This window comes from Salvelinus namaycush, chromosome 11, assembly GCF_016432855.1.
Source record: "Salvelinus namaycush isolate Seneca chromosome 11, SaNama_1.0, whole genome shotgun sequence".
NCBI classification, from domain to species: Eukaryota; Metazoa; Chordata; class Actinopteri; order Salmoniformes; family Salmonidae; genus Salvelinus; species Salvelinus namaycush.
Genome location: NC_052317.1, coordinates 13,945,623 through 14,078,100, shown reverse-complemented (window position 1 = coordinate 14,078,100; position 132,478 = coordinate 13,945,623). Strand labels below are relative to the sequence as shown.

Sequence of the window (132,478 nt, the reverse complement as noted above, 5' to 3'; positions counted from 1 at the left end):
AGCTATCCCCATTGAGACTGTGTCTGTGCCTCGACCTAGGTTGGGCAAAACTAAACATGGCGGTGTTCGCCTTAGCAATCTCACTAGAATAAAGACCTCCTCCAGGGCTACTTAATGTTAGATCCCTCACTTCAAAGGCAGTTATAGGCAATGAACTTATCACTGATCATAATCTTGATGTGATTGGCCTGACTGAAACATGGCTTAAGCCTGATGAATTTACTGTGTTAAATGAGGCCTCACCCCCTGGTTACACTAGTGACCATATCCCCCGTGCATCCCGCAAAGGCGGAGGTGTCGCTAACATTTACGATAGCAGATTTAAATTTACCAAAAATAAAATGATGTTTTCGTCTTTTGAGCTTCTGGTCATGAAATCTATGCAGCCTACTCAATCACTTTTTATAGCTACTGTTTACAGGCCTCCTGGGCCATATACAGCGTTCCTCACTGAGTTCCCTGAATTCCTATCGGACCTTGTAGTCATAGCAGATAATATTCAAATTTTTGGTGATTTTAATATTCACATGGAAAAGTCGACAGACCCACTCCAAAAGGCTTTCGGAGCCATCATCGACTCAGTGGTTTTTGGCCAACATTTTTCTGGACCTACTCACTGTCACAGTCATACTCTGGACCTAGTTTTGTCCCATGGAATAAATGTTGTGGATCTTAATGCTTTTCCTAATAATCCTGGACTATCGGACCACCATTTATTACGTTTGCAATCGCAACAAATAATCTGCTCAGACCCCAACCAAGGAGCATCAAAAGTCGTGCTATAAATTCTCAGACAACCCAAAGATTCCTTGATGCCCTTCCAGACTCCCTCTGCCTACCCAAGGACGTCAGAGGACAAAAATCAGTTAACCACCTAACTGAGGAATTCAATTTAACCTTGCGCAATACCCTAGATGCAGTTGCACTCCTAAAACTAAAAACATTTGTCATAAGAAACTAGCTCCCTGGTATACAGAAAATACCTGAGCTCTGAAGCAAGCTTCCAGAAAATTGGAACGGAAATGGCGCCACACCAAACTGGAAGTCTTCCGACTAGCTTGGAAAGACAGTACCGTGCAGTATCGAAGAGCCCTCACTGCTGCTCGATCATCCTATTTTTCCAACTTAATTGAGGAAAATAAGAACAATCCGAAATGTCTTTTTGGTACTGTCGCAAAGCTAACTAAAAAGCAGCATTCCCCAAGAGAGGATGGCTTTCACTTCAGCAGTAATAAATTCATGAATTTCTTTGAGGAAAAGATCATGATCATTAGAAAGCAAATTACGGACTCCTCTTTAAATCTGCGTATTCCTCCAAAGCTCAGTTGTCCTGAGTCTGCACAACTCTGCCAGGACCTAGAATCAAAAGAGACACTTAAGTGTTTTAGTACTATATCTCTTGACACAATGATGAAAATAATCATGGCCTCTAAACCTTCAAGCTGCATACTGGACCCTATACCAACTAAACTACTGAAAGAGCTGCTTCCTGTGCTTGGCCCTCCTATGTTGAACATAATAAACGTCTCTCTATACACCAGATGTGTACCAAACTCACTAAAAGTGGCAGTAATAAAGTCTCTCTTGAAAAAGCCAAACCTTGACCCAGAAAATATAAAAAAACTATCGGCCTATATCGAATCTTCCATTCCTCTCAATTTTTTTGGAAAAAGCTGTTGCACAGCAACTCACTGCCTTCCTGAAGACAAACAATGTATACGAAATGCTTCAGTCTGGTTTTAGACCCCATCATAGCACTGAGACTGCACTTGTGAAGGTGGTAAATTACCTTTTAATGGCGTCAGACCGAGGCTCTGCATCTGTCCTCGTGCTCCTAGACCTTAGTGCTGCTTTTGATACCATCAATCACCACATTCTTTCGGAGAGATTGGAAACTCAAATTGGTCTACACGGACAAGTTCTGGCCTGGTTTAGATCTTATCTGTCGGAAAGATATCAGTTTGTCTCTGTGAATGGTTTGTCCTCAACTGTAAATTTCGGTGTTCCTCAAGGTTCCGTTTTAGGACCACTATTGTTTTCACTATATATTTTACCTCTTGGGGATGTCATTCGAAAACATAATGTTAACTTTCACTTCTATGCGGATGACACACAGCTGTACATTTCAATGAAACATTGTGAAGCCCCAAAATTGCCCTCGCTAGAAGCCTGTGTTTCAGACATAAGGAAGTGGATGGCTGCAAACTTTCTACTTTAAAACTCGGACAAAACAGAGATGCTTGTTCTAGGTCCCAAGAAACAAAGAGATCTTCTGTTGAATCTGACAATTAATCTTGATGGTTGTACAGTCGTCTCAAATAAAACTGTGAAGGACCTCGGCGTCACTCTGGACCCTGATCTCTCTTTTGACGAACATATCAAGACTGTTTCAAGGACAGCTTTTTTCCATCTACGTAACATTGCAAAAATCAGAAACCTTCTGTCCAAAAATGATTCAGAAAAATTAATCCATGCTTTTGTTTCGTCTAGGTTAGACTACTGCAATGCTCTACTTTCCGGCTACCCGGATAAAGCACTAAATAAACTTCAGTTAGTGCTAAATACGGCTGCTAGAATCCTGACTAGGACCCAAAATTTTTATCATATTACTCCAGTGCTAGCCTCCCTATACTGGCTTCCTGTTAAGGCAAGGGCTGATTTCAAGGTTTTACTGCTAACCTACAAAGCATAACATGGGCTTGCTCCTACCTATCTTTCCGATTTGGTCCTGCCGTACATACCTACACGTACGCTACGGTCACAAGACGCAGGCCTCCTAATTGTCCCTAGAATTTCTGAGCAAACAGCTGGAGGCAGGGCTTTCTCCTATAGAGCTCCATTTTTATGGAATGGTCTGCCTACCCATGTGAGAGACGCAGACTCTGTCTCAACCTTTAAGTCTTTACTTAAGACTCATCTCTTCAGTAGGTCATATGATTGAGTGTAGTCTGGCCCAGGAGTGTGAAGGTGAACGGAAAGGCTCTGGAGCATCGAACTGCCCTTGCTGTCTCTGCCTGGCCGGTTCCCCTCTCTCGACTGGGATTCTCTGCCTCTAACTCTATTACAGGGGCTGAGTCACTGGCTTACTGGTGTTCTTCCATGTCGTCCCTAGGAGGGGTGCATCACTTGAGTGGGTTGAGTCGCTGACGTGATCTTCCTGTTTGGGTTGGCGCCCCCCCTTGGGTTGTGCCGTGGCAGAGATCTTTGTGGGCTATACTCGGCCTTGTCTCAGGATGGTAAGTTGGTGGTTGAAGATATCCCTCTAGTGGTGTGGGGACTCCCTCTGCCTACCCAAGGGGGTGGGGTTATATCCTGCCTGTTTGGCCCTGTCCGGGGGTATCATCGGATGGGGCCACAGTGTCTCTTGACCCCTCCTGTCTCAGCCTCCAGTATTTATGCTGCAGTAGTTTATGTGTCGAGGGGCTAGGGTCAGTCTGTTATATCTGGAGTACTTCTCCTGTCTTATCCGGTGTCCTGTGTGAATTTAATTATGCTCTCTCTAATTCTCTTTCTCTCTTTCTTTCTCTCTTTCTTTCTCTCTCTCGGAGGACCTGAGCCCTAGGACCATGCCTCAGTACTACCTGGCATGATGACTTCTTGCTGTCCCCAGTCCACCTGACCGTGTTGCTGCTCCAGTTTCAACTGTTCTGCCTGCGGCTATGGAACCCTGACCTGTTCACCGGACATGCTACCTGTCCCAGACCTGCTGTTTTCAACTCTCTAGAGACAGCAGGAGCGGTAGAGATACTCTCAATGATCAGCTAAGAAAAGCCAACTGACATTTACTCCTAAGGTTCTGACTTGTTGCACCCTCGACAACTACTGTGATTATTATTATTTGACCATGCTGGTCATTTATGAACATTTGAACATCTTGGCCATGTTCTATTATAATCTCCACTCGGCACAGCCAGAAGAGGACTGGCCACCCCTCATAGCCTGGTTCCTCTCTAGGTTTCGGCCTTTCTAGGGAGTTTTTCCTAGCCACCGTGCTTCTACACCTGCATTGCTTGCTGTTTGGGGTTTTAGGCTGGGTTTCTGTACAGCACTTTGAGATATCAGCTGATGTAAGAAGGGCTATAGAAATAAAATTGATTTGATGAGAATGAGAATGAGACACACTCAAGACACACATTGTGAATGCCAATTGGAAAGAAACAACTGTTCTGTTTTGCTCATTTCTAGCGAGTCTTATGACAAATGTTGCTGGTGAATGGCCTGTCCCTTGCATAAGCACTCCAGGCTTGGCCTACGTGGCTGTGCCTCTGTCATGGGGAAGGTATGCCCTGCTATCTGCTTTTCTTCCTGGGGAAGGAAGAGCAGGGGTCATCGGGGTCACAGCTACATATGAAATGAGAGGGAGTCAATGAGAGATTCCTGGAAAAAGACAGGATACTGCCCTTTTCATATGGAAACGATAGTGACTTAGCAACACTGATAAGCTAACTACGTGTGGGCGGTGAAATGGATGTGTTTGTTTACAAAATGAATAAAATTGCATGTGGGTGTGTTTGTACATACACACACAGTGCATTCTGAAAGTGTTCAGACTGCTTGACTTTTTCTACATTTTGTTACGTTACAGCCTTATTCTAAAATTAATCAAATCGTTTTTTCATGTATCAATCTTCACCCCATGATGACAAAGCAAAAACAGGTTTTTAATATTTTTGCAAATGTATTAAAAATAAATATCACATTTACATACACTGCCGTTCAAAAGGTTTAGAACACCTACTCATTCAGTTTTTCTTTATTTTACTATTTTCTACATTGTAGAATAATAGTGAAGTCAACAAAACTGTGAAATAGCACATATGGAATCATGCAGTAACCAAAAAAGTGTTAAACAAATCAAACTATATTTTATATTTGAGATTCTTCAAATTGCCACCCTTTGCCTTGACAGCTTTGCACACTCTTGGCATTCTCTCAACCAGCTTCATGAGCTAGTCACCTGGAATGCATTTCAATTAACAGGTTTGCCTTCTTAAAAGTTAATTTGTGGAATTTCTTTCCTTCTTAATGCGTTTGAGCCAATCAGTTGTGTTGTGACAAGGTAGGGGGGTATACAGAAGAGAGCCCTATTTGGTAAAAGACCAAGTCCATATTACGGCAAGAACAGCTCAAATAAGCAAAGATAAACAACAGTCCATCATTACTTTAAGACATGAAGGTCAGTCAATACGGAACATTTCAAGAACTTTGAAAGTTTCTTCAAGTGCAGTCGCAAAAACCATAAAGCGCTATGATGAAACTGGCTCTCATGAAGACCGCCACAGGAATGGAAGACCCAGAGTTACCTATGCTTCAATGAGTGCTTCAAATGCTTCAATGAGTTCAAGTAACAGACACATCTCAACATCAACTGTTTAGAGGAGACTGTGTGAATCAGGCCTTCATGGTCGAATTGCTGCAAAGAAACCACTACTAAAGACACGAATAAGAAGAAGAGACTTGCTTGGGCCAAGACACACGAGCAATGGAGATTAGACCGGTGGAAATGTGTCCTTTGGTCTGGAGTGTCACACCCTAATCTGTTTCACCTGTCTTTGTGCTTGTCTCCACCACTCACCAGGTGTCTCCCATCTCCCCTCATTATCCCATGTGTATTTACAGTTGAAGTCGGAAGTTCACATACACCTTAGCCAAATACATTTAAACTCAGTTTTTCACAATTCCTGACATTTAATCCTAGTAAAAATTCCCTGTCTAAGGTCAGTTAGGATCACCACTTTATTTTAAGAATGTGAAATGTCAGAATAATAGTAGAGAGAATGATTTATTTCAGCTTTTATTTCTTTCATCACATTCCCAGTGGGTCAGAGGTTTACATGCACTCAATTAGTATTTGGTAGCATTGCCTTTAAATTGTTTAACTTGGGTCAAACGTTTCAGGTAGCCTTCCACAAGTTTCCCACAATAAGTCGGGTGAATTTTGGCCCATTCTTCCTGACAGAGCTGGTGTAACTGAGTCAGGATTGTAGCCCTCCTTGCTCGCACACGCTTTTTCAGTTCTGCCCACAAATTTTCTATGGGATTGAGGTCAGGGCTTTGTGATGGCCACTCCAATACCTTGACTTTGTTGTCCTTAATTTTGCCACAACTTTGGAAGTATGCTTGGGGTCAATGTCCATTTGGAAGACTCATTTGCGACCAAGCTTTAACTTCCTGACTGATGTCTTGAGATGTTGCTTCAATATATCCACATCAATTTCCTGCCTCATGATGCCATCTATTTTGTGAAGTGCACCAGTCCCTCCTGCACCAAAGCACCCCCACAACATGCTGCCACCCCCATGCTTCACGGTTGGGATGGTGTTCTTCGGCTTACAAGCGTCCCGCTTTTTCCTCCAAACATAACGATGGTCATTATGGCCAAACAGTTCTATTTTTCTTTCATCAGACATTTCTCCAAAAAGTATGGTCTTTGTCCCCATGTGCAGTTGCAAACCGTAGTCTGGCTTTTTCAGGTTAACCTTTTCAGGTTACGTCGATATTGTAAGGGGTGCGAACTGGCGGCAGAGAAGCCAGACGCAGGAGAGAAATAACTGTGTTTCCAACGGCGCAGTTTATTAATAAAACCCACCAGAAAACAGAATAATAAAATAAATGGGTACATAACCCAACGCACACCAGGACAGACGTGCACTTACAATAAACAATCACCGACAAGGACATGAGGGAGAACAGAGGGTTAAATACACAACATGTAATTGATGGGATTGGAACCAGGTGTGATGGAAGACAAAACCAAAAGAAAATGAAGAGGATCAGCGATGGCTAGAAGGTCGGTGACTTCGACCGCCGAGCACCGCCCGAACAAGGAGAGGGACCAACTTCGGCGGAAGTCGTGACAGATATAGGACTTGTTTTACTGTGGATATAGATACCTTTGTACCGGTTTCCTCCAGCATCTTCACAAGGTCCTTTTCTGTTGTTCTGGGGTTGATTTGCACTTTTCGCACCAAAGTATGTTCATCTCTAGGAGACAGAAAGAATCTCCTTCCTGAGCAGTATGACGGTTGCGAGGTCCCATGATGTTTATACTTGCAAACTATTGTTTGTTCAGATGAACATGGTACCTTCAGACATTTGGAAATTTCTCCCATGGATGAACCAGACTTGTGGAAGTCTACAATGTTTTTTCTGAGGTGTTGGCTGATTTCTTTTGATTTTCCCATGATGTCAAGCAAAGAGGCACTGGGTTTGAAAATAGGCTTTGAAATACGTCCACAGGTACACCTCCAATTGACTCAAATTATGTCAATTAGCCTATCAGAAGCTTCTAAAGCCATGAAATTTTCTGGAATTTCTCAAGCTTTTTAAAGGCACAGTCAACTTAGTGTATGTAAACTTCTGACCCACTGGAATTGTGATACAGTGAATTATAGGTGAAATAATAACAATAAACAATTGTTGGAACAATTACTTGTGTCATGCACAAAGTAGATGTCCTAACCGACTTGCCAAATCTATAGTTTGTTAACAAGACATTTGTGGAGTGGTTGAAAAACGAGTTTTAATGACTCCAACCTAAGTGAATGTAAACTTCCAACTTCAACTGTATACTTGTGTTCTCTGTTTGTCTGTGCCCAGTTCGTTTTGTTCGTCAAGCCTACCAGCGTTTTTCCCCTTGCGCCTGTCTTTTCTATAGTTCCTGTTTTCTAGTTTTCCTGGTTTTGACCATTCCGCCTGCCCTGACCCTGACCCTGAGCCTGCCTGCCATCCTGTACCTTCCCCCAGCAAACTGGATTATTGACCTCTGCCTGCCCTGACCCTGAGACTGCCTACCGTTCTGTACCTTTTGGACTCTGATCTGGATTACTGACCTCTGCCTGCCCTTGACCTGTCGTTTTGCCTGCCCCCTGTTCTAGTGATAAACATTTGTCTCTTCGACACTGTCTGCATCTGGGTCTTCCCTAAAATGTGACATGGACTCCAAATTGGGCGGGGGGGGGGGATATCTGGCAGCCCGTTGGCTCCACCCCCGGGCCTTATATGGACTTCCTGCCCCAATGAGGAAAGGCTGTGTTTCGTTAATCCAGGGAGTGCTTGAGGATAAAGGAGGAAGCAGCCTGCACAAAGGGGCAGAGTAGGAGAGAACCAAGAGCGGTATGAAGAGTGAGAGAAGCAAGAACAATATCTGTGCGATTAGCCGCTGTGACCTGGATTGTCGGACTACCCCCCTTGTGTACCGGACTGGCTTGACTAAGGACCCGAGTGTGAGGATTACTCCTGGAAAACGGAACGGACAAAGAGAACGGCTTGTGGACAGTGAGGTGATTGGTAAATTCCCCCTTTCCCCGTGTACCAAAATCCCTAATAAACTTCCCATTTGCATTCTGATTGTGTTACTGGTGCCTGTTTTGTTATTGAACTTTGTGACGTGGAAACCCCACAACATTGAGCTTGCTACATATAGTGGAGAATGCGGGAAAACCAAACCAAGCTCAATAACTAAACAAACACAGAGCACAATGGAAGCATTGGTGAGACAGCTGCTGGAGGCGAACATAGCACAGCAGGCGTCAGCCTGTCAGCTTCAATATAAATCTACTAGGTTTGGGATGAGATTGTTGTGCCTGCCATTATGCTGGCCTGGGCGGCTGTCAGCTGGCTGAGTTCAGCTCGCATACGAGCGGTCTCCTCCAGGAGTTGCTGGAGGAACAGCGTCAGCAGACCGCTCGTATGCGAGCAGACCGTTCCTCCAGGAGTTGCTAGAGGAACAGCGTCAGCAGACCGCTCGTATGCGAGCTGAACTCAGCCAGCTGACAGCCACCCTGGCCAGCATAATGGCAGGCACAAAAATCTCTCATCCCAAACCTAGTAGGTTTATATTGAAGCTGACAGGCTGATGACATCGAGGTTAACCTACAAGCCTTCGAAAGGACGGCGGCTAGGGAGAAATGGTCCCATGAGCAATGGGCCAGCCTGCAAGCACCCTTCCTGTCAGGCGTGGCACAGAAGACATATCAGGATCTGATGGTTGACCAGGCGACACATTACGAGGTGGTGGAAAAGGAAATCTTGCGCCGGTATGGTTACACCCTGATTAGCAGGGCACAAAAATTCCATGATTGGGCGTAGGATCTTACAGCATCCCCCGATCATAAATGCATGATCTAATTAGGCTGGCCAACTGCTGAACCCCTTACGCTCACGACCATCGAGAAGGTGGTCCTAGATATATTTATACGCTCTCTCCCGTTCGAAGCTAAAAAGTTAGCCAGCCAAGCTAACCCGCAGAGTGCAGATCAGCTGATGGAACTGGTTGAAGGACAGCAGGTGGCTTTGGAGGTCCTGTGCAGCAGACAACCACGGAAGGCTGAACCCTCCATTCGCCCGAAGGAGCGGAAAAGGAAGGAGGACCACGCCGGGACCCCAGCCAAGGATGAGGGGACACCAACAGCCAGTTCCCTGAGATGACGCCCCTTCCTGAACCTGGACAGCAGGAAGTGCTATGGGTGTGGTGAGCTGGGACACATCGCCTGGAAGTGTCCAGCCCGCATTGTCCCGATGCCTTCGGCCTCAGCCAGTCAGGTAGCCACCGGGTATCCCTGCGGCTTACTGAGGGCATGCTGGGTTGAGGAGAGGGGTTCTTCCCCTGTCACCCCGATAGGAGCCAACGGAAAGGACACCACGGCACTTTTGGACTCCGGGAGTATGGTGATCCTGATCCGACCTGACTTCGCCCAGTCCCCGAACCTGACTGACACCGTGGCCATCACGTGCATACACAGCATACACAGACCAAGGACTAACCTACCACACTCCTCCACCTACAGACCACAAAGGCCATTTGGATTATACGGGACCAGTGGGGGGAGTCCCAAACCTGCCTGTGCCGGTCCTTATCGGACGGGATTTCCAGATGTTCCACCAACTATGGACCAGTATGTCCGGAGATGTGGGGAACTGAGGGAACCAGAAGGGAGGAGGAACTCGGAAAGGTGGGAAGGACACCAGAAGGAAGGATGCCCAGCTGTGTGGATTCCAGGAAGTGGACCCCCAGGCATCAACCGATCCCCTCTCGGAGAGGGACTCTAAAGCCAGACTGGAGGGAGAGGTGGCGAGTCTGGAAGACATGTTCCCAAAGGACCATGAGGTGGCACCAGAGCCTGCCTCTCTAGCGGGCCGGTTCAGCACGGCCCAACTGGAGGATCCCAACTTGGCCAGCGCTCTCCAGCAGGTGACCGTAATGGACGGAAAGCCCGTGGAGGGGGTAAGTCGAATAACCTACCCTCATTTCTCTATAAAAAATAAGTTGCTGTATCAGGTTGTGAAGAAGAATGACGACTGTCTGGAGTTGTTGTTGGTGCCCCGTCCCTTTATACCTTTTGTTGGAGCGCTCCCACCTTCTTGGGGCTCACCTTGGGGTGGAAAAGACCTTAGACAGAATAAAGGCACAATTTTACTGGCTAGGGGTGAAGAAAGCAGTAGAAGAATACTGCCGCAGTTGCCCATAGTGCCAGCAGGTGGCTCCAAAACCCAATTTCTTCACTCCCTTAATTCCCCTACCCATTATTTCAGTTCCTTTCAGCAGGATCGCAATGGACCTGGTGGGACCTCTACCCAAGAGCAACCGAGGGCACCAATACATACGGGTGATTTTGGATTATGCCACCGGGTACCCGGAAGCCATTCCCCTGCACACCATGGCCACCAAGGGAATCGCACGTGAGTTGGTTATGCTGTTCTCCTGAGTAGGCATTCCTGATGGGATATTGACCAACCAGGGCACCCCGTTCATGTCACGAATCATGAAGGATCTATGCAAGCTAATGAGAATAACCCAGTTGCGCACCTCAGACCGATGAATTGGTGGAAAGATGCAATCAAACCCTGAAGCAGATGTTAAAGAAGGGGATGGAGGCTGACGGAAAGAATTGGGACCAGCTGCTACCCTACCTGATTTTCTCGATCTGAGAAGTGCCCCAAGCTTCAACAGGATTCTCTCCCTCAGAACTCCTGTACGGGAGACGACCCCGAGGACTGCTGGACGTGGCGAAAGAAGCCTGGGAACAGCAACCGTCGCCCCACAGAACCTTGGTGGAACACGTGGGAGAAATGAGAAATAGGATGGCAACCCTGTGGCCCTTGGTACGGGAACACATGCTGGAGGCCCAGGAGGCCCAAGTGAGGGTGTACAACAGAGGAGCACAACGAAGGGACTTTCAGCCCGGAGACAAAGTACTGGTGTTGGTCCCCGCCTCAGAATGTAACTTTTTGGCCTGATGGAACGGGCCATACGGAGTCATTGAGAAGGTGGGTGAAGTTAACTATAAGGTCAGACAGCCGGGACGTAGGCATCTGATCCAGATTTACCATGTGAATCTGCTAAAGAACTGGAATGCACGTGATGTACTCTACTCTATTTGCCCGAAGAAGGCTCCCATAGTGGCCGAGCCTGCGGAGGTGCCAATGGGGGGCAGCTGAGCCTAGCCCGGAAGCAATAGCTGAGGGAGTTGGTTGGCCAAAACCAGGATGTGTTCTCCAGTGAACCAGGACACACCGTACTGGTACAGCACCGCGTCATCACCAAACCCGGGATAAAGGTGAAGTTGAGACCCTACCGCATACCAGAAGCAAGGAGAGAGGCTGTCAGGCCCGAGGTAAAAACGATGTTGGAAGCTGATATAATCGAAGAGTCGATTAGTGAGTGGTGCAGCCCCATAGTGATGGTGCCGAAATCAGACGGCACCATCCAATTCTGTAATGATTTTAGGAAGGTAAATGAAATCTCAAAGTTCGTTTAACAGCCATCACTAACAGCCAGTTGCCGTACCAGGCTGTGACACAGCCCGACAGGATGCTTTCAATTGTGCATCTGTAAAAGTTTGTGGGTTTTAGGGGACAAGCCAAATTTCTTTAGCGTCCTGAGGTTGAAGAGGCTCTGTTACGCCTTCTTCACCACTTCACCACAGGGTGGTCCATTTCAGTTTGTCAGTGATGTGTACGCCATGTAACTTGAAGCTTTCCACCTTTTCCACTGTGGTCCCGTCGATGTGGATAGGGGGTGCGCCCTCTGCTGTTTCCTGAAGTCCATGATCATCTCCTTTATTTTGCTGACGTTGAGTGAGAGGTTGTTTTCCAGGTACCACAATCCCAGAGCCCCCACCTCCTCACTGTAGGCTGTCTCGTCATCGTTGGTAATCAAGCCTACTACTGTTGTGTCGTCTGCAAACTTGATTGAGTTGGAGGCGTGCTTGGCCACGCAGTCATGGGTGAGCAGGGAGTACAGGAGGGGGCTGAGCACCTACCCTTGTGGGGCCCCAGTGTTGAGGATCAGCGGAGTGGAGGGGATCTTTCCTACCTTCACCACCTGGGGGCGGCCCGTCAGGAAGTCCAGGACCCAGTTGCACAGGGCGGGGTTCAGACCCAGGGCCTCATGCTTAATGATGAGCTTGGAGGGTACTATGGTGTTGAATGCTGAGCTATAGTCAATAAACAGCATTCTTACATAAATATTCCTATTGTTCAGATGGGATAGGGCAATGTGCAGAGTGATGGCGATTGCGTCGTTTGTGGATCTATTGGGGCGGTAAGCAAATCGAAGTGGGTCTAGGGTGGCAGGTAAGGTAGAGGTGATATGACCCTTGACTAGTCTCTCAAAGCACTTCATGATGACAGAGGTGAGTGCTACGGGGTGATAGTCATTAAGTTCAGTTACCTTTGCCTTCTTGGGTACAGGAACAATGGTGGCCATCTTGAAGCATGTGGGGACAGCAGACTGGGATAGGGAGAGAATTTGAATATGCCCGTAAACACACCAGCCAGCTGGTCTGCGCATGATCTGAGGACGCGGCTAGGGATGCCGTCTGGGCCGGCAGCCTTGCAAGGGTTAACACGTTTAAATGTTTTACTCACATCGGCCACGGAGAAGGAGAGCCCACAGTCCTTGAAAATAGCTGTGCAGCAATGCTCCCCATCCAACCTGACAGAGTTTGAGGATCTGTAGAGAAAAATGAGAGAAACTCCCCAAATACAGTTGTGCCAAGCTTGTAGCATCATACCCAAGAAGACTCAAGACAGTAATCGCTGCCAAAGGTGCTTCAACAAATTATTGAGTAAAGGGTACTTATGTCAATGTGATATTTCAGTTTTTTATGTTTAATACATTTGCAAAAATGTCTAAAATCCTGTTTTTGCTTTGCTATTATGGGGTATTTTGTGTAGTTTGATGAGGGGGTAAAACTATTTAATCCATTTTAGAATAAGGCTGTAACATAACAAAATGTGGAAAAGGTCAAGGGGTCTGAATACTTTCCGAATGCACTGTATAACTGTTTGGTTTGGTTCTGTCCTCTATAGTGCTGTCCGGTTATAACATGATGTTGTGTCCCATCACTGTACTCTAGATAGTCACCACCACACACACACACACACACACAGCTGTTTCCTTTGAAGATGTTTATATGATTTTGCAGTGGTGTAAAGTACTTAAGTAAAAATACTTTAATGTACTACTTAAGTAGTTTTTTGGGGTATCTGTACTTTACTTTACGATATATATTTTTGACAACTTTGACCTTTTCTTCACTACATTCCTAAAGACAATAATGTACTTTTTACTCCATACATATTCCCTGACACTCAAAAGTACTTGTTACATTTTGAATGGCTAGCAGGACAAGAAAATTGTCAAATTCATGCACTTATCAAGAGAACATCCCTGATCATCCCTATTGCCTCTGATCTGGCAGACTCACTAAACAAAAATGTTTTGTTTGTAAATTATGTCTGAGTGTTGGAGTGAAAATGGTGCCTTCTGGTTTGCTTAATATAAGCACTTTGAAATGATTTCTACTTTTACTTTTCATTTTATATTTTAGCAATTACATTTACTTTAGATACTTAAGTATATTTAAAACCAAATACTTTTAGACTTTTACTCAAGTAGTATTTTACTGGGTGACTTTCACTTTTACTTGAGTAATTTCCTGTTAAGGTATCTTTACTTTTACTCAAGTATGACAATTGGGTACTTTTTCCACCACTGTGATTTTGGTGATCCGAATGACTTGGAATCTAATTGTTGTGGTTATTTCAATACATGCACAACACTCAGACATTCGTGTTACTGTCGACAACAAAAAATCCTCAGAAACATGTGTTCTCCCTTCTGACTACAATAACACTCTGACCTGAGTGGGCGGGTGCAGTAGCCAGATGCGCATTTCCAAGCACTCTGATTGGTTGGGCATGGCAGGGCTTTGATGGGTGAGGCATTTTTTAGGTAGGCTGAGCAGCCGAACAAACGGGACTGAAGGGAAACTGAAGGGACTGTGAGGGGAAGTTAAGTAGAGAGGAGAGGAGCAGGACAGCCTTTTATACGCTAACTTTTCCCATTATGTAGGATACATCCAACGTGTGTGTCAAACAATTTGTTCCTCCCACTGTCTTCATCCTCCCTCTCTTCATCCTAGTCTCTCCTCCTCTTCCTCTTCCTCCTTTCCAGGGTGGTCATGGTATTGGTGACTCTGAAGATATTAAGGAGCGCTCCCTTCAGCCAGACTCAGGTCCGGCGACCACCATCTACGCCTCTGACTCTCTTCACTACGCCAGTGTCAACTTCCACTACGCCAGTGTCAACTTCCACAAGAACCCCGTCAGCCCCACCGAAGCCACCGCCGCCACCGCTAAAGAGGACACTTCTTTTGCTGACTACGCCACTGTGAACTTTGGTCAAAGCCCCGCCTAATCTATAGTAAAATCATCCAAACAGTGCTTCGAAGGCTGTACTTCACAGTCAACAAACCCTGAGACACATGAGTCACTGGTGACCAATCACAACGGATTGCTCTAATGTTGTTCGTATTCATAGAGTCTCTGCTCTGATGTTGTTCGTACTCATAGAGCCTCTGCTCTAGTGTTGTTCGTACTCATAGAGCCTCTGCTCTGATGTTGTTCGTACTCATAGAGCCTCTGCTCTAGTGTTGATGTACTCATAGATTCCGGATGTTTGAAAACATCCACCTCTGTAACAGAGAAAGATACATATATGGACATAGCATTCATAGTCCTTTGCTGTCATATGTCTAATATCTGGTATCAATGACAAGAACATCCAGGAACAAACTATTCTGTACTGTTAGTAGCCTAAGAGGAGCTATGGTTACTTAATAAATATGCACATTTCTCATCATTCAAATTAGAGACATTTGTTAGAAAATGTTCCACTATTCCACTTTTAGACACCAACTGGATGTCAAAATGTACTTTCTATAACCTACAGTATCTAGATGATCTCAAAACTATTTAAAAACAAGTTACAAGAGGAAAACAATTCAGGGTTATTTATAACTGTAATTGGAATATGTATGTCTGTTTGTCTATCTGATTGTCCCTATGCCCTCACTCCTATGAGGTAGCCGTCCTTTTAATCTGATAGGATTGTGTTATGTAGCCTACACTGCCCTACCAAGCAAAAGAGCAGTAACTGCTCATAAAGTGAAACTGAGAAAAATGACTTCAAAGTTTTTTTATTGTCCAGACAAATTAATTGTAGGCAGATCATTGGAGATATAGTTATCTGTTGTCTTACTATGAGATAATTTTTTATTCATATTGACCCTGACCTCTGACATGACCTTTGTCCCTAGACGGCAGTTACTGCCTTCTGCTTGGTACACCCACTGGAATACGTTTCCATGGCGATTGTTTTTGAAACAAACTTGCGTTAATATATTTGTTTGTATGTGGCTGTCCGTGTCATATAGTTTGACACTTGTATCAGCGAAGAACAATAAATAATACCAAGGTCAACCGTAGACACTGCAGCACAAAGCTCAGTGAAACCAAGGTAAAAGGCAGTAACTGACGTGTGATGGCAGTTACTGCCTTTTTCCTTGGTTTCACTTTTTGCAGTTACTGAAAACATGACCCCAAATGTTCTCCATACCACAACACAATGGAGGCGGAATATTTGTCCACATGATAAAGCATGTATTTAATGTATGAAAAAAAGTAAATAACAATTTTTTGGACCAAATGCACAGTTACTGCTCTTTTGCTTGGTAGGGCAGGACAGGTTGTTGCAGTTGCAAGCTCCTCCCTAACGGAACCACCTCCCACCAGCCAATCACATCAACACTACTGAAAATCTTAGTAGGCTAGCTACGCATTTAAAAGACAACTTAAGGACGGACTATTTATTGCAACAAATCCAAAGGCTACGCACTTAGCTATGGACGTTTGATTGATAACCGCTCTGCCCTTCATCTATTTTTTATCATTCTACCTGTTTGATATTGGAGAGAACACGAGCGAGTCCTTTCTATTGATATATAATCTATTACAATTGGTTTACGTCTAGGAGGTTGTTTTAGACTACAGTACATCATTTCCAAAGCCAGTTCTCGCATAGTGCAAGGATGCGACTTCCACTTACATTCATTCTGTTTTTCAAGTTAAGTTGGGGTCTTCCAATTGGTAAGTTTTTCCATTGCTTACTTTTTTCATTCCCATTGCCATGTACAATTTGTTCATTTTACGCACAACATTCTACACCATTGTGTTATGAATATTATGCTATTAATAACAAACAAAATGAGATTTGTTGATGTGTTTTGTTGCAGACACGGTCATTCTGTTCCAGCGGTCGGGAGTGGTCGGCGAGATGGAGACCGTCGAGCAGGTCTTGGTCAACGGAGCACCTCTCTCCAGCTGCGGGAAATACGTCAGTGGCATTCTCCGTGCTGTATTGCTGGGCAACTACAGCGAGTCTTTTCAACAGGCGTTCGAGATATTAGAAAATGTCACCAACACCATGACAAGTAGGCCTAATGCATGCCTGAACCTACTGCAACACACTAATAAGTACACAAACAGACAGCAAACATTTCGAGAGCACAGTTGCCACCGTAAAATGTGTTGTATATTGGATATTCGGTGGATATCTTTTTTTATATCTATATATATATATATATTTTTTTTTTTAATTAACAAATATCAACAAACAAAAGAGGAATTTTCACATGCAAACAAGCATGCATACAAACAAATCATGTTCATTAATAATACAACAAGTTTTAATTGCCTTTGTGTTTCATTTTAGTTAAAGTAGTGCCATATTGTTTAAATTAATTTATAAAGTGAAAAAAGTTTTTGCATTTGTGAATATGAAATTTACCTAGTATTATTAGCAGTTATATTAAATATACTACATCTTTATCTATGTCAGAATTTCTGAAATAAATCATTATATCAAAACCATTAATTTTTCGCAATTTTCCATGCTTTACCCCATTGTATATCACCATAGATATTTGACAAAAATAATCTTGCTGAGGGAATTGTAGTATCACAAACAATATTCCTACTCTGTTTATTACTACATTTATCTTTAATGTTAATATTGCCAATGAATATATTTTAATGTAAAGCTATGTTACTTACATCAACCACAGAGGAATTTAAAAGAGATATACACCCCCCCCCCCCCCCCCCCTCCCCTTGGAATCGCATCAAAAACAATTGCATATTCTTTCTGGGTTATTGGAATTTAAACTTATCAAGAAATTCCCCATATCGAGAGTAGATATCCTTCCTCATTCAGTAACTGACCAACCAAAATAATTTTATTCTCAAACCAGTTAAGAAAAAAAAGAGAGACTTATTTTTAAATCATATCTTTGTGTTTATACTCTAACATCCAAGCTAAAATTGCCTGCTTATGGAATTTGGCCAATTTTACTGTGATTTTATCAACATCAAAATTACATTGAAGCAAAATTTTTAAACCACCAACAGAGTCAAATAAATACTTAGGGAAGACATTCCAAATACTGTTCTGGTTCTTAATATACTTCAGAATCCAATTTATTTTAAAAGTATTATTTAGAGTATTGAAATCTAAAACCTCAAGACCTCCTTGTTCTTGGGTATTAGTGAGCATATCTTTCTGTAGATAGTGAGGCTTGTTCCTCCAAATAAAATTATAAAGATTCTTATCTAAGTCCTTTACAATTTTAGGGGATAATTCAAGTGATAAGACATAAACCGATCTGGATAACCCTTCAGCTCAATTCACTCCTTTGTTTTTCATCCTTGCATATAACAATTCCAAGATAAGTAGCCTTATCTTTAATTGGAATACCATATACTTCCTGTAAAACACAATCCTTGAGTGGAAATAAGACTGACTTATTGATATTAATGTTCAAACCTGAAACGAAGGAAAAGTCTTCAATACAAGAAACTGCTTTAGAAACCTCATTCCTGTCTCTTAAAAATATGGTGGTATCATCAGCCAGTTGACAGTTTAAATTCATTGCCAAGTGCTGAAACACCTTGAAAATTCCCTTACTTGATATGAAGAGCCATCATTTGAGTAACCAATAAAAATTGACTAATTGGGCAGCCCTGCCTAATGCCACGGCCAATATCAAATCTTTGGGATGTCCCGTGAGCAAATTTTACAGAGCTAGTACAACCACGATATAAAGTTTGGACTGCTTTCAAAAAAAAGTCACCAAACCCAAAAAACGTATTGCTTTGAACATAAACTCATGTTCTACAGTGTCAAAAGCTTTATAAAAATCAACAAACATAAAAAAACTATCATCAATGATGAGGTCATTATAGTCAATCATATCTAAGATCAACCTGATGTTATTACTAATGTGTCGACCATGCATAAAACCAGATTGTTCTTCATCAATTATATGATGCAAGCCTTGTTTCAACCTCTTAGCAAATACAAGGGCAAATAATTTACCATTATTCAACAGGCTAATGGGTCTCCAGTTGTCTATATAAAGACTATCCTTATTAGGTTTGGGAATCAAAGTAATTACACCTTGCTTTAACGAAGCCGGTAACTCCCCTTTTTCTATTGATTCTTGGGGGACATAGCAAGAATGAAAGGAATCAATTTATCATTGAATGCTTTATAAAACTCGCTTATTAAACCATCATTTCCAGGGGACCTATTGTCCTTAAGACTGTATTTGTATTAAAAGCCTTATCTCAATTTCAGATAACTCGTCACAAAAATTCCTGAAATCATTATCTATCTATCTTAGCAATGTTTGCTATATTGTCTAAGAAAAGATCTATATTGGAAGTTGACTGGGCTGATGTATACAGATTCTGATAAAACTGGGCAACATGCTGAGAGATTTCTTTTGGATTTTCATTGGGAGTATTATTAATCATTAATTTACATATGGAAGTCTTTTCGCCTGCCCTTTTTTCTAAATTAAAGAAATATTTTGTATTTCTCTCCCATTTTTGTCTTTATCTTACAAACGCTCCCCGGGCCTTTTCCTCGTAGATACAGTCTAACTGCATTTGCAATGATGATAGCTCCAGTAATTCCTGATTAGTTAGTTCAGTTTTTTTTAGTATAATCCATTATTCCCTTTATGATGTCATATTCTTTCTCTCTTGGCACAAGCAATTTCTTTCCCCATTGAAATAGCCAAAAGCCTTAAATAAATTTCATTAGCGCCCAGTAACTTCCAAACGTATTCATAACACAGGCACAATTGCAGTATTTATCAATAATTCCTGCTACTTCCTTCTTAAATAATTAATTCTCTAGTAAAGTCTTCATTTTCCAGTAACCTTTACTAACTTTTTTTTGTTGACAAACCATGCATATTTATCTTTATTGAGATCCCTTTGTGGTCTGTTAGTCTCGATTGAACCATCGATTTTTATCAACCTTTACAGCCAAAACTTCAGATATCAGCCAGAAATCAATACAGGATTGTATAGATAAATCTTTGGTACTCCATGTAAACATAATCTTATCTGGGTTTCTTATGTCTCCAACTATCTACAACACCTAACCTTAGACATATATTCCTTATCTCACAAACAGAATTGCTATCCTTAGGAGGCCATCTATCTATCTAGATTATCATGTAATACTGTATTAAAATCTTCACCCCAATGGAAATGTAGACATAATTTTACTAAATAAAATGCAGTTACTTGACTTGTTATTGGAAGCACAAGTATTTACAACAATCAGTTGAATGTGGTTGACATCTACCAATAGTATAATCCATATATTCTCTGTATTATCTGCTTCATGACTCAATATATGACCCTTAAAGTTGCCTTTTAAAATATACGCAGGTTGTTCTTCATTAAATTGTAATTTTCCTTTGCACTTTTCCATGTCATATCCCTCGCAGTCCTGGAGATTAATCTAATGATCACTGGTCGTGGTGGCTGGTTGTTTTCCCCATCTCTCAGCCTACCCAGGCGGTGCACTACATCCAGAGAACCTACAACAACATTTCGCTCCTCCTCCGGGACTATTGGCTCTGAAAATGTCCTTCACTCTTGCTTTTGATGTTCTCGTCAGATTTTTCTGCTATTCCATAAATTCGAAGATTCCATCTCCGACTATACCGGTCATTCTCGTTTACCTTTGACTCCATTTCAGGGGGTTTCTTCTCCTGCTTTGCAACCTGAATTTTCAATGTTGCGTTCTGCTGCTTCAGAGTTTTTACTTCCTCAGCATTGAAATCAATCGCTTTCTTCAGGTTAACGATACTGACAGTGTTATTTTTCACCAAATCCATGACGTCATCTGCGCTCTCTTTGATTTTTAGCAGTGAGGTTGCGGACGCTGTTGTCCTGTAGCTGGCTCATTGATGGTCCACTTCTCAGCTTCTTTGGAAGTTGCTCTTTGGTTGGGGTATTCGGGTATGAATCACATTCACCCCCTTTATTACACTGCAAGCATATGAGTGCGTTTCAACAATGCCTCTTTTCTCCTTGGAAGTTTCAACATCCATTATCTCAGCAACAGTTTGGTCCTGTCCTGATTCCATGCTACTAGCTATGAAGACATTAGCAGACTAACTAAACTACACACGCTGAAACTTTTCGATAGCTAGCTTGTTCGTTAGAAATCGTCAAATATAATTCAATGGTTTGATCAATTACAAAATATTCTGATATTCTCGCGTCAATATTGAACCAAAGCATGCCATGACTATGAACATGGTATATTCTGAATCAGGGGTGGATGGAGAACAATCCACACTTGAAGAATAAATATTTGATTTTGGATTTCTATCTTCATTTGCTCATACACAAAATGTGCCATAACTATGAAAATTATATATTCTGAATTGAGGGAGGATGGACAAATACACAGCTTTTTTGTTGTCAAAATGTAGTGTTTTTTGGTGGAGGGGGTTTCAGTCTTAAATAGCTCTTACACAAAGCGTGCCATGACTATAAAAGTTATATAGTTTGAATCGGGAAAGGGTGGACAAAAATCCAGATATTTTTTGGGGGGAGCTATTGAAGATTGAAAGGAAGAAATATTTCAATTAAAAATAAATACATCAACAGTGGCTTTTTGTCTGTCCTCCCCTGACTCAGAATATATAATTGTTATGGTCATGTAAGAGCGATTTTGAAATCCTAAATCTATTTTTAAGTGTGGATTGTTCTCATCCACCCCTGATTTAAGAAAATACCATCTTCATAGTCATGGCTCGCTTGGTTCAATAGCTATTGACGAGGTTACTGAATATTCACTGAATATCCAGTATAAAACAACATTTCCCTCTGTACAGGTGCCTTGCTCAAGGGCACAATAGCAGTTACCTGAGATAGGGCAGGACAAATCTACCTCCTTGACGGACAAGGAATACAATCAGATATATATTCTGTATAAAGGATACATTAATTCTTAACCATTCCTTTCCCTTTTTCCTTCAATGTCCAGAAAATCCTACTTACCAGTACCTGCGTGTGCGTGAATGCAAACTGAATGGATTTCGAGTGGTGCATTTGACCGACCAGCTCCTTGTAAACGGGAATGACTTCCTGACTCTGGACCAATCCACAGACACCTGGACAGCTGAGGTACCACAGGCCCTCTCACTCAAACAGCTTTGGGACTGGGACACTGAGCGCACGAGGAGGGAGAGGATGCAACTCCATGAGAGCTGTACCGAACTGATGGAGCTCACACAATCCGAGCCCACCACCAATGGAGGTAAGGGTACAGGAGTATCTGTTTTATGTACAGCGTGTGTGTATGTCAAGCTTGTGTCGGGTTTAATAAAAGGTGTAACAACACCGTCAGCCTACACGCCACAAGAGCAACAATGTTCCCTTTCTTTAGTCACTTGTTTAACTAGTTATGAAGTACAGTAGGTCATGCAGGTGAATCCAGTGAATTCCTGTTGTATGTTTCAACAGGGATGTCCCTGCTGACTGTCCTGGCTCCACTGTTTGCAGGCCTGGCCTTTGTTGCCGTGGTTATTGCAAGCTTCCTCATCTCTCAACAACAAGGTGAGTGACATTATAAAGCATATTTTGTATGCAGCAGTACTGTATGTCGAGGACAATTTCCCCCTCCGGGATATTAAAGTTCATCCTATTCTAAACTCAGCAAAAAAAGAAACTTCCCTTTTTCAGGACCCTGTCTTTCAAAGATAATTAGTAAAAATCCAAATGACTTCACAGATCTTCATTGTAACACTGTTTCCCATGCGTGTTCAATGAACCATAAACGATTAATGGACATGCCCCTGTGGAACGGTCGTTAAGACACTAACAGCTTACAGACGGTAGGCAATTAAGGTCACAGTTGTGAAAACTTAGGACACTAAAGAGGCCTTTCTACTGACTCACCAAAAGAAAGATGCCCAGGGTCCCAGCTCATCTGTGTGAACGTGCCTTAGGCATGCTGCAAAGAGGCATGAGGACTGCAGATGTGACCAGGGCAATAAATTGCAATGTCCGTACTGTGAGACGCCTAAGACAGCGCTACAGCACGGACAGCTGATTGTCCTCGCAGTGGCAGACCATGTGTAACAACACCTGCACAGGATCGGTACATCCGAACATCACACCTGCGGGACAGGTACAGGATGGCAACAACTGCCCGAGTTACACCAGGAACGCACAATCCCTCCATCAGTGCTCAGACTGTCCGCAATAGGCTGAGAGAGGCTGGACTGAGGGCTTGTAGGCCTGTTGTAAGGCAGATCCTCACCAGACATCACTGGCAACAATGTTGCCTATGGGCACAAACCCACCGTAGCTGGACCAGACAGGACTAGCAAAAAGTGCTCTTCACTGACGAGTCGCTGTTTTCTCTCACCAGGGGTGATGGTCTGATTTGCGTTTATCGTCGAAGGAATGAGTGTTACACCGAGGCCTGTACTCGATTTGGAGGGTCCGTCTTGGTCTGGGGCGGTGTGTCACAGCGTCATTGGACTGAGTTTGTTGTCATTGCAGGCAATCTCAACGCTGTGGGTTACAGGGAAGACATCCTCCTCCCTCATGTGGTACCCTTCCTGCAGGCTCACCCTGACAGGACCCTCCAGCATGACAATGCCATACTGCTCGTTCTGTGCGTGATTCCCTGCAAGACAGGAATGTCAGTGTTCTGCCATGGCCAGCAAAGAGCCCGGATCTCAATCTCATTGAACACGTCTGGGACCTGTTGGATTGATGGGTGAGGGCTGGGGCCATTTCCCCCCCAGAAATGTCTGGGAACTTGCAGGTGCCTTGGTGGAAGAGTGGGGTAACATCTCACAGCAAGAACTGGCAAATATGGTGCAGTCCATGAGGAGGAGATGCACTGCAGTACTTTATGCAGCTGGTGGCCACACCAGATACTGACAGTTACTTTTGATTTTGACCCTCCCCCTTTGTTCAGGGACACATTATTCCATTTATGTTAGTCACATGCCTGTGGAACTTGTTCAGTTTATGTCTCAGTAAATATTTGTATGAACATATGTTAAGTTTGCTGAAAATAAACGCAGTTGACAGTGAGGGGACGTTTCTTTTTTTGCTGAGTTTATATCATACTGGTTGTTCTCTTGCTGTCCAGTCTGGGATATTTACTGAATGGCATTCATTATCTCTATTTAAATGACAGATTTAGATCAGTGTGTCAGCTATGTAGAACGTTTACTGCATGCAAGGACATTTTTAGAAGCTCTATATACAATTCTATATTTTCCTTTTGCGTCTCGATTCGTAACGTAATTGTACAATTCTGAACGTTATATTCCCAATGATGATATGTAGCTAGTCTACAACAGACCCAACAGAAAATATGTTTTGTTTCTCTTTCTTCAGATCCCAAAGTTTCCGGACACCCTGGAGGTAAAATATTTTCACTTCCATCTCATTGTCCCCCATCGGTTTCTTGGTTAACAGGAGTATAGAACATTCAATATTAACAGATGGTTTAGTATGTTGACTGGGAACTGCTGTCTCCTAAACCACACCTTGTAAACAGGACTGGGCACAGTGTCCTTATCTTCTGATGCTACTGGCTTTCTGTGTGCTTCTCTCCAGTGGTGTGTATGTTTGTCTTTCACAGGTAGTTCCCTTTTTGTCAAATGTGTGACTCCTAGGGCCGAGTAGTATTCATGATCACAGGGTTTGGTGTCCATGCTTATGTTGACAGTGATTTATGTAGATTCTATGCTTCCTGGACATTCCTACATTTAGAAAGCTGCTGTTCAAACATGTTGAGCAACATTGTGAACAACTGTTTTGGTAAATACTGATTGTGTCCCAGTTGTAGGTCTGTCACTTGTGCCTTTAGTACGAGTGATGTATATTTGCATGTACTCTATGTACATTGCACAACAGACTTAGTCTGGTTGACACCAAACTCGAAGTCCTCCAGACTTGAGAGGCTGTTTGATGTTTTCGGGACAATGCGCCGATAATGAAGTGGGCTGTGCTTTTCCCTGGTTGGCTCGCCTCTCTTTCTCACTCAAATACTCACATGTACAGCCCCCGGCCGCCACAAATCCAAACAACAAGAGCTCTTAATCCCCCCCCAGGGGAAAAAAAAAATATGTTTGAGAGAGCCATTGATCTGGGTGAAAATTGCACCAGCAAATGGACTCCTGTCCAGACCAGTAGGTCATAGCTCTCCCTCGATTGTGTACCACATGAGTGGCGTCAGCCAGGCTACAACAGACTTGCAATTGTTGCCTAAAGCAGTGACCTCATGGGAATGGACAAATAGTCCGCTTTAGAAGAATCGTAATGCAGAATAATCGACACTCTACCAACAGGGAGGAAATGAAGGACTCTTGAACCCCACACTGCAATAGCGCTGTGTGGTTAAAACTCATCTGCATGTCTCCTACCACATGTCTGGTGTTTGTGTTCTTGTCTTACTGTTGTCTCATCTCTCAAGTGTGTACGGTGTTTGGCGTAGTGTCTGCTGAGGTAAACATCAGGAGTTAGCTGTGTGTGTGTCTCAGGTGTGTTTTACATCTTCCTAAATTGTGTGTTTTCTTTTTCCTCCCTGCAGGTGTACTTGGCTCCATTGTCCACTACCCTCAGAATGTCACAGAAACACCTCAGGCCCCTCAATCAGGAAAAGACAACCAGGTCCTCTAAAACTCAACCCACCTCCCCTCATCCACCTCTGATGACTCCTGTTCCTTTCTATTCTAGTTAGAGACAGCTAGCGCTGTTCTGTGACGGGAGTAGTAACACAGGCGTTGTACGTGATCTTCAGTTTCTTGGCAATTTCTCGCATGGAATAGCCTTCATTTCTCAGAACAAGAATAGACTGACGAGTCAGAAGAAAGGTGTTTGTTTCTGGCCATTTTGAGCCTGTAATCGAACCCAAAAATGCTGACGCTCCAGATACTCAACTAGTCTAAAGAATGCCCGTTCTATTGCTTCTTTAATCAGAACAACAGTTTTCGGCTGTGCTAACATAATTGCAAAAGGGTTTTCTAATGATAAATTAGCCTTTTTAAAATGAAAAACGTGGATTAGCTAACACAACGTGCCATTGGAACACAGGAGTGATGGTTGCTGATAATGGGCCTCTGTACCCCTATGTAGATATACCATTCAAAATCAGCAATTTCCAGCTCCAATAGTCATTTACAACATTTAACAATGTCTACACTGCATCAATTTTATGTTATTTTAATGGACAAAAGAAAAAGCAAATTTATCAAAAACAAGGATATTTCTTAAGTGACACCAAACTTTTTTGAACGGTAGTGTATGTACCCTGGTCCGTCCAACTCTCTGGTCCCCCTTTCTCCCTGGGCCTTCTTCCAACAGGCCCCATTCCTATAGACCCAGGAGGATTGTAGCCTACCAAATATTTAGAATATGACAGGAACTGTGACATTCCAATTTGTATAACTTACTCTGTTGTGTGTGTGTGTGATTTGAACTCTTGAAGTAGTTCCTAGGTAACCACAAGAAAAGGATATGAAGACAGTTTTATGCACTTTATAATTGTGTATTTCCTCACCTTTGCTCACCTTTGTATTTCCTCACGTATCTACCGGTGCCTACGCTCTTCAGCCTTTGCTTTTCAGCTTATGTCTATACAGACAGAGTAACACTGTGTTCACGCTCGATAGCTCAAAACTACTGTCACTGGAACTAGATTTGTGTAGAGCTGTCAGTTGCATTTAGTCAACAGCTATCAATACCTTTCCTTGTCCAAAAAAACAGATATGAAAAGTTTTCAATTTGGTCCATCTGTTTTGAATAAACGTTGTTTTGATCCAGTTACACATTCTGGGTGCAATACGGTAATATTGTGTACAGTGAGGAAATATGTTCACTTTGTGCCTTTTGTGTATATAAAGCTACTGTATTATAATTTGAGGGGACAGAATTTTATATTGAACCGGAGATATATGAGTGATTTTTATCACTTGTTTATTTACATGTTTATCACTTTACTTTGTATAAAGATGTTTGTCACTTTATTAAAGATATTTAAATGTTTGCAACTTTTGTATTGGAGTACACAGCTACAGTATCATTAAATGCAAAATTGACCTGGATGCCATATAGATGGATAGTACACCCCGATCAACTCAAAAGAACAAGAATTGCAATGAGCGCAGGAGGCTAGCTAGTAGAGTAAACCTACAAAAAATGCTGAGGTATCATTATTACTTGACTAGAGGCATTCTACATAGCATCCCATTAATACCTTTTCTGAAATACAATGGATTTTAAAACATCCTTTTTTTTAACAGTGGAAGAGATAGCCAGGGCCTTATTGTTTGCATTGTTCCTCAGTCATGTCAGCAAGCTTTGTAGGTTGGCTTGCTTTGTGAAAATGGTGTAACTTCAATGGGTGAGATAGGGAAGGGTGAGCTAGATGGTCACTTTACAAGTAAAGTTGTGGGGCTTGCTAAAGCTCTTTAAAAGTTTTTTGTTGTTGTAATGAAAGAAGTTTAAAAAGTTGCACTTCTGATTTATTCAAATTGTGAAATGATTTTAAATTCCCATCGACAGTCAGATTTGGTCAGAAGTTGTGGTCAGTAGTTATGTGGTTCAATAGTTGTGGTCATAAGTTGTGTGGATATGGTCAAAAGTTTGATGTTTGGTCAGATGTTGTGGTCCCTAGATATGGTCAGAAGTTGTGCTCAATAGTTGTGTGGTTGTGGTCACTAGATGTGGTAAGCAGTTGTGTGGTTATGTTCAGAAGTTGTGTGGTTGTGGTCACTAGATGTAGTAAGCAGTTGTGTGGTTGTGGTTAGAAGTTATGTGGTTGAGGTCAGCAGTTGTGTGGTTGCGGTCCCTAGATGTGGTCAGAAGTTATGTGGTTCAGTAGTTGTGCAGATATGGTCAATAGTTAAATGTGTGATCAGAAGTTGTGTGGTTGTGGAATGTAATTGTATGATACTAGATGTGGTTAGAAGTTGTGTGGTTGTGGTCACTTCTCTCTCATCATGTTGGCCCTCTGTGTCGGTGTGTCCTAGCAACGGTTCCATTTTGGAATCTCAATAACAACACAGAGAGCTGTTAGAAAAGAGCAGGCGATGAGTTACTAAAATTGCTCTACAAAGAGATTAGTACACACGATTTCTACACCGTTTTTAGGATTTGACAAGCAGAGAAGTAGAGGATTTCATTCCAAAATATTTTTGTCTGATTGTTGGGTTAGTGGTCAAAACGGTAGTTGTCTGGGAAATAATACATCTGCTAGCTTCTGACATGATTAACAGCAGTTAGAGACAGGCGATGGGTTACTAAAACGGCTCTAGTTACACATTGGCACGCACGACTCCGAATCCGATTGCGGATTTGACAAGCGGAGAAGTAGAGGAAGATTTCATACCTTAGAAAATGTTAGTTGGAACTGATGATGATACAATGGGGAGCCTTAGAATCGTGAGAAATAACACGTTAGCGTATTTGGGCAAACAAAATGACGAAAAGTTTAATAACGTAAAAAGTATAACATATCAAAAAGTTGTATACTCGAGCGAGACCAGTCTGCACGTTTTGACCTTTGAATGGCGTTTCTAGCTTAAACGGTGTAAAATGAGTAGAGTGCGGAAGAAGAAATATGTCGAATATCTAAACTGGGGCTCTTGCTGCGCAAGCCCCACAATAATATTCAGAGAGAGCACTATCCAATAATGTATATAAACCCTGGATTTCTAATGTTATGTATTGGTCAATGAGAGGCTTTGAAGCAACCGCTCAGCCATATTCGCACTCCCTAGAAGAATTCTACAGTGTTTCAATTAAATGTTTATGGGACAAAATTATATGCATTTAAGCATGTTTTTGATGTAGTGGGGAAAGTAACATGAGTACTTTCAAAAGTGTATGTAATAGAATAAACGTAGACATTAACAAATGTAGATCAAAATAAATGCATTTCTATAACTCCCACAACATTACATTGGTGGGCGAGTGCCATGATGGAGGCGCGAAGACTTCAAAACAGCACCCCCTTATAGTCATCTAGTGTATATTTAAATAGTTGGCGATGGGCTCTTTCCTTGTGCTGACGTGGAACCGATAAATACTAACTGCCAGTCTCGCCGGAATTTTTAAATGATTGCACAGGAATGAAAGCGCCAAACGACAAGAAAAACAAAGGCCATCTTTTTTATATAGGGTGTTTTATTAATAGTTGTTAAAATACTAGCTAATCAGTCACAGTAGTAGGCCTACATGGGATAATGTTACTATTTTCTGTTTGAGAGCTGGCATTTAGGTTATTACGTCATTGATTCCACCCGGACTGCTTTACTGGCTGTACAGTTACATTCTACCGAACGGAACCCCCAGTAGCAAAAGCAACTTCTCATGTTACTTTACGCATCTCTTATACCCTTGCATTTGTATTAATTTAACCCAAGATAAAGAGTTTGTGGTCAAGATGGGAGTGCCGAAATTCTACCGATGGATTTCTGAAAGATACCCATGCCTGAGTGAAGTTGTCAAGGAACATCAGGTATGATATCCATAGCCTACTTTTTTGCTACCTAGCAAGCGAATATTACTGTTGCAGGTAACTAGTCAAGCTATCAAGCTAAATATAGCAGGCCCATAACAGTTTCACCTTCACGTATCGATGTTTCCCCTCTGCCTGTACGCGCTACTCATAGCTATGATTATTATGGTCATAGCTAAATAAAACAACGTGTTATTGTAGTTACAAATACACATGCAGCTAGCTAACTGACGGTACAGTAATATTTACCAACTAATTTAGCTACGTGTTTGACTCAATTTACCTTCTAGGTAGCTAACTAGTTAGCTAGTTTGCGTGCTACTACTACTTGCTATCAAGCTCCAGTTAGATATCATAACGAATAACCTAGTGAATAAGGCAGGCCTATTAGTTTACCTGAGGAACGCTCTATTCTGTTCTCTTTATCGAGGCGGGGGTTGAGTTTATGCTTTGTTTGGTTTGTCAAGTAAATAGAACGTTATTCTGAAAAACAAATATTGTAGTCGTTGACCAGATGTAACAGTTTTACTACCGAGATCACTATTGCCAGATTAGCCCACATTTATTGGCAGGTGTACAATATGCATTAGTGGAATATTGACCACAGAGTCCAAAGTCGAACTCTGTCGGGAGTCTGTATCGTTTGGACTCCCTGAGTTGTGCACCGTTCTGATGGGTGGATGTGGGTTAGCTACACGACTACGTGTTGCTTTCCAAAATAACCATGAATTTTAACTCTGCAACTTTCTGAAACAAGAGTCCATATCTGTTTCCAATCAATCCCACTAGATCATTTTGTTTAAATCCTCAACTCATGAACACACTCCCTCCATTATTAAAGTATTGATGCTATTGCCTTCTTATATGGATAGTAGACAGACAGCTGGGCCGACTGCTCTGACACCCTCTTTTACCTCTCTCCTAAAGATCCCAGAGTTTGACAACCTCTACCTGGATATGAATGGCATCATCCACCAGTGCTCCCACCCCAACGACGAGGACGTCCACTTCCGTATCTCGGAGGAGAAGATCTTTGCGGACATCTTCCACTACCTGGAGGTGCTGTTCAGGATCATCAAGCCCAGGAAGGTGTTCTTCATGGCCGTGGATGGGGTGGCTCCTCGGGCCAAGATGAACCAGCAGAGAGGCAGGAGATTCAGGTAAAGATCATGATGATAACAACTGCCTTTGTACTTTATGTGCTGTGTCTGTGACCGAGTGGCATAGCGATGGATCACGCAATGTCGTAACTCAATCAACCAATCAATCACGTATATGTTTCTCGTGAAGGTCGGCCAAAGAAGCAGAGGACAAGATAAAGAAAGCCCTTGAGAAAGGAGAGGTCTTACCTTCTGAGGCCCGCTTTGACTCCAACTGCATCACACCTGGTATGTAGCCTCCTACACAATCCATCACTTCTCCACCAATCTGTCCACTCATACCTCTCATCCAATTCCTAGGGGTTCAGGTAGTCCCTCCTGTTTTAGTCTGTTCTTCAGTTTGCTGCCTATTGAATACGACCCATCATGTCTCTCCTGTAGGGACGGACTTCATGGCCAGGCTACAGGAGCAGCTCAAGTACTTTGTCAACAGCAAACTATCCACAGATAATGCCTGGAAAGGAGTCAACGTCTACCTTTCCGGACACGAGGTGAGGGCTGGGGACACGGCGTGTGTGTCAGTGTGCACATTTTGTTTAATTAGATTTGATATGTGAATGAGTGACGTTGACTGTACATGTGTTGTAACTGTCTGTGACTGTGACCCTCTGTTTCCCTCCCAGACTCCAGGAGAAGGAGAACACAAGATCATGGAGTTTATCCGCAGGGAAAACTCTGAGCCAGGCCATGACCCAAACACACGCCACTGTCTCTATGGCCTGGACGCTGACCTGGTGGGTGGCCTGTGGGTTTGGGAGATACGGTGTGTGTGTGACATCAAGGAGATGTGTATATGGTGGCAGATGTGAATGTCTATGTATGTCTGTAATCCAGGGGTGTCCAACATACGGCTAGCAAATCAGATCTGGCCCGCAAGGGGGTCCAATCCGGCCTGCAGATGGTTTGAGTTAAAAAATACTAGTATATTTTTATTATATTTTGGGGAGGGGGATAAACTTAATATACTTTAAGTGACTAAAACCAAATCGAAATTGTATAGAAATGAAGACCAAATTGAAGTCAGAATGCGGCCACCGGGGCAAAATGAGTTTGACACCCCTTGCTGTAATCAGTCAATTACCGTGACAGAATTCTACTGTTGTTTCATTAGTATTATTGAAGGTGGGTTGTGTTAACTACAGTCTCTTTTTCTACTACAGATGATGTTAGGTCTGACCAGCCACGAGCCACACTTCTCCCTACTCAGAGAAGAGGTCCGCTTTGGAGGGAAGAAAAACCAGAAGAGGTGTGTCTAGTGTGCAAGAGAGAGCGGAGTGTGTGTGTCTTGAGAGACCGAGTTATATGTATGTATTCCCCTCCTGCAGAATAACAGCTCCAGAGGAGACAACCTTCCATCTACTGCACCTGTCACTATTTAGGGAGTACATAGACTACGAGTTCTCTGAAGTTAAGGTAAGACAAACCCATACTCCCACAGAATACATTTCTGCTTCAGTGTGACCAGTACAGTAGATGCATATCTACTTGCTTACCGATAAGTGACTAACACACAGTAGCAATTCTCTATGAATGGTTTGAATAACAATGTCAAATGTTTGGTTGGTCCTCACAGTAAGATGTCTGATGATTGGTTGTTTAACAGAACAAGATCTCGTTTGAGTACGACCTGGAGCGAATCATCGATGACTGGATCCTAATGGGCTTCCTGGTTGGAAATGACTTCATCCCTCACCTTCCTCATCTTCACATCAACCAAGACGCCCTGCCTCTCCTCTACCGCACCTACATCAGTGTGCTGCCAACGCTGGGAGGTGAGAACACTCACACACCGTACTCAGACAACACACAATCCACACATACAACGTCTTCCAGCCTTTCTTCCACACAAAACATTTTATTTGCGTACCGGCTGGAGAAATTGATTCGCTTCTTTATATTTGACCCATGAAGGGTACTTGAATGAGAATGGCCACCTGAACCTGGGCAACTTTGAGAAGTACCTGGAGAAACTGTCCGAGGTGGGAGAGACCAGTAAACATCCACAATCAGTGGAATTATTTCATTACCATGCATTTCTGATTGTGACGCATGTCTCGCTCTCTTTCTCTCTCTGATACCTGTTTTGCAATCTCTCTCTCTCTTCGTCCCTTCCTCTTTATCCCCTTTTCCCGCTCTCTTCCTCTGCCCCAGTTTGACAGGGAGCACTTCAACGAGGTGTTTGTGGATCTCAAGTGGTTTGAGAGTAAGGTGGGCAACAAGTACCTGAACGAGGCCGCGGGACGGGCAGCAGAGGAGGCTCACAGCAAGGACGCCAGGAAGAAAGACCTGGTGAGACATGCGCCTGCAATGCACACGCAGAGATCCTACAAATACAGATGCGTGTCTAGAAATCCATATTCAATGTCTGTGTGTGTGCAGGACTCTCTGCATCTAACTACGCTGGATGGCGGGAAGGACAGAGCCCCTGGTAGGGGTTTTGAGGAGGATGGTGAAGAAGAGGACATGTTTGAGGCAGAGTTCAGACAGTACAAACGCACCTACTACATGACCAAGATGGGAGTGGAGGTGGTCTCAGAGTTAGTATATCTCACCTTCTCCCAATGTCTCCCCCAAAATTCTCAAAATATTTTCCTACAACCTCGAAGGATCCTGAAATGCTCTTAGAAAAGTTTGTTTCCCCAAAAACGGAGCTGAGCTTGTATGATTTTTCTAGTTTAAAACTAAAGACAATGGCATTGCAGAGCACGACACTCATTTCAACTTTTGTTTGTATTGTTTTCAGTGAGTTTCTAGCAAATCAGGCGTTGTGCTATGTGGAGGGAATCCAGTGGATCCTGCATTACTATTACCATGGAGTCCAGTCCTGGAGCTGGTGAGTCTGTCTTTCTCTCTCTCTCTCTCTCTGTGTCTTTCTCTCTCTGTCCTTATGTATGTCCCTCTCTGTCTCCATGTCTTTCTGTGCACGCGTGTACTAAAACCTCCCTCTGTCCTAGGTATTACCCTCACCACTATGCCCCGTTCCTGTCAGATGTGAGGAACATAGCCCATCTGAAGTTGACCTTTGACATGGGCAAGCCTTTCATGCCCTTCCAGCAACTACTGGGAGTCCTGCCCGCTGCTAGCAAAGACCTGCTTCCCCAGAGCTACAGGGTAACACACACATACAGACCTGCTTCCCCAGAGCTACAGGGTAACACACACATACAGACCTGCTTCCCCAGAGCTACAGGGTAACACACACATACAGACCTGCTTAGTAGCATTGTGGCGACCTATGACATGCACACTTTCTCATAACACACCCGCTTCCGATACCTCCGTTCTGTCCACAGCACCTGATGACATCAGAGAATTCTAGCATCATTGAGTATTACCCTCTGGACTTCAAGACGGACCTCAACGGGAAACAGCAGGAGTGGGAGGCAGTGGTGCTCATCCCCTTCATCGACGAGGTGCTCACAGACATCATTCGGTGACCTACTTCATCCCTGTGTGTCTTTTTATTCTGACGTTACTTATTTATCTGCTGTTTTCCTTTCCAGAGATGTTTGCTCGCTGCGATGGAGCCTTATAACGATCACATGACCAAGGCTGAGAAGGCCCGAAACCGCCACACAGAGTGTGCTGTGTACAGCTACCACGCTGAGCTAGACTACCCTTACACCTCCACCCTGTCTGAACTGTTCCCCAACATCATGCACTGCCATGTCAGGTGAGACACACGCTGAACGCACACACACACACACACACACACTGAACACACTACTTCCACGAGGCTAAGATACTGTAACGTGATTGGTGGTTTCCAGGGTGACATCGGTTCCCATGGACGCGTGGCACGTGTCGTTGAGCCACGTGGGGCGCAGCGACAACAGCAGCCAGCTCTACTTCCTCGGCTTCCCCACCCTGCAGCACATCAGACACAAGGTACAATAGACGGGCCGGCAGGCAATGAGACGACAACGGAGTGTTAATCGGAAACACGTGATCCGAGAGCAATACAAAACGTATAATAAAATGGAACATGATAATATCACGTGCTGTGTCTCTGTTCACGAAACATGCTGACAGCGTTCTGGCTCTAATCACACCCCACACTCAGTCATCACACAAGGCACAGGTGGCCAACAGTCCCAAGATGATTTGTCAATAAAGATGCTGCAAGCTCACAATCTAGTCACGTAAACGGTCAGTCATTAATCCGAGCCCTCGAAGTGTGGCCGGAGAGGTATACAAGCTAGATCTGTTTTGAGTATTTTCTAAAGCTAGCCAGCTTCAGTTAGCTTCACGTTCCATTATGTCGCACGCAGCTAGTCGAACAATGAACTCTTTATTGAGACGAGGCTAGAACGTCAATCCGTGGGCGAGTCGGTGTCACATTTCAATTTTGCCTGAAAATCACAATGAAAGAGAAGTTACCCTGCAAATTCAGCAGGCTATGTTGGGAAATGGGCTATTGGAAGTGCTGTCTTTTTTACAAGTATTGTTTATGGTCTTCGGTGTGTTCATCAATGTACGGGCCTTTTTCCCCCCCTCTAAAATACTTATCGCGTGGTTTCAAATGCATCCGTTCGTTACTAAATGTGTAGAACGATATGGTCCGGAGAATGACGGAACGATGACGTACTCTTTGCAAGAGGGAGCCAAATTGGATTGGTCCTCGCCTCGCGGCCCAAACACTTCATTCAGAATAAATAGCCTGCCACAGAGCAGGTTAGCTCTGAAAGGTTCGTTGCCATAGAAATGTACCTGGCTAAAAAGGTGAGCCCAGGTCATGTCAACGGCTATCTCGATTTGAACTCGAGTTGACCAACAACGTTTAGCTCGCTCTTCAATCTCACGCCGTAGTATAAACCCCTCTGAACTGAGGTCTCATTTGAAACCAGGAGATTTTTTTTTTTTACGTGGCTGCATTTACACCCCTGGTATTGACTGAGATTATGTGTATTGGTCGTCTTAGCATCGGAATACTTCTGTGTACGTTTCATATGTAGATGTGCTTTTTTTCTCTGTCTTTATAGTTCTATAAGAAGAAGCACGGAGTGGTGGTGTTCCAGCAGAGCAGCCGAGGAGAGAACATGATGCTGGAGATCACACGTAGCAAAGAGGAACCCGTGAGTGTAGATGCACGCACACGGTCTTGTTTCTATGACGAGCCGATGACTGTGTTGGGTCTGTGTCTGGAGCAGAAACGGTAGATGCTGTTTCTCTCTCTCAGGTGTGTGGCGATGTGGCGGCCCTGGTCCTGGGTCGCTCTGTGTTTGTCAACTGGCCCCACCTAGAGGAGGCCAGGGTAGTAGCAGTGTCTGACGGGGAGAGCAAGTAAGAGCCACGCTCAGTTCTACTCGTGCTTAAAATAGATGCCACTATTACACCCGAACCGTCACTCAAAACCCTTTACGCCTCTGGCTCTGCCGTTCATTCACTTCTCTTTCGACCGTTACTTTGAAGTACACCGTAGTTGTCGACATTCATCGGTCTACCTCAAACACTCCTTTCCCTTCTTCTCCATCACAACCCTCCCTCTCAGGTTCTTCCTGGAGGAGCCGGCGGGAGTGCAGAAGCTGTATGACCGGGACTCTCCTCCCCCCACCAAGGTCACCTACCTCAGTGACAAGGAGCAGAAGGACTGGGTGAAGGACGTCCAGGGCATCACTGAGCAGTAAGGATCCGTTTGTTAAAAACCTACGTTTTGTTATCAAAGGGTAAGAGTTTTTCAGTGAAGGTCGTGTGTATGTGTTTGATTTCGGCATCCTCTTTGGTAGAAGTACATTCCTTTGTGTCTATCTTAGTATTTTTTCCCCTTAACATTTATTTAACCAAGAAGTCCCATTGTGGTCAGAGCTGATAAGACCACTTGGCCTAGGGGGACTTTGGCAGACCTCTCTCCTTCTTACCTAAATACATCTCAATCTCTTCTCCTCTCAGTTTCAGTAAGCGTAAGGGCATCGTGGTGAATGAGACGGCGGTGGTGTTGTATGCCCAGCTGCTGACAGGCAGGAAGTATGTACCTGGGCAGAGCGGACAGGTGCACCTGGAGAAACAGTGGTCCAAGCAGATAATGCCTTTCGCCAACCAGACCATCGTCAAGGTAGGCACACACGTACAGAGACGCGTACAGACACAGGAATGTACATAGGAAGACACATACTATACACGCATATACACATTCCTCTCTCTCTCCTTCCTCTTTCGCTCGCTCTCCTCTCTCCTCCTTTGCGCTCTCTCTCTCTCAGGATATCAAGGCCTTTGACTCGTCGTCGACTCGCTTCCAGACCCTGGAGGAGCTGTTTCCCCCGACGACCACAGTGTTCATGGTGGGGAACCCCTACTACGGAGCCATGGGAGAGGTCTGTACCGCTTCCAGTGTCTACTTCCTGTCTGAGCCTTACACACTTCCTTATTGACTTGGAATCATCAGTATTGGGGACTCTTGAAGAGTGCTGGTACACGTTAGGGCTTTAGGCTTGCTGCTTTTCGTGACCTTGAATTTGAATTGCTGAATTTGAATATCTAGTCTTGCAAATAAATATTTGTGAAAACAAAACTTAAAATGTATGCACTTTTAGATGTGTTATAGAGAAATAATATTTTAATGTGATGTATTAGACATTTTTGGGCGGCTTAATCTGTTGCATTGAATATCATCTTTGCCTTTTCAATAACACAATTTGCTCTTGGACATACAGGTGCAGGAGTCTAGTGACGTCATCAAAGAGGGACGAGTGTGGGTGGTGTTCACGGTGCCCTGTGAACCACCGATGGAAGCCTTAATACAGAACCAGCATGTAAGTCATTCTCAAAACGACACATCTCTCACACTCCTCGCCTGCCCCACATGACCAAACATGTGCGCCGTTGCTAAGCTTACTCCCTCCCTTCCCTGGTAGAAATACTGTGTGAAGTACAGTCCCGGGTACGTTCTGGCCTCTCGCCTCGGCATCACCAGCTACCTCGTCTCCAGATTCTCCGGCAGCATCTTCGTCGGCAGAGGATCCAAGAAGAAGTGAGTGAACACATTTCAAATGGAAGTCTATTTCCCATTTAGTGTACTGCTTTTGACCAGAGCCGTGTAGGTTTAATTAACCATGTGACGCGCTCTCCCTCCCTCAGTCCCCACGGGGAGCAGAAGGCAAACGTGGGTCTGAACCTGAAGTTCAATAAGAAGAATGAGGAGGTGCCAGGTTACACCAAGAGAACTGAGAAGGAGTGGCTCTACTCTGACGCTGTGGAGGAGCTGATGTCTGAGTACCTGGATAGGTGTGTGTGTGTATCCTTATTTGTGTGTTTTTCTCTGCATTTATGAAACTGTGTTGTCTGTATGTGTGAAACTGCGAACGTGTGCATGTGTTCTTATTTGTGTGCATGTGTAACCTGCATTGTGTCTCCTCCTGTAGGTTCTCTGAGGTGTTTGACCTGGTGTCCAGGAACAGTCACGATGATGTCTTCTACGAGGACGACATCTGGCCTGCGGAGTACGAGAACGGGTAACACTCATACACTCACATTCATGCACCCAACAATCATAATTTACACTGTAATACACTCATAACAGTTAAACCTGTATGCTTGTAACACTTACTCAAGACTTGCGTTCAGTTTTCTTGAAGGCCCAGCGCAGTCAAAATTACTTTGACATTTTATTTCCTGTCTGACCACTCCGACTGTCCTACCAAAATACTTGCTTGAGAAATGTTTGTCTCTTTTTGACAATTTATTTGAATGGAAATCTATTACGGTAAGGTACTGAAATGTTACCTAGAAATGGTTTGATGTTGAGATGAAAACAGCTGCATTGGGCCTTTAAACGCTCATATAAAACACTTGGAGGACATTTAATATATGTAACAAGGCAGAGGTAGATCATAACAGTTGTAGGAATACTGAAGATGGTGGTGATGGTAGTTGTGATGCGGATGGTTTTACGGGCAGCGCGGAGAAGGTGAAGGAGATCACTTCCTGGTTGAAGACCCACCCAGTCGCCGACATCGCCCGCACGTCATGTGACCTGCAGATCCTGGACAAGGCCATCGTGGAGCGGATCGAGGAGGAGGTGCTGAAGGCTAAGGTAACTCGGTGGGGGGCCGTCAATCATTTAGCTGTTCTGTCCGTCAATCATCTCTGTCGATCATTTATCTCTACTCCTACTCGCTTTCTTTCCTATCAGTAAATCACCTCTCTACCCTCGTTTTTATGTCAATTAATAATATAGATGGATGCATATGTGGACTACTACTCAACAAGCCCTTCCTTTACTGTCAGTGACTAATCTACTTTTTTTTTTAGTGTTCATGTAGTGACTCTTACCTCCGTCTGTTTCTCAGGTGAAGAAGAGCATCGAGAAAGTACGTGTTACTGTGAAGCCACGTTTGCTCTTCAGGGTGAGTTCGTCACTTTCCGGTTTTTGTTGTTGTGTGTGTTTTTCTGGAGAGTGAGTGAAAATGACATTGAACCCTTGCGCTGTGTTTGGAGCCAGAGTTCCAACAATTCCAACTCCACACCTCTCTAACCTGTGTGTGTGTGTGTCCCTCCCTCCAGCCCTTAGAGCAGCAGCACGGTGTGGTCCCTGACCCAGATGCAGAATACCACCTGTTTGACCGGGTGGTCAACGTCAGAGAGAGCTTCTCTGTCCCCCTTGGCCTCAGGGGAACCGTCATCGGCATCAAGGCAGGTGAGTGGTCGCACGCGCACACACACACACACACACACCCTCACTCACTCTTTCTCTCATATACAGTGCGTTCGGGAAAGTATTCAGACCCCTTGACTTTTTCCACATTTTGTTACGTTACAGCTTTATTCTAAAATTGTTTAAATTATTTTTTCCACCCCTGATTATTCTACACGCAATACCCCATAATGACGAAGCGAAAAACAGTTTTTTAGAAATGTTTGCTAATTTATAATAAAAAAAGCTACCTTATTTACGTACACTACCGTTCAAAAAGTTTGGGGTCACGTAGAAATGTCCTTGTTTTTGAAAGAAAAGCATTAAGCAAGAGGACAAGTACATTAGAGTGTCTAAATTGAGAAACAGATGCCTCACAAGTCCTCAACTGGCAGCTTCATTAAAATAGTACCCGCAAAACACCAGTTTCAAAGTCAACAGTGAAGAAGCGACTCCGGGATGCTGGCCTTCTAGGCAGAGTTGCAAAGAAAAAGCCATATCTCAGACTGGCCAATAAAAAGAAAAGATTAAGATGGGCAAAAGAACACAGACACTGGACAGATGCCTAGAAGGCCAGCATCCCGGAGTCGCCTCTTCACTATTGACGTTGAGACTGGGGTTTTGCGGGTACTATTAAATTAAGCTGCCAGTTGAGGACTTGTGAGGCGTCTGTTTCTCAAACTAGACACTCCAATGTACTTGTCCTCTTGCCCAGTTGTGCGCCGGGGCCTCCCACTCCTCTTTCTATTCTGGTTGGAGCCAGTTTGCACTGTTCTGTGAAGGGAGTAGTACACAGCGTTGTACGAGATCTTCCGTTTCTTGGCAATTTCTCGCATGGAATAGCCATGATTTCTCAGAACAAGAATAGACTGATTGGTTTCAGAAGAAAGTTCTTTGTTTCTAGCCATTTCGAACCTGTAATCAAATCCACAAATGCTGATGCTCCAGATACTCAACTAGTCTAAAGAAGGCCAGTTTTATTGCTTCTTTAATCAGAACAACAGTTTTCAGCTGTGCTAACATAATTGCAAAAGGGTTTTCTAATGATCAATTAGCCTTTTAAAATGATAAACTTGGATTAGCTAACACAACGTGGCATTGAAGCACAGGAGTGATGGTTGCTGATAATGGCCCTCTGTACACCCATGTAGATATTTCATTAAAAATCATCCATTTTTAGCTACAATAGTCATTTACAACATTAACAATGTCTACACTGTATTTCTGATCAATTTGATGTTATTTTAATGGACAAAAAAATAGATTTTCTTTCAAAAACAAGGACATTTCTAAGTGACCCCAAACTTTTGAACGGTGGTGTAAGTATTCAGACCCTTTGCTATGAGACTCCAAATTGAGCTCAGGTGCATCCTGTTAATATTGATCATCCTTGAGATGTTTCTACAACTTGATTGGAGACCACCTGTGGTAAATTCAATTGATTGGACTTGATTTGGAAAGGTAAACACCTGTGTATCTAAGGTCCCACAATTGACAGTTCATTTTAGAGCAAAAACCAAGCCATGAGGTTGATGGAATTGTCCATAGAGCTCAGAGACAGGATTGTGTCGAGGCACAGTTCTGGGAAGGGTACCAACATTTTTCTGCGGCATTGAAGGTCCCCATGAACACAGTGGCCTCCATCATTCTTAAATGGAAGAAGTTTGGAACCACCAAGACTCTTCCTAGAGCTGGCCGCCCGGCCAAACTGAGCTATCAGGGGAGAAGGGCCTTGGTCAGGGAGGTGATCAAGAACCTGATGGTCACTCTGACAGAGTTCCTCTGTGGCGATGGGAGAACCTTCCAGAGGGACAACCAACTCTGCAGCACTCCACCAATCAGCCTTTATGGTAGAGTGGTCAGACTGAAGCCACTCCTCAGTAAAAGGCACGACAGCCCTGTTGGTCAATTTCTTCAACAAATGATCAGGTCTGTATAATTATCAAACATACTTTAATAATGGAAAGGAAACAGGCTCTTTGTTTAAGTATTAAAATACTCCTTTAGTAATACAATTGTAGGCAGAAGTTGGTACAGAGTACAGTATATGGTAGTTCTCCCCAAGATTTGTAAAGTGTCTAAGACATCCTGTAACTCATAGAGCCTCTCCCAGTCCTCCTTGCATGAGTTTCCCTGGCAACAACATTTTAATAAATCTAGCCTCCCCTGACAGCAGTAACCATCTTATCAGCAATTAAAAGCTCAAAAGTGGGTTTGACCGGAACTTGACCTTTCGTCACAAGTATAGGGTCATAACAATGTGAACGGGTGTAAGCTTCTTCTGACAGGTGGCTGGTTTCATCTGTGGCAGCCTTGTGTTCTCAGAAAACCAGATAACCACGGTGGGATCCAGACAGGAGGAGTCTGAACGTAGATGCCTTCTGATAGTGTCTGAAGGTCACAACACTCAAAAACAGGTTTTAACACACACACAGAGGTCTCCTGAAGAGGAGACCTTACAGCTTATCATAACATCATTTATTAACCCTTTAAAAGGTATAAGGCCTTGGTTTAACCCTCTTCATTCCACCCCTTTGAGGCCACAAGGCTTCAACAAAAGCAAAGCAACTCAAGCATAGTAATTATAATAATCATCCATAAAAGGTGCATTAGATTGCAAGCAAATCCTCAGGAGATTGAGGATAGAATTAAGGTTCTGAGGGATGAGGAACATAAAGCATAAACATGCCTGGCATAGCCTTATGAAGTACCCATTTGCCAGCTGCACAGAATGCACAAATGCAAATCAGCAGAACAAGCACGGGGGCCAATAATGGGACTAAAATGGAAAACAACTTAAATCCAAACTGGCCTAGTTTATCTTTCAACCACCCAAACGGGAACCAGGATTCTTCTCCTGTGGGGGTGTAGGTGTCAGCCAACTGTGTTAATTATTTCTAAATCTCTGTCATATCAGAGTCCGGGAGAAGCCTAACACATTCCGTGGGGGGTAATAGAATTTAGGGCCCTTCAATATCCCCCTCCTTATTTAGGATGTAGTCTAATGCCAGGCTATGCCTGGCTGTAACAGCTTTAAGATTCTGAACATCAGTTGAAAGAAGGGCAAAACCAGCAATAGTCAAATTCATATGGTCCTACATGGAGTAGATGATGTTGTTAATTCAATCACCTACGACCATTGATCCAAACACAATTGCTCCAAACAACTCACTCTGACACTGAGGGTTTTTCAAAATGACTAAATACGAACCACTAGGCGTGGCTCATCTACTCAGGTTCTGGACCACGTTTACCCATTGATTACTGGTTTTCAATTGGTTCCCCTGCATCTCTATTCCTCTGAGCAGAGACTGCTGGTGCAGAATAAGAACAACCAAAAACATGTACCTTAAAGGTTTACCCCAAGTTTTCTTTTTAAAATGTGACCATAGTGGTCATGTGTAACAACGTCTGGGTCTGGGTGTGCACTCTTATCTGGTATGATGGTTGGAACGTCTTCTGGCAGTGTGATAGGTGGTGCCACCCCTGACGCTCCTGGACCTTCACTGCTGTGGGTGTTGCTGAGATGACCTGTTATGGGCCCATCCATCTGGGGTGGTTCCATGTTCTCTTGTGCACATTTAGCTTGATCCATTCTCCAATGTCAATGCCCTGTTCTTGAACTTCCTGGGCCTTCCTGTATTGGGAATACAAAGACCTAACAGCATGGGTTAGTTCCTTCATATATTTACTCAAATCATCATCCAGTGTAGTCAGGTCAGTCAGTTTTGGAGTCATTGGTCTGTGTAAAGGAACGTTCATTGGACGGCCAGTTACGAGCTCATGTGGGCTAAGCCCTGTTCCGTGGTTTATACTATTGCACATTTTCATCAGGACTAAGGGGAAACATTCTACCCATAACTTCCCTGTGGAGTGGCATGCTTTGGCAAACCCCTCTTTTTGTCGTTTGATTAGCACTCTCAGTAATCCCATTACTTTGTGGGTGGTAGATACAAACTTCTGATCTATCGCCAATTGGGCAGCTACCTGTGCATCCACATCTCCTTTGAAATGGGTGTCATTGTCTGCGGCGAGAACTTCCGGAATACCAAATCTAGGCATAATTTCCCTTACCAGAAGTTTTACTACTGTTTTGGCATCACAGTGCACGGTTGGAAATGCTTCGACCCACCTGGTAAAGCGGTCAATTATTACCAGGCAGTATCTCTTTCTTTCCTCTCGCTCAGCCATGTCTATGAAATCCATAGCTAAATGGGTCTACGGGCCAGCCGGCGCTGGGAATTTCCCTGGTTTCAGGGGGGTACCCTTACCAATGTTGTATTGCATGCATGTAGTACATTTATACACGTGTGTTTTGCAAATTTCAATCAGATTTGGACAAAACAAGGTGTCAGATATTAGTCTAACCATCTCCCCCCTTGGCTGGGCCAGGCGACACACAGAGGAGACGAGCGGTAGAGGCAGAACTGGTTTGCTAGAGAGCGATTGCCTCCACAGGCCATCAGGGCCTCTGGAGCAGCCTCTAGACTCCCACAAAGGGTGATTTAAGTGCGTCCACAGCCTGGTGTTGGTCCAGATCAGTGATTTCAGATGTTCACGGGGAGGAAAGCATAACAGCATGAGTATGGCAGTGAGAAGCAGCAGAATCAGCAGCTGCATTACCTAAACTGATGCTGTCAGTGTTGCCTGTGTGGGCTCGGACCTTAAGAATAGTCAACTGGGCTGGAAGCAACATGGCTTCAAGCAGGGCCTCAGTCTAAGGTTTTTAATAGGGGTCCCAGACACGTTAAAGTCCCTACCTTTCCAAACCCCTATCCAAGACAGGAAAACGCCAATGGCGTATGCAGAGTCAGAATAAATGTTAACCTTCAAACCACTATCCAATTGACATGCTTCAGTGCTAGAAGCTCAGCTTGTTGTGCTGAGCAATGTTCAGGCAAGGGCTGTTCAATCAACAATGTCTTATCTAGTGAGACTATACCAAACCCTGCATGTTTCCTACCAGTCTCCCTATCAATAAAGGCAGAGCAGTCAACAAAGAGAGTAACGTCAGGGAGATCAAGAGGTTCATCATAAAGGTCAGGCCTGGCCTTAGAATCATCATGTTGGACTTCATCAGGAAAATGTCTACCCAGTAGGCTAACGGGAGTGGCCGGAGAGTTCAGAAAGGGAGCCTTAATAGTATTACCTTCCCCCAGGTCAATTGTTGTATCTTCAGAACAGCTTTTGAGATATCCCAGCGACTCCCATCGTCTTAACTGACTTAGATGTGAGTCCCAGGCCGAGGTGTTGGCCTGTAGATCCAATGCTGGAGGTGTGAGCTCCAGTGTCTTAAAAATGGTACCTCTTGATCGTTGACCTTCCGAGTAATGATTGGTTCTTTGGTACCATCTGGAAATATGTACTGGTGACACTGGAAAAGGGGGTTAGGGCATCCCTATTGTTGATTATTCTGCGGTGGGAACCACGCCTGGTTTGTCACAGGAGACTGTTGGGGCCATCCATGTTAAAACAGGTTTTAACACACACACGGAGGTCTCCTGAAGAGGAGACCTTACATTTTATCGTAACATAATTTAATAACCCTTTAAAAGGTATAAGGCCTTGGTTTAACCCTCTTCAGCCCGCTTGGCGTTTCCCAAAAGGCACCTAAAGAACTCCCAGACCATGAGAAACAAGATTCACTGGTCTGATGAAACCAAGATTGATCTCTTTGGCCTGAAAGTCAAGCGTTACTTCTGGAGGAAACCTGGCAACATCCCTACGGTGAAGCATGGTGTTGGCAGCATCATGCTGTGGGGATGTTTTTCAGGGGCTTGGACTAGTCAGGATCGAGGGAAAGATTTAATGGAGCAAAGTACAAAGAGATACATGATGAAAACCTGCTCCAGAGAGCTCAGGACCTCAGACTGGGTTGAAGTTTCACCTTCCAACAGGACAACGACCCTAACAGCCAAGACAGCACAAGAGTGGCTTCGGGACAAGTCTCTGATTGTTCTTAAGTGGCCCACCCAGAGCCCGGACTTGAACCCGATTGAACATCTCTGTAGAGACCTGAAAATAGCTGTGCAGCGACACTCCCCATCCAACCTGACAGAGCTTGAGAGGATCTGCAGAGAAGAATGGGAGAAACTCCCCAAATACAGGTATGCCAAGCTTGTAGCAACATACCCAAAAGACTCAAGGATGTAATCGCTGCCAAAGGCGCTTCAACGAAGTACTGAGTAAAGGGTCTGAATACTTATGTAAATGTTATATTTCAGTTTTATTTCATTTGCACACAATTCTAAAAACCTGTTTTTGCTTTGTCATTATGGGGTATTGTGTGTAGATTGACGAGGGGGGAAAAAACTATGTAATCCATATTAGAATAAGGCTGTAACAAAATGTGGAAAAAGTCAAGGGGTCTGAATACTTTCCAAATGCACTGTACAACACACATGCGGTCAGCCTCTCGTCTTTCAACAGTCTCTAAACTGATGTTTAACCTCTCTCCCGTGGCAGCTGATCGGGAGGCTGAGGTGTTGTATGAGGTTGTTTTCGATGAAGAGTTTGCTGGTGGACTTACTATCAGGTACAGCCTCATGTCTGTGTTTCATATAGGCCTATGTCAAGTGTTTCAAGCCTCGATCAATCGCATGTTTCCTATTACATCGTTTATTTTTTTTTAACGTTAAGTATCTGCGTTTTTGTGACTGGCTATTGTGTGGTTGTGACCCTGGATCTGGTGACTAGCTCGCCTGACTCTGGTGTGTTTCCTACTCTAGGAGTGCGGCGGGCCGTGGCTACAGGTTGCCTCCCTGTGCCTTAATCAACCTGAGCCACGGGGGCCGTGTAGAGCAGGGCTTCCACAAACTGACCGCCGTTGTCAAGCCCCAGCCTTCCTCCTCCCACCAACACAACAAAGGACAGCTGGGCGGGCTGAACCACTCACCGCGATCACCCTTCATCTCCACACAGGTTGGGACTGGAGTAGAGCATGTCCTCATAAAACAACTGGCCTAACCACTTCCAGAGTAACCAGCATAGATCAAGATGAATAGCCTCCAACTTTTTATCTCTGTTCCTCGCATTTGCCTACCTTTCTCTCTGTCCCTCCTGTATGTCTTGATGTCAACCTTTCCCTCTCCCTCTTTCCCTCTGTGTCGCTCAGCAGCAGAATGGCAGACAGAACATTCTCAGGGCAGACACTCAGGGCAACAAAAACTCTGCACACAAAGCCAGCCAGAAACCGAAACCTAAGGTAATCTCTTTCTGTCGCTCTCTTTCTGTCGCTCTCTTTCTGTCGCTCTTTGTCTCGCTTGCTCTCTCTGTTTCTGTCGCTCTCTGTGTGTTTGTGTGGGATTTACTGTATACAATACCTTATTTGTTGGTGGTGGTGTGTAGCCTCTCTCGCGATCTCTCAATTCAATTTGCTTTATTGGCATGACTTAACAATGTACGTATTGCCAAAACTGACTTTGGAGATTTACAATATTAACATATTTGAACTAATAATAATCAATATTGACAACAGCAACAAAAGTAATCAAGAGTCAAAATAACATTGAACAATAACAGTAAGCATAGAGGACATTGGTTGGTCTGTCAGATACTCATCTTATGGCAGGCAGCAATGTAGTGCGCTGCCAACCCACAGCTCTCTGCATCCTCCAACAGGACGGGTAGCCTATTCTCATCAGAAGTCTTTGAGACCTTGAATAAGGATTTCAAATTTGGGGAAATTACACTAATTGTTTTATATTTTTTACATTTTGTCTCCTCTCTCGGTCTGTGTGTGACTGCAGGGTAAAGATGAGGAGTTCAGTAATGTGTGGCAGTCTCTGCAGAGCTCTGGAATGCCCCAGAAACCACCAGCTCACTGGCAACAAGACAATGTGAGTCCATTCATAAGGTTGTACCATTGTCACCATACTCGCGTTGTGATCAACCTCGTTCTTGGTTGTGTCACCTGACCACCATCTCTGTGTGTGTCTGTCCCCAGTCGGGTAAGTCTGCCTGGGGTACAGGGTCTCCCGGACAGGAAGTGCAGTTCCAAGGGCAACAAGGCAGGAACCAACCCCAGAGTCAACAACCGCAACCTCCCAAACCTGTGAGTCACCACTATCTAACCCTAACCTTTGACCTTGAAAAACCCCTCTGTCCCTTCATCCCTAACCATTGAACGTTACACCCCTAAACATTGAGTCGCAGCTCTTTGATGCTGACTTTAGGGTCTGACCTCAGATCAGTGTTTGTCTGGACAGCAGGTTAGAAACACTACATTATTTTAGCTCTAACCTGCCATGCAAAGGTACCCTTATCTCTTTGACTCTGCCACTCAGTATCTGCATCCAGTCCTTCTTGAGAAGAATGCAGTTTTTCAGACTGTATTAACAAAGTACTTGCAGGATAGTTGCTTGTGTAAACCTAGTGATCTAAGTCAAAAGTCTTCAGTAAAAGTTATTTAGCGCAACAATCATTACATAAACTACCTTACACGTCTGTTCTTTCATGCATGTGACACCTCTGAGGCCGTTACCCTGTCAGGCCACCATCAGGAGACTACAGATCCCAGCAGCTCAGGTAGTGGAGAACTACAACTCCAATCGTCACCAATAGCAGACCAGAGGCCTCATCCTCAGCCGACAGCATAGCCAGGAATCAGGACTACAAATGAATTGAAACTAGTCAATAAAATGCATTTTGCAAAAGCAGATTTCAGTGTAGGTTTGGTTATTACAAGTGGAAGGCTGTGAGTGTAGTCCAACTAATACAACTCAATGAAGATGCATATTGACTATAATTGTATTATTTTTGTTGTAAGATCTCAATGTGCAAGTATGACTTCTGTGAGGGAGAATGAGGTGTGTGTGTGTGTGTGTGTGTTAAACTTCATGTTGTTTTATAGGGTCCTGTAGGAAGTATCAGACTCCTCAAGAGAAACGAAGATGTCAATTCTCTGTTTCCCGCTCAGAACGCTACAAAGAAGGTACAGACGCGCACACCACACACACACACACACACACACACACAATCTTACCCACTTGTCTCCAGCAGACAGAGTTCGAGGAGTTGATCGCTAACCTGAAGATCTCCAAGGGCAACGAGTCAGCTCCACCCCCTCCAGCCAAAGAGCCCACGAGCCAAACAGAGGAGCCGCTTTCTCCGCAGTCATTTGCTATGGTGGGTACTAGTACTCACTGGTTGGTGTTACGCTATAGTGGCCCACTTCAAACTCTTTTAAATTAGAATGATCTGCTCCTTCCCTTGTGGTTGGTTGTAGTAGTCCTGTTGTGATTTGGTTAGGTATGGTCAGTTGGCTAATTGTGGTTGGTTGGTTCTCCTGTGTGTAGAAGGGAACTCTGGCCCTGAAGGAGATGCTGAACATTGGCGCCGGCCCGGACTCCACTAGTCCCGCCTCATTCAACCCACAGCAGCAGAACAAGAGACGACCCACCAAGAAACTGGGTGAGTTCAACTATGTGTAACGCTACATGTTTAGTAGAGCCTGACTGATATATTTTTTGGGGGGGAGACACTTATGGATACCGATATACACTACATGACCAAATGTATGTGGACACCTGCTCGTCAAACATCTCATTCCAAAATCATGGGCGTTAATATGGAGTTGGTCCCCTCTTTGCTTCTATAACAGCCTCCACTCTTCTGGGAAGGCTTTCCACTAGATGTTAGAACATTGCTGCGGGGACTTGCTTCCATTCAGCCACGAGCATTAGTGAGGTCGGGCACTGATGTTGGACGATTAAGTCTGGCTCACAGTCGTCGTTCCAATTCATCTCAAAGGTGTTCGATGGGGTTGAGGTCGGGGCTCTGTGCAGGCCAGTCAAGTTTCTCCACACCAATCTCGACAAACCATTTCTGTATGGACTTGGCTTTGTGCACTGGGGCATTGTCATGCTGAAACAGGAAAGGGCCTTCCACAATCTGTTGCCACAAAGTTGGAAGCACAGAATCGTCTAGAATGTCGTATTCTGTCGCGTTAAGATTTCCCTTCACTGGAACTAAGGGGCCTAGCTCGAACCATGAAAAACAGCCCCAGACCATTATTCCTCCTCCACCAAACTTTACCGATGGCGCTATGCATTGGGACAGGTTGTGTTCAACTGGCATCCGCCAAACCCAGATACGTCCATTGGACTGCCAGATGGTGAAGCGTGATTCATCACTCCAGAGAACGCATTTCCACTGCTCCAGAGTCCAATGGCGGCAAGCTTTACACTACATTGACATGACATTTTAGTCATTTAGCAGAGGCTCTTATCCACAGTTAGTGCATTTAGCTTAAGATGGCTAGGTGGGACAACCACATCACAGGTATAGGAAGTACACTTCCCCTCAATAAACGTAGTTGTCAGAGCTAGAAAGGGGGGTGGGGGTCAAGTGCAAGTGCTGGTTACGTGTTATTTTTATAGTTTTTTTGGGAGGGGGTCAAGGTGAGGAGGATTATTGTAGATACTGTTTCAAGAAGTAGTGTTTCAGATGTTTTCAGAAGATAGGTAGGGACTCTGCTGGCCTAGCTTCAGGGGGAAGCTGGTTCTACCGTTGCGGTGCCAGGACAGGGAAGGGCTTGGGCTGAGCGGGAGCTGCCCTCCCATAGGGGTGGGAGGGTCAAGAGACCTGAGGTGGCAGAACGGAGTGCTCGGGTTGGGGTGTAGGGTTGGAGTACAACCTGACGGTAGGGAGGGGCAGTTCCTGTTCCGTAGGTAAGCACCATGGTCTTGTAGTGGATGCGAGCTTCAACTGGAAGCCAGAGGAGTGTGCGGAGGAGTGGGGTGACATGAGAGAACTTTGGAAGGTTGAAAACCAGGTGGGCTGCAGCGTTCTGGATAAGTTGCAGGGGGTTGATGGCACAAGCGAGGAGCCCAGCCAACAGAGAGTTGCAGTAGTCCAGACGGGAGAGGAAGGGCGCCTGGATTAGAATCTGCGCCGCTTCCTGTGTGAGGTAGGGTTGTACTCTACGGATGTTGTAGAGCATGAACCTACAGGAGCGGGTCACTGCTTTGATGTTTGTAGAGAATGACAGGGTGTTGTCCAGGGTTACGCCAATGTTCTTTGCACTCTGAGAGAGTGACACTGGAGTTGTCAACTGTGATGGAGAGGTATTTTAGCAGGCAGGCCTTACCCGGGAGAAAGAACAGTTCCGTCTTGTCAAGGTTGAGCTTGAGGTGGTGGACCGACATTCATGTTGAGTTATCTGTCAGGCACGCAGAGATCCGTGTCGCCACCTGGGTTTCAGACGGGGGGGAAGAAGAAAAGTAGTTGAGTGTCATCCGCATAGCAATGATAGGAGAGACCATGTGAGGATATGACGGATATGACGGAGTCGAGTGACTTGGTTTTTAGAGAGAAGAGGAGAGGGCATAGAACTGAGACCTGGGGGACACCAGTAGTGAGAGTATGTGGTGCAGACACAGATCCTCTCCACGTCACCTGGTAGGAGCGGCCTGTCAGGTATGATGAAATCCAAGAGTGTGTATCGCCAGAGACGCCCAGCCCTGAGAGGGTGGAGAGGAGGATCTGAAGGTTCACAGTGTCAAAGGCAGCTGATAGATCTATGAGGATGAGAACAGAGGAGGGCGGAGCCTCCGTGACACAGAGAAGAGCAGTCTCGGTTGAGTGATCCGTCTTGAAGCATGACTGGTTAGGGTCAAGAAGGGATACAGGACTATAGTTTTTGACGTCAGAGGAGTCGAGTTTTGGTTTCTGTAGGAGGGGAGCAGCTCGGGCCATTTTGAAGTCAGAGTGGATGCAGCCAGTGGTCAGGGATGAGTTGATGAGGGAAGTGAGAAATGGAAGAAGGTCTGGAGGAGGGGATGGGGTCGAGCAGGCAGGTTGTTGATCAGCCAGACCTCACTAGTTGCAGGATTTCATCTGGAGAGAAAGAGGTCAAGGAGTAGGGTAGTTCTGTGTGAGTGAGACCAGTGGACTCAATAGGCTGAGTGAATGAGTAGCGGATGTCGTCAACCTTTTTTAAAAAGTGGTTGACAAAGTCATCCGCAGAGAGGGATGGTGGAGGGGGTCGAGGATTAAGGAGGGAGGAGAAGGTGGAAAAGAGTTTCCTAGGGTTAAAGGCAGAAGCTTGTGCCTCCCGAGTGGCGCGGCAGGCATTGCAGTGCTAGAGGCGTCACTACAGACCCGGGTTCGATCCCGGGCTGTGTCGACCCATGAGGCGGCGCACAATTGGCCCAGCGTCGTCTGGGTTAGGGGAGGGTTTGGTTGGCCGGGATGTCCTTGCCCCATCGCCTAAGCAACTCCTGTGGCGGGCCGGGCGCATGCACGCTGACACGGTCGCAAGTTGGACAGTGTTTCCTCCGACACATTGGTGTGGCTGGCTTCCTGGTTAAGCGAGTAGTGTATTAGGAAGCAGTGCGGCTTGGCAGGGTCGTGTTTTGGAGGGCGCATGGCTTTCGACTTTCACCTCTCCCGAGTTCGTACGGGAGTTGCAGCGATGGGACAAGACTGTAATTACCAATTGGATATCACGAAATTTGGGAGAAAAAGGGGTAAAAAGGCAGAGGCTTGAAATTTAGAGTGGTAGAATGTGGCTTTAGCAGGGGGTAGAGAGGAGGGAATGAAAGGATGATAGGTCCTCTGAAAGTTTAGCTTTCCTCCATGTCCGCAGCCCTGTTCTGTAAGCTCACAATGAGTCACTGAGCAGGAGGGGAGAGCCGAGCGGGCCGGGAGGAAAGGGGACAGTGCAAGTCATAGGATGCGGAAATGGAGGAGAGTAGGGTTGAAGAGGCAGAATCAGGAGATGGAAGGGAGAAGGATTTAGGGAGAGAGAGAGTGTAGTGGGAGAGAGAGTGTAGTGGGAGAGAGAGTGTAGTGGGAGAGAGAGTGTAGTGGGAGAGAGAGTGTAGTGGGAGAGAGAGCGTAGTGGGAGAGAGAGCGAAGATTGCGACAGCGCATGACCATCTGCGTAGGGGCTGAGTGGTTAGTGTTGAAGTAAAGGGAGACAGAAAAGGAAACTAAGTTGTGATCACAGACCTGGAGGAAGGTTGCAGTGAGATTAGTAGGCAAGCAGCATCTAGTAAAGATGAAGTCAAGCGTATTGTGACAAGCCTTGTGAGTTGGAGGGAATTGGGAAAGGGTGAGGACAAAGAGGCAAGGAGGGGAAAGCGAGAGTCGAAGGCAGACTTCCTGATTGATGTGTCAACAACTATCTGTAAATTATGAGCAGTCAGCAGTTCACGCAGCACTTAAAGTAGATGGCCTTAGATAGCAAAAAGACAGTACTCGACCACAGCAGATAAAGACAAAACAAATGATTCTTATCACACTTGGAGATAACAGGAGTCCTCTAGCTATAGAATGACGCTCCAGCCGACGCTTGGCGTTGTGATCTTAGGCTTGTGTGCGGCTGCTCGGCCATGGAAACCCATTTCATGAAGACCCAGACAAACAGTTCTTGTTCTGACGTTGCTTCCGGAGGCAGTTTGAAACTCGGTGGTGAGTGTGGCAACTGAGGACAGACTTCTTTTTTAATTTTTTTACATGCTACACACTTCAGCACTTGGCGGTCCCGTTCTGTGAGCTTGGGTGGCCTACCACCACTGTTTCTTCTTCACAATAACAGCACTTACAGTTGACCGGGGCAGCTCAAGCAGGGCTTGTTGGAAAGGTGGCATCCTATGATGAGGCCACGTTGAAAGTCGCTGAGCTCATCAGTAAGGCCATTCTATTGCTAATGTTTATCTATGGAGATTGCATGGAAGTGTGCTTTATTTTATACACCTGTCGTAAACTAGTGTCGCTGAAATAGCCAAATCCACTCATTTGAAGGGGTGTCCACATGCTTTTGTATATACAGTGCTCTCGGAAAGTATTCAGACCCCTTTACTTTTTCCACATTTTGTTACGTTACAGCCTTATTCTAAAATGGATTAAATTGTTTCCCCCCCTCATCAATCTACACACAAGACCCCATAATGACAAAGCAAAACACGCTTTTAGAATTTTTTGCAAATGTATTCAAATTAAAAAACTTTTAATCACATTTACTTAAGTATTCAAACCCTTCACTCAGTACTTTGTTGAAGCACCTTTGGCAGCGATTACAGCCTCGAGCTGTCTTGGGTATGGCGCTACAAGCTTGGCACACCTGTATTTGGGAGTTTCTTCCGTTGTCTCTGCAGATTGTCTCAAGCTCTGTTAATTTGGATGGGGAGCGTCGCTGCACAGCTATTTTCAGGTCTCCAGAGATGTTTGATCGGGTTCAAGTCCGGGCTCTGGCTGGGCCACTGAAGAACATTCAGAGGCCTGTCCCGAAGCCTTTCCGTTGTTGTCTTGGCTGTGTGCTTAGGGTCGTTGTCCTGTTGGAAGGTGAACCTTCGCCCCAGTCTGTGGTCCTGAGCGCTCTGGAGCAGGATTTCATACGTTGTGACATTAATGAAATCATGAGAATGTTTAAGTGTTGAGATCAGCATGACATTTCCTTTTTTTCACCTATTCATTGAATATTGGTTATCCAATATCGGCTGATAGTGTTGGTGAACCGATATGGGATTTAGTGGAGATACTGTACAACAGATATTAAACCAGTTCTTCATTCCCTTTCTCCTCCTTACACCCTTAAACCTCCCTTTTTCTCCCTTCTTCCCCATCAGCGGCGAGGATGGGCGACTCTGTGTTACCCGCGGCCCCAGCAGCAGCAGTCTCTCCCCTGCAGTCCCCCCAGCCCTCCATGGTTCCCAGTGTGGCCTCAGAGCTGACCAGGATCTGTATGGGCCTGGGTATGGCCCCGCCTGACTTCACCTTCATGCGCAGCAGACACGTGAGGCAAATACACACACACACACACACAATCTTGCGTACAAGACACACACACGCACGTATTCAAGCACAATCCCGCTCTCTCCCAGGGTCTGCTGGTGTACCAGGTGAAGCTCTCCAGTGGTCTGGTGGTCCAAGGTCCCCAGTGTCAGTCCGAAAACGAAGCCAAAGAGAAAGCAGCTCTTTTCGCCCTGCAGCGCCTTGTGAGTGTGGTGTGTCCTTCCTGTATATCTGTGTGTTTCCTCCTTTTCTTTCTTTTGTTATGTGTATATTTGACAAGTGTCTCCATATTTGTAGGTTTTCTAACCCCTCTCTCTCTGTCTCCTTCAGAATTCAGTGGGTTCTGGGTTCCCCCTGCCACCGCCTCTGTTCTCTGGGGTCGGACAGATAAGGGGAACGCCCATGGGACCCATCCCTAACATATTTGGTCAATCGGGTGAGCCCTGGCGTCATGTGGGTCGTCTATATTGATACTATACTGTACGACCTCTCTGGGTGCAGTAATGCCCTTTCACCTTGATAGGTTTTAGACACTAATTAATTCTGGATGTGAACCAAACCCTTTCACCGTTTCACTCTCTTTCTCTCTCTCCCTATCCTCCAGGTGGTCTGTTAATGCCTCCTCAGGGGTATGGTCAACTACACTGGGGCATGCCCCTCCCGCCTCACCAGGGCCAGCCCTTCTACGGGGGCACCTTCCCTGGCGCCCGGCCCCAGGCACCCTCCGTCCCCATCGGCTCACACAACCAGTTTGTCCCCCTGCAGGTAGGAGCTCCAGGACCTGTTTCTATAGTTCACATTTAAATCACCACAACAAAAGAGTTATGCGTGCATTTATACGGCCAAAAGATACATATTAATAGTATTTTGGGATTTCACCACAGATTAACCCAGAGAAATGACCATGATTAGCTCTTATGTTTGTTTGTGTGCTCCCATGGTAACACACCATCTTAGCCTCTGACTAACCTACGTTTACTGTCAGGTCACTAAGAAGCGCGTGTCCTCAGTCAAGAAGCCCCAGGAGTTCTGCAATGCGGCTCACACGGCCAGGAACCAAGCCCCGGGCAGTGAATTCCCGTCTCACTCCCAACCTTCCCTATCCCCGGCCCCCTCCACACCCCCAAAGACCACCCAGGTAGCGGGGACCCCATCCACGCCCCAAACACCACGCCAGAACCCCTCGGGCCAAGGTCACACCCCCGGCTCTGCCTCCAAGAGGAAACACAGGAAACTGGCGGTGAACTTCGAGGCAGCCAAAGTCCAAGAATAATCCCCTCCCGTTCCTCTTAGGTGTTGGTTTTTTAGGATGGTGTTATAATCTGTTGGGTCTCAATGGCACCCTATTCCCTGTGGTGCACTACTTTTAACCAGAGCCCTATGTAGTTGTCCTATGTGGCTGTAATCAAAAGTAGTGCACTAGATGAGGAATAGGGTGTCATAAGTGTGCCATTTGAGATGCAGACTCTGTTCTGGATAATGTGAGGCAATAAGGTCTGATAAATCAGAATGCCGTCGTTTTTATGTTGTGTTTGCATCATGTTTGTGAGATGGATTTCTATTCTCCCTAATCTCGCCAGACCTTGTGGTACATGGTGTCCTTCTAGTTGGTCGGTCTATGATTGGAGCCAGTAATCAAGGGCTTAATCTCTTTTAATCTTTCCCTTCGTTTGTTTCAAGTCTCTATTTTACCAAATTTATTTTTTATTCTGATCAAAGTATTTTGTCACAATTCTGTGTTTTTAATGTCAATCGTTTGTAATTGCTAATACTAAATCAACCTACAAAATAGTAATGTGAAATGAACTTCACATGTTAACCAACAATTAGGCCTCAAATACAGTATACTGACTGACAGCATGCAAACACATCACTATGACAAAATTCTAGAATTTCTTCTCCACAGTATAACATAACACATTTCTTCCAGTAGAAAATCATTTTGAAATGGAATTCAAATCATCTCCTGTGGGACATCACCAGCACCTCTGTTAGCTGGTTGATCCAAGCCTTAATGGAGAGATGTTTCTGTTTTTTTAAATATTTTCATCCACCATATTTCAATCTGGATTTTATGCCTTGGTACCCTTTTAAATATGACACATATTGTTTTTTGTTGCCGACAGTACCAAGGCTGAATCATTATTCATTAACTTGTAACCCACATGTACAGTCTCGAGTCTTACAAGCATATTTTTGGGTCTCGCTTTGTTTTTGGATTTGTAACTTTTGCCTCTTTCAACATGTGGTCTGAACTACTGGGTTCTGGCTCTGTGGGTATTTTAAACATCTGAACCAAAGCACACCTGTTGTATGTCCTATTGTTTTCTTTCTAAATTAATTTGAGAGTTTTTATAAGAAAACCCTCAAATACCCCCCCCCCCCCCCAAAAAAACTTTCAAAAACCATAAAACTAAGGAAATGTAGCTTGCTCTTTTGATGCAGGAAAGGTGCTGTATGTATCCAATGAATAAAGACCTTTTTTGTTACCATGACATCGATACATTTATGTATTTGTCAGCTTATTTGATTATTTTGTCATGGGATTTTGAATTTGTGAGTGGTAGAGATGTATAACTCATAATGCTTTATATTAGGCCTAGATGTCTGAGTATAAAGTGAACATGACAAAATGGCCACAAATCAAATTGTATTGGTCACATACACGTGTTTAGCAGATGTTATTGCGGGTGTAGCGTAATGCTTGTTTCTAGCTCCGACTGCAGTAATATCTAACAATTTCACAACATACCTAATACACACATCTAAGTAAAGGAATGGAATTAATATATACGAGCAATATCAGAGTGGCTGAGGACTAAGATACAGTAAAATGGAAACAGAATAGAATAGAGCTTTAGAAAATGTTTGGCATCCTTGATAAAGATGAAGAAAGACATAATTCTAAACACAGCTATATTGTTTTTAAAGGGGGGGGAATTATATTATTGTTAAACAATTACCCAGAAAAATTGATTTTCTTTAACAAGTAATATTTGGTTTCTCAAAGATGTCAAAATTATTTCTGCCCTCCCACCTAAAGATTCTTCTAAATAAAACCCGCCTAAATATTTTACTTTTTTATGTTATCTCAACTGTATTGTGGCCATAGAGCTCATTACTTGGAAATAAAAGTTTTTGCATGGATGTTGCCATTGAGGGCTTCCACCATTTTAAAGAAGTAATCTCAGTGGGTATTCCTATGGATTGGGAGCAATCAGTCAGTGATCAGTGCATTGTCTATTTCAAATTGGTTTGCCAAGTTTGTAAATGGCTTTAAGCTATATGACCATTTACTGGTCACAATAAATGAATGACACACAACATTTGGTTCAAGACTCCAGCAATGCATGTGGTGGTAAGTCACCAATATTAGCTTGACACTTTTTTCAAACATCAAAAGAAGAAGGAAATGGACTACTTTAAAATGGAGGCTCAATGGCACCGACACCATAATGGTACAGATAAAAAATTGTGATCTCCAAAAATCTCTGTTAGTGTGGTGTATCTTGGCTTCCTGTTTCCCGGAGTTATACAAATGAGGTAATACCAGAGAGGAAGACGCGAAGCGAGAGGGTCAACTCCCATCAAAATCTGTCCAAGCAGGAGTACAGCAATAAACTCCCGCTTTTTGGGACAACGTCTCCCATTGTTAGGGCGTCCCATTGTAAAACCAGCTCGTCATTATACAGTATCTCTGGTAACACACATTCAAACCCTGATTCATCCATCGCCACGTGGAAAGGCAAAGAACTCACTAACAAAAAGATACAAATGGCTGTTGACCTTTATAAATCAGGCAATATGTACAAAAAATAGCAACAACATGGAATATACCACATACCACTATTAGGGCATTAATAAGGAAGTTTAAAACCAATGGAACAGTGTTAACCTTCCCTAGTATATGACGCAAGTATTGCCTCAACGCACAGTGAGGAAATTGGTTAAGGGGGCAAAGACAAATCCCAGGGTCCCAGATGGAGAATTACAGAATTTGGTCGCATTTTGGGGTGACCAAGGCCCTGATTCTGACCAGAGTTTTACACCGTATATGGAACGTTATTCCCTTTTTATGCACTTTTCTCTGTATGCGTATTGTGACCTTGACGTTAAGCATGACAATAGCATGCTATTCACACGCGATTCGTTCGGGCGCGATTCGTGATCATAAGGAAAATCATATTAAACCAGTTCTGTGTATTTACAATCCCCTTCTCCAAGATGACTGCACATTTACCTAGCTCTTATCAATAGCTCTTATCATTTATAAAATACAGGGCATGTTGAATGTGGTTTCTATCGCAAAAAAATTAAGTAGATAATTTTTCCACTTTGAACAGGCAAATTGTCTGGGTCGCAATTGTATTAATTGTTCAGCAGTCTTATGGCTTGGGGGTAGAAGCTGTTAAGGAGCCTTTTGGACCTGAACTTGGCGCTCCGGTACCGCTTGCCGTGCGGTAACAGAGAGCACAGTCTGGGGCCTCCCGAGTGACGCAGTGGTCTAAGGCACTGCATCGCAGTGCTAGCTGTGCCATTCGAGTGTCTGGGTTTGAGTCCAGGCTCTGTCGCAGACCTAGAGACCCATGGGGCGGCGCACAATTGGCCCACTGTTGTTCGGGTTAGTGGAGGGTTTGGCTGGCAGGGATGTCCTTGTCCCATCGTGCCCTAGCGACTCCTGTGGCGAGCCGGGCGCATGCACGCTGACATGGTTGCCAGGTGCACGGTGTTTCCTCAGACACATTGGTGTGGCTGGCTTCCGGGTTAAGTGGGCATTGTGTCAAGAAGCAGTGCGGATTGGTTGGGTTGTGTTTCGGAGGACGCACGGCTCTCGACCTTCACCTCTCCCGAGTCTGTACGGGAGTTGCAGCGATGAGACAAGACTATAACTACCAATTGGATACCACGAAATTGGGGAGAAAAAGCGGTAAAAGTAAAAAGCAAAAAAAAAGAAAGAACAGTCTATGACTTGGGTGACTGGAGTCTTTGACAATTTTTTGTTACCTTCTGTAGCATATAGTATATAGGTCCTGGATGGCAGGAAGCTTGGCCCCAGTGATGTACTGGGCCGTACACACTACACTCCATAGCACCTTAATGGTCGGATACCGAGCAGTTGCCATACAAGACGATGAAACAACTGGTCAGGATGCTCTCGATGGTGCAGCTGTAGAACTTTTTGAGGATCTGGGGACCCATGCCAAATCTTTTCAGTCTCCTGAGGGGGGAAAGTCGTTGTTGTGCCCTCTTCACAACTTTCTTGGTGTGTTTGGACCATGCTAGTTTGCTGGTGATGTGGACACCTAGGAACTTGAAACTCTCGACCCGCTCCACTACAGCCTCGCCGATGTTCGGCCCTCCTTTTCCTGTAGTCCACGATCATCTCCTTTGCCTTGCTCACGTTGAGGGAGAGGTTGTTGTCCTGGCACCACACTGGCAGGTCCATCGACAAAATTCGAATTAAAGGTATACTCTATTTAAAGGCATAGCTTATGATAAATGTACTGAAAACCTTATTGAATGAAAAATCCATGAGAAAATTGGTTGGCCAGCAAGTGGAAGGGTTTTCAGCAGTTTAATTACATTTATTCAGCACACGCAAAGGAACCATGCCTGCAAAGACCGTTACACAACTTCATAAGGTAAGTCAATACCAACTACTGAGAAGTGCGCAGGAAACGCGTGAGCAAGAAAGGCGTAATTTCCTATTCAGAATCAGGCCCCAGGTCTCCAAATCTACAATTAGACACCACTTTAATGCCAATAAACTCTTTGCAAGGGTTGCCAGAATTTTTTTTATTGAGAGCAACCAACAACTGAAACGCCCGGAGTTTTCTAAATGGCATTGACACTGGGTTCTATGGTCAGATGAGATGAAAATAGAGCTCTTTGGCCATACACCACCGGTGGGTTTGACGCTGAAAGAAGGATGCATATGCAGAAAAGAACCTCATACCTGCTGTAAGATACGGTGGTGGATCTTTATGTATTATAGGGTTGTTTTGCTTCCACTGGTCCTGGGACCCTTGTTAAAGTCAACGGCATCATGGACTCTACCGAGTACCAGGACATTTTAGCCAAAGACCTGGTTGCCTCTGCCAGGAGGCTGAAACTTGGCCATAAGTGGATCTTCCATCAAGACAATGACCCCAAGCATACATCGAAATCAACAAGAAATTGTTAATTGACCATCACATCTACATTTTGGAATGGCCATCTCAGTCTCTGGACTTGAACCCCCTTGAAAGCCTGTGGTTTGAATTGAAGAGGACAGTCCATAAGAGCAGACAAAGGATATCAAGGATCTGGAAGGATTCTGTATGGAGAAATTATCTAAGATCCCTCCCAATGTTCTCCAATAGGAGATTGTTCTCCTATCTGATTAAACATTATAGAAAAGGCTCAGTGACATTATCCTCACAAGGGGTGGGTATTAAAAACAGGGTACCAAAAATGATATCGTTTTTTGCACATTTTTGTTCAGAATTTTTTATTTCATTATTTTTGGTTGATTCTATTGAGTAATTAATCAAGTAAAATATATTTCCCATGTTGGAAAATTACCATATAGCTCAGTACTGGTATTATTTATTCTATACATTCTTTTTTGTTCATTTTTATCAAGGGTGCCACTCCTTTTGGAGTTGACTGTACCACACACCTCTCTCTTCCTCCAGAGTTACAACGATGCTTCCCAGGTGAGGTCAAAGAGTCCCAGGGCCTCCATGGTGGGGCCCCAGTCTCACCCCCACCAGTACCACGACCCCCAGAAATGGATATGTAATGTACTATATCCCTTAAACTCAACTCTGGACCTCTCTGCCTTTTTTAATTGTTCCCTTCTAATCAGGGACAGATTTAGACCTGGGACAACAGATGTGTGCAATTAATTATCAGGTAGAACAGAAAACTAGCAGGCCCCGGACCTTGTAGGGTAAGAGTTGTACTATATCATTAGCTCTAGCGCCCCCTTCTGGTCATGTATTCACTGCTAATGCAATTGTTTTACATGTTGTTCTATCTTTTGGCAACCAGAGGGCAGTGCATAGCTACTGATGTCTTTCTCATGTGGAGTTCAGGCCAGTCTATGGCAGGGGAGGCCAACCCTCCTCCTGGAGAACTACTGGGTTTGCAGAACTTCGCTGCTGCCCTGCTGAATACACACAGGATTCTACTAATCAGCTGCTCATCAGCTTAATCAGGTATGTTAAAGTAGGGTTTGAACAAAAGCCTGCATGCCCAGTAGCTCTCCATGAGGAGGGTTGGCAACTCCTAGTCTATGGGGTACATGACTTGTGCATAATATATTCATTCATAGGCACTGGACAGATGGAAAGAGGAAATTGTTGTTCAGAGTAACTTGTTAAAGATAGATAGATTAAATGGAATCACGATGAACACACGCCAACCCTCACCCACAACACACGCTATTGCTCTCAGCTTAAACGAACACGATACTGATAGATATGAGCATACATATTGTACTTTGAAACTTTAACACTATCGTAAATACTTTTTCCTTTTTTTCTAAATAGCAAATCACAATCTCTAGGCCCATTTTGATAATGATCCAAAAACGTACTACCGGTATTCGTAATATTAGCTGATAATACATTCATGAATTGGTCAAACTGACCAACCAGGACACCATGTACAAAATGGTCTGGCGAGGATGATATTAACAGCTGCTTACTTGGTGTTCATCAATCTCTTGATCCATATTGATCAATTATTACTGTGCTGGCTGTGACAGTCTACATCTGTATGTACAGTACATAGTCTTGAAATTGTACAAAACATAACACAGTAGAAGACTGAATTTAAACAAGTATTTTTCTTCCCTGAAATACAGCGATTGTGATACTTATGTGTTGTATGTTGTTTTTTGTTGTGTGGTTTTCATGTAAGCCTTTGGGCTTCCAACCACACCTGCACACCGTTTCTTTTTCGTAAAAAAAAAAAAAATCTGTATTGTTGACTATCACTTGTCTTCTTTGGTGCAAATAAATCCAACTCAAACTAAATCACCATAACTACTGGTTTACAGTAACAAAACAAAACATCTTCATGGAAGTATTTTAATCTTCACGACAAAGCTGAAATTGCTACTTTTAGTCGACACCTACTCTCAAACTCTGAGACAAGGATATACACAATTAGGACTCTGGTTGTCTATGTTCTCCCAATCCCTCAGGCACTTCAGGTTGAAATAAAAACACAGGGAATCCAAAAGTGAGTGATTACTGCACAAAAAAATGCAGGTTTGACTTTATTTCTTTCAAACACATTAGAAACTAAAAATAAGAACACAATTCTTCACATTGTTGTTGCCTGGAGACGTTTTTCTGCCAAAAGAAAGGAACCCAAATGGAACAGAGAAGACAGCCATCATCAACACTATTAAACATAAGGGCTTAAAAAACACCTAGTTATTGTTTCATAAATAGGCGCAGCATGATGAACAGACTTGATGGAGAGAGAGAGTGATGGAGCGATCAGAAGAGCGATGACAAGCCAGATGTCAGGGTTATATATCGCCACTCTGCCAATCTGTCTCTACCGATCTCCTTCTCTCATTATCAGACACTTTCTGCTGATAAAGAAAAGCAACTTCAGATACAGGAGGTTGATGACAATCCATATCATCAATATGCCCAGAAGTTGTACAAAAAAAGGATTTTGTCCTTGTACAAAACAAAACTTGTTTTTATTTGTCTACTTTCACAAAACTCATATTTTGTGATGTTTTCCAGGTAAAGGGCAGCCAACGTTTACGACGTTATTTCAGAGGATGAAAACAAGTGATTTACCAAGTTTTATCTTACAAATATCATTATATTGACAATTCTTACGCCCAATAGCATCCAAACAACTATAAAAGCTGTTCAATCAATTTCCCTTATTCTTTGATAGTTAAATTAAAACCGGTGTGATCCAATTCACAATCACACCGCACTTGGGAGAAAAAAAGCTTTTGTTTTTATACTCTAGGAGTAAGAGTAAAACAGAAATCTATGTACAGCTTGAGGTGATGGCTACACTAACCAGCCGAGGCATAGTCCACAGAGGATCCTATGAACATCATCATCATCAGTTTAGAAAGAGCAACACAACTCTGCTCAAAGACACACAGCAGTCTCTAAGGCAGTCCAGTAGCAGAGAGAGAGAGAAAGAGAGAGAGAGAGAGAGAGAGAGAGAGAGAGAGAGACATAGAGACAGAGAGACAGAGAGACATAGAGAGAGACATAGAGAGAGAGACATAGAGACAGAGAGACAGCGAGAGAGAGAGAGAGACATAGAGAAAAAGAGAGAGACAGAGAGAGAGAGAGAGAGACAGAGAGAGACAGAGAGAGAGACATAGAGAAAGAGAGAGAGACAGATAGAGAGAGAGAGAGAGAGAGACAGAGAGAGAGAGAGACAGAGAGAGAGAGAGACATAGAGAAAGAGAGAGAGAGAGAGAGAGCGAGAGAGAGAGAGAGAGAGAGACATAGAGAAAGAGTGATAGAAATATAATACATGTGTTCTTTGTTAATTTCTTTCAAAGGCTAAAACATCTTGTCTTTCCTTTCAAAAGGTCTGTTAGTTTGGGGTTTTGGTTTACATCTTGCTATGTGTGGAAAAAAAGCCCCAAAAGCCCCTAAGTGCTAAATTAACTTCTGGGATTTGAACAACGGTCATGATCAAAAAATGGTCATCAGCTTGTCTTCCTCAAAACACAATCTAACGATATATCAGTAACGATCCAACGACACATCAGTAGATATGACAGTGCTGCCTATTCGTTCAACTCTTTGAGCACATTTCCTTTCTGCCTTTATGGCCATCCAACAATTAAAAAGTCCAGAACTTTACGTTTTTTAAATCTAATATCAGGGGAGGGTGTTAGTTACAAAACTATCCGAAACCCACTCATAACATCAGTATGATTTTTTTCAAGGTAGATCATAAAGAACCACAAATATCAAAATATGGATGTTTTGCAATATGTGCTTATGTCTTTCTTGTTTTTGAGTGACGGTCAGTTGGTCAGATGGTTCAGCCAGAGTGGGGGGTGGTGGTCAAGGACTTTCTACTGGGGGAGAGGATAATCATGCCTTGGTTCAGTGAATAAAGAGTGGGACTGAATGTGGACCGGGTCTGGTTGCGATCCGGTCCATGGGTGGTTGAGTGGAGGTGTGTAGAGGTTAGAGGTCAGATCAGGTCAGGAACAGAGGCTTGTCTCTCTGAAGAGCTCTGAAGGAAGATAATAGAGAGGAACCATGACAAATAATAATGAATAGTAATCAATCAATAATAATCAATCAATGTTTCTTAACAGACTTTGTGTTATGAAACACATTTAAAATACAATTTGAATGATTGATAGACACTTGGGTTAGCAACTGTTCTAATTAACAGATTTTTAAGCAATCCATAAAGGGATAGTTTCCTGGTTAACGATTAAGCCTCCTCCTGGAATACAAAGCTTGCTCAAAATAGAATCTAAATTCAAAGTACTTCTTAGTACTGGGCTTCATCCATTTCTGGGAAACAGGCCCTAAAGGTCAATCTGAATATGAACTCCATTCATACTCTCATATCTGCTATGTTTCTCCATTCTGCTTTGTCATACTACAGTTGAAGTCGGAAGTTTACATATACCTCAGCCAAATACATTTAAACTCAGTTTTTCACAATTCCTGACTTTTATTCCTAGTAAAGATTCCCTCTCTTAGGTCAGTTAGGATCACCACTTTATTTTAAGGATGTGAAATGTCAGAATAATAGTGGAGAGAATGATTTATTTCAGCTTTTATTTCTTTCATCACATTCCCAGTGGGTCAGAAGTTTACATACACTCAATTAGTATTTGATAGCATTGCCTTTAAAATGTTTGACTTGGGTCAAACGTTTAGGGTAGCCTTCCACAAGCTTCCCACAATAAGTTGGGTGAATTTTGGCCCATTCCTCCTGACAGAGTTGGTGTAACTGAGTCAGGTTTGTAGGCCTCCTTGCTCGCACATGCTTTTTCAGTTCTGCCCACACATTTTCTAGAGGATTGAGGTCAGGGCTTTGTGATGGCCACTCCAATACCTTGACTTTGTTGTCCTTAAGCCATTTTGCCACAACTTTGGAAGTATGCTTGGGGTCATTGTCCATTTGGAAGACCCATTTGCGACCAAGCTTTTACTTCCTGATTGATGTCTTGAGATGTTGCTTCAATATATCCACATAATTTTCATTCCTCATGATGCCATCTATTTTGTGAAGTGCACCAGTCCCTCCTGCACCAAAGCACCCCCACAACATGATGCTGCCACCCCCGTGCTTCACGGTTGGGATGGTGTTCTTCGGCTTACAAGCCTCCCCCTTTTTCCTCCAAACATAACGATGGTCATCATAGCCAAACTGTTCTATTTTTGTTTCATCAGAACAGAGGACATTTCTCCAAAAAGTATGACCTTTATCCCCATGTGCAGTTGAAAACCGTAGTCTGGCTTTTTTATGGCGGTTTTGGAGCAGTGGCTTCTTCCTTGCTGAGCGGCCATTCGGGTTATGTCAATATAGGACTCGTTTTACTGTGGATATAGATACTTTTGTACCTGTTTCCTCCAGCATCTTCACAAGGTCCTTTGCTGTTGTTCTGGGATTGATTTGCACTTTTCGCACCAAAGTATGTTCATCTCTAGGAGACAGAACGCGTCTCCTTCCTGAGCGGTATGACAGCTGTGTGGTCCCATGATGTTTATACTTGTGCACTATTGTTTGTACAGATGAACGTGGTACCTTCAGGTGTTTGGAAATTGCTCCCAAGGATGAACCAGACTTATGGAGGTCTACAATTTTTTTTCTGAAGTCTTGGCTGATTTCTTTAGATTTTCCCATGATGTCAAGCAAAGAGGCACTGAATTTGAAGGTAAGCCTTGAAATACATTCACAGGTACACTCAAATGATGTCAATTTGCCTATCTGAAGCTTCTAAAGCCATGACATCATTTTCTGGAATTTTCCACGCTGTTTAAAGGCACGGTCAACTTAGTGTATGTAAATTTCTGACCCACTGGAATTGTGATACAATGAATTATACAGGATTATATTATGATTATATTGTCTGTAAACAATTGTTGGAAAAATGACTTGCGTCATGCATAAAGTAGATGTCCTAACCGACTTGCCAAAACTATAGTTTGTTTACAAGAAATCTGTTGAGGACAGAGGGCGCTGTTTTCACTTTGGGGGAAAATCGTGCCCAATTTAAACGGCCTCGTACTCAATTCTTGCTCGTACAATATGCATATTATTATTACTATTGGATAGAAAACACTCTCTAGTTTCTAAAACCGTTTGAATTATATCTGTGAGTAAAACAGAACTCCTTTTGCAGCAAACTTCCTGACAGGAAGTGGAAAATCTGAAATCGATGCACTGTTCTAGGGCCCGCCTATTAAAGTCCTTGATATTTATTAGTTTAGATGCACTTCATACGTCTTCCACTAGATGTCGACAAGCAGTGAGAGAAGAAATTGAGTGTGTAACTTGATCTGGGCTCGAATAATAGCTCTTGGCATGACGTGTCACCAGTTTCCTGTTTTCTGGAGAGCGCGAGAAGGGACCTGGATTTGCCTTCTGATAAGCTGTCGTTATGGACGACTAATATCTCCGGCTTTGATTTTATTTGATACATGTGACAATATCATCGTAAAGTATGTTTTTTCAATATAGTTTAATCAGATTATTGAAATTTTTTCGGGAGTTTTGCCGTGTTCCGTTCTCTGAGTTTGTTGACGATGGAGAGATTCGCGCCACTTGGCAAGTGTGCTTGCTAAATCGAGAGGGAAAAAGGCCGTTCTAAAACCAAACAACGATTGTTCTGGACAAAGGACCCCTTGTACAACACGGAACGCCAGAGCCAGACAGGTTAAAAGAGTTTTAATGACTCCAATCTAAGTGTATGTAAACTTCCGACTTCAACTGTAAATAAAGGTTAAATCAAATAAAAAAAGAAAATATAATAAGGATGAGTATTTCTACCCATTGCCACAGTATTCGCTGGTCCAGTCGAGGTGCTGGCTGGGCCCATTCCGACACACCTGTCTGTAGTCCATGGATGGGGACAGTCCCTGCCCACCGGACGAGTTGAGCATGTTCTGGAAATCTGATTGGAGAGGGAATCCCTGGAAAACAAAAACAAAACTACCATTAGATACCATTTTCCAGTGTTATCCGTGTTATTCTACTCATAGAGATACACTAGTATGTGGACACCCCTTCAAATTAGTGGATTCGGCTATTTCAGCCACGCCCGTTGCTGACAGGTGTATACAATCAAGCACACAGCCATACAATCTCCATAGACAAATACTGGCAGTAGAATGAAGAGCTCAGTGACTTTCAATGTGGCACCGTCATATGATGCCACCTTTCCAACAAGTCAGTTTGTCAAATTTCTGCCCTGCTAGAGCTGCCCCGGTCAACTGTAAGTGCTGTTATTGTGAAGTGGAAACGTCTAGGAGCAACAACGGCTCAGCCGCGAAGGGGTAGGCCACACAAGCTCACAGAATTGGACGCCGAGTGCTGAAGTGCGTAGCGCGTAAAAATCGTCTGTCCTCGGTTGCAACACTCACTACCGAGTTCCAAACTGCCTCTGGAAGCAACGTTAGCACAAGAACTGTTCGTCGGGAGCTTCATGCCGAGCAGCTGCACACAAGCCTAAGATCACCATGCACAATGCCAAGCGTCGGCTGGAGTGGTGTAAAGCTCACCGCCATTTGACTCTGGAGCAGTGGAAACACGTTCTCTGGAGTGATGAATTACGCTTTATCATCTGGCAGTCCGACGGACGAATCTGTGTTTGGCGGATGCCAGGTGAACAGTTTTGCTAGTTCCAACTGTAAAGTTTGGTGGAAGAGGAATAATGGCCTGATGCTGTTTTTCATGGTTTGGGCTAGGCCCCTTAGTTCCATTGAAGGGTAATCTTAATCATACAGCTTACAGTAGTACAATGACATTCTAGACAATTCTGTGCATCCAACTTTGTGGCAACAGTTTGGGGAAGGCCCTTTCCTGTTTCAGCATGACAATGCCCCTCTGCACAAAGCGAGGTCCATACAGAAATGGTTTGTCGAAATCAGTGTGGAAGAACTTGACTGGCCTGCGCAGAATCCTGACCTCAACTCCATCGAACACCTTTGGGATGAATTGGAACGCCGACTGCGAGCCAGGCCTAATTGCCCAACATCAATGCCCTAATGCTTTTGTGGCTGAATGGAAGCAAGTCCTCGCAGCAATGTTCCAACATCTAGCGGAAAGCCTTCACAGAAGAGTGGAGGCTGTTATAGCAGCAAAGAAGGGACCAACTCCATATTAATGCCCATGACTTTGGAATGAGATGTTCGACGAGCAAGTGGCCATGTAGTGTACATACAATGACCAGTGAAATAAGCAATAGACTTTAGAATGTGTCAATAATGGCAGCCATCTTGGTCATGGATGAATTACAGATCAGTCTATTTAGAATAAATGGCAAAAGAGGCACAGGAGACGCATTCTATTGAATTCTATGATTCTAATGTCAGTCATGACGAAGGCCTAAGAGTCGAAACGTTGTCTGAGTATATCAAACTCGTATGTATTTCCGTAGCAAAGTGCATCAGTGTAGCATGTACATACAGTATGTGCACATAATCATAAGCCAGACTTGGAGAATTATCCTTCAAAAGAGGATGAGCGCCTTGCATTTACATACAGATGGTTAGAATCTCACAAGTGGTTATGGAGTCTGAGTCCACAGCTCGCAATTCCCACGACACTGATGGCTCTGACAACAACAAAAAAGCCAATGACAGCCAATACAAGTCACGTGCTGTGATGTGTAAGAGCTACAGATCAGCTAGCTTGTGGAGAACGGATCTGTGGATACTGTGGATGGGAAAGTATTTGCAGACTTCTCTATAGCAGTACTGCACACAGATATATACGAATCAATTCATCAAATAATGACCTCCCATGTTATGTTATAGTATGACACTATTCAAATGAGCTGTGATAGACTTTGGTCAAGACACGATGACTCATGAGGGCATCGTCATTGTTGGGAGTTGGTTATTGACTGAGCTTCCCTATAGCGAGTCAATGGTAGACCTGATAGTGTACTCTGAGAAGGTGGAGCCTAACCAGCTGGGGAAGCGGGACAGACGGAAGATGGGGAGTAAAAAAGGAGTAGTTATTTTAATTAGGGGAGCAGATATTTTAATGTTGTGGTTTCTTGAAGTGTTTGTCTTTTTTTGTTTGGGGGAGGGAGGAGTGGGACAGATAGAGGAGAGAAAGAAATAGAGACAGAGAAAGACACAGAAAGAGAAAGAAAGACAGAGGGAGAGACAGAGAGATAGAAAGACAGACAGAGAGAGAGAGAGAGACTACGTATGAAAGGGAAGTGAATCTGGGCGCTACGCTGCGAGCTCTGCTCTGAAAGAGAGGGGACAGCAGGTGGCTGAGTTCTCTTCTCCTCCTCAGACTCTCACCTATTCAGGCATTGTTCCACAAATTCTTCTCCTTCACTCCATCACAAAGGCCCCATCTGCCCCTTTTTTTTATCTCTCTCTCTCTCTCTCTCATGCCCACCCCCCTCCCCCTCTCCCCCCCTCTCCCTACTCTATTAACTAAGGGAAAAAGTTTCAGCCCTAACAGGGTTTTTTTGCGCTCTCTCCGCAACAAAATATGCAAAATTGAGCAAGGGAGGATTATTACTGCCCGTGGGATTTAAAAGTCCCCAATAAAAGAGGGATCTGAGCGCTGGGAGCTTAGTGGCAACCAAACCCAAACCTCTGTTTAACCATTCTCCCCCCCCTTTTCTCCATGGACTGACACAGCCATACAGGCAGCCCCATACAAGCAGCTCATCTAAAATTGGACTTCAGACAAATTCATATTCTAATCTGTATGAAGACTGAGGCACCCTTCTACACCCTCCTCCCCCTCTCCCTCCCCCTCTCCCAATTTTTTTTTCTTCGATCATCAACAGTTAATTTGCCTGCTGAGAGTAGATAAATGGCAGTTCCCTCTCTTAAAAACAACAACAATGATTCTCACATGCTTAGTGAATACTGTACCTCAAGTCTACAGTCTAAGAGCTTCACTCTTAGAAAAAAGGGTTCCAAAAGGGTTCTTCGGCTGTTCCCATTTTGGTTCCATGTAGAACACTTTTTGGTTCCGGGTAGAACCTTTTTGGTTCCCGATAGAACCTTTTTGGGTTCCATGTAGAACCCTACGTTGAACCCAAAATGGTTTTACCTGGAACCAAAAAGTGTTCTACATGGAACCAAAATGGGAACAGCCGAAGAACCCTTTTGGAACCCTTTTTTCTAAGAGTGAAGCTCTTAGACTGTAGACTTGAGGTACAGTATTCACTAAGCATGTGAGAATCATTGTTGTTGTTTTTTAGGTTTTAGATAACACCTTTTTATCTAAGAGTGTACAGTATCAACATGCTCCCTTTCCTTTATATTATATATTCTAAGGAGGTTAAATAATCTGAACACATTGGACAGGTAAGAGTGGTAGAACACAGTCTAACTACTAGGATATGTTGTTTAACCTCCATATTGATATAACTCGTCTAGGAAGTGAGTGGTATAGAAAACTACCATTCACCCCAACGCCTTTACCTAGAATCTCCCACAAACCCTTGTTTTGTTATTCATTCTAAGTACCACGCTCAGGAGATCAGGAGGTGAGTGTTCTCTCTCACTCAAGAGGTATGTCACCCTGTTCCCCTGGATACCTGTTTCCATAACGACCTGGTCCAGTTGATACCTGATAACCTAGTCCTCTTATTAAACTAATGTTCCTCTCAAATGACACCACCCTATGGAGCTCTGGTCAAAAGTAGTTCCCTAAAGGGAAAAGACAGCGGGTCATGTTAGATTGTACAGGGAGTAGAGCTGATCCTGTAGTAACATCTCCTCTAATATTATACAGAGCCCTCTCTCGGATATATCTTCTGTGGTTTATTTGTTGTTGTTGATTTTTCTCAGGACAACTTGTCTGTTGCATTAGTGAGGCAGCGAATCTTGGTGTTTTTGTGCATAGAAACGGATGGGTGATTTATCCTCTGAAGGGGTCAGTTGCTTTTTTAAATACAATTCTGATGTACAGTTTGCATTCTTGTATGTATTCTGTATCTAAGGTCCAGAGAGTGAGAGAGAGAGAGAGAGAAAGAGAGAGAAAGAGAAAGAGAGAGAGACACAGAGAGAGAGAGAGAGGTCCACTTCCCTTTTTCCAATCTGCGTTGTTGACTAGCTCCTACAGAGAACTCATCTCATTTCCTGTGTATGTGTCCTGTCCTGTCTGCTAGACTGGCTTCATCAGATAGCCCTGCCTGCCTGGCATTTTGTCTCCACCACTGATGCATTCATCAATCTCAATGTGCTGCTGTTGGTGCCCTTATATAACATCCTCAGCCTAATGCATTTGTTTATTACTGGGAGAAAATGGAAAATGGGGGATTGTGTGTGTGTGTGTGTGCGTATGTGTGGCGTGTGTGTGTGTGTGTGTGTGTGTGTGTGTGTGTGTAGGGGAGTTGTGTTTTTGAGAGAAAAGGAAAAACAGGGATAGAGATAGAGAGAGTGTGTAATGTGAATGTACAGTATTGGACTGGCAGTAGTATGAATACATCCTATCTTGCCTTCAATCTCTGGCACATGAAGGGACCGGATATGATTGTAAATAACATTGAAATGAATCATCTATAACTGTGATTCTCGGTGGGTCGACCGGTGGGTCGAGGTTTTGAACGGGTCCATAGTGTCTCAGTAAAAAAATACATAAAACATTTATTTACTGACTTTTTATGAAAAATACTGCAGTCTCAACTTAAGCAACTAACATCAGGTAGAAAGTGTGTAGAGATTATATTTAAAAAATAATAATTTAACCTCTGAACTATTTTTTTTTCTATCACAGTATTTTCAATATAGAGTTATTAGCAACATTATTTAGCGGATTTGGTTGATGTTGTGGTCTCAAACCAGTGAACTTAACATTCGTCATCAAGAATATGGGCAAAATGGAATGAATGACAATGAAAAAGGTGGGGCTGTTGTTCCCTTGTCATATAATTGGTGGATTTACTATCAATATAGCATTAAACATAGTTTTCCAGATTGCATTTTGGCAACAAAACAAAAAATCGTGACGCGCATATTGGATCGCGACTGAGACAACATGGTTTAATTTGGGTTCCGAGGCAAAACCAGTTGAGAACCACTGGTTAATAACATACACACCCATCATACTCTCCATTTCATGTGCTTGCATCATGTATGTATGTACAGTATGTGTAAAGTGTTTGAAGCTGTACATTGTAGGTGGCCATGTCTGAGTGTATAACCACAATATGCATAATATGTACAGTGTGTGTGTGTGTGTGCACTTGAGTGTGTGTTTTTGCATGTGTGTTGAACTCACCCGGGCCACAATGCTGTTCATTGACTACAGCTCAGCGTTCAACACCATAGTGCCCTCAAAGCTCATCACTAAGCTAAGGACCCTGGGACTAAACCCCTCCCTCTGCAACTGGATCCTGGACTTCCTGACGAGCTGTCCCCAGGTGGTACGTGTAGGCAACAATACGTCTGTCACGCTGATCCTCAACACAGGGGCCCCTCAGGGGTGCGTGCTTAGTCCCCTCCTGTACTCCTTGTTCACTTACGACTGCGTTGCCAAGCACGACTCCAACACCATCATTAAGTTTGCCGACGATACAACGATGGTAGGCCTGATCACCGACAACAATGAGACAGCCTATAGGGAGGAGGTCAGAGACCTGGCAGTGTGGTGCCAGGACAACAACCTCTCCCTCAATGTGACAAGGGAGATGATCGTGGCATACAGGAAAAGGAGGGCTGAGCACGCCCCATTCTCATCGACGGGACTGTAGTGGAGCAGGTCTAGAACTTCAAGTTCCTTGGTGTCCACATCACCAACAAACTAACATGGTCCAAACACACCAAGACAGTTGTGAAGAGGGCATGACAACACCTATCCCCCCTCAGGAGATTTGACATGGGTCCTCAGATCTTCAAAAAGTTCTACAGCTGCACCATCGAGAGCATCCTGACTGGTTGCATCACCACCTGGTATGGCAACTGCTCGGCATCCGACCGCAAGGCGCTACAGAGGGTAGTGCGTACGGCCCAGTACATCACTGGGGCCAAGCTTCCTGCCATCCAGGACCTCTATACCAGGCGGTGTCAGAGGAAGGCCCTAAAAATTGCCAAAGAATCCAGCCACCCTAGTCATAGACTGTTCTCTCTGCTACCGCACGGCAAGCTGTACCGGAGTGCCAAGTCTAAGTCCAAAAGACTCCTAAACAGCTTCTACCCCCAAGCCGTAACACTGCTGAACAGCTAATCAAATGGCTTCCTGGACTATTTGCATTGACCCCCAGTTTTTTTAACGCTGCTGCTATCTATGCATAGTCACTTTATTACCTCAATTACCCTGTACCTCTGCACATTGACTCGGTACCGGTACCCCTTGTATATATAGCCTCGTAAATGTTATTTTATTGTGTTACTTTTTCTTTTCTTTTTACTTTAGTTTATTTAGTAAATATTTTCTTAACTCTTGTTTTTCTCAAAACTGCATTGTTGGTTAATGGCTTGTACGTAAGCATTTCACGGTTAAGTCTACACCTGTTGTATTCGGCGCATGTAATAAATAAAATGTGATTTTATTTTGAGTGTGTTTTTATGCATTTGGGCATGTGTGTGTGTGTGTCTGTTCAACTAACCTGTCCCATTGAGGGTGAGTGCAGAGACAGCGGGTGTCCTCCGAGCTGTTGCTGGTGGTGCATTCCTAGGTGGGAGTGGGAGTGGAGCGGCGGGCTGATCTGGAAAGGAGGGGGGGACACCGCCGCCATGCTGCCCAGAGACACCCCACCTGAATGGGGTCCACTGGGCCGCGGGGTCACCCCCCGGGAGAGACCCTGGAGGGGGGACAGGTGGGGGCTGAGGCCGGCCTGGTGCTGCTGGGACTGTTGTTGCTGGTGGTGGGGGTGGGGGTGGTGGCTCTGGTGGTGGTAGGGGTGGCTCATGTAGAGGCTGGGGTGGGAGTGATGGGGGTGGGGGTGCTGCTGGGGGTGCTGGTGGCCTGATCCGGGGAACACGGGGGGCTTGGGGCCCAGCATGGAGGAGGCCTGGGACACTTTGACCTCACCTGGCTCATTGTAACTCTGGAGGGAGGGAGGGAGCGACAGGGTGGGAGGGAGGGTGGGAGGAAGGGAGAGATAAAGAGAGCGAGAGGACAGAGAAAGGAAGACAGGAGAAGGAGTAGGAAAGACAGAGATGGGAAAGCGAGAGATGGAAGCGGGAGAGAGAGAGCACAACAGTGTTACCAGAGTCCTACAGAGTCAACTGACCACTGCCCTTATGAAGACTTATCACGATAGAAGAACTACAGCTCCCAGGTTGTCTGGTTCTGGTACCTACCTGTGAGACTAGGCTTGCTCTGTATGCTGCCAGCTGCTTCAGGTATTCCTTCTTGGCGGTCTCTGTCTTCTTTTTGTACACCTATAAAAGACAGAACAGTAAACATTGCACTTCAGTTGCCAAACTACTTAATTCCTAGAAAGAAACCCATCTACTGGGGTTAGTGTTTATGTCCTATGAAGCTATTATGATGCTTAATAAAGTTGGGGAAATCTAAATAATACTCAAAAGGATTCCAATTTATATAGAACTAGATTGTTCCTCTTCACAATCCATCCATCTGTCTGTCTGTCTGTCTGTCTGTCTGTCTGTCTGTCTGTCTGTCTGTCTGTCTGTCTGTCTGTCTGTCTGTCTGTCTGTCTGTCTGTCTGTCTGTCTGTCTGCCTGCCTGCCTGCCTGCCTGCCTGCCTGCCTGCCTGCCTGCCTGCCTGCCTGCCTGCCTGTCTGTCTGTCTGTCTGTCTGTCTGTCTGTCTGTCTGTCTGTCTGTCTGCCTGCCTGTCCTCCGAGCTGTTGCTGTTCTCTCTCCAGGAAGTACACTGTCCTGTCCTCAGACAGACATCCTCCTCCACCTTTACTGCTATGCTCCTCTCCGTGTGCAGCTCTACGCCACACTGGAGGTGTGTGTGTGTGTGTGTGTGTGTGTGTGTGTGTGTGTGTGTGTGTGTGTGTGTGTGTGTGTGTGTGTGTGTGTGTGTTTGTATGAAAATGTGTTTCTGTGAGTGTGTGAGTGAGTGTGTGTGCATGTGCGCGTATGTAATAGGACAATAGCACGGCGCTTACTAGAATAAATATGTAAAAGCTTCCTCTTCCATTTGCTTCTGTCAAGAGGCCATTTGTAAGTCAAAACACACAGTAGCATTCACAGTAGCAGAGCCACAGGACCAGGGAGAGCCACTAGCTATTTCTACTGTGAAACTGTGAAAAGGATTTAATGTAGTTTTTTTCATCAACTTTTTCTCCCTCTTTTTGTGAGGACAATAACCTTATATTCTATTATTTTATTATCTAATACACTGAGTATACAAAACATTAAGAACACCTGCTCTTTCCATGACATAAACTGAATAGGTGAATACAGGTGAAAGCTATGACCCCTTATTGATGTCACTTGTTAAATAAACTTCAGTGTAGCTGAAGGGGAGGAAACAGGTTAAATAAAACATGTTAAGCCTTGAGACCATTGATACATGGATTGTGTCTGTGTGCCATTCAGAGGGTGAATGGGCAAGAGAAAAGATTGAAGTGCCTTTGAACAGAGTATGGTAGTAGGTGCCAGGCGCACCGGTTTGTGTCAAGAACTGCAACACTGCTGGGTTTTTCACGCTCAACAGTTTCCTGTGTGTATTAAGAATGGTCCACCACCGAAAGGACATCCAGCCAACTTGACGCAACTGTGGGAAGCATTGGAGTCACCATGGACCAGCATCCCTGTGGAACACTTTTCAACACCGTGTAAAGTCCATGCCCCGACGAATAGAGGCTGTTCTGAGGGCAAAAGGGTGTGCAACTCCATATTAGGAAGGTGTTCCTAAAGTTTGGTATACTCAGTGTATATTATAATCTATTCTATAGCATCAGAGTGGGGCTGATCCTGTCTAATGAAATCCAACAAGGAAGTGTATATGAAGAGGTCTGAGGAGGTATGAGGATGCATTGTACTATAGGTGTCGTACCTGTTTCTGTTCCTCTCCGAGGCCGTCCCACATGGAGGCTACTATCTTGGACACCTCTCCAAAGGTAGCATTGGGGTTGGAGCCCTTGATGGCTGCCTGGGTGTCTCTGAAGAAAAGGGCGTAGGCAGAAACTGGCTTCGAGGGTTCGTTGGGGTCCTTCTTCTTCTTCTTCTTGGGGGTCTTGGGCTTTTTGGGAGTCTCGACCACTGCCGGCCGCTTCTCTGCCTGATGAAGAGAGAAGGAAGGAATGGTCAAACTAAATGTGCTTCTGGAGTGAGCGAAGTGTGTGAAGAGTGAGTGTTGATTGTTTAAATAGATCAGAATGGACTTTAATAGTAGATACGCTATGTACAGTATACTGTAGGACACAGAGTTTTTCCTTACCATGATCAGGAAAAACTCAGGGCACTATTTAAAATGCTGACTGTATATCCTTCCTAACATTTTCCAGAACATTCATAAATATTTTGGTTTATTTACCTGATCTTGTCCAATAGGAATGTACCGTTTAAAACGATTTGTTTTCTATGTGAGATAATGAACATGATCATGAATGTGAGACTTTGCAAACAGATAGAAATTGTTTCTGTATAAAAAGACCTTGACAGATCTTAGTACTAGTAGTTATAACTATGCAAGACTTTCATTTATCCATAATTTTATGAATATGTTTAGAAATGGCTTCATACTGAAAACACAGAAATAGCCATAACTCTGAATAGCGCAGTGCACATTTCTGAAATGTTGACCGCATTAGATTTTATACTCCACTAAATTAAACATAAGGATTTTTCCAGAGGGGCACATAAAATATTGAAATAGTTTCATTTCCCAAAAGATTGCTATTTGCAGTTAAAACATATGGTAGAAATAAGGGTGTGGAATATGGCAAAGGTGTTTGGGAAAAGTACCCGTTGGTTTGATTTCCATATAGTGTTGTATATGCATGGAAATGGCACCATTGTATGAGCAATCACATAAGCATTAAGATAGCAGCTCTCCACTGACTTCATTCTCCAAGGGAAAGGGTAAACAAATGCAATGGCGCAAAGGTTACAGATGACTCACACTTATACAAATAGGTGTATGTGTGTCTATGTGCATGCGTGTGTGTGTGTGTGCGTGTGTGTGTGGGGGCTGTATAATAAGGAAGTTAGTTGTTTTGTGCGTGTGTATATGTTCGCGTGTGTCGGTTCTCTCTCTCTCTCTGTGCTCTGTGTGTGTGTGTGTGTGTGTGTGTGTGTGTGTGCCTGCCACACACACACATGCATGTATCTATTCATCTCTATGCTCACCTTTATTGATTCTTCATTGTCATCCTCATGTACGGAACTAGAAGGAGAGGGTGTGGCCGACTTGCTCCCAGGGGGAGATGGGGAATTATGGGTAACGTTGTTCCCGCTCAGTCCCAACTGGGCATTGAGTTGTGATTGGTTGATGGTGGTCAGCTGACTCTGATGTCCCATGCCTGATTGGCTCCTGGGTCTGAGCGCTTCCATTGGCTGATGGCTGCTGTACCGGGAATCGGAGTTGACCATTTGTTGCATCTGACAAAAAACAATGTAGATTTGTTTTTAAATGGCATAAAAATGGCATACAATAACATTACTCTTGACTATGGTTAACCTACTCTTAGAAACGCTCCTGAAACATCTGCTTGTTCACACACATACTCACACATTTTCCTTCACACACTGAAAATGGTTTCAACCATGACTGATACAACTTGCATCCTTCAGCACAAGAACAACGTCATTTTGGTCTATTTGGTTTGATTGAATAGCCCCCCTCCGTGTGGCCCCTCCCTCCCTGAGTGTGGCCAGGTCACCTGCTACCATAGGGACTGACAGGTGCCCTGAGCGACGCCTCACGCCTGCTATTGTCCCTGACACAGTGTCCTACACAATGTCCCGACGGGAGGGGCTTACATCAACACCAGGACAGGTGACTCCTGTTAACTGTATAATCTACAGAGAATTCACCCCATCCATCCCCTCCAGCTAACTAACACCTTAACCCCTTATATCAGAGATGGAAGAGGAAGCGAGACGCCCCCTCGCTGTTTTTTTCAGCTTTTTTCTTATTTTTTTACCCCGTGTTCGTGATATCTAATTGGTAGTTACAGTCTTGTAACATCGCTGCAACTCCCGTACAGACTCAGGAGAGGCGAAGGTCAAGAGCATTGCGTCCTCCGAAACACGACCCTGCCAAGCCGCACTGCTCGCTTAAACCGGAAACCAGCCACACCAATGTGTCAGAGGAAACACTGTACAGCTGGCGATTGAAGTCAGCATGCATGCGCCCAGCCTGCCACAGGAGTCGCTAGAACGCGATGGGACAAGGTGTAATTTTTAAAAAATCCCGGGCCGGCGAAACCATCCCCTAACCCGGACGTCGCTGGGCCAATGGTGTGCCACCTCATAGGTCTCCCGGCTGGCTGCGACACAGCCTGGGATCGAACCCGGATCTGTAGTGATGCCTCTAGCACTGTGATGCAGTGCCTTAGACCGCTGCCCCAGTCGGGAGGCCCCTTTTTTCTGGTTCAATGAAAGTCAATGAACTAAGTAGAACAGCTTATATCACCACGACCTCTTGAAGTTGGTCATACATACTGATCAAAAGAGAACCATCGCGCTCTCCCACAAGCTTGGCTGGTGCATAAAACCTGCGAATTCAGTCAAACAAAAAGGTGTAATGGGTTCGCACTCAAAAAGATGTTGCATAAAGCTTACTTCATTATTCATTGTTTTTAATTATTTTCAGGGATAGATACAATTTTATTTGAATTCAAAACAGCATTTGTAAAGAACAACAGATGGGCAGCAGGTGGTTCTAATCAGGGTTGCCACTCATCTGCCAATCAGAGATGTGGCTTTTCTGGTCTACCTTCTTACAAATGAGTCACAAAGAAATACAGAATTATAGGGTATGGGAGCGGGCACGAAGGGCAAATCACAAATCAATCGCTCCCAGGTGTCCGCTCACCTAAATACATCATATCAATTCATGAGATAGCCCACCACAAAGGACATGAGGCTCAGCCGTTCATAAATATGTGGGGCCAACTCATAAATGACATGCAAAATCTGATATGGACAGTGTTCTTGTATAACAGTCTAAATTTGGCTTATAGGAAGGAGGTGAAATCTAATTATTCATTTAAACCGTGTGGAGATACAGAATTGTATTTATATGTCCACATGGCTTCTCTGTGGAGTCATTTGTTGTCAATAGTCCCGTCCTCTACGCACTGGATGAACTTTTTCGATCCCGACGTGACGCAATTCACAACAGAATGATTTTGTCCTATAAAGTGTCTCGCAAACGGCGAGGTGATGTCTTGACGTCTAACAGTACATTTATGTTCTCCAAGATCTACTTTCAAGACGCGGGATGTTTTTTTCAATACAAATCTTATTACAAGAACACTGTAACATATCAATAACTCCTTTAGTAGGGCAAGTTACTCATTACTTTATTTGATAGGTCCTAGAAGTCTGAGGGCATACAACGTTAGAACAGTTTCTTATGGTGCTACAAGAGGTACATGGGAAGCATCCTTCTGTGAAGGCCTGCTTGATGGATTTCTTGATCGTTTATAGGTGAATAAAGGTGGATTCTGGAAGGCGGAATTTAAAGAGGAATCTGAGGATAATATGTGCCAATGTTTATTGGCAATAGACTTGATGCCATTACAGCTGTCATTGAAAGTAGGTATATAGTTTACAGAAAACTGTTTCTTCTGTTTTGTAGGGATTTATTAAGTAACTAGATTCTGTTCAAGCTTTTGACTTGTTTTTTTAGATTTGTCAAGCCAGGTATCAGGGTTGCGTCTCAAGCGAAAACGCTCAAGGAGAGAATTTGATTGTCTATCATGTTCTTCCTCTGTGTCACAGATGCTACTCAGTCAATGAAGTTGACTTACTAGTAAACCTCTTTTTAGGGGGAGAGGGTGGTAACTATCAGCTGTCAATACAGTATTTTTATCTGTAGGTTTTCTGTAAACTGTAGTACTTAGAGATGATCCATTCTTTGTAACAAGTACATCTAAGAAATGCATAGAGTTAATGCTTTTTTCCATAGTGAAGGAAATCGATTGTACTCTAGAGTTAATGTAGCTAAGAAATGAATTGAGTTTAATTTCGGAACCCGTCCAGAACACAAAGCAATCGTCTATATAGCGGGTCCAATATTTAACATGATCCTTGTAAGGATTATATTCATAAATAAAATCCAATTCAAAATACTGATCTCAGGTCAGTGTTGTGTTGTTGTTGTCCTGACAAACATGTCAAGGCGGCTAGAGCAGACTGGTACACAGGCTACCCAAACTGTCCCCGTAGAGCAGCTCACCCACTGAACACCTCCTCCTATACAGATGTGTGACTGTTGGTACAGCCAGATAGGGCATGGGTGATGTGGTAAGGGAAAAAAAGAGTGATGTGGTTGTAACTAAAACAGGGAGGGGGTGTGATTTGGTGTCGGGCCGTTTGGTAACCGCCAGTAACAGCGGAACACAACCTAATGGCGACTTGGGGGAACTTTCAGAATTATCAGAGAGGTGAGTCACAAGCCAGGTCATCATTATGACACTAATATGAATGGATGCCAAGGATTCTTTTATCAAAAATTCAAAATTCAAGCTGCTTTATTGGCATGAAAAACATTATCTCCGTCTGTCTCCAACAATCCATATCTTATGGTATAGTCTCTGGCCATTCATTTATTAAAGCACCGATGGTTGATTATAATGAACTCCATTTGAGTAAGTGTTAGATTCATAGGGAAATCGTCTAAGAGAAATTCACTTCTGCAGATGTGATTTTTCTCTCTCACAGAAACTGGGGATAAAAGCTGTGTGTCTTTTAACCTTTTAAATTGGGATGATATTCAGAAAAATGTCTGATTCTGGGAATACGATAAAGGCCTACAGATAAGTTGTTGATACGATAACATTTGGATGAATTTCTATGGAAAAAAACGGCAAATTAGTGCATTACAAACAGGAAATTGCTGGCAGTGGAATGCTGGTAAAAAAGATAAAAATGTAAATGAGATTGTAATTTTAAAACTACGGAGAGAGGAAACTACTTATCTGTAGGCCTACATCGTTTTCCCTGAACCAGACATTTTTCTCAATATCTTCCCAATTTAAAAGGTTAGACGACACACTGCTTTTATCCCCAGTTCTGTGAAAAAAATCACATCTGCAGAAGTGAATTTCTCTTCGACGATTTCCCTATGAATCTAACACTTACTCAAATGGAGTTCATTATAATCAACTATTGGTGCTTTAATAACAATGAATGGCCAGAGACTGAGAGAATGAAGGCTAAACGTATAGAAGAAGACATGAGGCTAATGCCTCAGACCAATAGAATCGACCAGCCTCTTTCATTCCTCGCCGTGGCAACAAGCTCTCGGGCCCCGTTGCCTGGCAACCATAATTCATAGCCACTCTAAATGGATGTTCTGTGAGAACATTAAGGTGAACGGGAACAAAATGCCCTTTGTCAATCTGGGGAATCTTTCTATCCGAGCTCCTATTTCCTTTTAGTAAAAGTAGTTTACGAATGCTGAGCAATAGAAAACACTCATGTTTCGAAGTGTTTTAGCTACCGAGTGAATGTGAAACATAATATGGTGGTAGCTAAGATGCTTGGCTTAAAGTGGAAAATAGGCTGTGATGGCCAGACTTGTAAATCATTAAAGGTCCCGCACAATCATTCTGATTCAAATGTAAAATAGCCTTTTGAGTGACCAAAACATCACCCATAATATTTTTGGGGATGAAAAAAATGCTCAGAATTTGAGAAAATTCAGTGAGGCAGAATTCCATTCATTCCATTCCAGCCATTACAATGAGCCTATCCTCCTATAGCTCCTCCCATCAGCCTCCTCTGTTGGGAGGGGACAAATAGGGGAAACCTGTAATTATATTTGCTGACACAAGTAACATTTGGGCACCAGTAGACGACCTATGTAAACCACAGCCCTCTGTGATGATAGTTACAAGGTGGTATTATTTCAATTAGGTAAGAGAATAAGATGTTACCATCGGTGTATTAAAATGAGGGGCTTCATGTGATAGGGCGGCAGATAGCCTAGCGGTTAAGAGCCGTGGGCCAGTAACCATAAGGTCACTGGTTAAAATGCCCGAGCTGACCAGGTGAAAAATCTGTCAATGTGCCCTTGACCAAGGCACATAACCATAATTGCTCCTGTAAGTCGCTCTGCATAAGAGCTTCAGCTAAATGACTAAAATGTCAAACTAAGCCCTTAATAATCCCGCCTCCTGAACTCTAATTTTTGACACAGGGGAGGGGACCAGTAACTTTATGACCAAAACCTAGCAATGTACCAGCTACAGTCATTTTTCATACTTTGGTCATCCTACTTTGATCTGGTTCCATTCAAATATCAGGACATTTTTATTAAAAACATGATTTTGACTGTGCGGGACCTTTAAGCTCCACATTGAAAACCTGAAATTGGGTTATATGGTTCAAGAACAGGGTTATGTGGAGCTACATAGCTACACCTGTCTGATTAATGGAAATAAATACGCAGGAGGGAAAATCATGAAGAGCATGTAGACCGCACACAGTTCAATCATGTAGTTCCTCGGTGGTGGAGGTGCTGTTGAGACATCATTTTGTTGTTTATCGGTGAACATGGTGAACATGGCCAGGGGCAGAAAGAACCTCTGGCTGGGAGCGGGACGTGAGAAGTTTCACTTTGACTCGAATGCGAGATTAAGTCCAATACCTATGCAGAGTGGTAAACCACGATTAGTCATGTCACCTATCACATCATGAGGTTTCTGCAAGGAAAGACAAATCCAAAAGTTTAAGTTTCATTTCTCCACTTCTTGAAAAGTCAAGACTTGTATTGAGCGTATTTCTGCTGAATGTCACTAGTTTGTTTTCGATTTCGAATGAAATGAAGGGGAAAAAGCTTAATCAACAAACTGACAACTCACGGGTCATCCAAAAGAATACTGTTCTTCGATCCTGGTCCCGGAGACCCAATGTGTTATCCAGGCCTTTGTTCTTTCCCAGCGCTAACACATATGACTGAACTAACCGGCTAATCGTCAAGCCCTTGATTAGTTGGATGAGGTGTGTTGTTGCTGGGATGGAACACGTGCCTGCACCCACAGCTGCCATCCAGAACAGAAAAACCCACTTACGTATTTCCAGTGATCTCCGCACACTGCTAACTAGTGGCATCAGGCTAGACTCACCACAGACAGGGTGCTGGACATTAGGCCGCCATTTTGGCTCAACAGCCCTCCATCCTGACCCATCATGTCCATTCCCTGCAGGTGGAAGGGGTGCAGGCCACTCTGGGAGTGAGAGGGGGCCAGCGGGTGGTAGGAGCCAGACTCCGACTCCGGTAGGTGGGGGTGCAGCAGGTGTTCTGGGATGGTGGGAGGCGTGATGGGGGGAATGTTGAAGTCTTCATCCCCCAAACTGGGCACTGGGTAGGACTGCAACATAAGAGGAGAGGAAGAAACATGAGAGAAATAATAACATTACAAAATGATAATTTAGCAAATGTTTTTAAGTGGATGCAAGTCCATCCAAACTGAGCACTCAAACACATTAGGCCTAGGAACATAATAGAGGTGGATGCTACAATTTGGTAGTAGTGGACAATGTAAAGCTCTTTGAGCGACTGGCAAATAAATCCAATTCATGATTATTACAGTATTATAACACAAACGCTCAACTACAGCACCGCAATACAGAACATGCAGACTGCATCAGATCATTCTAGTCCTCATTAATAGACAACTAGGGTTCCATGAGTCTTTATTAAGACTGTGCAATGGGACTTCTGTAAATACCTTGTGAATTGATGCTATTATTAGTAGGCAATTAGGACTAATGATGTACACAGCCTCGAACGATTTTTATGATCAACGGTACCAACAATGAGGATTAATCATCATCGTTAATGCAATCATGATTACTTGAATTAATTCATGCATTAATGATCAACTACACATAGGATACATATAATCTCATTTTGCATTTCAACAAATGTGTGTAAATGTATTTGGGCATGTTTTTCAATGATTCAGGCTAAATAAAAGGGGGTTTGAGCGTAGATAAATGTATGTAAATGTTCCCTCATTAACTTCTAACGAAAGGCTTCTTTTATGCATCTTGACAGTCAGTTCCACTTGGCTGTGCTGTATTCTATGTCTTTTAAAACCCCTATGTCCTTCCTTCCCTCCCTCCCAATCTCTTTCGACCCCTTTTTAGCTCGCCAGGGAAAAATGTAAAACAGCCAAGGCAGATGAAAGGTGGTATAAATCTGAGGCAAATACATTAATTCTTTGGTAAACACTGCAACAAACTGCAATCACTTTGAATCAACAGGAAATATGAGGTATGATCTACATCTATACAACTCTGGAAGAGGAATTATTTCCATCAAGGGAGAGAACTATTTAACACATTCAATTGGTCTTGATCAGTACGACCCTGAAGGTTCCAGTTAACTCGATGAAGCTTTCCAAAAGACAGCACAACAAATCAACCTTCTGATACAACTTGAAATGTTTTCTTTTTCTCTCTCCCCCAGAAGCGACTTTTTTCCCAGCTTCATCGGCGGGCTCAGGAGTTACGTTCTGCCTCTACTAACTCCTTGTTGATTCCCTCCAAGATTTTCATTACGGCTAATTTACAGCTTTTATTTGCTGAAAACAAAATGGAGCTGACAGACAGCCAACTCCAGGCAATTAGGCAGAGAATCAGTTCAAAAACCTATCACTACTGAAATAAATAGCAGCCCAACTGTTCTTCTAAAAGATGGCAATAATCGTTTTAATGAGCTTCCTTCGACTTCTCTTTCCTTCCCTGCCGAAAGCCAACATTTTGCACACATTTGCATATTTGATTGTGTTTCCTCTCGCAGATGTCAACTTTGGTTGGTTGGTGTGAAATACGTTGGCATAATTCATACAGTACGGTTTTCAGGAACAATACATTATTTAGCTGTCATAAAAACAACAACAGATTGCCACAATTGTTGTTGTCTAGGGTTACTTTGATATTGATATTTCAAATTTGACAAATTATTTCATTTTCACTATACATAGGCCTACAGAAATACCTTATATAGGAATGGAAAAGGCCAAGTCAATGTTGTGTCAAAGACGTTTTAAAGTGTGGGCATAAAACGTTGATAATTACATAACAACAACAAACATGACAGTTATATAACTGTCACTTCCTGTGCAGAGTTCTGGTGTAGTCGTTGTTATTACATTCTGTGGCCCTCCTAGAAAAACACACCCATCTTTACTCTGGTTTTCTGATAACTCACACTGAAGAGTCTTGGGAGAACTTGGGTTGTTTGCTCAGAAGCCAGACACACAGCAATATTATGTCTAACTTGAGAGTGATGGTGTGCTGCTGCATACCACGTGATCAACACGAGAGAAGAGAGACAAATCTCCAATTGAGAGAGAGAGAGAGAGAGAGGCAGAAAGAGAGAGAGAGAGAGAGAAGCAGAGAGAGAGGCAGAGAGAGAGAAAGGCAGAGAGAGAGAGAGGCAGAAAGAGAGAGAGAAGCAGAGAGAGAAGCGGAGAGAGAGAGAGAGAGAGTGAGAGAGAGAGAGGCAGAAAGAGAGAGAGAAGCAGAGAGAGAGAGGCAGAGAGAGAGAGAAAGGCAGAGAGAGAGAGAGAGGCAGTAAGAGAGAGAGAAGCAGAGAGAGAGAGGCAGAGAGAGAGAAGCGGAGAGAGAGAGAGGCAGAGAGAGAGAGAGAAAGGCAGAGAGAGAGAGGCAGAGAGAGAAAGAGAAAAAGGCAGAGAGAGAGAAGCGGAAAAAAGAGAGAGGCAGAGAGAGAGAGGCAGAGAGAGAAAGGCAGAGAGAGAAAGAGAAAAAGGCAGAGAGTAGGAGAGAGAGAGAGAGAGAAAGGCAGAGAGAGAGGCAGAGAGAGAAAGAGAAAAAGGCAGAGAGAGAGAGAGAGAGAGAGAAGTATCATCCGGTCTATTACTGACTTTATCATTTGTTGTAAAGGTGAGGAATTGGATGTTCAGGTCGTGGTATCAGAGGTCAATACAGTGATACTTGTTACTGTTCAGTCTATTTGGTCTCGGATAATACGATGAAGACAAACACGACATGTTGTTTCATGTTGTCCTCCCATTCTAACACACCGACTCCATCTGTAGTGAATAAAAATAGAAAGATAGGTAACATATTGTACCTCCAGTACAGATACAGTACGCCCACACAGCTGTAGCCTTGTGCTAATTAGCACCCTAAAGAAAAAAAACTTTCCAAACTAACATGGATAGTATCGGAAGGCCGTATTACCAAGTAGTTGTTCTTTATCTGAAAGGCCTTTCATGCTGCCATTCATTTGTCAAAACCAAAACCTTCATATTGCCCCGTGTAAGCACATTTTCTAATATCAATCCTTGTCCTGAATATATATATATATATATATATATATATATATTTATATATATATTTTATCTGTTATTCTCTTCAATCGCCCATTGTCCTTTTCAGTCGAGAACAATAGATTCGGTAAAGAGATCAATCAAACTCGACCAAAACAATGGAAATACCATGGCAACGCCACTCACGTGTCCCCCGTAGGGGAAAGATTCAGAATCTCCTCATTTCCCCCTATACAATTTTGCCTATTGTTTGGCTATTGTGTATATGTGTATTGTATTCCACACTATTTTGGGCTAAAAATCGGAGTATAACGCTTGTATAGAGGTCAAACCCAATACATGCTTATGTCATCGTCACCAATCAACTGCATTACATCTTCAAGTACCACCACCGCTTTCTATGTGGCCACTATATGCTACCAGCTTACACGAACAGGAGTTAGCATTTTTTCGAACCCCGAAAAGGACTATTTCTAAATATTATGCAGCAAAAACAGCCAAATATTTCCAAATCCTTTTTTAGTAACCACATTGTGGGTCTGTTAGAACACAAAAATCATAATGGATTAGACGAATATCCACTGTCCCCCACAGTCTGCATTGCATTGATCCGGTTTGAGTCCCATTCTGCTCAGAACTATGCAAATGCCTGCTGGTGGGCCGATTTTGATTAAATCCATTCAAATATATTGTATTCATATTACAAATGCCCCTTTAAAATGAAGGGGAAAAAATCCTAACATGAGAAGGATATTTAGTACATTGCAAGACATGGCAGGACAATTTTTGTTTTTTGTTTAGCCTCTAGAATGACTACGATTAGCAACAGTTGCAGACTATCAGTCTTCAACCTTAGTTTAAAAAAACAGACTTATGACTTATAAGTCAACGTCAACCAACATCAAATCACAAAATGGTATTTCTGTTTGAAGATGAGTGACAACTGATATGTGCAGTGCAGACCCGCAATCTTCAAAAGAGCACTGCTGAATTTGATCATATCGAGATATTTCTCTCATTTCAATTCACTTATTTCAAGTCAACATGCCATAAATAATGCTGTAAGATTAAGTATGTGGTAGAAGGGTGGGAGATGGGGAATTCCCTCCAACCAATTTAAGGCCCCATACTGCCTACACACAGTTTTTATGATGAATAATTATTGTTTTATTTTGCCCAAAAAAATTCCACTCAGCACTTAACCTACCCATAAACCATTTGGCTAATCTGGCAAGGCACTGTCTTATTAGAGTTTTTTTTTTTTTTTTTTAAATCAGTGATCAACTGTTTATTAGTTTGATATAAATGTTTAGACCAACACAATAGCTATTTTAGATTGGCCCAAGATAAGCCTGAGTAAAATAATGGATGTGGATTAAAAATTAAAAAAATAAATAGAGCCTCAATATGTCTTGTGTGTCGCCACAAAATGAGATAATTTTGCCTCAACGGCATATAAAGCTATCATATGAAACAGCCCCCCCTCCTTCAATTCACATTCAAATATGATTTATTGGCACAAGAATCTGCGAGCTGCAATGTTGCCAATGCAATTAATAATGAAATAATGCCTCTCTCTTTTTCCATCTACAGTACATTCGGAAAGTATTCAGACCCCTTGACTTTTTCCACATTTTGTTACGTTACAGCCTTATTCTAAAATTGATTAAATTGTTTTTTCCCCCACAGTTGACAGGGCATGTCAGAGCAAAAACCAAGCCATGTAGGAGGAGCAATTGTCTTTAGAGCTGCGAGACAGGATTGTGTCGTGGCACAGATCTGGGGAAGGGTACCAAAACATTTCTGCAGCATTGAAGGTCCCCAAGAACACAGTGGCCTCCATCATTCTTAAATGGAAGAAGTTTGGAACCACCAAGACTCTTCCTAGAGCTGGCCGCCCAGCCAAACTGAGCCATCGGGGGAGAAGGGCCTTGGTCAGGGACGTGACCAAGAACCCGATGGGTTCTCTGTGGAGATGGGAGAACCTTCCAGAAGGACAACCATCTCTGCAGCACTCCATCAATCAGACCTTTATGGTAGAGTGGCCAGAAGGAAGCCATTCCTCAGTAAAAGATACATGACAGCCTACTTGGAGTTTGCCAAAAGGCACCTAAAGGACTCTCACACCATGAGAAACAAGATTCTCTGGTCTAATGAGACCAAGATTGAACTCTTTGGTCTATTTGAACTCTCTTGACTCTTGGGTATGAAGCTGTAATCGGTGACAAAGGTGCTTCAACAAAGTACTGAGTAAAGGGTCTGAATCCTTATGTAAATGTTATATTTCAGTTTTCTTATTTTTAATAAATGTTCAAAAATGTCTAAAAACCAGTTTTTGCTCTGTCATCATGGGGTGTAGACTGATACATGAAAAAAACTATTTAATCCATTTTAGAATAAGGCTGTAATGTATTTTTTGTTATTGAAAAAGTCAAGGAGTCTGAATACTTTCCCGAATGCACTGTATATTTCTCTCAACACATACAACCGCGCACAAATCTAAAAGATGTGAGACTAGTTCAGGTTTCACAATATAAGAAGAAATCAACCTAAGGACAGCCCAAACCTCATTTACCTGACATTTATCTTCAATCGCCTACTGAACCAAGAGGGAACATGAAGAATCAAACATATTTTGTTCTGGGATAGTTATTCAAACATTTTGCATTCTAAATTCAAATGTTTTTGACTCATAACTCTATAACAGCTTTGATCTCAGACTCTGATCGGTTTAGGGATTTGTATTCTATTCTGTGGTGTGTTTTCTGCCTGGCTTGTTTGAGAGCAATGCAGTGCTGTGATGTTGCTCAACCCTGTCTGCTGCTGAGAGCTTAGGTTCAAGGTGAACAGAACTGTTGCTGCCAATAAAACAAATGTCCTGATCCCAAAGGAAACAGAGCAGGTGAGGTGTGTGTGTGTGTTTTTGGTTTTACTATCCTTGTGGGGACCAGAAGTCCTCACAACGATAGTAAAACAAGGAATATTAGGACATTTCTGACAAGTGGGGACATTTGCCGATCCCCACAAAGAAAAAGGCAATTTTAGGCTTAGGGGTTAGGTTTAGGGTTACAATTAAGATTAGAATTAGGGTTAGAGGTTTAGGAGTTAGGTTTAGGGTTACAATTAAGATTAGAATTAGGGTTAGAGGTTTAGGAGTTAGGGTTAGGGTTACAATTAAGATTAGAAATAGGGTTAGAGGTTTAGGAGTTAGGTTTAGGGTTACAATTAAGATTAGAATTAGGGTTAGAGGTTTAGGAGTTAGGGTTAGGTTTAGGGATTAAGGTTAGGTTAAGGGTTATGATTAGGGAAAATTGGAATTTGAATGGGAATCAATTGTTTTGTCCCCACAAGGATAGTAAAACAAATGTGTGTGTGTGTGTGTGTGTGTGTGTGTGTGTGTGTGTGTGTGTGTGTGTGTGTGTGTGTGTGTGTGTGTGTGTGTGTGTGTGTGTGTGTGTGTGTGTGTGTGTGTGTGTGTGTGTGTGTATATATATGCAGTACCAGTCAAAAGTAGACTAAGACTATTTTCTACATTGTAGAATACATTGTAGAATAACATACAAACTATGAAATAACACATGTAGAATAATGTAGTAACCAAAAAAGTGTTAAACAAATCAAAATACATTTATATTTGAGATTCATCCTTTGCCTTGATGACAGCTTTGCACACTCTTGGCATTCTCGCAACCAGTTTCATGAGGTAGTCACCTGGAATGCATTTAAAGTAAAAGGTGTGCCTTGTTAAAAGTTAATTTGTGGAATTTCTTTCCTTCTTAATGTGTTTGAGCCAATCAGTTGTGTTGTGACAAGGTAGGGGTGGTATACAGAAGATCAGTGGTGGAAAAAGTACTCAATTGTCATACTTTAGTAAAAGTAAAGATACCTTAATAGAAAATGACTCAAGTAAAAGTGAAAGTCACCCAGTAAAATACTACTTAAGTAAAAGTCTAAAAGTATTTGGTATTAAATATACTTAAGTATCGAAAGTAAATGTAATTGCTGAAATATACTTAAGTATTAAAAGTAATTTCCTATATTAAGCAGACTAGAAGACACAATTTTCTTGTTTTTTATTTAGGATAGCCAGGGGCACACTCCAACACTCAGACATAATTTACAAACTAAGCATTTAGCTCCCAAGTGGCACAGCAGTCTAAGGCACTGCATCTCAGTGCTAGAGGCATCACAACTGACCCTGGTTCGATCCTGGGCTGTATCATATATATATACAGTAGTGTGTGATGTGTGTCTGGGTGTAAATGAAAGAAGAGGGAATGGACAGACTGGGACAAGGGGGGTATGGCGGGAGAAAGAGAGTGAGGGGATAGAGAAAAAAAAGTGTGTGTGGGAGTCATCTTTCATAATGAATCATTCTTTATCCTCAATATGCCAAAGTAATGAGGGCTTTTTGACTCATAGTATAATGGTGACCTTTGGTTCGAAACATTGTCATAACGCACTTTGGAGAGAATTGTTTAAATTAAATTGAAATTGTTTCAATTTCTTAAATTCAATCCAGGATTCAACAAAACATAGACAATACCTATAGGCCTAGGGTTTCAAGCTTTGGTTGATTTCAAATGGAATCTACAAGTTAATCAAAACAAATGGGGGATTCTCATCTCCATCTAAACCAAAAATCTAAGTTAAAGAATATGACTACATCAAATCAAACTGTATTTAAAGTGCATTTAAAGTTTTATTTGATTTAGTCCTATTCTTTAACTTAGATATTTGGTTGAAATGGAGATGTGAATCCATATAAATTATTAATTTGTAGACAAACTGGAATTAAAGCCAGATTCAGTGGCCCAGATGGAACTATCCAAGCAGAAGATACATCTCCTTTAAATATTGATATTTGGTTGCGCTGACAAAGAAACACAATTCAATATCGCTTTTCCAATACAGTAAATAGCCTTTTACCTTGTCGAAAAGTTAACAAATGACATGCTGGATTCATGTCTCCATTTTAACCAAAAACAAAAGTTAAAGAATAAGATTAAGCCAGGGGCTCAGATGGAACTATCCAAGCAGTAGATACATCTCCTTTAAATGTTGATATTTGGTTGAGTTGTCAACCAAACACAATTTAATATGACTTTTGTAATACAGTACATAGGCTAAAGTTAAGAATATCTTACAAACTTGTGACAGTATTTATTCAACTATAAAATTAGTAAAATATCCACATTTTGAGGTTACTGTAACAATAAATGTATTTTGATGTAATCATAGAAAGCGGAAAGGTCACAGGTCTGTGGCGATCTCCACAATTGCTATAATAATCTGCACAGAATCTCGAACGGCATTGATCACTTGCACAATCTACTTTCATAATCTCAGTTGCAATCCAGGTCATTTGGTTGTGCTATTAGATATAGCACAGTGACAACACATTAAGTTGTTCTATATATATGAACAAAACATCTGACATTGTTTTCCCATTTGAACTATGTTGTGCTTTTAGATGGTTGAAAGCGCAGTGATAACACATTTCGGTGACTTCTGAACCAAAAATCAGACATAGATTTTCCATTGGAATTTGGTTGCACCTTTAGATGGTTGAAAGTGATAGCTAACACATTTGGAATTGAACAAACTTTTGGCTGCATTTTTTCATGGGTGAAAATAGGTTGGAATCTCATTGGTCAAGGTATCAAACATATATTACCCAATTATTCACGTTGAAATGACGTGGTGTGTCCAGTGTCTGCCTGCTTTGTGTCTGAGCCCTAAAACCCACTGGTGGTGTACTTGTTCTTGTATATTTACCCAGGGTAGCCGGGGGCCATCGGAGTGAGCAGGGCCTTCTCGTTTCCACAGGGGTCCAGTCTGCTTGGTGCTGGTCTGCGTCTGGTGGGGGTTGGGAGGCACACGGAACTACCAGAGAGGACACAGAAAGGTCAATGGTCACCACAGGGTCATAGAGGGGTGGAAGGAAGGACCCTTAGGCACAGATCTAGGATCAGATCCACCTCCTCAAATTAGGCCAAATAACCATTGGAGTGGGAATGTAAAACTGGCCTTAGATTAGTGTCTAGAGAACAATGACAAACAGCAGAGCAACATCCTGGTCTCTGGACAACCAGGATGCCCTATCTAACCGTCATATATCCAGGTTAGCCTCATTGAGATAAAGTATATTTTCCAAGAGACCTGAATGTAGCCCACTATGGTAAGATATTTACTATTACAGAAATATTTCCATTTATGTATATATCCATAAATTGTATGGATATCGATATCTGTTCATGTACATGTGTAATACATATCAACTTTAGCACTACATGGACTATGTAAGGTTACGGGTGTGCTCCAATGTAAGCAGCTGTGCCATAATGAAATATATTTCCCCCATACATTCCTGAGTATTCCCTCTACAATACCCTATATCCATATTAATAATACCTCCAATATTATTTATTAATGTTGTCTCTCCTTCTGGAATGGAAATACACCATATAAACAAATCCCTTAGGGGTTCATTATGGGGGCATCTGGCAATCTCTATGACTAAGTAAATGATCAAATATTTTCTGTAAATAAAATAAAGGTTGTCATGGATACGACAGACCGTGTGAGTGGTATCAGTAGATTAAATGATGTCCATACACATGATGCAAAACACTGTCTGATGCAGAATGAGATAACAATGTTGACCTAGACAGATGCACACTCCTATAATTTATTTTTATTCATTATTCACATACTGTCAAATACACATGGCCTACGATGGTTAAAAGTGAGATGTGAGGTGATTGGGTTCAGCATATTACTCAGATTGCATGACTATGAATTATACATGTTTTAACATCTCTGGTGAAACAAATGTACCAGGCACCTCAGTAAACGTGTTTCTGACTATAGTCAAGGGTGTTTCATATATGCGTGCTGGAAGGTGTGGAATTCTTCTGAAGCAACACCTTCACACATTTTAAGTCACGAAACCCCAAATAATAATTCCCCAACACAATATTTCACTAACCTGACTGTAAACCTTATTTTCGATCGATGTGATTTTCCCAGGTATAACTCATTCATAATACTTCTATTTCATAAGAAGAAGAAATTCAACTGAATTAAAAAGTGTTAACTTGACCTAGATAGTTTTTGTGTATGTATTGATATGTAGGCTAAGAAATGTTGTTCTGTCCTTGAGCTGTTCTTGTCTATTAATGTATTATGTCATGTTTCATGTTTTGTGTGGACCCCAGGAAGAGTAGCTGCTACTTTTGCAACAGCTAATGGGGATCCTAATAAAATACCAAAAACGAGCAGTTAGATTAATTGACATTTCTTTCAGTGAGAACAGCCCTAGTGCAGACAGTTAATATGAGATTCAACAAGTCAAGCTGCAGTGCCTAGTGAAACTATAAACACTGCTTGCACAGGCTTCACAAGTAGCTGTCCTAAAATTCGTTCAAAACATTGATAAACTACAATTTGTTTCCTACCTATGTACACAACCTACTCCACATTTCCAGAGTGACAGAAAAATTGTACAACATTTCCCTAATGAATCAAATCTCGAAACCGAAGTTGTCTCGATTACGTTTGACTTCACACCTCAGACTTAATACTTGGTGGAAGCCCCTTTGACAGCCATTACAGCTGTGAATATTTTTGAATAAGCTTCTACCAACGTTGCACAACTCTTAGGGCAACATGTATCCATTATTATTGTCAAGATTGCTCAAGCTCAGTAAATTTGGTTGGGAGTCATTGATGGATAGCAATATTCAAACCTTGTCTGTCTTGTCTAAAGCAGATTTAAATCAGGACTGAGACTGGACCATTCAGGAACACTGCTATTCTGGTGTGTCTTTGGCATTAAAATGTGTGTAACTGTCCCGCTGAAAAATAAAACTGTATCCCAGCGTTATGTATTCAGAAGACTGAAGCAGGGTTTTATGTAACTTTTTAGCTTGGCTTTGCTCCTTTCATATATTTTTATGATCCTGACAAACTCTCCAGTCCCAGCCGGTGACAAGCATACCCAGAACATGATGCTGCCACCACAATACTTGAAAATATCCTATTTTAGGACAGCCGTATCCTATTAAGAGCAATTTGTGATACCAATGCTTCCTGTTCTGCTAGCGACCTCCATTTCGCTACAGCCCCCAGACTAAAGGCTAATTAACAAAAAGCCTTTAGTTAATTAACAAATTCAGTTAATTACCCATTTCCTAAAGACAGGAACACTGTGTTTGAACTAAAACACAACAAATGGGAAATTATAACTACATGAAAGACTTTCTCATCTGGCCATGATGGCTACCTCAGGAACATACGATTCTTTATAAATATTTGATTGTGTTGCGTCCCTTAAGGCCTAGGCCCTCACTCATGCGCACACACGCACACGCACACGCACACACACACACACACACACACACACACACACACACACACACACACACACACACACACACACACACACACAGATACCCTCTCCTAACCATTAGCCTGTCCACTGGGCCTTATCTGAGTGGTATTTACACTTATCACACAGCCCACTGTTAGACGCTCCACGCTCAAAATGAGTTTCACCCGAGGTCAACCCCAACAACACCAGGAACACACCACCAGTATCCTGAAATAATCCATCATCCACCCAGGGCAGATAGCTACTGTAGCTCTCCTACTACAATACAGGGAGAAACAGCCCTGCAACACATGTACATATGAAAGCCCCTCTCTTCAGTGATAGCTGTCAATCTACAGGCCATTTATGCAGCTGTCTACTCTACCAGACCTGGGTTCAAATACTATTTCATAGTTTGCTCTAGCCTGCTGGGTGTGCCAGATTGGCGGGATTTGCAGTTTTGGGACTATTCTATTGGTTCATTAAGTCATACAAACTCAAATAGGCACAAATAGTATTTGAACCCAGGTCTTGTCTACTCTACCCAGCCTAGCTGTACCTCAGGCTGGTCACAAGAAAGAGCTGTCGATTTTGGACATTTGAAAAGGTCCCGAGGACGTAGATATATGCCTTTGTAGGCGCTCACCCCCCCCCCCCCCCCCCCCCCGAAAGAAAACAAAAACATGGCACATCACTGGAACTCAAGAGGCTCAGAGCCAGAGCCAGCTGCTTAGACCACTGCACCACAGCACTTCACTATTTTCTAGCAAGCAGGAGGAGTACTTGATGACAATTAATGGAAACATTACAGTGTTTTTTATTATTTTGTTTTAAGCCTTCCCCAAATAGCCCTAACCTTAACCACTCTGAATTAATACATAAGCGTAACCCTGTTTTAACTGCTTTAACCCTGTAACCATGCGGAATTTACCCTGTATCCACGCAGAATTAATGAGTCAAAAATCAACGTCATCCAATTATGGCAAAGTGAAACCATGACATCAGGTTGTGTAGCTAGGTAGAACTGTAAATCTAACTGGGAAGAAAATAAAAGCTCTCTAACAACCCAACCATTTAGCGGCTTCATTGATTAGGCTGCAACAACGTTTAAACGCTCTGTTTACATGTTATAATAGTCCCTGATTATGGTGGCAACTGATAGCAGGCGCTAATTTAGCGATGCGCCCGGCGTAAAAGTGTTTAATTAAGACTTGAAACAAAAACACGGGGAAGAGTAATTAACCCACCTGGTTGGTTGGCACAAAGTCCAGGCCAGCCTCTGGCATGCCCAGGAACATGGTCTCACTGTTGTACTGCAAACACACAGACAACACAACAACACAGTTACAACATTGTTCACTTCATTTAGGTATATGAGTAGGAGAGTTAGAGAGGGAGATATAGAGGCAGAGCGAGAGAAAGAGTGAGAGAAAGAGAGAATGAAAGAGAGATAGAGACGAAGAGAGAGAGATAGAGAGAAGGAGAGAGAGAAATAGAGGGGTGGAGGAAGTGGGAGGAAAAGAGAACATTATATTAGCTATGAAAACTGATGTTTTCCTGCTGTTGTCTTCCCTTTGAAGTCCTCACCCTTATCGACTTGAGATGTCAGCGATTTGAAGCAATTAGCACACTAGTAATTACAAGCCACAAAGGAAAGGCTTTTATTAAATCCTTTCATGTGCAATCTGTTATAAAACAGAAAAGGCCCTGTGTCTGTCTGTCTGTCCACGCTGCATCTCCACTTACACTACACTGCTTTGAGTTAGGCCCATAGTGAATCACCAAACACACACACACACACACACAACTGGAGAGCGCACAATACAAGAGCACTGTGTTTCTGTGATTCCGTGCATATTGTCCAGTATGAATTCATTCAGTCTAACCATGGTGTTGGCAGTGCTCCAGTTTGTATTTACATACTGCATTGTCCTTCATTTCCCTCTACCCCCTTCTCTCTTAACATCTGGGATCTCTTAGTTAAGGCTGACTTCTAACACATTATTAGACGACTCGCCAAACAAATAAGCTCTTTCTCTTTTGAAGTCAGTATGTATTAGTGAAATGGGTCTGTAGTAGGGAACTGTTTTGAATCCCCAGCCCAGAGTGTTTAACTAGTTCTCTCTCCTGTTATTTTAAGTGTGTTTTAGCAGAGTGAAGGAGTCGTGAAGAACCAGCTGTATGACACACCTGGGAAATGAACCTGTTTTGCTACAACTCCACTCAGTGTTAAAGTAGATCTTAACTGTGCCTGACCACAAATGGCTTCCGGCAGACTGCTATTTAAAGAAATAAAACACAGAGAATATCACTTCCTTGTAAGGGATTAGTTCATATCAGAATTGGATACAAGATACAGAGTTGTGATTGGTTCTAGGACAGGTTTAACATGAGCTGATTGGACAAAGAACTCTGTCTGTCTCAACCTCAGCAGTAGCATCCTGTTCTAACCATCCCATTCACCTGTCCTACAAGGGACCACACTGTTCGTACAAGAAGCTACCTTTAGAAAAAGAACAATAAAAAAGTGAAACCCATCCACGCAGGTAGACACTGGACAAACGACTGTTTTCCATTTGCCAGCTGTCACACCGATGCAAATGAGCGATCGGATGACAAAATTAACAAAAAGCCAAAACAGGGTGTCATGGCTGACCTCTTGTAACCCGATTCCCCTCTATCTCTCCACACAGTTTAGACTGGAGCGTCTGTCTGGCAGTCCAAGGAAAGGGGAGTCATAGGGTTAGGAACACAGACACTCATTTCTCAGAATGAACCCACTCCTTTGCATTATGAATGATTACATGGAACAGCTGCATGTGTCCATGGAACATGAAACAGACTCGCAACAGCAGCACTGGAAAAACAATCTATACTGAGCATAAAAAGTGTTGGTCCTATTTTTCATGAACTGAAATAAAAGATCCCAGAAATGTTCCATCCGCACTAAAATAGTATTTCTCTCAAATTTTGTGCACAAATTTGTTTACATCCCTGTTAGTTAGCATTTCTTCTTTGTCAAGATGATCCATCCACCTGACAGGGGTGGCATATCAAGAAGCTGATTAAACAGAATGATCGTTACAGAGGTGCACCTTGTGCTGGGGACAATAAAAGGCCACTCTAAAATGTGCAGTTTTGTCACACAGCACAATGCGCCTCTGGGTGGGCCTATGCCCTCCCAGACCCACCCATGGCTGAGCCCATGCCCAGTCAAGTGAAATTCATAGATTAGGACCTAATTTATTTATTTAAATTGACTGATTTCCTTCGATGAACAACAACTCAGTAAAATCTTTGAAACTGTTGCATGTTGCGTTTATATTTTTGTTCAGTGTATATAAGTTGTGTGAGACTTGACTCTCTCGCACAGTATAACATGTGCTCTGAGTGTTCTCAACAGAAGTGTTTTTTTCTCTCTCGCTCTTTCTCTTTCTCTGACATTCTCTCCCTCTCTCTCGTTCTCACTCCCGCCTCTTCTTCCATAAAGTTACATAAGGATGGAAGTAAAGTGTAAACTGTAGAGCATTGCCAACATAAACACCCAAGCTAATAAACCAATACATTGACATGCTGTGAGACCACACAAACACATGGGGAACGCTACTTTTGTTAGCCTTAGTGACTTACACTACTGTTAGATAAACCCCAGATGTGTTCTGCTGTTCACAAATAGGCCAACAGCAATGTAACGCTAATAAGTAGGGCATATACAGTTGAAGTCAGAAGTTTACATACACCTTAGCCAAATACATTTAAACTTCGTTTTTCACAATTCCTGACATTTAGTCCTAGTAAAAAGTCCCTGTCTTAGGTCAGTTAGGATCACCACTTTATTTTAAGAATGTGAAATGTCAGAATAATAGTAGAGAGAATTATTTATTTCAGCTTTTATTTCTTTCATCACATTCCCAGTGGATCAGAAGTTCACATGCACTCAATTAGTATTTGGTAGCATTGCCTTTAAATTGTTTAACTTGGGTCAAACGTTTCGGGTAGCCTTCCACAACCTTACCACAATAAGTTGGGTGAATTTTGGCCCATTCCTCCTGACAGAGCTGGTGTAACTGAGTCAGGTTTGTAGGCCTCCTTCAACGCACATCCTTTTTCAATTCTGCACACACATTTTTTATAGATTTGAGGTCAGAGCTTTGTGATGGCCAGTCCAATACCTTGACTTTGTTGTCCTTAAGCCATTTTGGCACAACTTTGGAAGTGTGCTTGGGGTCATTGTCCATTTGGAAGACATCCTGACTGATGTTGCTTCAATATATCCATCTAATTTTCCTTCCTCGTGATGCCATCTATTTTGTGAAGTGCACCAGTCCATCCTGCACCAAAGCACCCCCACAACATGATGCTGCCACCCCTGTGCTTCACGGTTGGGGTGGTGTTCTTCGGCTTGCAAGCCTCCCCCTTTTTCCTCCAAACATAACGATGGTCATTATGGCTAAACAGTTCTATTTTTGTTTCATCAGACCAAAAAGTACAATCTTTGTCCCCATGTGCAGTTGAAAACCGTAGTCTGGCTTTTTTTATGGCGGTTTTGGAGCAGTGGCTTCTTCCTTGCTGAGCGGCCTTTCAGGTTATGTCAATATAAGACTTGTTTTACTGTGGATATAGATACTTTTGTACCTGTTTCCTCCAGCATCTTCACAAGGTCCTTTGCTGTTGTTCTGGGATTGATTTGCACTTTTCGCACCAAAATACGTTCATCTCTAGAAGACAGAACGCGTCTCCTTCCTGAGCGGTATGAAGGCTGCGTGGTCCCATGGTGTTTATACTTGCGTACTATTGTTTGTACAGATGAACGTGGTACCTTCTGGCGTTTGGAAATTGCTCACAAGGATGAACCAGACTTGTGGAGGTCTACAATTTTTTTTCTGAGGTCCTGGCTGATTTATTTTGATTTTACCCATGATTTCAAGCAAAGAGGCACAGAGTTTGAAGGTAGGTCTTGAAATACATCCACAGGTACACCTCCAATTGACTCAAATGATGTCAATTAGCCTATCAAAAGCTTCTAAAGCCATGACATCATTTTCTGGAGTTTTCCAAGCTGTTTAAAAGCACAGTCAACTTAGTGGATGTGAACTTCTGACCCACTGGAATTGTGATACAGTGAATTATAAGTGAAATAATCTGCTTGTAAACCAATGTTGGAAAAATTACTTGTGTCATGCACAAAGTAGATGTCCTACCTCGACTTGCCAAAACTATAGTTTGTTAACAAGAAATTTGTGGAGTGGTTGAAAACAAGTTTTAATGTCTCCAACCTAAGTGTATGTAAACTTCCGACTTCAACTGTATAACCCCTGACCTCTATGACAATTGGCAATATCTCATCCTGCCCATTGACTCAGATAAACCAATAGATGCTCTTTGCTGTCAACTCTAAAGAGCTCCCATTGGGTTGCAGTAGGCTATGATCGATAGTGTCGGTGCATGATACAGTAACCCATTGTTTAGCTCAGGAGCCTTGTTCCTCCCAACACTAATAGTCAGTCAATCAAAGTGGCCATAGTCGCTTCAGTTTCTCTCACAGCCTCTTTGCAAGAGTCCGTATTAAACAATGTTGCACTGTGGGTGTGGCAGCTTCGTCACCAATCTACAGTTATCTCAAATATACAGAAAACATCGTAAAAGGCAAACCAGAGACAAACCCAAGCAGAGTAGACTAGACTAGACCATTGAGCGAGGAGAGCGAAACCATCTGATCTGAATGTATTTCTTTTGGGCATTTGGGTCATTACTGTGATGTTTATAGCCCCTGACAGCTCTTGTAGATTCTATTTTTTATTGGATGCCGTATATTGACCCCTTTGTCAAATTGGCTTTATCCATTTGCTTTTTCTGGCGCACAATGATATGTGCCGAACTGACAGATCTCCTGCTCGCTGATACATACTGTAATGAAATAGAGCGAGTTCTATTTTCTGCCTCTGCACCTGTGCTCTTTCCTTTATTGCCTGGTTGTACTCGATAGGCTCCTGTGACGCAGATGGGCACGGGGTAATCTCTTTTATCGTTAAAGTCGTTTTGGTCATGGAGGTGTGGAGGAGAAAAGTGTCTGATTAAATGTAGTGACAACCACAGAAGAGAGTTTCGTATCATGGAAGCTACGCTAACTCGCTAGTTCGCTAACCCTCGTTTTCAGTTTCTGCAAACAGACTGATACAGACGACATACTGTCCCCTGTCTAGAATATCATTCTGACAAAGTCAGGGAGAAAAAGGGTGAGAGAGAAAAGAGAAAAAAAAGTGGATATTGTGGTGATTGTCATTTTCTTTCCATCTTACGTGTTAAGATGTGAATCAGACAGCGGAACCTATTTCACTCTTCATCAGTTTTGCTCTGAGAAGCCGGAGAAGAGGAAAATAAAACCAAATCATGAGAAGATCCTATATTCTGAGAGCTTTTGTGTGGCAACTAAAGGCTTATCTTATAATAAAACATGTCCCTATATGCAGTGTACAGCAATGCAGTTTTCCTGCTAGGGCTGTGGCGGTCATTCAACTGTTGATGACGGTAATTGGCAAGCCAAATGACCGCAGTCTCCCTCATAACCGTTCGAATAGCAACAAAACTATTTACATTTTATATTTGTTGAGATGCACATTTTCTCCTCTCCTCCGCTCCTGACTGCGTGTGCTGCCATAGAAATAGAATGGATAGAAGGGGCGTCCCCATTCAAGTCAACGATGGCATAATGGGTGGACTGGCGATCATTGCGAGTGTACCTATATAAGCAAAGCAGGAAGTAAAAGCAAGAAGTAAAAGCAGGAAGTGTGACATCAATATGTGCTGTGATTTGTTGATTCAACTCAACTGACATTACAAAAAATCTGTTATCGCAGAAACTGACTCAACCGCACGAATGCCTGGCCGTCCCTTCTTCAGTCAGCGGTTTTAAAACAAATGGTTATTTAATTTTAATGACGGTCTTCATCCAAAACCGTCAGTTGCACGGTTATACAGTAATTGTGCCAGCCCTAGTGATGACACCCAAAGCTTGTGAAAATTAGACCTGGAGGTCAACATTATCTCGAAAACCCTTAATTTTGCTTTATGCACACATATCTTTATATATCAAATATATTATCTTAGTGTCTTGACATACTATTGCAGCATGCAAGCATTTTTTCCCCAAAATAAAGATCCTATTCAGATCACCAATACTTTCCATTCACCACTGCAAATGTGTGTGGTTTTTCTCTCTGTCACTCTAACATCACAGTGGGTTCGATCTGATAGTGTTTCATTTCTACTATCACATTGTGGCTGTGTGGGGAGTGCTGTTGATATCAGGTAGGCCTACCCTGTGAGGAGCATGGCTGGTTTTGTTGTCAAACCAAATTACACACACTTTCTCTGTGGATAAACCCTAGTCTGAATAACAAGCAGCTAGCTAAGTGGGTCAGGGTCGCCAGAGAGAGAGAGAGGGAAGGGGAAGGGGGAAGGGGGTAGGGGAGGAGAGGGGTCAGAGGGAGACAGAGGGAGAAAGAGGGGAGGAATTGAGAAGGAGAGGGAAGGCATAGAGAGAGAGGAATACGGGTAGAGTGGAAAATGAAAGAGGAATGGGAAGAGAGAGAGGGAGAAAAAATAGGCAGAGAGGAATAGAGAGAGAACCCCGGTAGAGTGAAAAAGAAAGAGAGAGAGGGGGGATGAAACAGAGAGAGGGGTGGGGGACAGAGAGCGAGAGAGTAAAATGGGGAAGGAGTGTTGTATCTCTGTTTCTGCTCCCCAGTATTCAATATCAAGAGTGGCAGTCATCTTGGACTCCAAATCACAGCCCCGATGGACAACCTTTGTCTGTGGAGCATTACATCTCCAAGTGATTTCTTTTTCCACTTCTCCCTCTCCCTCTCTCTCTCCCTCTCCCTCTCTCTCTCCCTTCTTTTTTTCAAAATGGCAATTTGGTGAGGGCCTGGAGCAGGGCTGAGTGTGTCTTCTTCTATGTCCCAGCACTGTAATTTATGACTGTAGCGGTCAGGCCGAGCCCTGCTGTGGCTCATATCACTGGGTAGAGGGAGAGGGAGTAGGGACTCAGGCCTATATAAATCATAGCCTGCTTCTGATTGAATTGGTAGCGTTTCCCTCTCTCTGGCACCGCCTCGTAAAGACAAGAGTGAGCGGTGTAAGGCGCTGTATTTCATAGTGGTAAAAATACGAGTTTCTGTGGAGTTCGTTAAAATGACAGAGGATAAGGGGGTTTTAATGGCGAAAACGATAACGATGTTTAGTATAATCAAAACATTCTGATGATTTAACGCCAGAGGTTTGAGCTATGCCCTCGCATTTCAAGTCAGGATATGATGCCTTCCTTTTCATCTGGGAAGAAGAAGACGTGGTGTAATAGCGCCTTCATTTCATGAATGTTTTTCAGACCGTGCATAATCTAAGATAAATATTTGATTTGCTTGTTTGCTCTTGTTACAACACATGTATGTTCTATTTTGCTGTTCTAAACGCTGCAGTGTGAAGAAGCACACTGTGCAGCGTGTTTAGAACAAGGTAAAGTTGATCAGTCTATCTCAGGATGCTACAGCTGAAAGGTAGGTCATGTTATTTCTAGCTCAACAAGTGTTTGTTCCACTTTGAAGTGGTGAGGATGGTTTCTGTGTTACTTTATGCCGTGGTACAATGTGCAGCAGTATGACAACAGAAAAGAACATGAGCGCGCGCACACACACAACCAAAAACAACTCAACAATTATATGTAATCACTCACAGTATGATGACACACAAGGCATATTATACGTAACCACACAAACCTATTTATATGGTATACGCACTGCATTCAACTACACATCGCAAACACACAATCACTACTTTGTACAATGACAAAGAACAAATGCAAACCCATGGGACCTGATAACAGACTAGTAACTGAGCTGTCATTTTAGCCATTGTGTTCCCCCAACATAACCCTGTGGCAAAGTCCCATTATGTGAATCTAAAATATAACTTCCAGACCAATTAATTCAGATGTTGGGCGAATCTTTCTCTTGGCAGAACGCCTTGCACAATGCCTCATTAAAACATGAATCAGCATCCTTTCCAATTTAGACGCTCTCTCTCTCTCTCTCTTTCGCTCTTTCTCTCGCTTCACCTGTTGTCACACCTGATTAATGCCAAACAGGTAAAATGCTTATTAGATCATTAATGAGCAGTTTATAAGTCCCCAATAGAACAAACCAGGCCTGGACGGACCCTACATTTCATCTACTCAATTCTAAAAAGTAAATGATTCCACCATCTGTTATGAATATCAAAACTCACTCTGCGAGTCTTGTTCAGTCATTAAGCTTTTAATCAGCAAATCACCATGGGACAATTAGGGAAGCTTCTCCACCAGAATCAAGGTACTAATGCATCAATAAACCTGAGACCATATTGACAGACAGCGGCTGTTATGTATAATCTACTGTATGTCTGTTGGAATAATCATAAATGAAGAAGGATTGGGATACTCTAATAGAGAACCTGTGTTACATGGAGAGTGTTCTGTAACATGTTCTATTAACTCATATGTCTAGAATGTCATTGTATGCTGTAGTTTTCAGATTTCCCTTCACTAAGGGGCCTAGCCCGAACCATGAAAAACAGCCCCAGACCATTATTCCTCCTCCACTATTCTACTGCCAATGTTTGTCTATGGAGATTGCATGGCTGTGTGCTCGATTTTATACACCTGTCAGCAATAGGTGTGGCTGAAATAGCCAAATCTTTGTATACATGGTGTATGTGTCACTTCGACTAAGACATAATACTAGAACGAATATGGGCTCTCTGCTACAGGAAGTGACATAATTCCAAAAGGATACAGCAGGATATGAGACTTCATCATTGATGTTGCTGCAAGCACCTATTCTTGAAGACAATTTAACTTGTGATGATCTTCATATGTGGTTCTGCCTAACCTACTTTCGTGAACTGACTTATTATAAGTCAGTCAGTATAGCGAAAGGGCAAAATGTTAAATCTAATACCTCAGCTGCAATGAAGCCTTGGCTAGCTAGTACCGCCAAATTAGCTAGAGTATGACTAGTCCCTATCGCTAAGCATGAACTGAATCACACCTCTACTAGTGTCTCATTGACATATACACTCAGTGGACAATTTATTAGGTACACCACCCCGTCCACAAAAATTGTTCACTACTACAGACAGAGTCACGTGGCCATGGCTTACTTTATAAAGCAGGCAGACAGACATCGTGGCATTCAGTTACTGTTTGATTGAACATTAGAATGGGCAAAACGATTGACCTAAGTGACTTTGAGCGTGGTATGATCATCGGTGCCAGGCCCGCTGGTTCCAGTACCTCAGAAACGTTCGGCCTCCTGGGCTTTTCACGCACGACAGTGTCCTGGGTTTACTGAGAACGGTGCGACAAACAAAAAACATTTAGTCAGCGGCAGCCCTGTGGGCGAAAACAGCTCGTTGATGAGAGGTCGACGGAGAATGGCAAGAATCGCGCAAGCTAACAGTCGGGCCACAAACAGGCAAATAATGGCGCAGTACAACAGTGGTGTGCAGAATAGCATCTCGGAACAAACAACTCATCTGTCCTTGTCAAGGATGGGCTATTGTAGCAGACGACCACACCGGGTTCCACTACTATCAGCTAAAAACAAGAAGAAGTGGAGCCAGTGGGCACGTGATCACCAACCACGGACAGTTGAGGAGTGGAAAAACATCGCCTGGAACATGACAGCGAGTTCAGACCTCAACCCACCAGAGCATCTTTGGGATGAGATGGAATGGGCTGTTCGCAGCATGAATGTACCACCGTCTAATCTGTAGCTACTGCGTGAAGCCATCGCATCAGCATGGACCAACATCCCTGTGGAACGTTTCTGACACCTTGTAGAATGCCCCGAAGAATTCACACTGTTCTGGAGGCAAAGGGGGGGAGGTCCGACCCAGTACTAGATGGGTGTACCTAATAAACTAGCTAGATAGCTAGACTCTAATAAACAACGCTAAATATACTTTGATGTATAGCCGTTGAACTACTCAATTTAAACTGATCCCAATCATTTTTAACATAGAGAACTGCCAAAAGGAAGGTGGCATACACACCGAGCACCATGGCATTCCATGGCATTAGGGACAACGATGCTAAACTAGTGTAATTATATAACAATAAATAATACACGTCATTTAGCAGGCGCATTTATCCAAACTGACCTTAGATGTCTAGGGGCAATTTCATCCTAACATTTGACTCGTAGTCTCAAATAGACCAAGAATTTGAGTATTACACCTAATCGCTCCCTACACCTCAGGACCTGCCACTTCAGTATAGTAACCAGACTCCTTTGTTTGCACAGGGTTCTCCCTTTTTAACCTGGGTTTAATTACAATAGTGCAGCTGTTGCTGGTTTACACAGTGGGTAATATATCTGCCATGTCACCCTGCCTCCACGGCGCCTGCTGTTTGCGCAGGACAGAGTGCAGGACAGAACCCTTTACTCACGCTACAGCCATAGTACCTGTTACCATGGCGACTGTCCACTACAGTACAGACTGTACAGACTGACTGTGTCTGTGGGAGTAGGGTGAAATAGCACCTCTGAGGTCAGTTTTGTGTTTTGGAGACGAAGGGTTGGGGTTAGGATATGGTGGAAAGTGAGCTGGTCCTAGATCCAAAAGACAACTTTAGACCGATGTGTGTCTGTGTGGGACAGGACAGACATGAGCAGGGAACAGGCATTGTTGTTACTCTGGGAACAGGACGGACAGTGTTATAAAGATGCAAGGCAGGTGTTATCATCAGATAGCACAGAGACCATAGCACCAGGAGTTTTCCTGAGCACATAATATACAGTGCATTCGGAAAATATTCAGACGCCTTGACTTTTCCACATTTTGTTACGTTACAGCCTCATTCATAACGACAAAGCGTTATTTACATACGTTTTCAGACCCTTTGCTATGAGACTCGAAATTGAGCTTAGGTGCATCCTGTTTCCATTGATCATCCTTGACATGTTTCTACAACTTGATTGGACTCCACCAGACAGAAGCCACTCCTCAGTAAAAGGCACATGACAGAGCACTTGGAGTTTGCCAAAAGGCACCTAAAGGACTCAGACCATGAGAAACAAGATTCTCTGGTCTGATGAAACCAAGATTGAACTCTTTGGCCTGAATCCCAAGCGTCACATCTGGAGGAAGCCTGGCACCATCCCTACAGTGAAGCATGGTGGTGGCAGCATCATGTTGTTGGGATGTTTTTTAGCGGCAGGGACTGGGAGACTAGTCAGGATCGAGGGAAAGATGAACGGAGAAAAGTACAGAGAGATCCTTGATGAAAACAACCCTAAGCACACAGCCAAGACAACGCATGAGTTTCAGGACAAGTCTCTGAATGTCCTTGAGTGGTCCAGCCAGAGCCTGGACTTGAACCCAATGGAACATATCTGGAGACCTGAAAATAGCTGTGCGGCGACACTCCCCATCCAACCTGACAGAGCTTGAGAGGATCTGCAGAGAAGAATGGGAGAAACTCCCCAAATACAGGTGTGCCAAGCTTGTAGCTTCATACCCAAGAAGAGTCGAGGATGTAATCGCTGCCAAAGGTGCTTCAACAAAGTACTGAGTAAAGGGTCTGAATACTTGTGTAAATGTGATATTTCATTTTTTTATTTGTAATACATTTTCACAAATGTCTAAAAACCTGTTTTTGCTTTTTGATTATGGGGTAATGTGTGTAGATTGATGAGAGGAAAAAAACAATGTAATCCGTTTTAGAATAAGGCTATAACGTAACAAAATGTGGAAGAAGTCAAGGGGTCTGAATACTTTCCGAATGCACTGTATATGGCTCTGGAACAGACAAGGGAAAACTCCAGGCCTTGGTGAATAACCTATATAGTAGATATGGGCAGGGCACAGACCTGGGTCGGAACATGTCATTTTGAGTCAGGAAAGGAATATTTCACCGGTAAATATGATTATTGTTTAAACCCCAAAATATGATTTTCCCTCCACATTTTGTAACATTTAGAATGCCTCACAACCAATAGCAAAAACCTATAAGCAGTCCCATATGAAAAGTTTAAAAAAATATTTAATAGACAGCGAGGGAGAGTCCTTTACTTATGACAGATTATTTTGTGTAGGGTAAGCCTGGTTAGGAAGTATTTTTCAGGGTTTCATCTATCACTCCATACTAAACCACTGAGAGCCTCTGACTGATGCAAAACTCAATTGGATATGACTCAGCTGGTTTGCTAGTGGAATGCCCTTGATGTTAGTCCTCTCGCTCAGTTTCCTCCGATTTCCTTCTCTTCTCATGATAATATATATTATGTTACTGTACATATTATTCTCAAATCGTATCCTGTTTTATATTGCCTAGGCACTGCATATAAATGCTTGCTTATTTGATTATGGCTGTAAAGTGATATTGATGATGATGCCGGTAACATAACGCACAGAGAATATGGCTACCCAGTAAACTGATTAGGCTACCATACGTTTTCACCAGGTAACTATTACTGAATAATACAAATCTGTCGAGCAAGGCGCTTAACCCTCATTTCTCCTGTAAGTCACTCTGGATAAGCGCTTCAGATATATTACTCAAATGTAAATGTAGAGAATATGGCAACCCAGTAAACTAATTACCTTACTTTTTACCGGGTAATTACTACTGCATAATAATAAGATAACAACCAGTTATACAGTGGTGCCACAAAAATGTCTACCAATATATCAAAAAACATAGGTCTTCTAGCGTTTAAAACTCAAATGCATCGCTTCAGAGCGGCAACGTCGACCATGAGCTCTGAATTACTGCAGTTTCCCTCAAAGTCAAACATGCAATTACTCTCTCAACCACTGCTATTCTGGCTCGATGGTAAGTTCAAATACAGCTGTTCTAAGGCCACATACTGTATATAGTAGACTGAAAACACGCAGAGGAAGACTGGAGGGAATTACAACGGCTTAGACTCAAGGAGGATAAGGATACAGATAATAGGGCTAGAGGTCAAACCCATCTCTTGACCTATTTAATGTGTACGTAGAAGGTCATTTATAAATGATCATTCATTATAAATAGCGGACTGCTCTATCTATCTCTGTGGCTTATAGTGGATACGAGAACTGCTCTGCTCTGCAATAGAATCTGTAACAGTAGCCTATCGAGACCTTGTAGATATACTGCATCCACAGATATCTGCTGTTGTTGGTATAGGGCTATTTGATAACAGTGGGCGGTAATATTTTATCTTTACTTAACTAGGCAAGTCAGTTAAGAACAAATTCTTATTTTCAATGACGGCCTAGGAACTGTGGGTTAGCTGCCTTGTTCAGGGGCAGAACGACAGATTTTTACCTTGTCAGCTCGGGGATTCAATCTTGCAACCTTTCGGTTACTAGTCCAACGCTCTAACCACTAGGCTACTTGCCGCCCCGAATATGCTTATAGCATCAGAGTAGTAGATGGTACTATAGAATGACAGCAATGGGCTATGTTCCAAATGATGATGATGAAGATGATGATGCCACCCAGAACCCCACCCAAGATACAGTAAGCAATAAGGTCCACCTGCCTGAGTCATGAAACAAGATCTGACCTCCACATGCATGCACACAAACAGGTACACAGGCACGCACACACACAGGTCCTAAGATCAGTAAAGCCTGTACAGGTACACAGGCACGCACGCACACAGGTCCTAAGATCAGTAAAGCCTGTACAGGTACACAGGCACGCACACAGGTCCTAAGATCAGTAAAGCCTGTACAGGTACACAGACACGCACGCACACAGGTCCTAAGATCAGTAAAGCCTGTACAGGTACACAGACACGCACGCACACAGGTCCTAAGATCAGTAAAGCCTGTACAGGTACACAGACACGCACACAGGTCCTAAGATCAGTAAAGCCTGTACAGGTACACAGACACGCACACAGGTCCTAAGATCAGTAAAGCCTGTACAGGTACACAGACACGCACGCACACAGGTCCTAAGATCAGTAAAGCCTGTACAGGTACACAGACACGCACACAGGTCCTAAGATCAGTAAAGCCTGTACAGGTACACAGACACGCACACAGGTCCTAAGATCAGTAAAGCCTGTACAGGCATCAAAACGTGGACAGGTGCCACTTAAACACTTGGGTATAAAGTGCTGTGAGTGGGCAGCAGAGCCAAAAGGCCTTGGAGCCAAAAGGCCTTGCAGCAGGTGGAGGAGTCAGCGGAGGAAGGTCACACACTCACACACACACTGAGACACACCACCCTTCACAGGACAATGGGAGACACACTATTGTTAAGGGTTTGCTCGCAGGCAAGCACCAAACACACACGCACACGCACACACGCCCACAAAGAACATTACACAAAGGATTATCCAGGCACACAAAACAAAGAGCAATTTGACAGAAAAAACACTAGCTAAGACAGTCATTATCTAAGAAGAAAGAAGACGCATAAATCATGGTTATGACAGGCAGTCTAAACACATGAAAGTAGCCAATAATGGTCACTGTAGTCGTCAATAATGGTAATACCGTAATAAAGAAAATCTTACCATTTCTCCAAAAGCTCCAAACACCACAACAACTCACTCAATCCATCAACTACAAAAAAACGAGGGGTGGAATTCTCTTAATTTGAAAATGATTGCAATATGTTTTGCTTGGAGAATAAACCAAACAATTAGGCTATACTGGATCCGTTATTCACGGCCCATCTGTTTGGACTGTATCAAACCAGGAGCCTAATCACTCATTCATATGTGGCCTATCTTTGGGCACACTTAAGTCAGGGAGGTGTGTTTGTGTGTGTGTGTGAGTGCATGAATGTTTGTGCGTGTGCGTTCCCGCATGTGTGTGTGTCTGCGCTTTTCGGCAGACGGATCCCAATCACCATTCAGTGCCAGGCGTTCTCAGGGTACGATACAGACGGTAAAAACATGGCTAACCGCGCCAAACTGGAACCAACACAAGTCCAGATTTTATGATCATTATGTTCAGCGTCTTAATTAGCTGATCCTTCGTCTCTGTAACACTCCATTCACCACCAGCTCATTATGTAGGATTGAGGCAGTGGGTTTTGGATCAGATTTGACAGAAGTTGGAAGCTGTCCTTCTTTAAGCGTCATATGGTTGAGAAAACCATGACAGTCATTGGTGACATATTCAACACAGTCACTGAGATTGTAAACACACACAGGTGATTTTGACCACTGACTTTTCAATGTAATTGAAATGGCCGTAGCCCCACTCTCTGAGGGTGTCTCAGGGAGAGGTGGGATATGCAAAAAAAAACATTTCCTATTCACACATGCGTATTAATACACACTTTCACATGTGTGAAATGGCACAAATATAAGCACCCAGCAAATTCTTCTTCTTATTATTATTATGTAGGGATGATGAATTTATGAATTTCACACTGTGCCAAATCATCCATTCACTGTTATTTTCCAAAAGTTCTGACACTCATTGACCAGAACGATCTAACTCTATCTCTGCTAACGATCACAGACACAGTAGAAACAATTAACCAGGTACCTCAGCCGAAAGGCAATGTACTGTACACTTTCCTTTGACCATTAAACAACTCTGTTCCAAATATAGTACTAAAAACATGAGAAAATCATTACATCCCAAATCCATATTGAACTAGGCATGACATCACCAGGTGATGATTCAGTTCAGTTCCATTCTATGTCATGTTGTTCCATGAGTCACTCATCAAACAACATTCAGAAACAAGCTGTCCTCCTATTCTAATGCTTAGCGGAAAAAGACAAACATGTCAAGCTACAAATGGATACGGACAAACAACCCAATTACATCAGACGATGTACTAATCAGAATCAGATCAACGTCATTCTAGTTGTCGGATAGCAACCTGTCCTCTGTGTGCTCGCTTGCAAATGTGCAAGAATACATATGTCTGTGTATGTGTTTACAGTAGCACCACAGTTCCACATAGCCATTCCTCTGAGTTTCTCTATCTGCCAATAGGCACACATGATGCGCAATTAAATCCTCTGCTGGCATTGGGCTGAAGCTGTCAATCAGAGGCCCGATGTCTTTCGACAGCGCCCAGTGAACCGTGGATCGCTGGCCGCAGCACAGGAACTCACAAGAGTCCCTGCTATTGTTACCAGCAAGCAGGAATTCTGCCGCAATTAGGCCTGGCTTTTTAGGAAGCCCTCAGCCTAGTGCTCTGCGGTAGCTAACAGAGAGAGAGAGAGACAGAGACAGGACACAGAGAGAGAGAGAGCTGACTCAGAGGTTTTCACTTGGCTCTATCCTACTGTGTGAATGTTTACAGTGTAACAACAGATTAGTGTTATGTATAGCGGGGCAATGTGGGAAAACTGTATGGAGGTGAAAAATAATATATACAGATGCAGGATCTTAATTTGACCCAGTTTACTACAGCAAGAAAATTATCCTGCAGCAACAGGAAATGTGAATACTTTTTTTGTAGACGCTGATAAATTGTTCGTTCGGGCAAATCAAGTCTGAAATGACAAAGTGCAAATTACAAACATTAAATAAGCTACATGTTTGCCTTTCCTTCTGTGCAGGAAAATTCTCAGCAACAAAACAGTGATCAGATTAAGATCCTACATCTGTAGGACTATCAATATCACCAGGCACATGACTTATGAAACCAGGCTCATTCTATTCTATTCTATTATATCCTATGAACGAAGGTAACAAAGAAATAAACATATAAGAAGCATACTACATGCAGGAAGGTAATGTGAAGTAATTACGTGTCAGAGTGGACCTGATATCATTACTCATGATGTTAGTAATGGGAAAAGCATCTGAGCAAAAAGAACAGCTATAGAGGTCCATTTGTCATGTGTGTATTCTGTACCATTACTTAAAGGGATACTTAAAGGGCAACTCGTGGATACCATTTTTATGTCGCTGTGTCCAGTATGAAATAATTCAGAGGTAGTTTATTGAGCCAATGCTAACTAGTGTTAGCGCAATGACTGGGAGTCTATTGGTATCCGCTAGCTTGCTAGCGCTAGTTAGCAACTTCCTTCAAACTGCACGCAGAGACACAAACATGGTATCCACGAGTTCATCTGACTCTGGGGAAGAAGATAAAGGGCCTCATTGCCAAAATCCTGAAGTATCCCTTTAAGGTTGAATCGTGTGCATGCACTTAGCATAGGTTAAGTGGGAGCATGCCATTTACATACGCTTACATAGACTTACGGTACTTAGCCAACACAACAGACATGTTGACAACATATGTGGAGCTCTAAAATCTAGGTTTGGTTGAGATGGTGCGACTGAAGACTTTAAAACACAACACGTTACTACAGAACTTGCATAAACCCTGCATTTATGGGGAATCATATCAAGACCATAGTCCAAAGGGTTACTCCGGGACCAGGACCTATGTTCATGAGGCATCTCAAAGTAGGAGTGATGATCTAGAATCAGGTTCCCCATAGCCACATAGTCTTATTTGTCATGATCTAAAAGACGAAACTGATCCTAGATGATCAATTTCACACTGAGTCGCTTTATGAATAGGACTGAGGAGGATTCCCTCAAATACAAAAGCTGTTTTACTTTAAACGTGTGCCTTGTACTACCTCCGTTAACACCACTAAAGCTTGATGGCCACTGGGCAGGGTTTTTATCTTACGGGCGGGTGAAGAGCTTAGTCTTACAACCAAAAGTCTCTTGGAGATTGACCCAACCGCAGGAGTCTACAAACAAATGACTATGGTGAACAACGTAAAGATGACTGACTGGGCTGCATCTATGAGTGGAGTTAGTGCAGTGTGACCATCAAGCATCCTGATGTTTAAAATGTTGTTAATGTATTTTATGTCTGTCATAGGCAGGATCCATTGATCCAGGTTTATTAGACCAAAGCAATATTGCAACAACAACAACAACGTGCAACATGTGTAATGGAAACGGCAGATATAGGAGAAACCTTCTAAAGATCGATTTATTTCTTTCTTATAGGACTGGTGTAGATTTTTTATTTTGTCTAACCTTCTTTATTGCGATAAATGGTGATGGTAACGTGATGTCGTCGCATAACTTACTAAGCTCCACTCCACATTTCATTTTAAATGCCTACTGCTTGCAAAATAAAAATGTTCAACAATACAAATTATGTTTCTTTGCAGGACGAGGATTGTCCTGACTTTCAAGAATTGCTTCGGCTTGCTTTTCTGGTTGGCAGGCAAGTTTCACCATCCAATTATTTCAGATCTACAGGAGTGTAAGTTTCACCATGGCGTTGCATTCTAACCTACATGCTGGCTTTCGCGGGGTATACCTGAGACTGGAAACAGATAGGTGGGAGGGCATAGAGGCTGTCGCCAATTTATTAATGCGCAATTTGTCTAAATTGTAATGGAAACACTTCAGCTCCTACTTTTTTATTCCACACTGTAGGCTTTTGAGAAAAAGTCTTTTTTTTAGGTATGACATTACGTCCAGCTGTTTTTATCGACGCAAAATAGTTACATGGAAACTTTGGCGCATCTATTTTCTATGCAAACTCTTTAAATGCTGACAAAAAATCACTGGAAAAGTTAATGGAAACATAATGTAGCTAATGTCATTGAACGAAGCCAAAGGCATATTTCCACACTGTGTGGACAATCTATCTACAGTATGTTGATCCAACCCACTAGAGTATCTTGTTGACATAAGCTGTTGACTCTAGCCACAACCCCGTAGATATCCCTCAGTGTAATTCCACAGCTTATGAAGCCTTAATACAGGTTCATAGCAGGCTTCTAAAGCTTTATAACATGCTTATGAATCTCAAAGCATGCATAAAGCAAGTTACTGTTCACAGAAGACGACAGGGACATATTGTGCTTGTATCCATGTTGTACAGTAAATGTATCTTAGTTGGGATCTGGATTCAGATTTACAGTGTTGCTTTTGAAGTAGTGAAAATACAAAAAGAGATTGATATCTAGGTATGTAGTCAGGTTTACATTCCTGCTCCTCTCAACACATCCAGAACAGTGCTGTAAGTATAAATAAAATGTTGGGTTTTTCCTGCATAGGAAACTGAGGCACCACCGAAGCCCTTTTTTGAGCCAGGAAAAACCCTGGAATGTTAATGTAGTATTACTTCATTAAATCAGAGACCACTGCTGACACAGTGATGTATAGTGAGTAACATAGCAAGTTAAGCAAGTAGGTCTGGAACTATTGTCCTACATCAATCAGTAAGTTATATTACTAAGATGACTATACTTGACAAGGACTAGAAGCTCAAAGTTGTCTCTGTTGCTAGGATCATGAATGTACATGTACAGTAGTATCAAATGTCAATACCAAAAATGGAAATATAGATGAGTAATGTTGATAATATTCAAAACTTGAGCCAGCTCTCTGTGGATGAGCCTGACCGGGAGCCTAACTGCTGTGCTGCTGTGTTGCCTGCCTGCTCTGGGCCCTGTGCAAACCTGGGTTCAAATACTACTTAAATCATTTTAAATACCTTATACCTGTGCTTGATTGAGCTTGCCTGGCTTAATGGACCAATAAAATAGTCCCAAAACTGTAAACCACGCCCATCTGGCACTCCAAGCAGGCTAGAGCAAACGCTCAAAGATTTCAAATAGTATTTGAACCCAGGTCTGAGCTGCTGCGTGTGCTTGGTTAGTAAACACAAAGGACAGGGTATTAATGTCGGGGTCGACTTCCCAGAGCCCCTCAGAGATCCAGGACCACCAAAGAGCTCAGTAATTTGCACTAAATTGAAAATGCCTGAGGCTAAGACAAACGTACACAAACACATACAGACAGATGACAAACACACACACAGTCACTCACATACAGAACTGTGACACACACACACACACACACACACCTACAGAGACAAAGACACCACAGTGTCTATACAACAGAGTAAAGTCCATGACAAGAATACAGAACTGACATATCAGATGTATCATCTTCGATTAGAACCAATAAGCAAAATGTATGCATCCAAGGCACGTTGAAGACTGTTACATGAAGCCTTGTCATTTCTTCAACCATCTCTAAATCAATGAAAACTGTCACAAAATCAAAAGGTACCCAGCCATCAATAAAAGCTTGGAAATGTCATTCCCTCTTTCTGCAATTCCACAAAATAAGACCAATCAACCCCATCTGCCATAGCAACCAACATTTGATGTTACTACAGTAAAAGATCATCATCATAACATGAAATCATATTTTGTACCACTCTAAACAGGTTTCTAAATGACTTTGCATCAACTTGGCTAAATGGCAAGTGATCATGAGCTGTTCATGAATAACATTGGAGATGATGTAGTCGGACAGAATGTCTGGCCAAACAGCCAATCTACTCTAAAGAAAGGGGGGAAAGGGGGGGTACCTAGTCAGTTGTACAACTGAATGCCTTCAACTGAAATGTGTCGTCCGCATTTAACCCAACCCCTTTGAATCAGAGAAGTGCAGGGGGCTGCCTTAATCGACAGCGCCCGGGGAACAGTGGGTTAACTGCCTTGCTCTGAGGCAGAACGACAGATTTTTACCTTGTCAGCTCGGGAGAAATGGGCCTGAATCAACTCATGCTTTTGAATGAAACTAGAGGTGAACAGAACCTCTGCCTAGACAGAGCAGCAGTCACAACAGTGATGCCCTGCTATAAATATAGAAAGAACCTGGTGCTAGAGGGGGTACGCAGCTGGAGGTTGAATGTTTGAAGGGGTACCGGACTATAAAAAGTTTGGGAACTAATGTTGTAGATAACAGTGAAGTCGGTATAGAACTGGCTCTATCACTGGGTAATTGCACATACAGAGACATCGTACAGCAGCACACAGGCCATCTCTGTCTGTTTGCACTGGAAATACCTCGCTCCCTTCTCACAATCACATGTGTTTGCGCTAGGGCTTCTCTCTCTACCTCTACCACACACATTTCTATCTCTTTCTCGTTCTCTCTCTCTCTCTCTCTCTCTCTCTCTCTCTTTCTCTCTCTCTCTCTCTCTCTCTCTCTCCAGCACACTCTCTTTTTCTTTCTCGTTCTCTCTGATTCTCTCGCGCTTTTCTCTCTCTCTCTCTCTGGTTATAGCACACTCCTCTCTTTTTCTCTTCTTTTCTCTCTTTCTCTTACTCGTTCTCTCGCTCTCTCCCCTCTCTCTCTCTCTCCTCTCTCTCATCCTATATGAACCCCCCACCCGCCATCTCATTACACTGAACGCTAAAATGGAAAATCTAGGATAGTGTTTATACTGCATGGACATGCTCAAGCAGTACAATTTAATCTTTTAGATGATATCTATAGGACACATGCCCCTACTCCATCTCTCTCTCTCTCTTTCACCCTCTTTCTCTCTCTATTTTCCCTGCAGAGACTTCAGAGATCTTATATAAAAAAGACAGAGCAGTGAATCAAAAGGCATAGAAATAGTACAACCCCCAAACCCCACTCTACCCCTCCCTCCCTTCAAAATCCCTACCCCCATTCGCTTATGCTCGCTCTCTCTCCCTCTCTCTCACACACATATACACAGCAGCACACACTCAAACACACACACACACACTCAAACACACACACACACACAGCACAGCACAGCACAGTATCATTATGCGGAAAAGGACCTGTTCAGACAACCTGAATGTGAAAGTCGTTTTAAACTGAGGGTTTGAAAGCAGACAGTAAATTACAATGATTTTATTATAGTGAAAGTACATGTGTATAAACAAGAAAAGGGTTGAGTTACAGTGCGTAATAGAGGCACAATTACTCCACATAACCAGAGGTAGAGGATTGCATTCAATATACGTCATGTTTGTGATGATTATTCTATTCTATCCTAAATTCTGTAAGTGACGCAATGACAGAAAAATGTACTCTTTTGTGTCATTAAATTAGATAAAAACTCAGTTGAGCGCTTTGGAAGAAACTTCACTGATATTGATAGCGCTGCGTTCATCACCAGCTATACACACTGCCAACAATGCACAATTAAGCTATGGGTAAATAAATAAATATTTATATGACATGAAATAACTAGACATTTTATGCATGAATGTTTGTTCCTGTTGTCATTGATATCAAATGGATGGACATAAAGTACTTTTCTTTCAGGGCAGTGCGTAACATCCACTTTCTGAAGAGCGTTTTTATGCATATCCATAACACATTGTACGACATTAAACAAATAGACTATATTCCTATAGCCTAGTCCAGATGCGACTCACCTTATTGCAGTACGGGGAATCGGGATACTGCAATGGTCCCAATCGGGAAGAATCTGTTGCTGATAAAGACTGTGGTGGAGGTGGATATACTCTCACGTCCATTTCAGTAAAACATCAATCTCCACACAAGCTTTTCCACTCCGGCGTCTACTTTTGAGTCCTCAAAAGTTGAAGGTACTATAAAGACCGATGGTCGAACTTGGCAAAAGTCTAGGGTTGGATGCTAAAAATGGCAAACTGTGATGCTCTCACATGCGTTCGCGGTTTTACAGAAGAAAGAAAAAAACTTACATTATCAACGTACGTCGCACTATCAACGACGGACTTGGTAAACGAAGGTAAAACGGTGTAACTTTGAAAGCTGTAGGCTATCACTCGATTGTTGAAGAAGTTATTGCGCGTCTTTCTCTTTCTGACAGATGCATTTGCAGCGACAGTAGTTGTTTCTATCCAGCGGCTACAGTCATCTGCAAGCGAATGGGGCACGGTAGGATTGCCTGTTTGCTCGCAATTCATACAAAGGACTCTACAGACAGGGCAGGGGCAAGAGCGCAGCTACAGTATTGCGACATGCTTTACCTAGTAGGCGCACCGATGAATGTAGCGCCTGCGTCACTTGCATTTCACATCTTTTGTAGGCAATATGAATCATTTTACGTTGCCTATACATTATGGTTGAATCCCTTTAGAAAGCCAAAATTAGTACTACAGCTTTGTGGGCTCTTTGTGTTAGTTTGGTACACTAGCCTAGGCTACGTACAGGGCCATCGTGCACCCATTATTTTAGAGGGGGCACCTGAAACAGCTTTTTCCTACAATATACTCACATAAAAAATACTACAGTTTACTATAGAATACTATAGTACTTACTGTACAATGCTGTAGAATTCTGTAGTAAACTGTAGTATACTGTAGAATACTATACTACACACTGTAGTATCTCTCGATCACATAGTGCTTACTTTAGATTTTTTTTGATGGATTGGACTGCTAGCTCCCTTTACTGCTAGCTTTGTCGATGCTGTTTTGATTTGAATGTGCTGTCCTTGGGGAGTTCATGCCGGGATTCTCTCAGAGGTTCCCCCTCAATCGTGTTGTGCTTTCATAGTGTAGCGTAGAATACTCCAATACTATACTTGATTGTATTGTTTTTAAATAGTCCAATAAAATCAATCATAAACGTGACTTGTTTCAGGAAACTAGGCGTATGTCGAACTACTTCACAGGAGACATTTGAACGTAAACATACATTTTTTATCAGGCAGAAATGCCTTCTGGAGCATGTGAACTTTCATGTATACGAGTCAAATTGTTAAATTACGAGCCTAGTCGGTTTAGCCACGGAAAAAGACAGGAACTTTCCCGCTAGCCTCTCTCAAAGAGTGCAGTGTATAAAGTCAGAAAATCTGCTGTCTCAGCCACTGCCTGTCACCAAGGGAGTATCCCAAGGCTCGATCCTAGGCTCCATGCTCTTCTCAATTTACATCAACAACATAGCTCAGGCAGTAGGAAGCTCTCTCATCCATTTATATGCAGATGATACTTATACTCAGCTGGCACCTCCCCAGATTTTATGTTAAAGACTCTACAACAAAGCTTTCTTAGTGTCCAACAAGCTTTCTCTACCCTTAACCGTGTTCTGAACACCTCCAAAACAAAGGTCATGTGGTTTGGTAAGAAGAATGCCCCTCTTCCCACAGGTGTTATTACTACCTCTGAGGGTTTAGAGCTTGAGGTAGTTACCTCATACACGTACTTGGGAGTATGACTAGACGGTGCACTGTCCTTCTCTCAGCACATATCAAAGCTGCAGGCTAAAGTTAAATCTGGACTTGGTTCCCTCTTTCGCAATTGCTCCTCTTTCACCCCAGCTGCCAAACTAACCCTGATTCAGATGACCATCCTACCCATGCTAGATTACGGAGACACAATTCCAAGATCAGCAGGTAAGGGTGCTCTCAAGCGGCTAGATGTTCTTTACCATTCGGCCATCAGACATGCCACCAATGCTCCTTATAGGACACATCACTGCACTCTATACTCCTCTGTAAACTGGTCATCTCTGTATACCCGTCACAAGACCCACTGGTTGATGCTTATTTATAAAACCCCTCTTAGGCCTCACTCCCCCCTATCTGAGATATCTACTGCAGCCCTCATCCTCCACATACAACACTCGTTCTGCCAGTCACATTCTGTTAAAGTCCCCAAAGCACACACATCCCTGGGTCGCTCGTCTTTTCAGTTCGCTGCAGCTATCGACTGGAACGAGCTGCAACAAACACTCAAACTGGACAGTTTTATCTCAATCTCTTCATTCAAAGACTCAATCATGGACACTCTTACTGACAGTTGTGGCTGCTTTGTGTGATGTGTTGTTGTCTCTACCTTCTTGCCCTTTGTGCTGTTGTCTGTGCCCAATAATGTTTGTACCATGTTTTGTGCTGCTACCATGTTGTGTTGCTACCAAGTTGTTGTTATGTTGTGTTGCTACCATGCTGTGTGGGGCATGTGTTGCTGCCGTGCTATGTTGTTGCCTTAGGTCTCTCTTTATGTAGTGTTGTGGTGTCTCTCTTGTTGTGATGTGTGCTTTGTCCTATATTTATATTGTATTTGTTTTTAATCCCAGGCCCCCGTCCCCGCAGGAGGCCTTTTGCCTTTTGGTAGGCCGTCATTGTAAATAAGAATTTGTTCTTACCTGAAAAATAATAAATAAAAAATAAAAAGCCATGATTGGCTGAGATAATGGATGGACTGCTCATGCTTCTGTCTATAACGTGAGCTGCTCAGTATGTGTTAAGAGTCCTTTCTACCGCGCCGTTTGTGAAATATATAACATTAGCCATCGAGAACTACAAAGGTTTTGCTACTTTCCTCAACAACATTGATTCCCTGAATTTCTATCGACACATCAGTTGGAAAAAGTGATGGGCTACTTTCTGCACACGCCACGGTCAGTGTGAACCGGAGTGACTTGGCACAATGCTGGCCAAACAAGATGTAGCTACAAACAAAACAGAGTTCAACGTTTCCAGTCTGCCGTGAAGCGTTCATCCATGTATATGGGTAAGAGTCAAGCTACATTTTCAGATATTAAAAGTTTCTAATTTAGTCAGAAAGTTGTTTTCATTGCAAGTTAAAATGTACTGTTAGCTAGCTAGCTCCCTAGCTAATGTTACATGTATGATCTAATTGATTCAGAAATCCATTTGCATTGCTAGTTATAGCCTAATTTTAGCTAGCTAACATTGAACCTAGTTTGTTAGCTCTTTAACTACCTGCAGAGTCATACTACAGCTATGACAATTTTTGTATCGGTAGTAGTATGAGGTGGTATTATGCCGGTTCATTGTTTAGCTAGCTAGCTACATGTCTAAACAAAAGACTCCACTTCACCAGATTAGGTGTGTGTGGTGTGTCTGGAGGTGATTACATAGATTTTTATTTGATATAGTGTGTGTTTACCAGAGACGGTAATGTGAAGAACAACATGACCTGCAACAAAGTCAGATTAGGATATAGGCCAAGGACTAGATAAATTGTATTTTTAACTGGAGTTTTTCCTTATTGTACGCTACTACTTTTACCACTTTTAGTCTTGAAATCTTTGGTTGTTTACTAAACTACTCACTTAGTTTAGCACATGGTCTCACGTGAATCCTTAAAGAGATGGGTGGAGCTAAGGCTTAAGAGGGTGTGAACGATGCTAAATGGGTGTAGACAAAGAAGAGCTCTCCAGTAGGTGTACCAATTCAATCAAGGGACATTTTCTCAAAAATGGGGTTACAAATGTATCAACTTTCAAAGCATAATTACTTTCCCATTGTTCCTCAACTGCAGTGCAGTGTATGATATACAACTTTCTAGCTCTGAGTCTATACTTCTATCCAATGTAAAAAAAATAAAAATAAAAAAAATACAATTTCATATGTTGCTACATAAGACCGAATCAAGGTGGTCGGTCACAAATGTGGACACAATGCATTTAGGAATTTGTTGAGAATAACAAAAAGTTTAAAATGTATTTCCATTGATGTGCTAGTACAACCGTCAAACATGTTACACATTTACAACTAACCCACATGAAAAAATACTACAGTATATTATGGTCTAAATACTAGTATTACTATATTTATATCCAATATTATTCATTGTAGTGTTTTTGCGGACTTTACTATAGTATTCACTGTAGTGTTTTTGCGGGCATGACTGCAGTATACTATGTCTATAGTATTCACTATAGTGCTTTGCAGACATGACTGGTATACAGTAGAAAGGGGGTGCAATAGCGTGCAGCATGGTAGGCCGAAGCTATATCAGGCTAATTTATCAATGGCTACATAGTATTGTTTGTCACCGTTTTTGTCATTTTGTCATCTTGGGCAGCTGAATCTCTGTGAAAGCCCTGTTGAATTTCAGAAAGCTATCTAGTGGAAGTAACCGATCTAAGTCATTTTGGTGTACTCTTGTATATGTGGATTATTATTTGTGTCCAATTATTTATTTTTTCTCATCAAGCTACACACAATACTCAAAGTTGAGCTCAGGTGCATCCTGTTTCCATTGATCATCCTTGAGATGTTTCTACAACTTGATTGGAGTCCACCTGTGGTAAATTCAATTGATTGGACATGATTTGGAAAGGCACACAACAGTCTATTTTTTAATAAATGTAACCTTTATTTAACTAGGCAAGTCAGTTAAGAACAAATTCTTATTTACAATGACGTCCTACCCAGCCAAACCTGGACGACGCTGGGCCAATTGTGATTTATTTAGAATTTTTAGTCACACTTAACCAGCATGGCTGCCACAGCATTCTGCGGCGATACGCCATCCCATTTGGTTTGCGCTTAGTGGGACTATCATTTGTTTTTCAACAGGACAATGACCCAAAACACATCTCCAGACTGTGTAAAGGAAATTTTAACATGGAGAGTGATGGAGTGCTGCATCAGATGACCTGGCCTCCACAATCACTCGACCTCAGCCCAATTGAGATGGTTTGGGATGAGTTGGACGTGAAGTGAAGGAAAAGTGAAGTGAAGGAAAAGCAGCCAACAAGTGTTCAGCATATGTGGGAACTCCTTCAAGACAGTTGGAAAAGCATTCCTCATGAAGCTGGTTGAGAGAATGCCAAGAGTGTACAAAGCTGTCATCAAGGCAAAGGGTGTCTACTTTGAAGAATCTCAAATATAAAATATATTTATATTTGTTTTACACTTTTTTGGTTACTACATGATTTCATATGTGTTATTTTCTATATTTGATGTCTTCCCTATTCTACAATGTAGAAATTAGTAGGTGTGTCCAAACTTTTGACTCTGATGACACCACGCAAATTAATGAACAATAGACAATATATTGAAGTGTCATACAGACTGGGGTTGATTCCTTGTGGGGATACATGCGTCCCTATATGGGCTAAATAGGGCAAATTTAGGGCAAATTTGTCAATATATGTAATGTAATCTAATCCCCTAATATGTTTATTGTACTACTATTTAGGATAGACGAACAGTCCCAATTGTGCTCCGACCCATGGGACTCCCAATCATGGCCAGATGTGATACAGCATGTATTCGAACCAAGGACTGTAGTGATGCCTCTTGCACTGAGATGCAGTGCCTTAGACCGCTGCGCCACTCGGGAGCAGCAGTGTAAGGTCCCACAGTTGACAGTGTTTGTCAGAGCAAAAACCAAGCCATGAGGTCAAAGGAATTGCCCGTAAAGCTCCGAGACAGGATTGTGTACTAAAGGGAACTAAAAAATTACTGCAGCATTGAAGGTTCCCGAGAACACAGTACCCTCCATCATTCTTAAATGGAAGAAGTTTGGAACCACCAAGAATCTTCCGAGAGCTGGCCGCCCGGCCAAACTGAGCAATCAGGGGAGAAGGGCCTTAGTTAGGGAGGTGACCAAGAAACCGATGGTCACTCTGACAGAGCTCCAGAGATTCTCTGTGGAGATGGGAGAACCTTCCAGAAGGGCAACCATCTCTGCAGCACTCCACCAATCAGGCCTTTATGGTAGAGTGGCCAGAAGGAAGCCACTCCTCAGTAAAAGGCACATGACAGCCCCCTTGGAGTTTGCCAAAAGGCTCCTAAAGGACTCTCAGACCATGAGCAACAAGATTCTCTGGTCTGATAAAACCAAGATTGAACTCTTTGGCCTGAATGCCAAGCGTCATGTCTGGAGGAAACCTGGCACCATCCCTATGGTGAAGCATGGTGGTGTTAGCATCCTGTTGTGGGAATATTTTTCAGCGGGAGGGACTGGGATACTAGTCAGAATGGAGGGAAAGATGAACGGAGCAAAGTACAGAGAGATCCTTTATGAAAACCTACTCCAGAGCACTCAGGAACTCAGACTGGGGCGAAGGTTCACCTTCCAACAGGACAACGACCCTAAGCACACAGCCAAGACAACGCAGGAGTGGCTTCGGGAGAAGTCTCTGATTGTTCTTAAGTGGCCCAGCCAGAGCCCGGACTTGAACCCGATCGAACATCTCTGGAGAAACCTGAAAATAGCTGTGCGGTGACACGCCCCATCCAACCTGACAGAGCTTGAGAGGATCTGCAGAGAAGAATAGGAGAAACTCTTCAAATACAGGTGTGCCAAGCTTGTAGCGTCATACCCAAGAAGACTCGAGGCTGTAATCGCTGCCAAAGGTGCTTCAACAAAGTACTGAGTAAAGGGTCTGAATACTTATGTAAATGTGATATTTCAGTTTTTATTTTTTATAAATTTGCAAAAATGCATTAAAACCTGTTTTTGCTTTGTCATTGTGGGGTATTGTGGGTAGATTGATTAGAAGAAAAAACTAAATGTGGAAAAAGTGAAGGAGTCTGAATAGTTATTCATCCCTTTACATTTGTGTGTATTAGGTAGTCGTTGTGAATTTGTTAGATTACTTGTTAGATATTACTGCACTGTCGGAACTAGAAGCACAAGCATTTCTCTACACTCACATTAACATCTGCTAACCATGTGTATGTGACCAATGAAATTGGATTTGATTTGATTTGAATACTTTCTGAATGCACTGTAATCCTCTAAGCTTTAAAAAACGTTGCTTGTTCTTTATATCTGCCTCTATACTGTTTCCCTTTAGTTGGCCTAGAACCTGTCTAACGTGTAGATGTTACAATTGTAATACAATTCTGTTAGTCTGCTGCGTTGCTCAGAACTGTTGACCCAAATCAATAGGTGGCCTGTCACGAACCTGTCTTATGTTCTGGTTGAGGTGTTCTCGCTCATTAAACAGTAACTGGTGTAGTCTGGTAGTTGTGCCATTTTAGCTAACCCTAGTCAGCAGGTGTTACTTCAGTCATGTCCGTGTAAACACTACAGTGAATAGTACAGTAAAGTCCAAAAACACTGCAGTGAATACTATAGTCTAGGCCCATTACTTTTTTCAATCTTTACTAATGAATTGCCACTGGCTATGAGGAAAGCCAGAGTGCCTATGTATGCGGATGACTCAACGCTATACATGTCAGCTACTACAGCGACTGAAATGACTGCAACACTTAACAAAAAGTTGCAGTTCATCTCAGAGTGGGCGGCAAGGAATAAGTTAGTCCTAAATATTTCTAAAACTAAAAGCTTGTATTTGGGACAAATTATTCACTAAACCCTAAACCTCAACTAAATCTTGTAATAAATAATGTGGAAATTGAGCAAGTTGAGGTGACTAAACTGCTTGCCGTTACCCTGGATTGTAAACTGTCATGGTCAAAACATATTGACACAACAGTAGCTAAGATGGAGAGAAGTACGTCCATGATAAGGCGCTGCTCTACCTTCTTGACAGCACTATCAACAAGGCAGGTCCTAAAGGCCCTAGTTTTGTCGCACCTAGACTGCTGTTCAGACGTGTGGTCAGGTGCCACAAAAAAAGGACTTAGGAAAATTGCAATTGGTTCAGAACAGGGCAGCACGGCTGGCCCTTGGATGTATACAGAGAGCTAATATTAATGATATGCACGTCAATCTCTCCTGGCTCAAAGTGGAGGAGAGATTGACCTCATCACTGCTTGTATTTATGAGAGGTATTGACATGTTGAATGCACCGAGCTGTCTGTTTGAACTACTGGCAAACAGCTCGGACACCAATGCATACCCCAAAAGACATGCCACCAGAGGTCTCTTCACAGTCCCTAAGTCCAGAACAGACTATGGAAGGCACACAGTACTGCATAGAGCCATGACTACATGGAACTCTATTCCACATCAAGTAACTCATGCAAGAAGTAACATTAGATTTAAAAAACTGTAAAAAAAACAAAAAAAACACCTTATGGAACAGCGGGGACTGTTAAGCAACACAAACATAGACACAGGCACATGCATACACACACACACACACACACACGCAAACATATGCACTATACACACACGTATACATTCATTTTGTACTGTATATATGTGGTAGTGGTGGAGTAAGGGCCTGAGGGCACACAGTCTGTGAATGTATTGTAATGTTGAATGTATTGTTATGTTTTTAAAGTTGTATAAACTGCCTTCATTTTGCTGGACCCCAGGAAGAGTAGCTGCTGCCAATGGGGCTCCATAATAAATACAAATACAAATAGTATACTACATTCATGTCAGCAAAAACACTACAGTGAATACTATAGTATATAAATATAGTAATACTGCAGTATTTAGACCATATTATCTACATGTGGGTAGAGCCATAATTATTATGCCTAAATGTATGTTTAAAAAAAAGATAGATATATTCTTTATATATGCCAAATTAGTCATGTGTGCATACATTTTAAGTATCTCAAACGAACATGCCTAGGATCTTACATCCAAAGTACATTATAATGCATATGCATATCATATCATCAATACAGGCACATATCATGGCATCATACTTTATACTCATATCATGATATTATCATAAGGTGCCCGATTGCATTTAAACCAGGTATTTGTCTGCATATCTAAGCATACCTATTGAGCTGTCTGTATCCTCCTGACTGGTGGTTCTATTTGCTCAAGTCTGGGTAAAGGATTGAAAGGAATGTGTCTTATTCAGTACATTTAGTGATTGCTTGCTTTTCTAAAGTCTAGAAACCTTGCCAGCAGGCATGCCAGCTAAGATAGTTAGACAAGCTACTCTAACTTGATGAATAGCCTGAAATGGCTTGGTATGACGTTGGGAGATTGGGATCCTATCTAGCTGGCTAGCTTACGCCAACTTCATCAAATTGCTATACGTGGCTAGTATTACAGAGAAACAATAAAACATCAAGAAGGAATCAATAGGCTACACAGCTTAAACAAATTCCTTTACAAACACATCTCCTGCGAGTCCTGCCCATCACAGGCAGCTAAAATCAAATAAATGCTGTGTGTGTGTCACTCTACACTCTCTCTCCTCCACTGACGATACTGTCTGCACACACTAGAGCACATGAGTCGCAGGGCCGAGTGTCTGCAGGTTCTTGCTCCTTCCTTGAACTTGATTTATGAGTTAAGGTCACTAATTAGTACGGAACCCCCCTCACCTGGATGTCTAGGTCTTAATTGAAAGGAAAAAACTAAAAACTGCAGACACTAGGCCCTCAATGGAAGGAGTTTGACACCCCTGCACTAGAGAATCTAGGGTCCTGCCTAGCATATCTTTGCTCCGTGGTGCATCTTGGAAGGAACCACTTACTAGGGTCCAGTCAGTGTGCCCCCTCCGCAAAGTACAGCTGACAGATATTTTTATATTTATAAATAATTAAAATAGAACGTGGGCTTAAAAATAAAGTTTCGTAATTAATTTAACATCTGAAAAATCCAAAAACAGGATAGATCTGTGGGGGCACGTGCCCTTGTGCCCACCATGGGCATGACTCTGGCTACATATCAACCTCATATAGCCGCATCTGAGTGCTAGTATAAATTCACAGTAGTTGCAGCAGTTTATTTCAAAATACTTCAACATAATGGTAAGGGGGATGGAGTGTTTTGAGGTGTTCAATGTTCCAAGTATGGATTAAGATTGTACTGATGGTGGTAGGAGGGGGATCTACGCCAGGTTGTGAGAGGGTGGCCTCAGATTCAAGGGACCTCTTTTCAAAATAGAAGACTGAGTGATGTAACCACTAACTGATACGGATAGCGTGGCTGTCTAGAGTGAAAGCTTCTTGGAACAGATTGAACAGACAGGTCGGGCTTTCCTATAAAATACGATAATAATGTTTCTCAACATATCATACTAAATGGAGGAACAAAAATGTGTGTTTAGTATGTAACGTCATCCCCTGACTCCAGGTTGAATTATAACAATGATGTTAGCAGGTCACAAGGCCATGGGCCACAATCTCCAAGGTTCTGGTATGTATTAGTTAATCCATCTTTATACTGTGCTGTCTTCTAAGACACCAACAACTGGCCACGGTAGGTCATTGTCATATTCACTTGTCAGTTGACATTCTACTGTAGGATCCAAAATGTCCCCACCGCTCTCTCCTTTTGCTCTCCCTTGGTGAATTTTTCCAAAGATAAGACCTCTGTGGCTTTTCATTTTATCCAACCAGAAACACATATTACTAAAACAGGATGATAATTATTGAGCCAGGTCGACAGTCTGAAACACTTTTGCTGTTCATTGTCATAGATTCCATCTAGAAGAAGGTTCTCTCTTTCTCTAGGTCTCCATTTCTTTCTGTCTCTGACAATTCAACAGGAAAGTGTCACCTAGGTACCAGAATAAAACAGCCAGAAACGTATGGAGGCCTTGGAGAAAGTGAAAGAGAGAGAGAGAGAGATATCTAAGAAGGTAACTGCCAAAATAAAGGAAACAGTTGAGTAAATGAGGGATACAAAGTATATTGAAAGCAAGTTTCAACACAGGTGTGATTCCTGAGTTAATTAAGCAATTAACATCCCATCAAGCTTAGGGTCATGTATAAAATTGCTGGGCAGGCCATTATTTTGGCTACCATGGCTAAGCCCCAAATAGAATGACAAGGTTTGATGAGCAGGAAAACGATATTAACCATATGCTATGGCCATCTCAGTCACCAGATCTCAACCCAACTGAACACTTACAGTATGGGAGATTCTGGAGCGGCGCCTGAGACAGCGTTTTCTACCACCATCAAGAAAACACCAAATGATGGAATTTGTCGTGGAAGAAGGGTGTCGCATCCGTCCAATAGAGGTCCAGACACTTGTAGAATCTATGCCAAGATGCTTTGAAGCTGTTCAGCCTTGTGGTGGCAGTTACCTGTATATCTGTCTATTTCTCATTGTAAAGATTATATAAAGAGGCAGAGAGGTCAATCTGACCTTTGTACAGTAAGTACCAGCTTAACTCAGTAGGGTAGACTTCCTCTTTGATCTTACCCATAATACATTAGCTTACAAAGCATTGCGTTGTGTAATTGCTCTATTTAATTAATTTAGGTCATAACTATCTGAAGATACAAATACATAAAAAGCTTAGGTGTGGTAGAGGCGCAGGGACCACATAGTGACATTTGAGTAGATAGATAAAGATTATGATATTGGTCAATGACTGTCAGATAAGAGGATCTTATAACATTTCCAACAGAATTATGACACAACACAGGACCGACACAAATTGAAATGTTGAGTTTAATTTATGTGACATCGCAGTGATCTAAAATGACATAAATATTCAGTATCTACCCAGATCTGAGTTCCGAGCTGCTGAAACAGAGGGTGACCTACAACGGGGTGAAATCCCAGCTACGCAAGCTAAACCTGAGATGCGGCTTCATTCACCCGGCAAAACTCCTCTTGACCTTCCAGAATACAACACACGCGCTTTCCACTGCCAAGGAGGCTCAAAACTTCTTGGAGAAACACCTCAAGCCCAACACACAAGGGGACGAGCTGACAGATCTAGGCTAACCCCAATTTGACTGGCTCAATATTCAGGTATGCTATCCACGCACAATCACATAGCCTAGCCTATGGCTATGATGCTGCCCTCAGCATAAGACTAGGATAGGACACCCTCTAAAATGTAAAATGAACAGTATTATTATTATTGTGGAACATTGGACTTCGTTATTATTATATTACCTACAGTACCAGTCAAAAGTTTGGACACACCTACTCATTCATGTATTTTTTTTGTTTTTTTACTATTTTCTTTAACAAATCAAACTATATCTTATATTTGAGATTCTTCAGAGTAGCCACCCTTTGCCATGATGACAGCTTTGCACACTCTTGGCATTCTCCCAAACAGCTTCATGATCTAGACACCTGGAATACATTTCAATTAACAGGTGTGCCTTCTTAAAAGTTAATTTGTGGTATTTCTTTCCTTAATGCGTTTGAGCCAATCAGATGGGTTGTGACAAGGTAGGGGTGGTATACATAAGATGGCCCTATTTGGTAAAAGACCAAGTCCATAGTATGGCAAGAACAGCTCAAATAAGCAAAGAGAAACGACAGTCCATCATTACTTTAAGACATGGTCAGTCAATATGGAAAATTTCAAGAACTTTGAAAGTTTCTTCAAGTGCAGTCGCAAAAACCATCAAGTGCAATGGTGAAACTGGCTCTCATGAGGACTGCCACAGGAAAGGAAGACCCAGAGTTACCTCTGCTGCAGAGGATAAGTTCATTAGAGTTAACTGCATCTCAGATTGCAGCTCAAATAAATGCTTCACGGAGATCAAGTAACAGACACTTCTCAACATCAACTGTTCAGAGGAGACTGGGTGAATCAGGCCTTCATGGTCAAATTGCTGCAAAGAAACCACCACCAATAAGAAGAAGAGACTTGCTTGGGCCAAGAAACACGAGCAATGGACATTAGACCGGTGGAAATCTTTCCTTTGGTCTGATGAGTCCAAATTTGCGATTTTTGGTTCCAATCACTGTATTTTTGTGAGACGTGGAGTAGATGAACGGATGATCTCTGCATGTGTGGGGGTGCTTTGTTGGTGACACTGTCTGTGATTTATTTAGAATTTTTATTTATTTAGAATTCAGTCACACTTAACCAGCATGGCTGCCACAGCATTCTGCAGCGATACGCCATCCCATCTGGTTTGCGCTTAGTGGGACTATAATTTCTTTTTCAACAGGACAATGACCCAAAACACATCTCCAAACTGTGTAAAGGATATTTTAACATGGAGAGTGATGGAGTGCTGCCTCCACAATCACCCGACCTCAACCCAATTGAGATGGTTTGGGATGATTTGGACCGCAAAGTGAAGGAAAAGCAGCCAACAAGTGTTCAGCATATGTGGGAACTCCTTCAAGACAGTTGGAAAAGCATTCCTCATGAAGCTGGTTGAGAGAGTGCCAAGAGTGTACAAAGCTGTCATCAAGGCAAAGGGTGGCTACTTTGAAGAATCTCAAATATAAAATATACTTTTATTTGTTTTACACTTTTTTGGTTACTACATGATTCCATATGTTATTTTATATATTTGATGTCTTTCCTATTATTCTACAATGTAGAAATTAGTAGGTGTGTCCAAACATTTGACTCTGATGACACCACGCAAATTAATGAACAACAGACAATATATTGAAGTGTCATACAGACTGGGGTTGATTCCTTGTGGGGATACATGCGTCCCTATATGGGGTAAATAGGGCAAATTTGGCAATATATATAATGTAATCTAATCCCCTAGTATGTTTATTGCACTACTATTTAGGATAGACGAACAGTACCATATGGGCTACCACACAATTCCCTTTCTGTTCATTTTCTTCCCTTCCTGTTGAGGCCTACGGGCTACGAGGAATTATTGTGAAGATTTAGATCATAGACTGCATTTCATACCCTCTTCTTTTTTCCTTTTTCTGTATATAGTATAGTTCAACTGAATGCTTACTATAATTGAGGGTATGTTTCATGTCATTTAAACCATATTGCTAATAATAATGAGGATAATGGATCAAGAGTTATTGCTCCTACAGCCATCCTATTGGACTGTTTAGGATTGCTTACTTTTTCCCTTTCCTTTCATTACCCACCCTAACTTCAATATAAATGTCTGAAGGGGTAAACTGTTTCTTTATTTTGTGTTTTACTTTATTTTGTTCTTAATACCATAAGAACTCAAAAATAGATACTTGTCGCGTAAGCGATTCCATCTGGAAGGCTGCAACTCACTGTTATGCTGCAACCCTGTAACGCGGGGCGGGGGGAACTGGGGAGGGGGGCTTGGGGCTAGGGAAGTGGGGAATGGTTTACAGGGGGGGTTTCTGGGTGGGGAACAACCAATGGGTGGGTTTCCCTGTGGGTCCTGCTTTGTGTTTCACATCTATAGGCTTATCAACACTAAAGATAACAATGACATAATTAATCATATATTTTTGTTTTACAACACTAGCTATTCTATCTTGGAATTTGAAAGGCTTTAATAGTCCAATGAAACTTTCCAGCTGTCTTGATATCCTAGCAAGAAACCATATTTATATAGCAATGCTCCAAGAAACAGACCTGCTCCAAAAGGACGCACATAGAATAAGAGAACCATTTGTACAAACTGGCTGCTTTTTCATCAGCCCCAAACAGAAATAAAGGTGTAATCATAATTATACATAAGAAACTCAAAATCACCGTCCTTGGTAAAGGCGAAG

General features: G+C 42.9%; 3 protein-coding genes and 1 long non-coding RNA gene across 13 annotated transcripts in view; 3 read left to right on the top strand and 1 right to left on the bottom strand.

Moving 5' to 3' along the window:
* The first annotated feature begins 16,122 nt into the window (after positions 1-16,122).
* On the top strand, positions 16,123-25,574 carry LOC120055852. The gene is made up of 6 exons (XM_039003869.1): positions 16,123-16,434; positions 16,581-16,778; positions 21,704-21,976; positions 22,183-22,275; positions 24,079-24,105; positions 25,277-25,574. Exons 1-6 carry the CDS (start codon positions 16,377-16,379, stop codon positions 25,363-25,365), a joined length of 738 nt encoding a protein of 245 aa, XP_038859797.1. The 5' UTR covers positions 16,123-16,376; the 3' UTR covers positions 25,366-25,574.
* Positions 25,575-28,804: 3,230 nt separating this feature from the next.
* LOC120055850 (5'-3' exoribonuclease 1-like) lies at positions 28,805-56,235 on the top strand. 10 transcript variants are annotated; one of them, XM_039003863.1, is made up of 42 exons: positions 28,818-29,206; positions 30,134-30,366; positions 30,497-30,594; positions 30,748-30,857; positions 30,990-31,100; positions 31,527-31,612; positions 31,692-31,779; positions 31,970-32,138; positions 32,278-32,345; positions 32,518-32,655; positions 32,746-32,903; positions 33,110-33,199; positions 33,321-33,477; positions 33,660-33,779; positions 33,870-34,039; positions 34,137-34,254; positions 35,349-35,441; positions 35,546-35,649; positions 35,858-35,989; positions 36,256-36,418; positions 36,564-36,677; positions 37,017-37,115; positions 37,218-37,333; positions 37,441-37,587; positions 37,725-37,814; positions 38,260-38,395; positions 38,652-38,708; positions 38,866-38,998; positions 45,461-45,530; positions 45,724-45,916; positions 46,110-46,199; positions 46,744-46,833; positions 46,941-47,048; positions 47,486-47,521; positions 47,847-47,927; positions 47,993-48,121; positions 48,292-48,406; positions 53,569-53,735; positions 53,824-53,937; positions 54,065-54,170; positions 54,339-54,499; positions 54,720-56,235. In XM_039003863.1, the coding sequence occupies exons 1-42, from the start codon at positions 29,132-29,134 to the stop codon at positions 55,005-55,007; spliced, it is 5,121 nt and encodes a 1,706-aa protein (XP_038859791.1). In that variant the 5' UTR covers positions 28,818-29,131; the 3' UTR covers positions 55,008-56,235. The 10 variants fall into 10 exon arrangements, 8 of the variants coding, with proteins under 8 accessions (XP_038859793.1, XP_038859791.1, XP_038859790.1 ...); XM_039003864.1 differs by having other exon boundaries at positions 28,819-29,206; positions 47,996-48,121; XM_039003862.1 differs by having other exon boundaries at positions 46,113-46,199; positions 47,470-47,521; positions 47,847-48,121.
* A 6,895-nt stretch (positions 56,236-63,130) lies between these two features.
* Positions 63,131-118,412, bottom strand: LOC120055849 (thymocyte selection-associated high mobility group box protein TOX-like). Its single transcript, XM_039003860.1, has 10 exons — positions 117,887-118,412; positions 95,921-95,986; positions 92,078-92,185; positions 83,123-83,368; positions 77,172-77,423; positions 75,877-76,101; positions 74,203-74,283; positions 73,506-73,946; positions 66,746-66,888; positions 63,131-63,967 (listed from the first exon to the last, which is right to left on the bottom strand). The coding sequence occupies exons 1-10, from the start codon at positions 117,986-117,988 to the stop codon at positions 63,931-63,933; spliced, it is 1,701 nt and encodes a 566-aa protein (XP_038859788.1). The 5' UTR covers positions 117,989-118,412; the 3' UTR covers positions 63,131-63,930.
* A 10,381-nt stretch (positions 118,413-128,793) lies between these two features.
* Positions 128,794-132,478, top strand: part of LOC120055525 — a 10,203-nt gene continuing 6,518 nt past the window's right edge. The window contains exon 1 of the long non-coding RNA XR_005477696.1: positions 128,794-129,799. This is a non-coding gene — a long non-coding RNA (uncharacterized LOC120055525). The remainder of the gene's footprint in view (positions 129,800-132,478) is intronic.

Coding starts and splice junctions, on each gene's coding strand:
- LOC120055850 (XM_039003861.1), top strand. CDS start 29,132: ATGGGAGTGCCGAAATTCTACCGATGGATTTCTGAAAGATACCCATGC. Junction 29,207..30,133: donor AAGTTGTCAAGGAACATCAG/GTATGATATCCA, acceptor TCTCTCCTAAAG/ATCCCAGAGTTTGACAACCT. Junction 38,396..38,651: donor AGGAGGTGCTGAAGGCTAAG/GTAACTCGGTGG, acceptor TCTGTTTCTCAG/GTGAAGAAGAGCATCGAGAA.
- LOC120055849 (XM_039003860.1), bottom strand. CDS start 117,988: ATGGACGTGAGAGTATATCCACCTCCACCACAGTCTTTATCAGCAACA. Junction 92,186..95,920: donor ACTTTGTGCCAACCAACCAG/GTGGGTTAATTA, acceptor CCTCTCTGGTAG/TTCCGTGTGCCTCCCAACCC. Junction 83,369..92,077: donor ATGGCCCCCGGCTACCCTGG/GTAAATATACAA, acceptor CTTATGTTGCAG/TCCTACCCAGTGCCCAGTTT.
- LOC120055852 (XM_039003869.1), top strand. CDS start 16,377: ATGCGACTTCCACTTACATTCATTCTGTTTTTCAAGTTAAGTTGGGGT. Junction 22,276..24,078: donor CCTCATCTCTCAACAACAAG/GTGAGTGACATT, acceptor CTCTTTCTTCAG/ATCCCAAAGTTTCCGGACAC. Junction 24,106..25,276: donor AGTTTCCGGACACCCTGGAG/GTAAAATATTTT, acceptor TCCTCCCTGCAG/GTGTACTTGGCTCCATTGTC.